General features: G+C 45.4%; 2 protein-coding genes across 3 annotated transcripts; one reads left to right on the top strand and one right to left on the bottom strand.

The window, feature by feature from the left end:
- Window positions 1–8,498: 8,498 nt before the first annotated feature.
- Window positions 8,499–25,724, bottom strand: CLRN2 (clarin 2). Its single transcript, XM_073574762.1, has 3 exons — window positions 25,154–25,724; window positions 18,744–18,923; window positions 8,499–9,374 (listed from the first exon to the last, which is right to left on the bottom strand). Exons 1-3 carry the CDS (start codon window positions 25,404–25,406, stop codon window positions 9,109–9,111), a joined length of 699 nt encoding a protein of 232 aa, XP_073430863.1. The 5' UTR covers window positions 25,407–25,724; the 3' UTR covers window positions 8,499–9,108.
- Window positions 25,725–29,905: 4,181 nt separating this feature from the next.
- Window positions 29,906–63,954, top strand: QDPR (quinoid dihydropteridine reductase). Of its 2 annotated transcripts, XM_073574630.1 has the most exons (7): window positions 29,915–30,122; window positions 30,851–30,943; window positions 32,481–32,577; window positions 37,716–37,856; window positions 41,858–41,966; window positions 57,389–57,472; window positions 63,660–63,954. In XM_073574630.1, the coding sequence occupies exons 1-7, from the start codon at window positions 30,024–30,026 to the stop codon at window positions 63,763–63,765; spliced, it is 729 nt and encodes a 242-aa protein (XP_073430731.1). In that variant the 5' UTR covers window positions 29,915–30,023; the 3' UTR covers window positions 63,766–63,954. The 2 variants fall into 2 exon arrangements, with proteins under 2 accessions (XP_073430732.1, XP_073430731.1); XM_073574631.1 differs by lacking the exon at window positions 57,389–57,472 and having other exon boundaries at window positions 29,906–30,122.
- The last annotated feature ends 64,911 nt before the right edge of the window (window positions 63,955–128,865 follow it).

Genomic DNA, 128,865 nt, shown 5'->3' with positions numbered 1-128,865 from the left:
ATATGGGGTATCAGCGTACTCAGGACAAATTGCACAAAAACTTTTAGGGTCCTGTTACCCTTGGAAAAATAAAAATTGTGGGTGAAAAGATCATTTTTGTGGAAAAAATATGATTTTTTAATTGTACCGCTGTACGTTATAAACTTCTGTGAAGCCCTTGTGGGTTCAAAGTTCTCACCACATATCTAGATAAGTTCCTTGGGGGGTCTAGTTTCCAAAATGGGGTCACTTGGGGGGGTTTCCACTGTTTAGGTACATCAGGGGCTCGCCAAACGTGACATGGCGTCCGATCTGAATTCCAGCCAATTTTGCATTGAAAAAGTCAAACGGCGCTCCTTCCATTCTGAGCTCTGCCATGCGCCGAAACAGTGGTTCCCCCCCACATATCAGGTATCAGCGTAGTCAGGACAAATTGCACAATAACTTTTGCAGTCCAATTTCTCCTGTTACCCTTGGTAAAATAAAGAAAATTGAACCTGAAGTATTTTTTTTGTGAAAAAAAGTTAAATGTTCATTTTTTTTTTAATATTCAAAAAATTCCTGTGACGCACCTAAAGGGTTAATAAACTTCTTGAATGTGGTTTTAAGCACCTTAAGGGGTGCAGTTTTTAGAATGGTGTCACTTTTGGGTATTTTCTATCATATAGACCCCTTAAAGTGGCTTCAAATGCGAAGTGGTCCCTAAAAATAAAATGGTGTTGCAAAAATGAGAAATCGCTGGTCAAATTTTAACCCTTATAACTTCCTAGCAAAAAAAAATTTTGGTTGCAAAATTGTGCTGATGTAAAGTAAACATGTGGGAAATGTTATGTATTAAGTTTTTTGTGTGCCGTATCGCTGTGATTTAAGGGCATAAAAATTCAAAGTTGGAAAATTGCGAAATTTTCAAAATTTTCGCCAAATTTCCGTTTTTTTCACAAATAAACGCAAGTTATTTGAATGCAATTTTACCACGAACATGAAGTACAATATGTCACGAGAAAACAATGTCATAATCACCAGGATCCATGAAAGCGTTCCAGAGTTATGACCTCATAAAGGTACAGTGGTCAGAATTGTAAAAATTGGCCCGGTAGTTAACGTGCAAACCACCCTTGGTAGTGAAGGGGTTAAAAGGCAAACATATTATTGCCATATGAAAACTGTGGCAATGGGCCAAATTGCCCTTTTTGCATAAGAAAACTTTTTTGAAAAGTAACATTTTCAAACAGAACACAAAATAACATTATGCAATAACAACATTGCTACATAAGAAATTTTCAATCCAAAGGAAAAAAGAGGTGGTCTCCAGCACCAAAATTATTGATAAAAGGTAACACTCACATTTCTTCTGAATGTTTTCCAATCATATTAATATTCCACCATGACAGGCAAGGCTACCTTACACCTTTCAGACGGATATTATATGTCTGTACAAAAGAGAATATTTCACCGCGCTATACTGTAAAGTCAAAGGATGAAAATACACTACTCACTTGCTAATGCCTAGAACAGGCGTGCTGGCCTTAGTGAAGTAGTCACCTTTTTAGCCAGCTATCTATAGTCACAAATCAAGGCGACCAGCCTTAAGAACATCACGCGCTCTCTATGTCTTAACAAGTGAGTAGTGTATTTTCATCCTTTCACTTGACCAGTATAGAATGGTGAAATATTCTCTTTTGTACAGACATGTAATATCTGTCTGAAAGGCGTAAGGTAATATCTGTCTGAAAAAATGTGAGTTGTCACTTTTTTCACAAAGTTTGGTGATGGAGACCACCTGTTTTTTCCTTTGGATTGGTATTTGTATCACTGGTGAAACCGCACTGGACATCTCCTGGCATCAGACTGATTGTGGACACAGAATTATAAATTCTTATACGTTGGGGAAGGAGAAGGCGGAAGAGCAGCCTGTGGTTGCTGCTGGCTACTCTGCCCAACATCGCCCTGTGTGGGGCCATACTGTTGCCCATGATGTGGGTAGTGTCCTGCCTCCTGTGATTGTTGGTGGTACTGGCCAGAGTAATAATGAGGAGGGGCGTCTTGTTGGCTGTGTTAGGCACGTGTCTCATACCCACCAAGATAGCCATATCATCCCCAACCAGGTTGGGACCAGCCTCCAACACTGGGTGGGAACAAGTGGCCATATTGGTGTGGTTGGCTAGAGGCAGACATTTGTGGCTGCTGTATTGAAGGTTGGGTAGTGGGAGGAAGGGGGTGAGGTGTAGGCCCACGTATTTGAGGATCCTCAGATCCTGCTTGAGCATGCATTTGTGGGGGGTGCCTAAGGCGCATGAGATTTCTTGGGGAAAGCTACCACCTCTCAATATATTCAAATAATTCGTAGGGGGTATTGGGGTATGTGCACGCATCAAGCAGGATCTGAAAACATCCTCGAATACGGAGCCTGACCTCACGGGAAAGGGCACGGAGATAAAGGGCCAGGCTGCGTGAGTATGCCTCCTCCCCATCATCACTATTTACTCTGGATAAATAATTTAGGACCCCGGTGTCCACATTAGTGTGGGTATCAGTGGCAGGTATTTGCCGCCTTCGGCTTCTTCCTCACCGGGATGTGGCAGCAGGGTGTGGGGAGCCCCGGATGTGGCCAGTTGGGCTGCTGCTGATGTTGCCCTGCTCCTCTGCTCTTACTGATGCTGCAGCAGCACCAGATGGTCCTGGCTGTGGGCTTTGGTTCGCAGGCAATGGCACTTCCAGACTAAAATCTTCAGCCATGCTCCTAGTAGGCGGAGAAGATTGGCCAGCCACCTCTTCCCCTGCAGACACAGGATTGATGATGGGGTCAGTTTCGGAGCCAGTTCCTCTGTCCGTAAGGTTGGACTGAGTTCTGTTATGAAATAGAACAGAGCCAAAAACAACTAAATATTTTTGGCCCTGCAAAGTATCTGTGTAATGTGGTGTGAGGTATCTACTTACGGTCTGAGATCCAGAATTGGGGCGAGGAAGGAGAGGCGGTCATAGTATATGTACTTTCTCTTGACGTAGCCCGCATCCCCACTCCTGGACCGCTGCTGACGTTCCCAGCGTTATTGGTCCCGGATGCTTCGCCAGCATCTCATCACATCTTCCACTGCAATGTGACAGGAAATATTGTCAAATTCACATATTTGATCATCGGTCACATTTGCTACCAGTGGTCTAGGCATGGGGCCTTCTGGGGTGTGCTTTCTACCCATGGTGGCATATCTAATTGGGGCATAAAGGCCAGATACATAGGGTCACATTAGTTGATGTATCAAGTAACTACACTTAATAACTTGTTTGGCTAGGAGGATTAGGAGCTTGTGGCCTGGGCCAAATTATTGCAGTGTCAAACCACGTGTCACATCAATATCTAACGGCCTCATGAGGAAAAAAGTACAAGCACAGGAAGGGGGGTGCCGATTCTATATTCATTTTTTGTTGTCCGGTAATTTTACTAATTTTTTGGCTTGTACTTACTCCTGCTTACTTTCTGCTGCTCCTCACGTGGCCGATCACCAAAGTCATGGAACATCTGCCTACATATGCGCCTCCATGACGCCTCCTTTCTTGCCCGGTTGGCATAATGGGCATCACGTTGGTCCCATACTTCGGGACGCTCCTGCACCAGGACAATTAGCGTTTCCACATTCAGATAAAATGTCGCCATGACGCTGCTGTACTCCGTGGAGGCGTACTTCCTGGATGTCTGGAGCGCTATTTGAGGTGATTTGCATGTATCAGCTTCCTGATGATGGATTGGGCCATTTCCTGTCAGCAGCCAAAAGACCTGCGTATTTCTTGCAGGTCACACGTGTGGTCCGTGTGTAATCCGTATTTTTTGCGCACCCATAGACTTGCATTGGCGTAGTACGCTGAGAATCGCAGCATGCTGAGATTGGCACGGACCGTAGAATACGGATGAGAAATATACGGCTGGTGCGATGTACCCCATAGAGAATCATTTGTCCGTGTGTAATGTGTGCTTTTAACGCCTCTCACTCATCTGTATTTCTCTCTAGTGTGACCCCGGCCCAAGAGAGAAATACGGCTCCTCCTAGTGCAATGACTTCATGATGGGTTTATAGCCCTTGGCTCATACAAGCGTGCGACAGAGAGGCGCATTATAGGGACTGTGCACACATTATGTATCTGCAGCAGACATTTCTGGACCAAAAATGTGTCTGTTAATAGGAAAAACACTGGTAAAACATGCGCATTTTTGCCGTGTTTTTGATGATTTTTTCACCCTATTCATTTAAATGAATGAAAAACGCTGAAAAAACTGACCTGACGGATATGAAACTGCTTCACATCTGCAAGTAAAATATAAGCAGCGTATGCACAAGACCTCAGGAATCTGAATCATTTTGCTGGTACAGTAAAAGTCTGCAGTTTTTCATGGCAAAAACATCCTAGGAAAAACGCTGCATGTGAATAGGAAGTTAGAAGTTTAGGAGGCTGAGCAGCGAGCGGGGTCAGCGTATGATATAGAGCCGAGGGAAGGAGCGGTAGGAGACGCCCCGGAGCTTGTGACGTCTGAGCATCAAACTTAACAAGAAGTGCAGAGCACAATGCTGAACTTTGGCGCTTCTGGTTGGGAAAGACCAGATGAAATACAAAGTGGACCCAGCGCGATGGAATATTTTATGGGTAAAAAAGTACTCAAATTTATAAAAAAACAACAAACCGGCATAATGTGGGAGGTAAAACGTCCATGTCGCGCTCTAATGCCGGACCGGTGTCTTCATCATACAGGATAACGCTTGTCACTGATAACGTACACCGTAAATACATGGCCTGAAAAAGTGCAATTAGTGAAAGCATCATATCCTGCGGCAGAGAGCCGGGGCCTTATCTGCGTCCTGCTCCCCAGAGCCGAATCCTCGAATGAATTAAGTAATCACAGTAACGTGATCCACTCAGCTGAAAGATGACTCTGCGCATGGAGTTCAGCTTTCCGTCCCTACATCCAGCCAGACTTGCATTAGCAGAATGATTAAATACCTGGGTCACATTCTCCTGGTCTTAAATGTTCCTTTAGGTTTTTTTGTAGTGCTCGTCTTGGACAATACATTAGTACTTGTGAGAGTCTTTTAGGGGGAATTCGACCTCCTTTACACCCCGTGGTGTAAGTTGAAGCTCATGGTCCCCAATGCAAAATCTCCAAGAGGACCCCTAAATATTGGTCTTCTCATATTGGCCAAGGAGGACGTTTGGGCCCCTTAGGCTCCAGGGCAGGGTGCATCTGCATTCCCTGCAACTACTGTAGTTACGCTCCTGTTTACACCTTCAAAAAGACTGTTACACCCTATTAAAACCTCATTTGTCACCAAAACCATTAAAATTAGTAATGGACCTTGTTCGACCGGTCCAGCAAAAAGAGCCGACTGCCTGCTGAGAGTGATGGGATCCAGCAACCCAGTGAGAGCCACTTACATCTACTGAATGGCTCTTACCGGGGGGGTAAAGATGCCAGTGTCTGGCTGCCATTACTACAGAAACCCTACCCACCCAGTCTGAAAAACGCTCTGGCATTCACTGGCTTCAGGTAGATCTGGTTTTTAAAGTATCGGACTGCAGTAATTTTCCCTTAAATAAGTGTTCAATTGCAGGTAAACACATATTTAATAAGGATTATTTGGGATAAAAAAGAGATGACTCTTGGTGAGAGGAGTCAAATGATCCAGATCACCCAAAAGACATCTTTGCCCATCACTGATTGAGAACAGAAATTATTAAACAGGAGGAGGGGGATGCAGCTGCAGCTTCTCAGTATTTAATGAAGCTGCATGACGTAGAGATGGCAGGTACAGCGGCCAAAAACACATATCTGGTTGGGTCAGGGTACACAATACAGTATTCATCTCAGGTATGTACAAAAGAAAATGAATCCCCAAACCACTTCTTTGAATTTTACTCAATATTTTGCAATAATAACTTTTGAAAAATTTGTAAAAAATGTTAAAAATTAGATTAGATTGATATTATGAGCCTAATAAATTGTGCCAAAAGTTTGTGAAGAGTTGCACAGACTGCTGCGGAGGAGGATCTGCAGGCAGTGACATAGAATGTAGGGACACAGGGGTAGTTGTCACTCACAGGTTCAAAATTTCACTCCTGTCCGGGCTCCCTGGATCTCTGATGATAGCAATAGGGATGGACCCTGTGATAAAGTAGTGAGCCACCACGCTCTGTCCTCGAGACTATGGCCCATAACACGTCAGTATCCCAGCGCAAGTGGCAAAATGGTGCACTATGTGCAGGGGAGATGGGGAACACAAGGGGCATTATTTGCTTAAATAGGGCATTATTACTTGGTTAGGGGTCACAATACTGGCACTGCCCAGGCGTTGGCAACACGATGCGCCACTGTCTGCATGCGTTGTCTGTATAAGGCTCGATGAGATTAAGTAAACCACATGAAAGCGGTTTTATTACCAATGTTTTATTATTACAGAGAAATCTGAATGTTAAAAACAGATGATTTCTATTCTTATTTGACTCCTTGGATTGTGCAATCTTGCTATCTCCTAATGGATGGCTTCCCTTACCAATGACTAGGCAGTGACCGAGGAATGCTTTGCTTATTTTATACCTTTCAATTAACAGAAAATTACTCTTCTGTCTTTGATCTGGAACAAGGGTTGACTTAAAATGATCATCCCCATCCATAGAATCTAATGGATATAAATAAAAGGGTCTGCGGACCTCACATCACCCCTTCTGCCCTGATCACTATTTGCAGTGCACTGTAAGTCTACGTCCCCCCATTGTGTGAAAACATAGCAGATTTTCCACTGCGTATTCATTTGCAGAATATCTGCTGCGTATTACAGCGCCAGCACAGTGCATGAGAGCTCAAAAAAATCTTTGCACATGCTGCAAAATACAGTATATCCGTAATGTAAATTGTCAGGAACCGCAGGTTTGAGATCGGCCTCATGTTTATTCTGCGAATGGAGGTGCAAGTTGCATTACTTCTTCTAAATGATATCCATAGTGCTAAATGCCGCTGCAGATATCGCTGCATATTCTTCATTGCGGGAGGTCCGCAGTGCGGATGATATCTGGGAGCAGAGCCTTAGGTTAGTTTCACACAAGTGAATTACGGTATGTGCAGCTTAACTATGAATGTAAGCACCAGCCCGAGTCTGACGACCTGAAATGACAGCTTCATACACCCCATGGACCACTGAGAATGATCAGTGGGAAGAATCTGGTACCCAGTGCTGGATCAGCAGAGGTGAAATGGTTGTAGCATTGTACTCTGAATCAGACTCTGGGTGGTTTCAATGGGTTGTCCAATATTCGTAACGGGAATTTGCCATGTCTCCAAATGCTATTTATCTGCAGATAAAACACTTTTACAATGCTCTCCGGCCACAATAATGGGAGAAAACAAACTTATTTTCTCCTGGAAGCCTCTGGCTTTCAGTCGTAGAGGCATGCCCAGAGCGGCTACAGTCATTGGTCAGTACACAGTGAGCGGCGGAGGTAAGCCCACCCATACTTTGACAGCTCCCTTTGCAGCACGTCTGTGTACAGCGAGTCGTCAACCAAACTACAGGAGTAATCTTACGGTATAGTGAGCCGCGCTGTGATCAGTTACTGTAGCTGCCCCATGACTGAAAGCTTCTCCCGGGAGAAATAAAGTTGATTTCATCCCAGTACTGTGAACAGGCTGCGTTGTAACGGTATTTACCTGCAGATTAACCCCAGTTTGGAGCCATGACAGGTTCCCTTTAATCCCTACTCATCTTCGGTCACCGCCATGAATTTATTGCTGGTTTCACCAATGTATTATTTTCACAAGATATCAGAAGGTCATTTTTCTGAGTATTTGGACTGAAATCTGTCAGCCATTAAAAAGAGAAAGGAGAAGGGAGTGCAAGCAGATTTATTTCCCCAGGCCTTGTGTTTTATAATGGTGGCACAACTTATTTTATAATGTAGTAGTGCACTATTATATCCTGCTTAAATTACAAATAGAACGGATATGCCAAAACTCAACTCCTGCTACATGAACATAGTGACAAGTCTTCTTCTGAGGGTGTAAGGTGAAGATGAAAATTGTATTCAATCTTACCAAGCAACATTGCGATTTTCAGCTGCTTTTCGATCATTGCTGGTCATCCCACCGATAACTTCTCTAAGAGAATCAGTTAAAAAAATTTAAAAAAAAAATAATACTAAGTGCTTTATATTCCATAATGGATATTTTTGGGAAACTGGATTGTTTTGAAATATATTCAGAATAAAGGATTGGGCTGGTAAGTGAAACTACTGGGTCTCCACATTCTATTAGATGGATGTCCACTGTCTTAATGCCCCACGATAAGCTTTCTATGAGTGAGCCACTGCCAGACTGCTCTTGCAGCACCTTATCTGTGACCTGAAAAAAGGATCAGCCATTGAAATTACAAATTGCGGATCTTTTTCCTCTCCAGCATCATCTATCAAGCGGAGAGTCAGGAGGTCACCAGATGCTTTAGACTGTCGGTCATTTCTACACATATCCATGAGTTTGGATGAATTTAGTTTAATGTGTATGGGGGGCTTAGGTTAAACAGAGAGGAAAATGATTGGCGGGATCCAGCCCTGGTTTCTGGATAATTTGAAAAATTTTATTTTCCTTATGTATATACAGCAGTTTTGGAGGACGATACTAAGGTTTGAACATATCTATCTCACCTTGAAGGATAAAACAAATGATGAAATTAATCACATGGCTAAATAAGAAAACATATGAGTGTTCTTGTGGGAGACAGTGAACTATCCTCAGGAAAAGTCAAAGCTTTTTATATCAGGGAGAATGGAAATAAGAAGGATCTGAAATCAGATCATGAGAGTTGGAATGTGATGATGGTGATAGAGGCTCCAAATCCAGCTTCTTCTTTCTGAAGTTATGTTAGATACACCTTCTACCATATCATATCGAAGATCCAGTAACTGAAAGTCCAAACCCCATCTGTACATGTCCAAAGCGAGAGGTCCAAAAGATTATCCAGGTCATGGAGAACCAACTGATCCACAAGGGAGATTCACTTGATACAAGCAAGTTTTTATTATACCTTCCATTGAAATGCTGCACCAAAATATGGAATATCTGCTCCTACTTCCTTCTGTAAAAAAAATCCCTTAGGATTAGTACATGATGTCCTCGGCATTTACATTTGCCTCCTCTGTCTTCGTCTTAAATTTAGGAAGACGGATCGTACTTGCTGCCATGAGCAGAATGTTAAAGGCATGAGTTGCTCCACTTGCCACGCACAACCAGAAGGAGTCCTCGTAATGTTCCTCTAGGATGACGATCCTGAAGACATTTTCTCTAAAATTTGCAATCCTCTCTGTTAGTTGATGAAGTTGGACAGCAGCAATAAAGCTGGTAACGGCAAACACGATGAACAGACCTGCGATACACAGTGAAAAATGAGGCATGAGAAATCCACATAACAATATCACAACTAATACAGTAGTGCTACAAAAGGAGAAAATCTTCATTGAGATTTTTTTTGAAGACCAGTTATGAAACCACCATGTCCACCGTTACAGCTTTCAATCTGCGTACTTATACAAAAACATGTAGGAAACCTTGTCACTTAGGAGTCTGTGAAAGCTGGCAGGTTCCTTGATGGTGAACAGTTTGTCACCCAGGTTTTAAAAGGAATACGTCTGCACGATCCAGCCCCAGAAACTGCTTCTATGGTCATGTTGCTCTACAAAACTTAATGGCATCCATACCATTAATTAATTAATTTGGTGCTCCCAGGTAAAAAAAAAATCACTGTTTTATTTCATATGCAAATGAGACTTAAGTGGAGTGTCAAAGAACATCCTTGTCTCTCTGACTCTATTTCTTGCTAAAAGCCTCACCTTCCTCTGCTTATCTGACAGCACACACTGTGTGATCAAGCTCTTGAGTTGTCAGTCAAAAAGAGGAAAGAGAGCCTGGGAGGCAAAGCTTTAGGAAGTGCTTAGACACTGCACTTTCACAGAGCACTTAAAGGGAACCTGTCAGCAGGATTGTGCACAGTAACCTACATACAGTGTCAGGTTGGCGCCGTTATACTGATTACAATGATACCTTGGTTGATGAAATCCGTCTTGTGGTTGTTGTTTAATCTTTATTTTCAGTTTTGAGTTAATGATATGCTCGTGCTCTGGGGGCGGCCTGTGGGGGGTCTTCATGTGGTGCTCTGATTAGGTATGGCTTCTGACAAGTCTCTGATCCCTCAGAGACCTGCCCCCTCGTTTACATAATAAATATTATGTACATACTGTATATCTTGGAAAAAAAACCCTTCTGCAGGCTGGCGCCAGCGGTGGCACCTTCGCTGCAACATAATTGCCGGCGCATGCACAATAGCTGCTATCGGATCACCTCTATGTACACCGATAGCTGCTACTGCGCAGGCTCCATTTTCAAATGGATTTTTTTTTAACATCAGGATAACCTTAACCACATTAATTATAAATACAGTACACATGCGATTATGCTGTAGCACAGGTAACATGGCCGGCACATGCCTGCAGAAGAGGTTTTTTTCAGTATGTATACATAATATTCTTTATGTAAACTAGGCAGCAGGTCAGTGAGGGATCAGTGACCTGTCAGAAGCCATTCTGGTGAATACCTAATCAGAGCACCACATGAAGACCCCCACAGGTCGCCCCGGATCACGAGCATAATATTAACTAAAAACTACAAATAAAGAATAAACAACAACCACAAGATGAATTTCATCAACCAAGATAACTTTAATCAGTATAACGGTGCCGACCTGACACTTTCTGTGGGTTGTGGTGTAGTAACCACTGAGTCCGCTAGGGGGCGCTGTGTGGATGTCCCAGGAGAAAGGATGAATGGCAGAATACGGAATGGCCATTATGTATCCCAAAGTGGGTGGCTTTGGGATGGAGACATATGTGTTGTTCAGCAATGATATTGCTGAGGTGTTGCTTCAATGTATAAGGGAGAAGTCTCCATGTAACTAGAGAGATGGGCAGGCCTGGTTACCTACAAACCCACCCAGGGGTGTGTTTAAGAGTGTCATAATAAAGTATATGTGTGGCTGTGTGTAATAGGACCTTTAGTGAGGTCATAGCCATGTGATCACCTGTGGGTGTGGTTATGGACCATATAAGGTACCTGAGGTCCGGTCACATGAGAGAGAGCGCATGGATCTGATTGGGCCATGTGGAAGGTCCCGGGAGGCCTAAGTGGAGGAAGGTGTGCTACCTTCCGGAAGACCACATGCTGAGGCTGCTGACCCGGTGAGGCCTATGTATATTGGCTGTATGTGAGGAGAGATAAGCCTCCTGTGTTTGCTGAGGCTCCAGGACTAAAGGGCCTGTCACACTAAGAGATATCGCTAGCAATATCGCTATAACTAGTGACGTTATAGCGATATCTCTGTGTCTGATACTTACCAGCGACCCGCTCCACTGCTGATTATCGCTGATCGCGCAAGAACGTCCTGGACCGTTTCTCGTCGTCAGCTTCCTGCGGCGCTTCCTGCTGTGAGGACGAGCGACGCGTGGAGCCGGGCGGGAGGACGCAGGATCGCCTGGTGTGACAGGTAAGTAGCGACCCCCGTCCCCAGTGATGTCGCTAGTGAGATCTGCCTGTGTGGCAGCTCACTAGCGACCACTTAGCGATGTACCAGCGATCCTGACCACGTCATATCGCTGGTCGGGATCGCTGGTACATCGCTAAGTGTGACAGTACCTTTAGTCTGAAACAATGGACACTTATACTTACTTTCGCCTGAGCTAAAGGCTATTCCTTATGTTATGTGCTGGTTTATGGGTTATGGAGCAATAAACCTTATGAACTTTTAAAGGAACGTGCCTCCTGATTGTCTCCCGTTGCTCCTGAGCGAGTTGAATCCCTACAGGGTTACTCAGCACAATCCTGTGGACAGGTTCACTTTAAGCTTTATTTGAATTTGAATTAAAGCTACAACAATTTTTCAGTCAGGGCGTAAAAGATTGCATCAGTAAAAGTGTGGGGTGACAGTTTTCGGGGCTGGATCATTCTGATGTCTCTGCTGTCAGCTGAACTCAGAGATTAAGCTGTGCCTTCCTTAACATAGAGCAAAGCTTCCTGCTCTTAGACCTACAGTATATCCCAAAAGTGAATACACCCCTCACATTTTTGTAAATATTTTATATCTTTTCATAGGAGAACACTGAAGATCAGACACTTTGATACAATGTAAAGTTAGTATACATCTTGTAAAACCACGTAAATTTGGTGCGCCCTCTAAAAAACAGCAGCCATTAAGGTCTAAACCATTGGCAACAAAAGTGAGTACACCCCTGAGTGAAAATGGCCAAATTGTGCCCAAATATTTTGGGTGGCCACCATTATTTTCCAGCACTGCCTTAACTCTTTTGGTCATGGAGTTCACTAGAGCTTCATCGGTGGCCACTGGAATCCTCTTTCACTCCTCCATGATGACATCATGGAGCTGGTGGACATTGGAGACCTGGCACTCATCCACCTTCCATTTGAGGATGCACCACAGATGCTCAATAAGGTTTAAGTCTGGAGTGTCAAGAACACCGCACCGCACTTGCTCACTGAAAAGGGGCGTGTGTCCTGAGTAAGACAACTGCGCCTCAAGATACCTGTGGAGCGGGGCAGCAGTGGTGAAGATGCGTGCTAGACCAATAGGACCTGAAGCACGTGACTGCTGGGGGTGTGGCCTAAGCTCCAGAGAGCTAGGAGCTGAAGGAAAACTCCTAGAAGGATAACTACGGGACAAAGTTACCAAGGGGCAGAGACAGGGACATAAACCAGATCAGGCCGGGGTCAAAGCACGAGATAGTACGACAGTACCAAAGGATTAGACAGAGCGGATAATCAGGACGTAGCAGTAATCAGACACCAGAGAAGCAGATACACAGTACAGAATCAAAAGACAAACTCACAACGGGGGACAGAACTGGGTCAGAACCATAGAAGCAAGCTAGAAGACAGGCACAAGGCACAGACACACAGGGGTCACCACACTCGGCCAAGGGCAAAAGTACAACTGATGGGGATTGGATCTTCCCAGGGCTATAAGAAGCTCTACCCAAGCCAAACAGAGGCCACAATAATAAACCCCAGGTGTGCAGGTCAAAGCCTGCACTGGGCTCAAGACATGGAGTGTGACGGACTCAGCTTCTGCTGAGCCCATTTTCCTTTTTAGAGTGGACCCTCTGGGCCGTGGCACCCACCCACCTAGGGCGAGCTGACCTAGTGAGAACCCACCCCCTGTACAGGGAGTGTCAGGGGCAAGACCAAGGGGGTGAGCCAGCACGACTGCTAGGACCAGACGGCCAGCTCAGGGGGACACTGCGGGAGTGTCTGACGACCAGGGACAGGCAGGAAATAAGACAAGACAAGAGGTAAGTGCAAGGTATCTTCATTAAGATCTTCAGGGTCACATTCAGTGTAAAAACGTGAGAACAAGCAAAACGTGCAAAGTGCGTGCGTGGGCACACCAAGGTCCATAGCATGGTACGTGCCAGGTGGCACGCCTGGGTACAGGTAAAGGCACAATGGCATCGGACTCCGGACCGTTGGCAACGATCGACATGATCAAGGCATCAGGCTGCGGACACCAGCTCCGGACATCAGGCCGCAGTCATCCAGCTTACGATCTCTGGCAGCGATCGGCAGGTTCCGGGCATCCGGCAGGCAAACCAGGTTTCAGGCAAGGAGGCACATCAGATATCCAGGCATGGTGCGTGTTAGGGAACACGCCAAGGTCCAAGGCTAGGTGCAAGGCTAGGTGCGTGTGTAGGGGACTCGCCAGGGTTCAAGGCTAGGTGCAAGGCAAGGTGCGTGTGTAGGGGACACGCCAGGGTTCACAAAACGAGACAGGGTGCGTGTGTAGAGACGAGACACGCCAAGGCACAAGACAGAGTGCGTGTGTAGAGACACGCCAAGGCACAAGGTACAAGACAGAGTGCGTGTGTAGAGACACGCCAAGGCACAAGGTACAAGGCAGAGTGCGTGTGTAGAGACATGCCAAGGCACAAGGTACAAGACAGAGTCCTGCTCGTGCAAAGGGGCATGCCAGGGTCAGGCGAGGCAGAGTCCTGCGCGTGCAGAGAGGTGTTATGAATGAGTCACCGTAGGAGGCAAAAACAGAAATGCTAGCTAAGTCCAGAAAACCAGAGAAGTTGGCAGCTATCGGATTGCAGACCCCTGAACCTATCAACAACAACTAGCAGTAGCCGTGGTGGGTTCCTACGATGCCCTAGACCCCTCGATCACAGCCGGAGAACTGCCTAGCCTAAAGACAGAAAGGGAAATCTAAACTGCCCCAGAGCAGACCCCAAAGCAATAGGCAGCCCCCAACATATAATGACGGTGAAGCAAGAAGAAAAAATACTAACACAGATAGAAAGATAGACTGAGCAAATGATGGGGCCCAAGCTAACTAGATAGGACAGGATAGGAAAGCTGCTGTCTGCAATCCGCGAAAAACCCTATCAAAATAAGAACCAACAGACTGACAGGGAAAAAGGCCCTGAAGACGCTAGGCTTCAAAAAGACTATGTCAGTACTCACGTATTTTCTGAAGACAGAGCAAACAGACAAAAAAGGAATTCAGCTCACCCCAGCAGGGAATGGCAGAATCCAGAAAAGCAAGGCAAACAAAAACCAAAACACAAATGCAAAAAGGCAAAGCAGAAAACTTAGCTTTTGAGGAGCAGGAATCAGACTGGTCTCCTAGAATTCCACAGAGAAATCACCAGCGAGGCAGAAGGGCGTCGGCTGCCTTATATCCAGTCAGAGATCCCCGTCGCCCAGTCATCCTCTCCCAGCTCAGGTGCTTGGTAATCAGCCTCACTACCTTCCTTCACCAGAAGAGGGAGTTCATCAGACCTCAATGGTGAAGGGGAAAATGAACTCATAACAGAGAGGCATGCCAGGGTCAGGGTTCAAGGACCGGGTTAGAACAAGAGGGCACGACAGGGGACATGGCAAATCCTGCGCGTACTTTTACAGAAGCATGGGGAGGTATGCCATGGGCAGGCGAGGGCCTGCGCGTGCTTTAGAGAGCATGCAGAGCACAGTGCAGAAACAGCGTGAAGTGCAAGGGAGCACAGAGGGCACGGCTGGGGCACTGGCTAGCTGATCGGGCTGCGGCACAGACAGACGGGCAAGACTCCAGCGAACCCGACTGAGGCATGGCAGGCGACACAGCTGTCACTGACCGACGAGCATGGCTGAGGCACAAGCAGGCGGGCACGGCTAGGGCAGGCACAGCTGAGGCACAAACAGGAGGCTAGGAAGGCCAGGCGCATGCAAAGAGCATACGAAGAAACAGAGGAAGGGAAGACAAGACGAGAAACAAGGCAGGGCTTCAGAGTACAGAACCAGGAACGGAAGCATAGGCAGAAACACGGAATCAGGTCAGAGCAAGAACAGAGCTAGCAGCGGAGCGTAGGCCGAAGCCCAGAGCCGGGCCAAGGAAGAACCTTGGGACTAGCCTAGAAACGTGCAAGAGAGCATAATAGGAAAGAGTCTAGCAGCGGAGCGTAGGCCGAAGCCCAGAGCCGGGCCAAGGCAGAGCCTTGGGACTAGACATGGAAAAGAGCACAAACTGAAAGAGAGGAAGAATGGTGCGTGTACCAGGGAGCACTACAAAGCACCATAGCAGAGAGAGCGAGGCAGAGCAAGCAAAGACAGAGACCATAGGGAGGAACAAGGCAGAGCTTGGCCAGTCCAGAACTTTGCCCTCAGTTTCCTTAGCAAGGTAGTGGTGATCTTGAAGGTGATTTTGGGGTTGTTATGCTCGAATACTGCCCTGACACCCAGTTTCCAAAAGGAGGAGGTCATGTTATGCTTCTGTATGTCACAATACATGTTGGCATTCGTGGTTCTATCAATGAACTATAGCTTTCCACAGCCGACAGCACTCATGCAGCCCCAAACTATGGCACTCCCAACACCATGCCTGACGGTAGGCATGACACACTTGTCTTTGAACTTCTCACCTGGTTGTGGCCACACACGATTGACACCATCTGAACCAAATAGGTTAGTACACTGACTACTGTACATTTTATCAAAGTCTCATATTTTCAGTGTTGTCCTATGAAAATATATAATAAAATATTTACAAAAATATGAAGGGTGTACTCACTTTTGTGATATACTCCATATCCAAACACCATGGCCACGGTAATTGGTTTGTTGGCACCTTCCCTGAAGCTTAGCCATGTGTGCCCACCACTCAGTATGTACAAGGAAAACAGTAAGAACTATTTTATGTCTACGGTGTTTATGTTTACTCATTGTAAAGGGGTTTTTCCAAGTTTAGATTTTTTAGTGCAAATGCTGCCTCTGTGCGGCTTTACTTACCACATGCCACTGGTCTTTGTTGACATGGCAGCTCATGTCACGAAAACAGCACTTGACATCAAATCAGGTGGCTCATCAGCATATGGCACATGAACACTGAGCAGAATGATTGGCTGCAGTGTTTACATGATGTAGCCATGACATCACTGCTGCTGGCATAGTAAACATTTCTTGTGGGCGCAGCAGCATTAAGGCATCGCTGAGGTAGCAGTGGGTTATGTAAGGCCTGTTTCACATTTCCGTTTGTTGCCATCAGTCAAAATCCACCGTTTTGCAAAAAAACGGATCCACCATTTTTTTGGCGGATCCGTTTTTTTCCCCATTGACTTGCAATAGCGGCGGATTTTGACGGATGGCCATCCGTTGGATCCGTTTTTTGACGGATCCGCCATAATTTTGGCGTCCGCTGACTTGAGTTGACGGACAACGAAACGTTTTTTGGCTGCGTCAAAATAGCGGATAACAACGGATCCGCAGCTATCCACCATTCGTTATAATGGTTGCCTACGGGCGGCAGATCTCTCTCTCTCTCCTTTTCCAGAGTCATTTAACTTTAAATTTCATCACCTTGGCTCCAAAAACGGATCCTGTGACATCCGCTTGTGGCAAAACGGAAACGGATCTGTTTTTTCACACTGACAGATTTTGACTGATGTCAAAAACTGAAGTGTGAAACAGGCCTGACTTGTTTTTTTTTTTTTTTTTTTATCAGAGTTGGCCTGTGCAGTGAAAAAAATATAAACATGGAAAGCCCCTTTAAATTAGCAAAAAAAACCCAGGAAATTCATTTTTTTATTTATCCCAGGGAACGCTAGACACATCCCCAATGAGGAGACCCACACCAATCTAAATAGTATCACCTCTTTTTTGGTAAAATGATTTTTGGCTATTATAAACTTTTCTTAATGGGTCGTGGTCTGTTTCTTCCAAGCAGTAGATCACCTGCAGAGAAGAACAGAAGCGACAGCAAAGTAAGTCCAGAACCGGAGGCCTCTAAAGTTTACCCCAAATGACAGATAGCAATAAAGTTCTTAAAGGAGTGGTCCATGGAGTCTCACTCAGTCTCAATCACAGTTGATCTTCCCTTCTAATCCTAAACAACTCCATTAAAGCAAGCACTTTCCTGGTATTAAGCTTTTACATAATAATTTTAATATAATTTTATTACAATATACCTTGTGCTCTTGTTAAGTACAGAAAAGCAGCCAGTGATTCTGCCATGTGTTGCTGAGATTTTTGGCAACAAGGTTTTTACAGGTGAAACACATTTTTGGATCAGGTTTAACCGGTAAAAATAACACATTGCTACAATAGATTTTTTTGTATGTAATGTCATGAATACTTCTGTACTTCAGTATATGAGACCTGTCAGTATAACAAAAGAACTACTGTAAGATGACAGCCATGGGGGCATTGACACCTCCACATTTACAGGTGGACGGTAACAATGGGCGGAAAGAAGGAGAACCCAACTGTGACCATTTTAATAGCGTAGACAAACTTAAGGGGGTTCGGCTGAGGGGGGTCAGTGTCCTGTATGTGTCAGCAGCGAGCTCATATGGCCCATCCCACTGGTATAGTGGTAGTCATGTAGTGCTAAGGGGGTTAAACCATGGGCAGGATAGCATAGACACTATGAGTTATCTTGGAAAAGGTCCATCTTATGAAATTGTCTGTTTTAGCTGGAATTAGGGTATATAACTCCTGCGTAACGCTTACTACATGGGTTCATAGACTTTCTCTTGTGCCGGTACACCACGCTGACGCTGCGTGCGGGAGCTCAGCTCATCAGCCTTCTGAGTAGTGACAGTCTGAGCTATCTTTTCAGCAATCAGGGGGGTCTCATGACCTGGACCCACACTGATCAGCATCCAATGTAAGGAAGCAATATATAAAAACTAGAGTGGAGTGAATTTTCCAATATTCGGTTTGGATTACGATCGTTAGCGAATATTGTTTTTGCAATATTCGCTGAACATTGCCGAACGCCATTGGAGTCAATGGGAGCAGAAATGAGCAAATATGTTTGCAAACAATCATCAAACATAAATTCTGCACGAATAGGTGCAACGATAAGGCAAATTGGGATTCGGAAATCGTATTCGAACATATTCGCTCATCTGTAATAAAAACCCAAAATGAATGGTATACTTTAAGACCAAAATGGGTTCCCATTATTATGTTGGACTTTAGCAGCCAGGACAAAGGGGTCACCACACTGTGATATATTGTAGCAATTCTCACCCCTTTCTTTGCTAACAATGTGGTTTCTCTGTATGGGGGGAGACCTGCACAGGATCGCACTACTCAATGGCAATGAATATGGGACCAAAGGTCCCGGCCCCATAGCAGCTGCATGACCTCATCTTCCCATCCTTACATCAGAGATATGAAATGCATGTGAATTTACCTGCAATGAAATTCCAGAGACAAATCCCTGCCGGACCCTTAATGGAGCGGTATGGGACTTTCAGTGCGTTGTATATACAGAATCCAGCACTGATCAGAGCAAAAGAAATGGCGGCAAAGAGGAAGAGGATAATGATCACGTGGAGGGTGGTGTTCAGTGTTTTTACCATGTCTGGAAATACTGGAAGCAGAAAACACAATACTGTTACTACATGACTGAATCATAATGAATCCTCCATAAAAACTACATTAAAAAAAACCCCAAAATGACTACATTTTCCAATAATATTTTGACGAGTGAAAACCAAACATGTCCAACCTTCTGTTTCACTTGGGCGACTGTCATACAGTAACTACTAAGGCGATATTCATATGTTCAGAAATGATCCGTTAGAACCAGGGCCAGACAGGTCATCTGGCAATTCTGGCAAATGTCAGAAGGGCTTGTCTGGTCATGGGCTGCCTTGTCTGCTACGTTGTTAACAGAATCGGTGTTCTCAAGACACTCATACTGCTAAGTGTTGTGAGAAAGCAAAAAGTCGCTGACTCCGTCACTTATTCCAGCAGGCCACGGGTATTATTAGAAATATTGGTCTTATAGTAAATCTGTCTTTCCTCCATCCAGGGTAATATTAGTAATATCTCCCATCTGGTGCTTGGGGAAAGGGACAGCATGGGCCGGTGTGATTTCAAATGCCAGGGATGAATTTCAGCCCCAGTCCGTACCTGGTTAGAACAGATCCAGCAGCAAATCATGGCCAAAAAAGTTGTGCAGACAGAACTTTTAGGTCCAGCTGAAAAAAAAACTGATTTCATCCAGATCCAATTTTTAACACTGAAGTCTATGGAAAAAGGATCTGTTAATCAGCTATCTGTTTTTCTTTAATTTGAAAGGATCTATTTTTTGTTGGCTGGATCAGTTTCAAATGGAAGAAAACAGATCGCTAACGGATACATTTTCCATAGACTTCAATGTTAAAAAATTGGATCCAGTAGAAATCAGATTTTTTTTTGTGTGAGCACAACTTTTTTGTCAACAGATCACTGCTGGATCCGTTCTAACGGATGACTAGACATGTGAGCATGGCCTAAGCCTTTCAACACACAAAAGAGACAAAGTGGAGTTTGATTAGGATCGGCAAGTGTGATTGTGGATTTAAAACTAGTGAAAAAAGGCGGGGGACCAAAATAATCCTACACTTTTCACGTTCCGATCTTCCCTCTGACGGTAGCCATTGTGAGTTCATTAGAAGTTTTGCTATAGGGCACCATTGTTACTTGTGTCTATTATCTTGGCCATACACATTTGATGACTTATTGCATGAACTTTGAATTGGCTGATATTTCAGCTGACAGTAATCACAGCAGAGTCTCCCGTACACAGGAGCGGTCGATCAGCCGAGTGTTCCTGTGTTCTCTATGACAAAGTTGCGGACTGACGTCTCTACTGGTGGCTGATCTCTGACAGAACAATATGATCCGCAGTTCGAAATCGGATATGTGCGATAGACATCTTCCCCAATCGACAGTCATCTGGTGCCGCCATAAACATCAGACCATTGTCAGGGTCGGCCGACATTAGCCTAATGTGTATGGGGGCCTGACCCTGGGATGTGCATGGAGATTGCTTTATGTACCGATCGATGGTGTAGATAGTTTTGATGGATGAGTTACATGTCCCCAGATTTATTAAATCTTATGCTATCTCTTTCCTTTAACAGTTCCAAACCATGCAATCAAATTATCAAAAAGTGACAACTTCATAGCACAGGGGACAAAAACTATGCGTTAGGAGCTAAAACTGGACACACTCATGAGATAGTTGTTGGCCAAATGCTCGTTACGACTCCCAACTCCCCTATATACAAGAGCGCAGGAGAGAGAAGAAAGCCGCTACCAGACACCTTCTCTCCCCCAACATCACCTCTAAGAGTCAGGAGCCCCCATAAGAATCAGATCGTCGGCCGGTCCTGTTGAAATCTGTTCAGCCAATTTTCATCTGTGTATTGGAGCCTTTTGCCTGGATGGCATGCCTTCCCCCCAGCTTTCCTAATGTGAAAGCATGGGAAAAACCTTACCACCCAATGACTTCACATTTCACCTTGTCTCCAATGGTTGTTTTATTACACCTTAATTTACAACTCTCTTCCGTGGATGCATTCCATAGATAAGATGATGAGAATGTATCAGTGACCAGACAGAAGAAGACATGAGGACCAGAGCAGGGCTGCGTGGGGGACAGGTGAAGGCAGGACAGGTGAGTATGATTTTTTTTTCATTTTGTTTTCCCTGGTTATTATGTTCTGTGGTCTGGAGAGGGTCTCACACCAGAACGATGCACATTATTGTACAGTCTATTTCCAGTAAATTATTCTTTGGCAGATTTGCTCATCTTCTTGGCATTCACGTGGTATTTGCAGTGTACGTTGAAAATATACACCAGTAAGATTAGCCTACGTATAGCTGTACAGGCAATAACCATAAAGGATCCAATGATCATTCTTTAGCAAAATGCAATAAATGAAATATTTGTTTATTTTCTAATACAGAAATTCAGTAGGATACACTACTCTGGTGACAAAATTACGTGTCATCTCGACCTTCCCGGGTCTTTGTTGAGGAGATTGCTGGGATGGAAAGCACAAAAATGAGATTTTCTGTAGAACTAAGTGACAAACGTACAATAAATATTATTTACGCATTTACGATACAGCCACTTCATGCACATGTCAGTCTTGTCCAGACTGGTGTATGCTTCATAGTGTATGTATTTTTATGTGTCAGCACTGACTCAGAAATTATTATATACATATATATATATACAGTACAATATGTATGGTTTCTTTATGTATTTGCATTCATACCATCGATGCATTTACAAATTAGACCTCATCACATCTGTAATACATGCTTGTTGAAGTATAATTTAGTATACAATTCTGCTCCACTTGCTTTATAATGGCTATTTTGCATAGCTGACAATATTCATTTTATAATCAACTGGTTGTACATATGTAAGTAATATTTATTTTACGTTTGTCACCCAGTGACCTTCTTACAAAGACCCCAGAGAGTCAAAAAGTGAGATTATTTTGGTCGACGGAGAAGACTATCCTCCAGAATTTACATATTTGAAAATAAACTAATATTTCATTGACTGCATTATACCAGAGCGTGAGCATTGAGTCCTTTATGGACATTGACATTAGGGGTTTCCACACTTCCTTCACTTGCACCCACAAGTTTATCAAGTAAGCCCCAACCTATTCCAATATCTGTATAGGCACACAGTGGTATATTTTACCTATTAGCTTTGCCGATATGATAGATGGAAAGATACTTGTCACGGAAACCATCAAGATCCTCTGCTGGCAGCTCCTTTTGGAAGTTCCGAAAAATAACGTCCCAGATGTGATGTGCTTGATGGATGACAAGTCTGGAGACCCTACAGATGCCTGGTAACACATTTAGGCTACTCACAGTAGCATCAGCATCATGTGGAATGGTGTTGTCATGTTGAAAAACAGCACTTGGGATACTTTGGAGAAATAGCCATACCCCTGGGAAAATAATTGATCCATTGTATACTGCAAGTGAACTTAGACATCACATACTAAGTTTAAGACATCAAACGGATTTAAAAAACCATCTGAAGGAGTGTGCCCAACATTGGGCTCCGAGCCAGACGTCCAATTACAGGTGCTCTATTGACATCACAACACCTGTTTTAAAGGCTATCATAGTGCAGAGTAAGATGGCAATGGTGGCTGGAATGTGTCATGATCTGAAGTGATCTGACAGTTTTAAAAGCACAGAGTGAACTTTTTTCCTTTTGGCAAGTTGCCAAGGTGACTTGACTGTCCCCGGTGGTGGTTAGTGGTATCGCACCTTAGGTTTTCAGTTTAAAGTTCTCTGTAATTATGATTCAGGTGTGGGGCTCTATAAATGAGTCTCAGGGTGTGCAATCACGGCTGGTGATATTCATTCATTCTTTCATGGATTCTGAGTTGGTGAGAGCCTGGTGGAAGGATGGAGCTGAGGAGGAGTCCTGCGCAGCTTAGCCAGGGGGGAAGTGTGTCAGCTATGGTGTCTGGACGAAGGGCTGGCATGGCGTGGTGGGGTCGCAGTGATGGTATCAGCGGGAAGTGTCTGCATGGACTGGTGGAGTGGCGACTATGGAGAGTGGCACTCACCATGTGGGACTTGGCTGCTGAGCTGGACTCAAGCATGCTTGACTTCGTGTCAGAAGCTGAACTCATCTTTGGGACTCTGTTACTAAGCAGCAGCAACTGGTGGTGGACTCTGCTCCTAGGCAGCACTATGGTGAAGGATCCTGTTATGGTGATGGATCCGGGTGGAGGAGAAGACGCACGCAGGTGGAGGGCTCTGTTGCAGGAGCATAAGCACAGAGCATAAAGCTAAGTGGTGTCCCCCTGTATTGTCTTCTTTCCTCATGTGTGTTGTTAGTGCAGTGGTGGGATTAGTTTCCGCACCGACCAATTCCCTAGTGAGGGTTTAGGGTCAGGGCGAGCAAGGGCTTTGAGGTACGCGTGCGGTGCCCGGTGCGGAACAGGCATAGGGAACGTTAGGAGTGCAGGGACACTGGCTCAGGGGAGCTCAGGAGGTCTCCACTTCCCTATTCCCTATCGCAGGGCCCACCATTGTTAATGTTTCCCAGGTCCCCCTTATTATTTAAATTCGCCGCACTGGAGGCGGGGTTTCCAGAATTTATATTAACGTGTAATACCTAAATTCGCCAGGTGGAGGCGGTGTATCCATCTGCACGTTTTATTATTTAAATTCGCCCCACTGGAGGCGCTGTATCCAGGGTCACGTGTGTTGTGGGTTCGTCTTGCGGTAACACTTGCGCCCAGACACACAGTGACCGTGACAGAATGGAAGTCTATCCTGTTCAGCAATGAGTCCCACTTTTGTCTTGAATGCAATGACAGCCGGAGATTTGTCTTTAGAGCAATTGGACACCACCATGAAGAAGCCTTCAAGAGGGAACATCACAATTGTTATACTCCTAGGATTATGATGTGGGGCGGCATAATGTATGGTAGCCAGATCACCGTTACATTAATTTGGTCGTAGAACCAATGCTACTGCCATTTCTCCAAAGTGTCCCAGGAGTTATTTTTCAACACAGCAATGCCAGACTGCTTATTGCTTGTGGTACTGTGAGGCCTAAATGTGCTACTATGGCCTGCAATGTCTCCAGAATTGTTTCCCATCAAGCACATCTGGGATGTTATTGGTCGGTAATTACAAAGGAGCTGCCAGGAGCGGATCTTGATGATTTGCTGCCAAAGTGCATTCAGCGTGGCAGAACATTCCTCAGGCAACCATTAATAATGTCATTGACAGCAGCCATTCGGCATGTGGTGGTCATAATACTGAATAGATCGAGATGTTTGGAAAATTTTGCTTCCATTTTTTTCATCATTTCCATATAATTGACATATATCGATTTATTGATTTCCATAATTCCACAACTTTTCCTACTTGGTGTTGCAATTTCAATGTTGAGAATATATATCCATATACAGTGTGGGCCATTTATATGGATGCACCTAAATAAAATGGGAATGGTTGGTGATATCAACTTCCTGCTATTGGCACATTAGTATATGGGAGGGGGGAAACTTTTCAAGATGGGTGGTGACCATGGCGGCCATTTTGAAATCAACCATTTTGGATCCAACTTTATTTTTTCCAATGGGAAGAGGGTCATGTGACACATCAAACTTATTGAGAATTTCACAAGAAAAACAATGGTGTGCTTGGTTTTAACATAACTTTATTTTTTTCATGAGTTATTTGCAAGTTTCTCTTTGTCTACAGCCATTGACATGTCGCAGAGGTTAACACGTGAAGAGCAGATAGAAATTGTGCTGATGTCTGGTGAACGCAGTACCCGGGTCATTGCAGCAGATTTCAATGCAAGACACCCTATGCAAGAAAACTGTCACTGGTCCCATTTTATTTAGGTGTATCCATATAAATGGCCCACCCAAAAAAGTTTGCCTCATCACTGAACATAATGTTCTGTGTAAACTAAGGGTCCTGCTCCAGTTTTTGTTTTGCCCATTCAGCAAATTCATCGCGCCGATCTGGGTCACCAACCATTCCCATTTTATTTAGGTGTATCCATATAAATGGCCCACCCTGTATATGGATGTCCTTTGGACCAATATGGGATGAACAGGGGCCTATGGCTATGTTGGACATATTGTCTATGTTAATAGTTTTACCGTTGCATACGCCAAACATACATTACACAGTGTGAATACACAATTAATCTTTTTTTTTTAAATGTCATCTGTTCCTTAAAAAATTAGATATACCGTATTTTCATGTAACAAGAAATGGGACTTATCCCCATAGTCACAATGATAATGTACTCACTTTTGAACGTGAAACTTCGCTTCCCCAATCCACATTGGCGCACTTTTCCCCCCTGAAAAAGTCCGTAGTAAATATCCCCAATAAACTTGACCAGCTCCGGATCAGAAGCATTGACCAAATCAACTCCTGTCTGACATAGTGTCTTCCCGGTCATCCATTTTTGAGTCGCCATGGCAACAACGATCAGCAAGAACGACACGAAACTTAATGCTGAAGCTAAGGAGAATATAGTTTTCTTGAAGCACCCCGGCATTATAAAATGTTCAAGAAATCATCCCTGGCACTGCCCTGCTGTAAGGACACCGCTTGTCACCGCTGGCACATCTCTGGGGATGCAGATCCTGGGGACATTCCATTGTTAGCTTTGGGTTACTTGCAGTGAAGGCAAAGATGGGGGCCGATATGGAGGAAGCCTTGTGATGCAGGTTGTACGCGGAGGGGCTTCCGGCAATGAAGATCTTCAGCAGAGTGTACCCAGTGCTGGATCCTGGAGGCAGTAACCCTATCTCCAGGGCCCTACTAGTGTTTCATCAGCCCGCTGCATTGTCTCCTCGGCAAATACTCAGATGACATTTGCTGAATAGCAGCACGAGACGGACAGCTCTTACCTTATCTCTCCTAAGGAAATCATTTCTATCACTTTCATGCCTCCTTCTCTCCTAACATGTCTGTTTCACTAAAATGCTTGCATTACTTAAAAAAATGTATTACATGTATTTATTATGCTCACTTATATAGCGCCATCATATTCCACAGAGCATTAAAAGACTTTGCCATCACTGTCCCCATTGGGGCTCACAACCAGAGGGCATGGAGGAAACCCACACAAACACGGGGAGAACATACAAACTCCTTGCGCTGCAAAGAAACAGTGCTAACCACTGAGTGTAAATCATCTTCCTTTATACCTTGACATTGTGCCGTTCCTCTACTGTTCCTCCTAAAAATTGATAAAAAAAATTCACAACTGGGTGTTACTACTGCTCTTGTCCATGAAGTATGTCAATGTACAGGCGGGATCAACAATCTACTTTTAATTTATTTATGTAACAGGGTTAAATGCGGGAAAGATTATTATCACAGATAAATGCACAAGAACAATATTCACAGTATCATTTACAAGCAACAGGCAGTTATATGCATAGAGACATATTGGTTAGTACTAGTGATGAGCGAGCATGCTCGCCACTACTCAGTACTCGCCTGAGCATCTCACTGCTCGAGATGCTCGGAACTCGCTATTTCCAGGGCTGCTCAGCAGGAGCTCCGATCCCCACCCTGCATGTTTGGCGCTCTTGAGAGAGCCAATGAACATGCAGGGATAGTCTGCCACACACTGTAACTCCGCAGCCATGTTGGTTGTGGCATTACAGTGATTGGCTGGCTGCACAGCATCATCAGGTCTATATCAGACCTGGCGCCGCCCTGCTCGTCACAGTCTGCTCTGGAATCAGTCAGTGTAGGTAGAGCTGCTGCTGAGCTAGGGATAGATTTGCTTGTGTCTTAGTTAGTGTAGGTATACCACAAAATATTTGACACATATCCATCTCAACTAACAGTCCTTCTGAGGACTAATCCAGCTGCATAGATATCAGTGCTAGGCAGTGTATGTGGCAGACTGCAGTGCATATAGCAAGAGGGTCCATTCCAGTTCTGTTTGCTGCTGCGGCTTTTACAGATATTACTAGACATAGCCCCAGGAATCAGGGGACAGGAATATTTTTTGGGGCTCTTAATCCTGATTATTTGCTTAAAAAGCAATCCAGAGAACACCGTTTTTCTGCTCCATTTGATTGTTGGCACTGCAGAATACAGCCAGATCCTTTCCATATTACAGCGCTAAAAGTCCATCTATTTAAATCTGTGGTTTGTCCGTCACACGGATCACATATAAAAAGTGCACTCGAAATTCTTCCATTTCTGGCCTCCATTTAAATTTCATTGCAGTGTGTTAGCAAAGTTATTGACACCAGTTTGCTGTTAAAAATAGTTACCTGCAGGCAGGGACAGACTGAGCATCGGGCACTTCTGGCAAATGCCAGAAGGGCTGGTGCCTGTATTGGGCCGCTCGATCTGTTTCTGCTTCCGGGGCAATCCACGCAAACTGCGGGGTCCCCCTCCTGCAATGATGCAACATGGATATTCCCCTGTACTGAGCACGGAGAGCGGCCATCCCCACGCAGACAGGCAGCACCGGCAGCCTCTGCCCGCAGAGCAGGAGCACACCCTCGGGGTCCCCCACACAGACAGCTCAGGTGTCGCAGAGTGATGATGTGTGCGAGTGCTGCGGTCACCCGACCACGAGGGGGCAGGAGCACTCATTAACCCTTGCAGCGCCGAACAAGGGTATGAGGTGCTGCGCTACAATATTGACTACAAGACCCCGACGTGTAATGCGAGGAGCTGTGGGGGACTACAAGTACCAGGGAGCCCTGTGCATGTGTGGGAAGGAGAGAGTAAACTGTACTAAAGATTGAGTGTTAAAATTCAACATGTGAAAGCCATAATGTGTACGGTATGGGGCCTAATGTGTATGGGAGCTCTAATGTGTAAGAGAAAGCATAACTCCCATTGCTCACAAAACACATACAAAACAGTACATATTTAACCCTTTTGTGGTGGTAAAGACACAGGGCGTCACACATTCCTATGGGTGCGGAAACGCTGAGAGTTCCGCAAAAAGAATGACCATGCTGCTGATTTTACCGCGATGAGAGTCCCATAGGACTGTATGGGATGCATTTTCTTAGCATTTTTGCAGAGGAAAATTACAGCAAAAGCGCGAAAAAAACGCAACTTGTGAACGCAGCCTAACATTTGCAGACAAAGCTCTTCTCCACCTGCAGCTGTTAGAGGCAGGTCCACGCACAGGCATTGCCTGCTCGGTATGGGGTGAGCTCATCCCATGAATCCACTCCACGCACTCGCTACCAGCTTGCGCTGTACATGTACGACGGATGATGGAAAGGGGTTAAAAAATTTTTTTGCTCTATTGAGCCACAACTTTTTTATGTTTGTCGATAGGAGTATATGAGGACTTGTTTTTTGCAGGACATAGTTTTTATTGGTGCCATTTTATGACTTTTTTTGTAGAGCTTTTTATTACATTTTTTTGCTGGCAATAACACTAAACATCAATTTTGGCTTTTTTTTTCATTGCGCTTACTGGGTCTGATAAATTGCATCCTTATTTTAGTTCTAGTCATTAGACATGGCAATACCCAATTTGTGTAGTTTCGTAATATCTTATTATATTTTTTACAATAAAATCTTATAAAAATGTAATTTTAAAAAAATATGTCTCGCTATATTTGTAGAGCTATACTCTTTTTATTTTTTTTGTTGAGGAAGCTGAGGGTTTTTTTTTTGCAGTATGAACTGTGGAGTTTATAGGTATAATCCTTATATTCATGTGACGTTTTTATTCAATTTATTTTGAGATGATAAGAGCTCAGCAATCCTGTCTTTGTGTTGTAATAGTTTTTACAGCATTCACTAGTGGGGCTGAATGACATATTAGCTTTAGAGTTTAAGTCTCTACAGTTGCAGTGATTGTCATTTATCCATTTAAAAAGGGGCTAAAAAGCAAAAAATGGCAATTTATTATTTTTCTAAAGCTTTTTTTTTTCTGTGTGTTAGGCCGGGATCACACTATCGTGTGTGATGCGGGAAACTCGCACGAGTCTCTCTCATCAACACCCGGCACTCAGGACCGGAGTGTGCGGCTGTATTTCTATGCAGCCCCAGCTGTGGTCCCGAGTGCCGGCGGCAGCTCCGGGTGTTGATGTGAGAGACTCGTGCGAGTTTCCCGCATCACACACGATAGTGTGATCCCGGCCTTAGTCCCAAATCGGGAATTAAACATTTAACAGTTTGATTGCTGGTATAAAAACACTGGAATGCGTCTGATCCTGGAGACAAAGCTTCTTAAACTGAAAAATTCTTTTAATGTCAGACCTCACACCAGGACCCCAATATTAATCTCCGATTCCACAGCAGACTACCCTATCTTAGGCTACTTTCACATTAGCGTCGTGCGACGCACGTCGCAATGCATCGTTTTGGGGAAAAAACGCATCCTGCAAAGTTGCCCGCAGGATGCATTTTTTTTCCATTGACTTTCATTACCGACGCATTACCACACGTCGCATCTGTCGTGCGACGGATGCGTCGTGTTTTGCCGGCCGTGACTCACACAAAAACGTTACTTTTTTGTGCGTCGTCTCCGCCATTTTCGACCGCGCATGCGCGGCCGAAACTCTGCCCCCTCCTCCCCGGACATGACAATGGGGCAGCGGATGCGTTGAAAAACTGCATCCGCTGCCCCCGTTGTGCACGCCTTTCACAGCGCGCGACGGTACGTCGCCCCGACGCAGGGACGCTAATGTGAAAGTAGCCTTATCAGAGCCTACACCAGACCCTATATGAATATTATACCTCCTACCAAAACCCTATATTTATATTTATCCTCAGACCCCTAAATTAACATCAAGCCCTACAGAAGGGGTGTCTCAAGGTACAGAGGGGGAGAGCGCTCCCCGCTTGTGAGCTGCCCACGCTACAGCCGCGCTCCATAGATGACACCCTGCTCAGAGACTGATACGAGAGCGGCGACGGCCGCAACCTGCGACCACTGTGTGACGGACAGACCATAAACACACACAGACACTAAGGGGCGGATCATGTGACCACTCTGCCAGGCAGAGCAGCTGCCCGCAGCGTCCAATCACAACGCGCTACGTCAGAGCGAGGTCACTTTAGCGTGGGCCCGTGTTTGACGGCAGGGTGACGTCAGAGGGGGCGGGCTCAGCGCCTGCCTCTTGTGTGACAGTGTGTGGCGCGGCGCCGCTTTCCTCTCCCGGCTGTGCAGATGGCGGCTGCTGCTAGTGATGCTCAGCGCGTGCTGGTGTACGGGGGCAGAGGCGCCCTGGGCTCCAGGTGCGTGGACTACTTCAAGTCCAGGAACTGGGTGAGTGGCTTTGTTTTCCTGTGTCCTCTGTGTGATAGGGGCACTGTGGTGCTGGACAGGTACAGTGGTCACCTGTGTCCAGGAGTCGCTGCCCAGATGCATGTGTAGCAGAGCTGATCCATGGATTGCATGTAGATGATGTCAACAGGCAGTCCTGGATAAAAAAGTTTTTTTGGAGCACAAGTTTTGGTGCCCCATGGCGGACCTGCCCTGCTGCCTCCATTCTAGTTGTTTCCATTGCTGGGATACTGGAGACCTGTCCCATAGAGCAGAACAGGAGTCTCAGCTGAGATGCCAGATTTGCCTATATGTAGATGTCGTATTCAGAGGGAATTCGTAGTTATATTCCGTGTGGTATTTCCTGATGAAGGGGGCATGAGACCCCTGAAACGCGTTGAATAAAACCGCTGCAATCCTACAGCATTCTCCTGGAATTTGTCCCAGCCTTAGTGCGGAATATAACTATGAATTCCCTTTGACTATATAATTTCTTCTGGTCATTGAGGACCTGTGGATCTGCAGCAGCCGCTACCTACATGCTCTTATCTCATCCTAACCAGGTGAGCAGATTTCATGTTAGACTCTATCCTGTAACGTGGATGAGACCCTATTGCGCTTTGTCTCTCTCCCCCCCCCCCCTTTTTTTTTTTGCTATATGTAGATGTTGGTATCCCTTTTTATAATGTTGCCTTATTCTTGCTTTTACTGTCTCCCTTTTATTCCCGCAGTGGGTGGCATCCATAGACATAACAGAAAACGCAGCCGCAAATGCCAACGTTGTTGTTAAACCGTCCGATTCTTTCTCCGAGCAAGCAGAAGTGGTGAGTCAGCGGGCGGCCGTCTGTCCACATCGCGTCTGCACAGCCCCAGGTTACTGGATGCCGACTGATGTGTACAGTGACAACCATGATAGAACGGATGCTCTGATTATTTAATTTCCTATCAAAGGTCCGATGTAATTACTGTAAGAGCAAACTATCCAGTGACGATATCTGAGAAGTGCTACCTCGTCCTCGAGTCCCTACATGTGGCTGTGGCCCTACGATGTCTCTTGTGGTTGGATACATCGGGAACGTTCCACTTTTATAGACAGTACATGTATCATGCAGGAGATATTATTGTGATCAGTGCATTAGCTCAGCCGGATGGTGTCTGGGTCCCTAATTAGGTGATGCCAAAAGCCTTCAATAGCTGCCAGTCATCTGATGATTGTCAGGGATTTCTGCAGCTGACCGTAGTGCTGGCATCAATTTGTGAAAAGGGTTGCTAAAACTATCCCCTTTTATTGACACGGTGATAAAATCCATGTGCCGCTCAGCATGGCGGTGTGTACATCTGCTCTATATTTAGGATGAGATTTTCAGGCTATAACGTCCCTCAACTGCTCTCCTACATGTGACGTTCATGTCTATGAAGTGTTAACGTGTTGGGTCAGGCTGTGTTATACAGTTAGCAGTGACCAGAGCTAGCTCCGATCATTTAAATGCCACGGTCATCCTCTGACATGACATTAAAGAAGCCCTCCTCATCCTCCCATGAAAGTTTTCATCCAATATTTATCTTAAAGAAAAAAATATAAATATGGATCTCAGAAAACGGTTATGCAAACATATATATAGTAAATAAAGAAAAAATGCAACACTCACCGGCTGAGCTGAAAAGTTAAATGGCCTTTATTTCACAACCGTGCCACGGACAGATGAAAGGACAAGCAGGACGTGAGAGGAATGTTGGGGGAGGTGAAAGCCGGACAACGGCCGTTTCACGATTACTCGCTTCTTCGGGTCCAGCATAGTATATTATAATTTGTGTAGCGTAGGTTCTGCAGAATGAATACTGCTGAAAATGGAAAAGCTACGGCAAAGCTGCTTTATTTTTTTATATATTTTTTTCACATTTTTTAGTACATCTTATGGTAAAATGAATGTGGATTACAAAACCACTGCATGTCCCAAAAGGAAAAAAAAAGAACCCCCATACCATCGTCCTACTTAAAATATAAAAAAAGTTATAGTTCTTGGAAGAAGGGGAAGATAAAAAACAAATCGCAAACATTACAGTGAAAGGTTTAATTTCCAGTGACAATAAACGGGTCATGGTGTCCGGGTAGGACATGTGTCTTCTAGTTAGATGGTGGAGCTTAATCTTCGGAATCTTTGTTGTTCCGAAGGCAGGAGGATTACGCGAACCCTCGGGGGTCTCGGACTTTGAATATTTGGCTGCTCGTAGTGCAGATAATTATAATTTCTGTATAAATGTTTGACCTGTATTGTGATTTCCCATTAATCAGTGGGAATGTGAATTGTTCTGTTGCGAGTTCGACCCATTGCTTCTTTCTTTCTCCCTTCCTTTCATCAGGTCAGCTCAGCGGTGGATCAGCTCCTCGGGGGACAGAAGGTGGATGCCATCTTGTGTGTAGCCGGAGGCTGGGCAGGAGGGTCTGCAAAGGCCAAATGTAAGGAAATGGGGTTTTGGTACGGAGGGTTTTCATGTTGCACCTGCTACTTTTCACAAACTTATTAGTGATGTTTACAATGGAGGGATCAAAACATGAGGGATTATTCCTTGGCCTAAAATGTAGTGGAAAGTTTTACAGCGCGCTGATTCTTGCTACCTGAATGGTGTCTTGTTCTGCAATCGTAAAGGGGTTATACCCATCTATAGAATGGGGGGCCGATGGCTGTGATCCTGAGAACTCAGGAAATCTTGATGAGTCCGTAGGCCTGTATGGAGCAGGATGCGGGTTGAGGGTGAAGGTAGCGCTGACCTGTAGGGATTTGTGTGAGGACACCGCACCTATTGAAGTCTAGTATGCCATAGCTGCTGGAAGAGGTTTTTTTTTTTTTTTTGCGGCTAAATGTTGCTCTGCTGGTGGAGATTGCATTGATTTATTCTGTTTTATTCACAACATGTTTCTAGTCCATACCAGCCTCTTCTTCAGGAGAACCACTCTTATAGACCTGTGACTCTGCAGAGCCCTGGATTGAATATGGTGGAGATGTCCATGCTCAACCTCTGCTCTCTAGTCATTATCTATTAGACTGCTAGAGAAAGCCAAGTGCAGTTCTCTTATTTCCAGCACTCCCATAGGCACTGAATGGAGGATGAGCATGGGCACCTTCGCTCCACCAAGCCAGGGCTGCAGAGCTTCCCTATTCTGCATTGTTGGTGGTCAGAGCTCCGCATTGAGTCGGTGTTCAGGTTAGCCAGCGGCCAGTCCAGAAATCACGGACTTTGAAACTGACTTTTAGTCGGTGCTTTGTCCTGTTCCAGTACTAGATAACATGTTTTCCTCCAATTTTCGGGAATCTAGCCGTTTCCTTATGTCTTATTCAACGTTAAAGGGACAATACCAGTGTTACCACAGAGAATGTATAAAAAAAAATCCACAATTCAGAGTGAGTCAGCTGTTTTAACCACACGTGCACCTGGTACCAATTTATGCTAATTGTTTTCATAAGAGCCAGATGTGGACTATTTGGGTTATATTTTATGACGTTCTTGAAACCACACAAGGGCTTTGTTTTATTTTTTTTTTTTGTTTTAAATATAATTTTTTTTTATTTCAGTTTTACTGAAAAAAGAAAAAAATGTGATTTCTGATCACTCAATGTAGCCAGTATATAGAATCGTAGAGTTGGAAGGGACCTCCTGGGCCATCTGGTCCAACCCCCTGCTCAAAGCAGGATTCGCTAAATCATCCGAGTCAGATGTCTGTCCAGCCTCTGTTTGAAGACTTCCATTGAAGGAGAACTCGCCACTTCTCGTGGCAGCCTGTTCCACTCATTGATCACTCTGTCAAAAAGTTTTTTTCTAATATCTAATCTGTGTCTCCTCCCATTCAGTTTCATCCCATTGCTTCTAGTCTTTCCTTGTGCAAATGAGAATAAAGTTGATCCTTCTACAATGTAACAGCCCTTTAGATATTTGTAGACAGTTATTAAGTCTCCTCTCAGTCTTCTCTTTTGCAAACTAAACATTCCCAAATCCTGCAACCTTTCCTCATAAGACAGGGTTTGCAGACCGGTCACCATTGTGGTCGCTCTTTTCTGAACTTGCTCCAGTTTGTTGATGTCTTTTTTAAAATGTGGTGGCCAAAACTGGACACAGTATTCCAGATGAGGTCTGACCAAAGAGGAGTAGAAGGAAATTATGACTTCCCGTGATCTAGACTGTATGCTTCTGTTAATACATCCTAGAATTGCATTTGCCTTTTTTGCTGCTGCATTACATTGTTGACTCATATTCAGTCTGTGATCTATTAGTATACCCAAGTCTTTTTCACATGTGCTGTTGCTTAGTCCTATTCCTCCCATTCCGTATATGCTTTTTTCATTTTTATTGCCCAGATGTAGTACTTAGCATTTTTCCCTGTTAAAAACCATTCTGTTAGTTGCTGCCCACTGCTCCAGTTTATTTATATCTTTTTGAATCCTCTCTCTCTCTTCTCTAGTATTAGCTATCCCTCCTAGCTTTGTGTCCTCAGAAAATTTAATCAGTTTACCCTCAATTCCTTTATCTAAATCGTTGATAAAGATGTTGAACAATACAGGGCCCAGGGCAGAGCCCTGTGGTACCCCACTTGAGACATTCTTCCAACTGGATGTGCAGCCATTTACGACCACTCTTTGGGTCCGATCACTAAGCCAGTTATGAATCCACCTAACAGTTGCCTTGTCCATTCCATACTTAGTCATTTTTTCAATAAGGATTGTATGAGATACTTTGTCAATTGCTTTGCTGAAGTCAAGATATACTATATCTACAGCATTTCCTTGATCCACCCAATCAGTGATTCCGTCATAGAAGGAAATTAAGTTAGTCTGACATGACTTATTAGTTACAAACCCATGCTGACTCTGTTTAATCACTTCATTCTTATCCAGGTACTGACATACATGTTGTTTAATAATTTGTTCAAAGATCTTTCCTGGTATAGAAGTCAGACTCACCGGGCTATAGTTGCCTGGGTCCACCTTCTTCCCCTTTTTGAAGATAGGAACAACATTTGCTCTTCTCCAGTCTTCTGGGACTTCTCCTGTTCTCCAAGAATTTTCAAAGAATATGGAGAGGGGTTCAAACATTTCTTCTGCTATCTCCTTCAGTACTCTGGGGTGTAATTCATCTGGACCTGGAGACTTGAATTCATTTAGGTTAGCTAAGTGTTTCCTCACTGTCTTTCTGTTTAGATATCCTGGATTCTTCTATTCCCTTAATAGGACAGTGAAGAACAGTTGATGTTACATTTCCTTTCTAAGAGAAAACAGATGCAAAATAGGAATTTAAAAGTTCGGCCTTCTCAACATCCTGTCTTACCATTTCATCATTTTCATCCTGTAAAAATCCTATAGCATCTATGACTTTTCTTTTACTTTTGACATATCCCCAAAATCCTTTATTATTGCTTTTGACATCTCTTGCAAGCCTCAATTCATTGTCAGCTTTAGTAATCTGATTTGTGCCCTGCAGGTTCTGCAGACAGCATTATATTCTTCTTTAGATATGCCTCCCTCTTTCCATTTTATAAACATTTCTTTCTTCCTTTTTAGCATGTGCTTGAGTTCTGTGTTCATCCATCCTGGTTTCCTTAAATGCTTCCTATTCTTCCCTCTTTTCGGAATTGTTAACAATTGTGCTTTGAGAATTTCATTTTTCAAGATTTCCCATCCTTCCTGGACATTTTTGTCTTTAAGGATATCCAGCCATTGGATCCCTCCAATTCTCTTTCTGAATCCCTTAAAATCTGCCTTTCTGAAATCTAACCTTGACGTCTGAGTCTTCACAGGTCTTCCTCCTCTAGTTATCCCAAATTCTAAAATAGCATGGTCGCTACCTCCTAGGGTCCCAGCCACTTTTACCTCCTCAACCATTTCCTCCCTGTTTATAAGGATTAGATCCAAGGTAGCAGTTCCCCTTGTTTTCTCCCTTACCTTTTGGAAGATAAAGTTGTCAGCAAGAGAGGATAAGAATTTCCTTGACCTGTTAGTTTTGCCTGAGAGAGATTCCCAACAAATGTCTGGATAGTTGAAATCTCCCATGACAACTATGTCATATTTTTTGGAGAACTTGGCCATTTGATGCATAAAGAGTTCATCCATATCTTCAGCTTGCACAGGCGGCCTGTAGTAAATGCCTACAATGGTGTCCTTTCCATTGTTCTGTCCTTGTATTCTTACCCAAACAGAATCTGTTAAGGTTGATATTAGATGTAAATTGGGTCAATTGTGAGTAAATGTGCAATGTATTCTATCATTGAAAGCCTGAATATTGCCTGGACGTTGCTGCACAGATCCCTGTCTTCGGTAGTTAATCATTAGTTGGCAGGAACGATAACCCGTGTGCATTTGCTCTATTGATCTGTAAGAGGCAAAGTATTCTAGCTTTTTTTTTTTCTCTGTGGATTTGGATATGTCATTGATTTTAGAGGGATTTTCCATCTTTCTGAAAAGAATAATGGTGGGGAGCCCTGGTGTCTGCTGGACCACAAATGATGACATCGGGTCCATCAATGATCCGACTGCTGCGGCCACAATGGGTAACTGCTAGAAATAAGTGAGATGATTTGCAGGAGCCCGGTCCAGCGGATTGTGCCCTGCGAGCTGCTTCCTACCTGCCAGAGACCCCAGCGCCTTGTTGGAGTAATAGACCTGATTCAATGTGCCTGCATCACATCACAATGCTGACCGTGCCGGGCTGAAAAATCAAGAGGCGCGTTGGATTCTGGTAGGAGGCTGCTCACAGGGCTCCCTTTCAGCAGCCACGGACCACCGATGTTGCTGCAGAACGAGGGTCCTGCAAATTGACTTGCTTTTTTCTAGCTGCAAGATCATCTGATGGTCCGGACGTCCTTTCTTTCCAGTCCAATGAAGGATTTCTGTGTAACTATATAGCTTCTCCCTTTTTTTTTTTTTTTGTGAGCTTGGTTCCTCACTGTAATTTAAAAAGAATAATAAAAAAAAAATCCGGGAACATATCTAAAATATCATGTTATCCAAGTGTCATATGAGAATGGAATACTTTAATCGCCGGGTTTCTGTCAGATCTCCAGTCATTCAGAAAAAGGGACTGCAGCCTGGTGTTCATGCCTCAATTATGACTATGGGGAAAAAAAAAACTCTTTAGAACATATGTGCATCTCAGCTTAATTCAACTGGCTTGAAAAAAAGAATCTGTCAGCAGGGGTCTGCTATTTAATCTGAGTGCAGTATAATGTAGGGGCAGAGACCCTGATTCCAATGATGTCACTTACTGGGCTATTTTCTGTAATTTCAATACAATCAGTGTTTTATCAGCAGAAGCATGTCACTACAGGACTAGGGGTCACATCACAGCAGTCCAGCTAATCTGTGTAACTCCTCCACTACCACTGATTGTCAGCAAGCTGCCAATGTACACAGCTTGCTGACCATGTACAGAGCTCCGCATTCTTAGCTTTGCTACAGAAGGGAAAACAGGGATTCTATCAAAACTGCTGCATGCAACACAGTAAGTGACAGATCGCTGGAATCAAGGTCTCTACAGTTCGCTTTTCTCAGAGTACATAGCAAAAACCTACTGAATGATTCCCTTCGCTTCTGTTTTCTTGATTTTCAGCTTTTTATAAGAATTGTGATCTCATGTGGAAGCAGAGTGTTTGGACATCGACCATTTCCAGTCACCTAGCTACGAAACACCTGAAAGAAGGCGGCCTGCTCACATTATCCGGGGCGAATGCTGGATTATCCGCTACTCCAGGTAAAGGCCAGGATATTGGCCGCAGGAAAAAATACATAAACGGCATAACGGATGAATAAACATATATTCTAAGGAGAAAAGTATTGGGACACCCATCTTAATCATCGAATCGAACTCTTCATTTCCCCCGTTGTTTATTATCTGGCCTCTTGGTTTACGGTCTGAGTTTACTAATGAGTGAGGTGGGACAGTGGCTCAGTGGTTAGCACTACTGCTTTGCAGCGCTGGGGTCCTGGGAGAACATCTGCAAGAAGTTTGTTCTTCCCGTGTTTGCATGGGTTTGCTCTGGATATTCTGATTTCCCTCGCAGTCCACAGACCAACTGATAGGGGATTTAGATTGTGAACCCCAGTGGGTACAGCAGTAATTTCAGTAAAGTGCTGTGGAATATGATGTGCGACAGGATGATTTATGAGTTCACTGATAACAGCGTGGTCCTGTATTAGGAACCACTGGTGTAACAAGTCCGATCATGACTTTCTTCCCTCCTAAATCTTCCCCATCATCTGTGAGTGATAATATTACGAAGTGGAAGAAACTGCAGTAACTCCGAAGTGGAGACCATTTCCTGTAGAGCGGGGTCACCGAATGAGGAGCAGAGGTCGCCAACACTCCGCTGACTCCATAACTGCAGAGTCCAAAGCTCATCTGGCATTGACATCGGCACAAACACACTGGCTGAGCAGCTGCATCACAATGCTGAACATCAGGAGGAAACATGTCCTGTGTAGTGACTACTCTGTCTGCTGGACAAGTCTTGGCTTGGTGAATGCAAGGAGAATGTTACTTGTCGACTGCATTGTGCCAGCTGTAAAGTTTGGTGGAGGAGGGATAACGTTATGTGGGTGGTTTTTCAGGGATCTGCATATGCCCCTTGCCTCCTGGGAAGGGAAGTCTTAATCCTTTTTGAAAATTGTAGCTTCCAACTTCGTGGAAACTTTTTAGGGAAGGCCCATTTGTGTTCCCCATGACTGTTCCCAGAGCACAAAGCAAGATCCATAAAGTCATGGTTGGGGGAGTTTGATGCGAGAAGAAGAACCTCATCCATCATCTTTGGGATAAACTAGAACAGCGATTGTGAGACTCGCAAATGTTCTGGATGATTGGGCAGAAATCCCTACAGACACCTCCAAAATCTTGTGGGAAAATGTTCCCAGACGAGTAATGGCTGTTTATAGCTGCAAAGGGCAACCAACTCCTAGTAATAAGTATGGATTTACTATGGGATGTCCTCAAAGTTCCTGTAGATGTAATGTGCAGGTATCCCAGTACGTTTGTACATATAGTTTATATTAGATATTTTGAAAAAATTAGGTTTTCTTGGCATGTTATTAGCTTTAATTTGCTCTTTATTTCTGGGCATTGGGGAGTAGTAACACCTATTACCATCTCCAGATTGCTACCCCGTGAGGATCTGGCCTACATGTAGTCTCTGTAGATCTGATTTCAGGATTTCTCCACTTACATGGTGAGTGTGTCCGTGTCCTGAGTAAAGAGACCTTTGCCTCCTGGTAGACTCAGCCATTTGTCCTGAAACAGTCAGTGATTTCCTGCTTCACGAAGTTGAAATGAAGACTGAAATGAAGGCTGGGAGACCTAATAATGTCAGGGCCATGTATGTCTGTTGTGCAACATAAAGAATAATGTCCCATTGTCTCATCCTGGAAACCACATCCAGGGGCCCTCAGGAATGTCTCTGTGTCTATGGGACATGTGCGTCTCATTTTGGAGGAGACGGTATGTGTTACACATGTGTTGGGCAATGTCCTCCACAGGCTTGTTTGGCCTAATTAAAACAAATTGCAGAAGAAAATATATCTAATTACAATATCCATGATTAAAAAGCAAACAAAAATAAAGTTTGATTTGTTATATACTTTCTTACATAATTTGTTACATATTTAGTGAAATAAATTATCATTTGTGCTGCCCTCTTTCGGTGTCCAGTCCAGTCCTACATGACAGCGGTCTTCAAGTCTGCGGTGGCACCCTTGGTCTGGCATCATTGGCATCTCTTCACTTACTGGGTCTTTCAACAACAGTTTCCAGCACAATGCACATCGTGACGTTGGTGGTTTTTACTGTTCTTTGCCAATATGGATGAATTGTTAATATGTATCAATAAAGATTTTTAATTTCCGTGGCACTGGATCTCTTCTCCTTTCTTTAACGTCATGATGCTGCTGGGCCTGTCAAGTTCAAGAGGCATCTAGGATGCCAGGACAAGGATGCCACAGAGGTGGACTACGCTGGCCTGGCTGCCACAGAGGAGGTGGACTACTCTGGCCTGGCTGCCACAGAGGAGGTGGACTACTCTGGCCTGGCTGCCACAGAGGAGGTGGACTACTCTGGCCTGGCTGCCACAGAGGAGGTGGACTACTCTGGCCTGGCTGCCACAGAGGAGGTGGACTACTCTGGCCTGGCTGCCACAGAGGAGGTGGACTACTCTGGCCTGGCTGCCACAGAGGAGGTGGACTACGCTGGCCTGGCTGCCACAGAGGAGGTGGACTACTCTGGCCTGGCTGCCACAGAGGAGGTGGACTACTCTGGCCTGGCTGCCACAGAGGAGGTGGACTACTCTGGCCTGGCTGCCACAGAGGAGGTGGACTACTCTGGCCTGGCTGCCACAGAGGAGGTGGACTACTCTGGCCTGGCTGCCACAGAGGAGGTGGACTACTCTGGCCTGGCTGCCACAGAGGAGGTGGACTACTCTGGCCTGGCTGCCACAGAGGAGGTGGACTACTCTGGCCTGGCTGCCACAGAGGAGGTGGACTACTCTGGCCTGGCTGCCACAGAGGAGGTGGACTACTCTGGCCTGGCTGCCACAGAGGAGGTGGACTACTCTGGCCTGGCTGCCACAGAGGAGGTGGACTACTCTGGCCTGGCTGCCACAGAGGAGGTGGACTACTCTGGCCTGGCTGCCACAGAGGAGGTGGACTACTCTGGCCTGGCTGCCACAGAGGAGGTGGACTACTCTGGCCTGGCTGCCACAGAGGAGGTGGACTACTCTGGCCTGGCTGCCACAGAGGAGGTGGACTACTCTGGCCTGGCTGCCACAGAGGAGGTGGACTACTCTGGCCTGGCTGCCACAGAGGAGGTGGACTACTCTGGCCTGGCTGCCACAGAGGAGGTGGACTACTCTGGCCTGGCTGCCACAGAGGAGGTGGACTACTCTGGCCTGGCTGCCACAGAGGAGGTGGACTACTCTGGCCTGGCTGCCACAGAGGAGGTGGACTACTCTGGCCTGGCTGCCACAGAGGAGGTGGACTACTCTGGCCTGGCTGCCACAGAGGAGGTGGACTACTCTGGCCTGGCTGCCACAGAGGAGGTGGACTACTCTGGCCTGGCTGCCACAGAGGAGGTGGACTACTCTGGCCTGGCTGCCACAGAGGAGGTGGACTACTCTGGCCTGGCTGCCACAGAGGAGGTGGACTACTCTGGCCTGGCTGCCACAGAAAACCAGACTCTACACTGGACCAGAGCAGAAGAAATCTTTTTTTCTTAGGTCTAAGTAGCACCACTGAAGATGTTTTATGTGTACAGCTCCTGTGCCAATCTATGTGCATCACACTGATTCATTTGCTTCACTAAGGTTACATGCTACTAACAAACCTTTTGTGTAATCGTTAATATTAATGATATATTGCTCCACTGCTAACCTACTCATTGGCACTGAGGCAGCTATGGCTAGAGCGGGTTGGTATTAACCTCAGGTATCGTGTTGGTTTCTTTGGAGTAGATTCCCTCGATATATTTTCTCTTTGAAAAACACAATTGTGTGATTTAAGACTCGCAGGCTACAACAAAGGGCAAGGAAGAAGAGACAGAATGTTTCACAGAGAATGTCCACCGAGCTCAAAGCCTGCAGCTTCACAAGCAGACATGGCTGAGAACACTGGTGTTAAACGTAAAGCATTGCAGAAATGGAATAGCATCCGAGCAAAATAACATTGTTTGATGTTTTTAGAGAAAATGGCAACTTTCATGATTGTCTTTTTTAGGAATGATTGCCTATGGAATGGCGAAAGCTGCAGTACATCAACTGTGCCAAAGCCTCGGTGGGGAGAAGAGCGGGTTACCAGTGAATTCTGCCGCTGTAGCCATCTTGCCGTAAGTTGCTTCTTGCTTTGTCTGATATTGATTTTCCGTGAATATGTTCCTGATACTTGAAGCAAATAGTGAGGAGTCTCTCCACATTGTGTGCTAGGCTCGAGTATATTGGTTGTGAGACAGGACAAACACTCGGCGGATCTGAAGATGGCAGACCTGCTTGTACATCTAAACTAACCAATTATGATAGACATGCTTTACAATACAAGTAATAATAACCCTGCATGGCATGAAGTGCATGAATACTGTGCAGAATAAGTCCCCAATAAATACCCAGAAACACACTCCAGTGCAGGTTATGATCATAGCTGTCAGCAGTAAAACGGTCATTGTTGCCAAAAACCACCTATAACTGCAGTTTTCAGATTTCCAATTATTTTTCCCTGTTGCTCCATTCTTGTTTTTTTTTTTTTTTTCAAAAGCCATAACTTTATTTTATCCTTCCGTTCCATAACAATGGGCATAGGGGTATGTGCACGTGTTCATTATTTGTAGAAGAAAAATTTTCTGCAAATCTGCTTCAAATGCAGACACATTGGCAGGAAAAATGGAGCATAAAACGTGTGCATTTTTTTTTACACAATTTTTTACATGTTTTTCTTTACCCATTCATTAAAATGAGTGAAAAACACTGCAAAAACCATACAGCTTCAAATCTTCAAGGAAAAAATAAACATGTGCTCAAGACTTGAGGAACCTCGTTCACTTTATTTTCCTGTGGATGAAGCTGTGGGCTTCTTTTTTGCAAGGCAAACAGTCTGTTTTATTGGTGCAAATTTGGGGGTTCATATGCATTTTTTATGCTTATTGTATTATATAGGGCTGTAAGGTGACTGAAAAACCTTTTTTTTATTCGGACTCCCATGACAGCACCACGAGAGAGGGGATCCGCCCTTAAGGAACAGGAAACCTACAGACAGAAAGGCGGCACGCATCAGTTGGTTTCCTGTTCCTGAGGGGACGGGATCCTACAGATGGAAGTCCAAATGGATCCCAGGCCGACACATGTAGCGGGGGGTCTCCTACCTCGGCCAGGTGCGGAGCTCCTGGAGACGCCATGGTGGTCCTTGCTGGGCTGCACTGCAGTGGTGTTCGCAGCAGAGAGCGGTGTCCGGAGGATATCCGCCTCCGTTAAGGAAAGCCACTGCCGGTGAGTATGGCCCCCGGGGTCTCCATGCTCCAGCGGCGCGCTGGCTGGGGTCGGGGTTGCCAGTGCAACCGAGTGGTGTCCGGGACCCGGAGGCACTGCAGGAGGATGCCTGGGCATCCCGCGTGACTCCCTGCTACACAGCAAGTGTTTGCGGTGATGTCGGAGGCGGAGCCGGGGGTGCTTCTGGGTCAGCGGCATCACTGCGCAGGCTCGAGGGATCCAAGATGGCGGCGCCCATCGGAACAAGCGCCCGGTAAACGCCAACTCACCGGGCGATAGCTGCGCCAGCTGAGGGGAGGGAGACCAATTAGAGGGGGGGGGCGCGGCATGTCTGCTGACCGGAGAAGGGGTATTTAAGCAGGACCCAAGGGGGGTTCCATGCTTGTGGCCACATTATTGCACGCAATGATGGAGAGAGAACAAAAGCAGCAGCAACGGCAGCAGCAGTGACAATCATCGCTGCCTCCCCTAAGAGACCTTCAGCAGGTCAAGCAAAAGAAAAAAGAATCACGGGACAGTAAGGAGTGTGCCAAAGGAAGTGACCAATCCAGTCATAAAAGATCCCCCTCATACTCCGGTACCTAATTGCTGCACTGGTAAGTGATCTACGTGAATGTTCACTCAGTGACAGAGCCTCCCTCTGTTTTTATTCTCTGGGAAAGAAGGCCACGAGTAAGGCAAAACATAGGGAATGCGCTCTCTGTGCATGCCCACTCCCGGGCTCATGCCCAAAAAAGTTGTGTCCCCTCTGTATCCAGCAGATGGTGGCGGAGGAATCGCCTAAAATCGCTGCAAGCCTAAAAGACATAAGGCAGAAATGAGAGAAACCCTAAAATCCCTGTCCCAAGAGGGTAGCTCAAGGGTTATGGACCCTTTGGAGTCAGATTCCTCGGTGGAATGGAGGAGAAATAAGGACCCCTCTGGCTAATCCCCCTCGTCCTCGGAGGAAGAGGATTCCGGTCGGTTCTGTCTGCCGCTAGACCGGGTGGACAAGCTGGTAAAGGTGGTGAGAGGAACAATGGAGGTGGAGGAGCCCAAACCACAGTTATCCATGCAGGACGTCATGTTCGGGGGGCTGGATCAGAGAAAGTGAAGGGTCTTCCCTTTGAACGAGAAAATTCAGTAACTAATTCGTAGAGAATGGAAGAAACCAGATAAGAGGTTCGCTACCACCAGCCCTCAAACGTAGATAACCCTTTGATGATCCGGCGGTTAGCACTTAAGACAAAGCCCCTAAATTGGATGCGGCAATCGCCAAGGCATCAAAAAGAGCCTCACTACCCTCCGAGGACATGAGGACCCTTAAAGACCCCCTACACAGGAAGGCAGATACCTTCCTTAAAGGAACCTGGGAAATGGCAGCCGGTTCCCTAAGACCAGCAGTAGCCTCAACATGTACGGCCAGGTCCATGATGGTCTGGTTAGACCAACTGGAGTCTCAATTAAAACGGGTCGTCTAGACAGACAATTTTGGGTGCCCTACCAGTAATCCAAGGGGCTGCAGCCTTCCTAGCGGATGCCTCAGCTGATGCGGTCAGAATGGCTGCTAGGGCAGCAGGACTTTCCAATGCGGCTCGTAGAGCCCTGTGGCTAAAGTGCTGGCCGGGAGACATCCAATCCAGGTCAAAACTCTGCATTATCCCGTGCGAAGGAGAATATTTGGAACAGTCCTGGATGAGTTGCTTGATAAAGCCGGGGATGACAACAAGAAGTTCCCTAATCTGTGGTCTGCATCCTACCGACGTTCGTTCAATAGAAGGAAATTCGGTCAGGGAAGAAGGCACAACCCATCGACTAATAGAGACCGTCACAGATGGGAGGATAGAAGGAGAGGTACGGGCTTTATGTTCAGGCGTTCTTCAAGAGAGCAAAAGAGTCTGGACAATGACTAGCGATTCCCGTGGGGGGTAGACTGTCGGCCTTCCTTCCAGCATGGCTGCGGATCACCAATAGTGACTGGGTGCGCAAAGTAATATCCACCGAACTCAAGCTGGAGTTTAGTTATGTTCCTCGAGATACCTTTAAACTAACTCCCTTACGTTCGTGACTTGAACAAACTGCTTTTGAATCAGAAGTCTTGAGTCTGTGACTAAAAAAGGTCCTGGTGGAGGTTACGGAATCTGAGAGAGGTAGAGGCTTCTACTCTCCCCTGTTCCTGATCCAAAAGCCGGATAAATCATTCAGGACCATTATTAATTTACGTTCCCTTAATGAATTCTTGGTTAACAGAACCTTTAAGATGGAGTCTATCAGTTTAGCAATAAAGATGTTGTTTAAAGGGTGTTTTATGGCAGTTGTGGATTTGAAAGACGCGTACTATCATGTGCATATCCACGCAGACTTCCAGCAGTTCCTGAGAGTGGCAGTTTCAGTGGACGGGTTAATCCGTCATTTTCAGTTTAGGGCTCTCCCTTTTGGTCTCTCAGCAGCCCCCCGGGTATTTACGAAGATAGTGGCTGAAGTCATGGCTCATCTACGGGAGGCGGATATCCTGATTGTCCCGTACTTAGATGATTTTTTGATTGTGGGGAATTCGGTGGACCATTGTCTCTCAGATAGAAAGGACTAAGTCAAGACTAGAGCATCTCGGGTGGATAATAAATTACGAGAAATCCCGATTTCAGCCCCTAAGAGTTCAAAAATTCCTAGGCTTACTGTTAAATTCAGAAACCCAGCAGTGTCTTCTGCCATCAGATAAGTTAGAACACATACAACAGCAGGTACTTCGGGCGATTGATAAACCCTCCATGACCCTCAGGCAAGCCATGTCACTGTTAGGTTCTCTGACCTCATGTATGCCAGCAGTCAGGTGGGCGCAGTTTCCCCCGGTTTCTTTCAGAAGCATGTCCTAGTTAGCGACAGGGCCTTAGAGGGGTCTCTACAAGGTCAGATATCATTGAGCCCTTTGACTCTTACATTTCTTAGATGGTAGCTTGACAAGAACAACTTATCCTCAGGGGTGCCCTGGGTGACGCAGATTACCCGCATAATAACCACAGATGCTAGCCCCTCGGGTTGGGGGGCACATATGGGGGACATAATGGTCCAGGGACAATGGGACTCCAAAGCTGAGACCTCGTCTAACCAGAGGGAGCTGTTGGCGATTGAGTTGACAGTTAAAAAACTCATTATGTACTTACAGGGTCATCATGTCAGGATCCTCTCGGACAACCAGGTAGCAGTAGCCTATATCAACCACCAGGGTGGAACGCGCTCCCGGGGCCATTTCAAATAGCCGAGATAAATTTTCAATCTTTAACTGAGCTCCATATCAGAGGGAAAGACAACACGAAGGCAGACTTTCTAAGCTGCAGGGGGCTAAGGTAAGGAGAATGGTCTTTAAACACGGATGTTTACAACCAGATTGTCCGCAGATGGGGTCAGCCGGAGGTAGACCTCTTTGCCAGCAAAGAAAACCGGAAAGTAAAAAAGTTTTGCTCTCTGAACCCCAGGGAAAATCCACTGGCAGTGGACGCTTTCCTAATAAAATGGGATTTCTCCCTGGCATATGCCTTTCCACCGTTAACCCTCTTACCTCTGGTGGTGAGAAAGATTAGGGAAGATTGAGCAAGAGTCATATTAATTGCCCCATTCTGGCCCAGGAGGACCTGGTTCGCATGGTTGAGGACCATGTCAGTATGCGATCCCTGGGTACTGCCGAACCTTCCGAATCTTCTCTACCAGGGACCAGTCAACCATCCACAAGTAACAGGACTCCACTTGACGGCGTGGAGTTTGAGAGGGCACTGTTGAGGGATAGAGGTTTCTCCCAAAATTTAATTAATACCCTTCTGAAGAGTAGGAAGCAGATTACTACAAATATCTATGCTAGAACCTGGAGGCAATTCCTGTCCACCTCTGAGTTTAATCTCAGGGAATACCCACGAAACATTCTAGAATTCCTTCAGAGGGGTCTCGAGTTGGGTCTTTCCACGAGTACTCTTAAAGTGCTGGTTTCAGCCTTGGGGGCCCTGTTTACCTGTGATATTGCTAGCAACTACTGGGTGACTAGATTCATCAAAGCTGCTAGTAGATCCAGACCCATATACTGGGATAAATGTATACCATGAGACTTACATTTAGTCCTTACAGCAATGACAGAGAAGCCATTCGAACCTCTGGATTCAACCTCGTTAAAGATTACCGTATATCCCTTAAGACAGCTTTTTTGGTAGCAATAACATCTGCATGTAGAATAAGTGACATACAGGCACTTTCCAGGTTGCCCCCTTATACAGAGTTTTTGCATGATAGAGTAATCCTAAAACCGGACCCAGCATTCTTGCCCAAGGTAGTATCAATTTTTCTCAGGACACAAGAGATAGTTCTCCCTTCCTACCAACCCTAAAGAGCAGACGCTTCATGCGATAGATGTTAAAAGATGCCTACTAGAATATATGTCGGCTACTGATCCTTGGAGGAAAGAGAACACATTATTTTTATCCTTCCAAGGCCCTAAAAGGTTTTAGAGTGTAAAAACGCACGTTAGCAAAGTGGATTAGGGAGGCTCTCTGGCTTATACAACAGGTGGCGGTCCGGCTCCACAGAACCTGAGGGCGCATTCCACTCGTGCCATGGCGTCATCTTGGGCGGAGAGATATGGAGTGTCAATTGACCAGATATGTAAGGCGGCCACCTGGTCATCTCCTTCCACCTTTTTTAACCACTATAGGTTAGATATGGGTGCCTCCTCGGATCTCACTTTTGGACTAAGGGTGCTGCAGGCTGTAGTCTGTCCCTAAGTTAGTTTACATCTCTGTAATTCTCTCGAGGTGCTGTCATGGGAATCCGAATAAAGTATTAAGTTACATACCGGTAACTGTATTTTTCGGAAGCCCATGACAGCACCCTTAGATCCCTCCCTTGTTCGTGTATGGGGGTGCACTCCTTCCTCTTAGAAGTTTATTTCATGGATTTGCCTTAATTTGGAGTAAAGATTATATAGAAATTATAAATAGGATGTATAGATTGTATATATTGTATATATGCTGTGCCACTAACCATGGTAGCCTCTCAAGCTCTGTAATCCAACTGATGCGTGGGAGAGGTGCCGCCCTTTTTGTCTGTAGGTTTCCTGTTCCTGAAGGGCAGATCCCCTCTCTCGTGGTGCTGTCATGGGCTTCAGAAAAATACCGTTACCGGTACGTAACTTAATACTTTTTTAAATTTATTTATTTTTCTCCTTCTGGATTTACCATATAGGTTGGTGAAGCTTTCTTATGCACCAGGCTTTTGTGGATTTGGCATTTCCAAATATTCATTTCTCCTTCGCCTCATTGGGGGATACAGGACCATGGGTGTATGCTGCTGACACTAAGTGAATATATAAAAATGAACTCCTCCTCTGCAGTATACACCTACCACTGGCTCCAGCCCGAACCAGTTCGTGCATCCTAGATGCCTCTTGCGCAAGTGCAAGAGGCATCTAGGATGCCAGGACAAGGATGCCACTGAAGTGGACTGCTCTGGCTGTTAGAGGTACATGGGTCTGGTCTTCAGACCACAATTTTTTATTTTATTTTTTATTCTATTTTTTACCTTTTACTATTTTTTACAAGGATTACAGAGGCGACTGATCCCTTCAGGATTCCTGATCTCCCCAAACCAACAGGCAGGAACGTGGAGTGTCTCCTCCACCTACCCCCTCCTGCACTGTTCAAGCCATGCCTGCGCTGTTTTAGGGGCGCCGTGTCCCTTCAGGGCACCGCTCTCCTCGCACCAGCAACAAACGGGAACATGGAGTGTTGCCTTCATATACCCCCTTCTGAAGCCAGGCTTACAGTGAGACAACAGCCCTGTCCCATCCTAGGGGAGTTAACCCCTAGGACAGTGATGGCGAACCTTTCTGAGACCCAGTGCCCAAACTGCAACCTAAAACCCAATTATTTATGATGAAGTGCCAAATGCCCCATCATGATCCCTTTCATGTAGAAATATGCCCCATCATGATCCCTTTCATGTATAAATATGCCACATCATGATCCATTTCATGCAGAGATATGCCCCATCATGATCCCCCTTCATGTAGAAATTGCCTATTCCACCACCTCCATCATTTCCTCCTCCCCATCGTTAGCCCTCTCCCCATCACTCTCATCGTTGGCCCTCTCCCCATCACTCTCATCGTTAGCCCTCTCCCCATCACTAGCCCTCTCCCCATCACACACACACACCAGCGGCCACACTCACCTCTCCGCTCGCCGGTAGCTTCCTTCCTTTCACACATTGAGCGGCGCGGCTGGATGACATCATCATTCAGCTCCGCGGCCACGCCATCCAATATGTGAGAGGAATTGAGAGAAAAGAAGCTGCACCTCTGGAGCAGTGAGGCGAGGCTGCGTGGCAGCTGAGAGGGCTTTCCTGCACCGTCCATATTGCAACCGCCATGACTAGCAGGCAGAGCGATAGCTCTGTTTCTTCTGTTTCGGACCATAGGCATCCCACGAAGAGGCGAGTGCTTGGGTGAAGTCAGCTGGAGGGCTCCCTCAGCGCGCGTCGCGGCTCCCGGGTGCATGCCATAAATTTAGTCCCCGGCTTCAGCCTGTGCTAGGCCGCAAGCCGGTAGCTCTGCCCACTCACCACGTCACGCCGGCGGCACTGCCCACCCGCTTGGTGCTTCTCGTTCAGAGCAAGAGTACCTTCGCTGATCCCGACGGCCATCTTTACTCGCCAGCTGCCCCTCTGGGAACCCTTCTCTGCACTGGATTCACTGCACAGCCGCAAGTCTGCTGACAACGTTCCCATCAGAATCACTGGCATCGGGAGGACCGCTTTCAGGGCCACAGGACCTGGGTGAGAGCTGCGCTGCTATATACCCACTGGCCCTTTTCTGCAGAGCTGCGCTGTTGTACACACCATCCTTTCTCTGTAGTATATACAGCTCTGGCAAAAATTTAAGAGGCCACCACATCAAAACCCTGTCATGGGCAGCCCATTCTCCAGACCCTGAACCCCATTGAAAACCTCTGGATTGTAATCAAGAGGATGATGGATAGTCACAAGCCATCAAACAAAGAACTACTTAAATTTTTGCTCCAGAAGCAGTGTGAAAGACTGGTGGCAAGTATGCCAAGACGCATGAATGTTATTTTTAAAAATCATGGTTATTCCACAAAATATTGATTTCAGAACTCTTCCTGAGTTAAAACATTAGTATTGTTGTTTCTAAATGATTATGAACTTGTTTTCTTTGCATTATTTGAGGTTTTTTTTAATTTTCACCATTTTTCTATGTCAGACAAAATTTATTGCTTGGAAATTCGGAGACATGATGTCAGAAGTTTATAGACTAAAAGAAAAATTTACATTTTACTCAAATATACCTATACAAAGAAAAATCAGACAAACTGAACATTTGAAAGTGGTCTCTTAATTTTTGCCAGAGCTGTATGTATTTGGCACAGGGGTACATCATGTCTCTCTCTAAAACATCCAGTGTTTTTCACCTCATGTACCACCTGTTAGACTTGGTTAGACTTGGCTGCCACGTGGTCAGAATACCCCACTCTGCGAAGCCTGTGATCCCGAACGTGCTCAGGAACACTCCGCCACAACCTATCCCAGAATACCTAGTCCCCCTGAGTGGGCTTCGTCACTGTCGTAGTCCATGGCTTCTCTAGGTAAAGTGATTGAGTCCCTTCATGGTCCCTCCCTGGGTTAGGGGCATCAGTCTGCCTGTCTTAGAGGGCTCCTCTACCACATGGGAACAGTCAATCTGCAGGGGCCGTTCTCAATCAAAAGATACACAGGCCACAGGCATCTATAAAACGGACCCATAGCACGTCTCTTGGGCCTCCTTGCGCCTCGGCATCCATGAGCTCAGTTTCTTGCTCCCCCTCACCAGAGGTTTGCAGCGAATAGAACGGAGTACGAGTTTGACGGGCCCCTCGACCTGGACTCACCGAGTTATCAGGTGACGGTGGATGTTCTCATAAAGGCCATCAACCAGACCTTGAAGGTTGACGAGGACTCTACCTCCACCCCGGATCACATGGTGTCCTTCAAAAGGACCAAACGACCTCATAGGTGCCAATCACCCTGAGTTTCAGGACATAGTTCGACAGCAAAGAGAGAGGCTGGACAAACGCTTCTTGGGTCAGAAGCCTCTCGAGGCGAAAGACCCTTTCTCTCACCGGATCTGCGTAAACAGTGGGCGGAATCCCCTCCGGTTGACCCACCTGCATACTGTCTGGCCTCCAAAACCCTTCTATCCTTACCAGACGGATCCTCGAATAAAGATCCTACGGACCGTCTGATAGAGAACCTTGCCTGTTCTGTTTTTGAAGCCTCGGGTTCAGCACTCTCTCCCTCTTTCGCCGCGACATGGGTAGCCAAAGCAATGGTCTTCTGGGCAGATACTCTGAGCAGAACTATACAGGGTAGTTATCTTCCCGTGGAGGCAGCGGATCTGGCCAATCGGATCGCTTTGGCCGGATACTCTTTGGTAAACGCTTCTCTGGATGCGGCTAACTGTGCTGCGCTTGCGGCCTCATGCCTTCTCTATTAGGCGGGCACTGTGGCTCAGGGAATGGAGAGTGGACTCTGTGTACAAAAAGTCCCTAAAAACTCGGATTTACCAGACCGGTCGTTTGTTCGGAGAGAAGCTGGTTCAGCTTATCCCTGACACCATAGGTGGGAAGAGTAAATTCCTCACCCAGCAGAATGTTAACCATCCCTTTCGCCACCCGCAACAGTCTCTTCCGGTCCTTTTGCAGCAATCACGGTTGGTCCACTATAAACAACTCTTCTGGAACGGGGCGCTCCCCTCATGGGGACAAAGGTCCCCAGGTTTCGTATAAGACCAACCAGTCATGGAAGAGCAGACCTAAGCAGTCCAGATCTAAGAGATCCGGGTCCCATGGATTCTCGCCCAAATGACTCGTGGCTTTACACGGAATACACCAGCAGAATAGGGGGCCGTCTACTTCGGTTTCATCATACCTGGCTCTCTGTCGTTCATGTCGAATAGATCAGGGACCTTGTTTCCTCCGGATACGAAATATCTTCCCGCAATCCAGCAAGGTTCTTCCCCTCTCGTCCTTTTACTGAGCCATCAATTCGCTTCGTCAAGACGGGGGTCATTATTCTGTTACCAGAAAAGGAGAGTTTCGAGGGGGTTCTACTCAAACCTATATGTGGTCCCGAAGAAAGATGGAACTGTGAGGCCCATACTCGACGTAAAACTCCTAAACAAAATTTGTCACATTCCGGCACTTTAGGGTAGAGTCCCTCCTCTCTGCCATCTCCTCGATGGAGAAAGGGGAGTTCCTAGCATCCATCGACATCCGGGATGCTTACCTCCACATCCCGATGTCCCCTCCAAGTCCAGAAGATCCTGTGCATTGCTGTCCAAGAGGAACATTTCCAGTTCACAGCCTTGCCCTTTGGACTCGCTACCGCCCCCAGAGTGTTCACGGATGTCATTGTGGCCATCATGTCCATTTTGCACTCTCAAGGCATGGTCCTGTTGCCTTACCTAGACGACCTTCTAATCAAGGGACAGTCTTTTCAGGCCTTCGCGGAGTGCGTGCGTATCACTATAGATACTTTCTCACCTGGGCTAGATGATAAACTTAAGCAAGTCTTCCCCCATTCCAGCTCAGACCATCTTTTTTTAGGCATGAACCTGGACGCTTCCTGAGGGTTGGCGATTCTCCCTCGAGACAAAGTCCTAGCCCTTCAACAGGGAGCCAGGGCACTTTGTCATCCTTATCCTCACTCCATGTGCTTCGGGGTCCTGGGCAAGATGGTGTCTTCCATCACCACACTGCCCAGGGGTGTTGATCACCTCGGGAATCGTGCCTTCCGATCAATCTCTTGGAGATTTGGGAGATCTGGTTGTCCCTTCGGCGTTTCCATCATCTTCTGGCGGGTCGCCCCATCCGAGTCTAATCAGACAATGCCACGGCTGTGGCATATATCAACCATCATGGGGCACCCGCAGCAGGGCGGCAATTTGCAAGGTGAAACGCCTCCTCTGAGCAGAGAGAAACCACTCAGTCATCTCGGCAGTTCACATCCCGGGTGTGGAAAACTGGGTGGCAGACTTCCTCAGCCGTCAGAGCCTTGCCTTGGGGAAATGGTCACTTCATCCGGAGATCTTCCAACAAATTTGTCATCGCTGGGGAACTCTGGATGTGGATCTGATTGCATCAAGGCTAAACGCCAAGGTGCCAGAGTTCATGGCTTGGTCCTGGGATCCAAAAGCCCTCGGGGTGGACACACTGGTTCTTCCGTGGCGTCAGTTTCGTCTAACGTATGTGTTTCCCCCAGTTCCGTTACACCCAAAAGACATTAGGAAGATCAAGGCGGAGGGGGTCCCAGTGATCCTGATCGCTCCGGACTGGCCATGCCGGGCGTGGTACACAGTGTTGTTGCAACGTGTCGACGTCCCCTGGCTATTACCGGATCGTCTGGACTTGCTCTTCCAGGGCCTGATTTGCCACCAGAACTCTGGAGCCCTGTGTTTAACGGCCTGGCCATTGAATCCTGGTCCTAACCAAGCTTGGTTTTCCAAGCAGGTAGTGTCCACCATCGTTAGCGCTCAGAAGCCTGTATCGGTGGACATCTATCACCGCACCTGGAAAACTTTTTTCGCATGGTGTAGAGAACGCGGTCGTCCTACTGTTGTCCTCTCCATTCCCTCCATATTGGAGTTACTTTAGTTCGGTCTGGACTCAGGTCTAGCACTTAGTTCCCTCAAAGGTCAGGTTTCCACCTTATCTGTTTTTATTCCAGCACAGGATTGCTTCAAAGCTGCAGGTGAGAGGACGTTCATTCAGGGGGTTTCCCACGTGGTGCCTCCATATAGAATGCCCTTGGATGCCTGGGACCTTAACTTGGTCCTGGGTGTTCTACAGGAGTTTCCTTTCGAACCACTGCAGGACGTTTCACTAACCCACCTTTCATGGAAGGTCGCTTTCCTTGTCGCGGTGACGTCAAGCAGGCGAGTTTCAGAACTGGCCACTCTGTCCTGTCAAGCTCCTTATCTAATTTTGCACCAGGACAAGGTGGTTCTCAGGCTGTCGCCTTCCTTCTTAACCAAGGTTTCTTCTTTTCACCTTAATGAGGACATTGTCCTGCCCTCGTTTTGCCTGGCACCGGTACACCGGGTGGAGATGGCTCTTCACACTCTGGATTTGGTGGGGGCTCTCGGGAGGTACGTCTCACAGACAGCGTCCTTCCATGCTTTATTCATCTTCCTGAGGGTCACAGTAAGGGACTCGCTGCTTCAAAATCCACAAGTCTTACCATCTCAGCGGCAAGCCTATCACAGCGGAGATTAAGGCACACTCCACCTGGTCGGTGGGTGCTTCTTGTGCCATTCGGCACCAGGCGTCGGTGGAACAGGTTTGCAAGGCTGCGACTTGGTCCAGTCTACATACATTCACTAAGCACTACAACGTTCACACTCAGGCTTCTGCAGATGCGGACCTGGGCAGGCCAATCTTGCAGGCGGCGGTAGTGCATCTATAGAAGTTGGTACATGGGGTTTGATCTGTTACGTCGGTTCTACACCCAGGGACTGCTTTAGGACGTCCCATGGTCCTGTGTCCCCTAATGAGGCAAAGGAGAAACATGGATTTTTGTGTACTCATCGTAAAATCCTTTTTCTCCGAGCCACTCATTGGGGGACACAGCACCCACCCTATTGGCCTGACGGCTATGTTTGTTCTTTGGTTTGAAATGTTGTACCAGTGTTTGATGGTTTTGATCACTGAACTGGTTCAGGCTGGAGCCAGTGATATATGTATACTGCAGAGGAGGAGGAGTTAATTTTTATATATTCAGAGTCAGCCTCCTAGTGGCAGCAGCATACACCCATGGTCCCGTGTCCCCCAGTGAGTTGCCCGGAGAAAAGGATTTTACGGTGAGTACACAGAAATCCATATATATATTTTTTTAATATATATAATTTTTAACATGGTAGAAGGGTGATTTATATACTTTTTTTTTTTATTTATTTATTTTTTATCCCCATAAATTGCTTTGTGTTTGAGAGAGAGGGATATGTTATATCCTGTGTAGCTCGGCCTGTGGCAAAGCTTCAGAGGGACCACATTGGCAGCCATGGGGGCCTTCAGCAGGCCCTTTTCTGCGTTGGTAGCCCATTGGCAGGCCATGATCAGGTTCTGGGCGGCTGAAGACAACACTCGCATCCGCGACCATTCCACTTACGGTAGATGCACCTGTCAAACTACAGTGATCACATGCAGACCCCGGTGTGGACATTCTGGTTCGGCTATATGTGCTAATGGGTTAAAATTGAGCTCTTCATTATGTAGCCATGTTGGTTGAAAAAATATTTGGATCTGTCCAATTCAATCGGTAAAAGCTCACTTGGGTGCTTTGGGCAACTAAAACAGTTTTACTGCTAGACTATTTTGATAAGGCCCAATGTATATTTAAATTTTGTCACGACCATTGGTGAGATGAGGTAATAGCTCAACTATTTAAAATTATGTATTTTTGTTTATTATATACAAAGTGGCATGTGAAACTTTGGGCACCCCTGGTCAAAATAACCGTTCACAATAACTGTAAAGTATGTTGAAGATGAAATGATCTCTAAAAGGCCTAAAGTTAAATAAGACACATTTCCTTTGTATTTTAGGCAAAAAAAATAAATGTTTGTATGTGTGGTGCTCAGATTTCTTTGACCAAGGTTTCAGACCTTAGTCACTTGGGGTTTTACGTTGTTCACCATCATCGCTGGGAAAGGCCAGGTGATCAACCTAAATTTCAATGCGCGCAAATGACAACCCCCTGCTTGACTGCAAAAGACCTTCAGGAAGGTTTAGCAGACTCTAGAGTTGTAGTACTTTGTTCTGTTGTTTAGATACAACAGCACAAATAAGGCCTTTTATCGAAGAGTCATCAGAAGAAAACCTCTCCTGCATTCTCACCGTAAAATTCATTATTAGAAGTATGCAAAAGAACATCTAAATGATGCAATTTGGAAACAAGTCCTGTGTAGACAAAAAAGGGCACATAATTTCAGGAAAAGAACATCTTACCAACCATTAAGCATGAGGGTGACTCAAACATGCTTTGGGGTTGTGTTGCAGCCAATGGCAAGGGCAACATTTCACTGCTAGAGGGAAGAATGGATTCAATGAATTTTCAACAATTCTTGATGCAAACATAACTCCATCTGTAAATTGGCTGGTTAAAATGGAAAATGATCCTCCACACAGATCAAAATTCACAGTAGACTTCCTCGAAAGACGCAAGCTGAAGATTTTACAATGACCCTCAATGTCCCCTGATTTGAGCATTATTGAAAATCTGTGACTAGACCTTAAAATAGCAGTACATGCAAGATGACCCGGGAATCACACAGGACTGGAAGAATTTTCCAATGAAGAATAGTTGAAAATCCATCAAACAAAATTCATCTTTAGCCCTTTTACAGATCATTTAATCTTCTACTTGCTTAATGGTTCACAATACCAGTAATTTTGACCAAGAGTGCCCAAAGTTTTACATTCTAATGTGTAATATTTGTATCGGTGTATATTTTTGTATCTATACACGCTCATACATGCATGATATATAAAACTGTATTTATAACATATCCTAGTTCACCCTCCCTGGGTTTTCTTTTTAACTAAGGCTCCTTTCACACTTGCGTTTTTTTGCGCTCCGTGCGCAGTGCAAATGCACATAAATAACGCATCATGCGTTTGTATGCTTTTTTTGTGTTTTGCGCATGGTTTTTAAAAAAAGCATGCGTTTTTTTTGCGCTGACGTGCGCATTACCATGCGCACGTCAGCGCTCCCATAGACTATAATGTGTTTTTGGGTGAATTTTGTGCGCATTGCGTGCGCATGCGTTTTTTGCGCCAGGTTAGATGCACAAAAAAGCAGCAGGATGCATTTTGTGCGCCTGGGCGCACACTACAAAAAAACGAATGCGCATACAAACACGTACAAACGCAGAGCAGGGGCATGAAGGATGGCTATGGGAGGCGGGGCCCAGACGCTGCAGAGACATGATTGACAGCGGGGAGGCGGCTGCTTCAGGGGACACACCATACCTATGGGACTAAATACAAGTATGAGGGCCTACTTATAAAAGTTGATATTTCGGCGTTACTGGGGTTCAGAAACGGAAGAGCCACCTTCACAGAATGCAGCCTTAGTGCTGCTGAAGGTGGCTCTTTTTGTTAAAAACGCCCAGGGTAGGTGACAGGTTCCCTTTAATATTACAAGTCCGCACTTAGATGTATTTTGTGTGTGTTTTTAATAAACCTTATCTCCTCCATGGCAGCGTTACCTTGGATACACCAGCAAATAGGGCCTCCATGCCTGATGCAGACTTCACGTCCTGGACGTCATTAGACTTTATCGCTGAGTGAGTTCAATATCCGATGTGGTTTTGTTATTTTGCTCCTTGGGTTTAACAAAGCATCTGTCTTTTCCTGCAACAATGTGGGGATGGGATTTTCACAAATAAGTTCTGTAGTTTTGTCATGATTATGAAAGTTTTTACAAAATTGGGAATATGCACCTTTATAGACAATGTTTCATGTAATCCTGAAAATATGTGAATAAAAAAAGTTCACTTTTTTTAATTTAATTTTTTTTTTTAATGCCTTATCCCCCTTGAGGTATTTTTGTTTTTTGCTCCACTTCTTACCAGTGCCATATAACTTTTTTTATTTTTCCGTCAATATGGCCATGTGAGGGCTTGTTTTTTGCAGGACGAGTTGTACTTTTGAACACCATTGGTTTTAACTTATCGTGTACTGGAAAACGAAAAAAATTCCAAGTGCGGTGAAATTGCAAAAAAAATGCAATCCCACACTTGTTTTTTTTTTTTTCTTTTTTACCATGTTCACTAAATGCTTAAACTGACCTGCCATTAATGATGCGCCAGGTCATTACACGTTCACAGACACCAAAGATGTCTAGGTAATTTTTTTTTATCTAAGTGGTAAAAAAAAAATCCAAAGTTTTTTTTTCTTTTTTTAAAATAAATTGCGCCATTTTCCAATACCCATAGCATACTACAGGAAGGGGACCAGGACGGGGGTCGCTACTACAGGAAGGGGACCAGGACGGGGGTCGCTACTACAGGAAGGGGACCAGGACGGGGGTCGCTACTACAGGAAGGGGACCAGGACGGGGGTCGCTACTACAGGAAGGGGACCAGGACGGGGGTCGCTACTACAGGAAGGGGACCCATTACAGAAAGATGGGGTGTTCAGATAGGTGGATATTACTGCAAGATGAGGACCAGGATGGGGGGGGACATTACTGCAGGATGGGGACCAGGATGGGGGGGACATTACTGCAAGATGGGGACCAGGATTGAGGACATTACTTCAAGATGGGGGACATTACTGCAAGACGGGGACCAGGATGGGAGACAATACTGCAAGATGGAAATCAGGATGGGGAGACATTACAGCAGAGATAGGCGGATATTACTGCAAGATGGGGACCAGGATAGGGGGGACATTACTGCAGGATGGGGGACCATTACAGCAAGATGTGGACATTACTACAAGATAGGGACTTTACTCCAGGATGGTGACAATACTGCAAAATGGGGGCCAGGATGGTGTACATTACTGCAAAATGGGGGCCAGGATGGTGTACATTATTGCAAGATGGGGATCAGGATTGGGGGACACTACTGCAAGATTGGGGACATTACAAAAAACATTATTACAAGATGAGTGCATTATTACAGTGCGAGAGACATTAATGCAAAATATGGGCATTATTACAGTTTGGGGGCCAGAACTACTATGGGGAATGAATAGTAAAATAATATTACTATATAAGGGCGATTGGGAAACATAAAAAAAATCAAAATAAAGTATGAAAAAATAGCAGAAAAATATTTGGCCACAAAATATGCTGTTCTATGTAAAAAAGAACTTGTCCAATATCTCATATGATAAGCACCATTAAGAAGAATAAACTTGTCTATAGTCTATTTCAGCCACAAGTCAAATGGAGCTTCTTTCTTTCCGAGCCATGCCATGTGGCCAAACTGTAATTTCTGACTATTAATGGGGATATCTGGATTATAGAATTTTTGCGTATATTTGTTTTTGCTACCTGTGTGAAAAGGAAAGATTGGGGATTAAAACAACTTTTCATGGGAAAAACTGTTTTTATTTTTATTTTGTGCTCCACCACCTGATTGTCCAAAGGTCCCTGCACTCTAAATTTTATGATAGTTGAATTTTACTTAATTGTAACTTGCAGGGGTTCTGCTGTTTCAGAACATGGGGACTGTGTCATGGCATCCACAATTTATGTGTTGAAATAAAGTGAATAGATCCAGCTAAAGAAGTAGACGGGTCAGGAAAGTTTGAACTTTGCCGTGTGTGTGTTTTTTTTTTTTTTTGTTTTTTTTTTTTGTCTTTTCACCTGAAGTGTTTTGTTTTATTGTATTGTCACTTCCTACATTGTTTTTCTTGACTGTTTTGGCAACCAGCTGTTTTTTTTTTGTAGGGTTTTTCCATGTCTTTTGTGATTTCTTTATTATTGTCATTTTCCTGTAGTGTTTTTTTTCCAGGGCGTCCCTCATGACGGCATGACAGGAGGTTGTCCTTCTCATCCTCTAGAGGCAGGAAACACAAGATGTTAAAAGCCCACCTCACCCTGTGTTTTTCTGTCCCTAGCAGGACAGACACAGGAGATGATTCTGCATCAGCATGAAGATATTCTTTGGGAGCTCAGGGGAATCTGAGGGGATCCATCTCTTCCCTTCCCTCTGTGAAGAGGCTCCAGGCTGATGCCTCACTTGGTAGGGGTCCCTCAGCCAGTTTAGTAGAGCGAGAAGTGGCTCCTGGCTTTGCCGCATCCCTCTGTGGATGGTTCTCGGCTTCACACTGCATCCCCTGGGCGCACATCCAGTGACACGTGTGTTCCAAGGTGGAACGCATCTCTGGTTTCCAGAGTACTCGGCAGCATGTGTGTGTGTGTTCCAGAGTGGAATGCACTTCCTGTTTCAAAGGGAACACAGCAAATGAATTTCCAGTGTTAAACGCAAGGAATAATAATCTTTATTTTTATATAGCGCTAACAAATTCCGCAGCGCTTTACAGTTTGCACACATTATCACCACTGTCCCCGAAGGGCTCACAATCTAAATTCCCTATCAGTATGTCTTTGGAATGTGGGAGGAAACCCACGCAAACATGGGAAGAACATACAAACTCCTTGCAGATGTTGTCCTTGGTGAGATTTGAACCCAGGACCCCAGCGCTGCAAGGTGGCTAATCACTGAGCCACCGTGCCGCCCATTGTGACGAATGACAGCACAGCACCCTGTGCCACCAATACGTCACGATCCCACCGCTGCCACCAATATGTGACGAAAGCACACCGCTGCCACCAAATTGTGACGAACGACCGCACCCTGTGCCACCAATATGTCACGATCCCACCACTGACACCGGTATGTCAGCAGACGGAGGGATGCGACGCACTGCTGGCACACGGCTATCACAGGCACAGTGGGGACTTATCTTAGTTATCCCGCCACTGGTACCATGTGACAAAAATACACAGCAAGCTAATCTCGCTCTAACAATTTACCGCATGGGGGTTATTTTGGATGCCCCACCACTGCTAACAACCTTCCCAGAACTGTGGGGATTTATGTATATCCCACTTTCTCAGATCCACTTTGGAAATCGCAGCTCTCCGGCGCCACCCTTACCCTCAGGTCAGTCAGGGAACTGCACCTAGGATAATTAGTCGCCGGATGGGATGCTTGTTGTGTCCGGGCTCTCCGTGGTCCATGGCACAGTGGTTCCACAAACCACATCCATGGCAGTCTTGGGGGTCAGCATGTGAAGATCCTATCAGACAACATCACAGCAGTCTTTGTCCGGTATCCGGGAGGCTAGAAAGGTTGGCTTCTGGGTGCCCTAGCCTGACAGATATTTCAGGGGGCGGAGAAGACCATCCATTCTATTTCAGCGGTCTACCTGAATGAAGCAAGATCGTATGGTCCTCCGAATTTGAGTTCAACACAAACGTATTTTATCAGCTGAGATGGGGTGTTCCCTGTTCGCAACTTGAAAAATATGAAAGTGACAGATTTGAAGACATCCCGGAGGTTGTGGATGCCCTGTCTCAAAAGCTGGGATGGAGATCTATTATATGCTTTTCCTCCTTTTCCACTAATTTTTTTTTCAGCAATTGAAAAAATGTAAAGAATTAATGTTTACATTTTCTTAAAAAATATTATTTGTTTATAATTTAGTAAAATATGAAAAATGTTAAAAGGCTTGGTATTGCCACTCTTAAACATTAGGGGAGCAGCTACTGAAATTTGACAAAAACCTAGTGTACAACTCGCTCACATTACTGCACTGCTTGGTCACATCTCTGCAGACTCCGATCTAGGCGGTTCAATGTTGAGGTGACTACATCGGAGCTGATTTTTTGAGGTCCTTGCTCCAGAATTTGATGTAGACAGCTCAGCACTGAATCGTCTAGATTGGAGTTGATTTCTTGAGCTCCTCATACAGACTATTCTAGTCCACTCTTCTGGCTTTTTATTGCTTTTTTTAATGGAATTTCTCAAGATTTTAATGGCGCAGACATCACAGGTCAGACAGGAATGTTCTTTACACTGTTCTATATTTTATGTATTTGGGCTCAACGCTGATTGTTCAGTGTCACCAGAATGTGACTTTTCTCGTCAGTCACCGGTCCTGTCTGCAGCCGCGACATTGTGAGAAGTGGGCGGAGCTTCACGGGGAGAGGCGTAAAAGAGCACAACCAAAAGTCTCCATAAGAGAGCGCAACCGACTATCATAAGAGAGCACAACCGACAGTCCACATAATAAGAGTGCAACACAGTCCTCCTAAAAGAGCGCAACAGTCATCATCCCCCTCATCACCCCCCAATTCTCCACACAGCACCTCATCACCCCCATCTCCATAGAGCCCCTCATCATCATCTTCCCTATGCAGCCCCATTCAAGTAACATCATCCCTTTCCAAAATACATGCAAAAACCTCTCATGCTGAGTCCTGTGTCCACATTCCCATTTGTACAAAGGTCCATGGTGCAGCCCCTCAGTCCTCTCACATGGCTCCATGGTGCAGCCCCTCAGTGCTCTCCTCACATGGCTCCATGGTGCAGCGCCTCTGTCCTCTCCTCACATGGTTTCATGGTGTGTAGCCTTCGGACTTCTCCACACACCCTCCATGATGCAGCACCTCATTTCCCGCTGGTCTTCTCCAGCAGCCTCAGCACAATGCAGCTTCCTGCTATCGGGTCTTCACTGGACTGAAGGAGGCCCTGCCTCTTCCAGTGACATCATTACCTCAAAATATCAACTCTGTTCTAGTTGCTATTTCCATAATTGCACAGCTCACATTGAAAGTGGAGCTCACAATACACCGTGGGTTCCAGAAAAATGGCGCCGATCTCCTTTTGCTGTGATTTGGACAGCCCAATGGACGTGCCCAGATCACAGTAGGGAGCATCTCAATGCTAGGTACAGGTTCGGCAGGTGACTTCCAGAGGACGTTGAGGCAAATTCCACTAGGGTAGTTTCCATTTCTTGGGCCGAGAAGGCAGGAGCCTCTGTAGGGCAGCAATCTGTTCTAGTTTAAGAGCCTTCTGTAAATACTACAAACTGGACATATCATGTCAACAGATAACCTATGGAAGGAAAGTCCTTCAGGCAGTGGTCCCACCCTAGAATCCATTTGGCATTTCTCCTGTCGTGATGTTATGTAGGATGTCCTGGTAAAGTGGGAATTAGTACTACCGATAATTATATTTACCGGAGTCCATCATGACAGCAATCTTACATTCCCTCCCCTGAATTCCTTGTACGTTATGTGAAGTTAACATTTGTGTGATAGAATTGAATAAAATTTAAGTTTCGTCCATCCTGGTGTGGCAATTGGTAAAACGCTGAGAGTTGGTAGGAGTCTTTTAACCTCTCGTGTGTCTCCTAGAGAGTAAGAAGGATTACCTCCTATCATTCTGTCATGATGGACTCCTGGAAATATAATTACCGGTAGGACTAACTCCTACTTTTTTTTTTTCTCACTCCATTGAATAATGAATAAAATACTACTTTTTAAACAAAAATGATAGCGAAATGCTCCAAACATTGTCTGGGCATGTTTTGGAGCTTTCCTGTTGAATTGTTTTATAAAGTACAGAGCGGCTTCCAAGCAGAAAATGCCAGAAGACTTGTAAGTCCCTTCTTTTTAACCGGTTGGCCTTTTTAGAACCCTGAAGCGGTTAATAGACATTCAAAAGACGGAAAATGTGAAGTTGTTATTACATGGAAGTGAATTTGTTCATTCTTGAGTGTTTTCTGGTTTTTCAGGCGCTTTCTTGTAGTAAAATTAATCTAAAAGACTTTGTGTGCACGTACCCTAATATTTCACTACTTTCCTTAAAATCCATGATATTGCAGTATCCTTGAAGCATAAGACCTAAAGTCTATAACTCACTTTCTGGCTACACATATGATGTACTTTGAATAAATGCTATTGATTTTTTATAGTACCTGCTAATTTATTTTTTTTTCCTCTTCTAGGACGTTTTTTAAATGGACCGCTGGGACTAACCGGCCCAAATCTGGCAGTCTTATACAAGTGATCACCGAAAAGGGGAAAACTGAGCTTGTTCCAACCCAGCTGTAGTGGCGGCCTGCTGAATCTTTGTGACTTGTAAACTGATCGTTTCTTTAGGGTTCCATACTATTTTCTCCACTATTCCCTTAAGTGCAGTTACAATTTTTTTTTAACCTGTCTGCAGATTATATATTTCTGATAACGTTATAGTCCTCATGTGATAGTGAATTAAAAACCAAAATGATACCATTTACAATACATTATGGTTTTATGAATTGTGTGTTTTCTATGAGTTTTTCTGGATTTTTTAAATTAAGTTGAACCCAGAGGCAAATATGGTACATACTTTCTTAATTACTGCTTTGCTTAATGTGGTTCTCTTATCATAGACTACCACGATCACTGTGGTCTGTCTTGTCACCAACACCTTTTCAAAAAAGAGTGGAAAGAAACTGAGTAAACCCTTGCAAACTTGGAAGAACTGCTTTCCATGGTTGGATTCATATCAACGATGCCAGTGCTGTAAGTGCATTGTTAACCATGGACCCGCTAGACATAGTAACATAGTTAGCGAGGACAAAAAAAATACATTTGTCCATCCAGTTCAGCCTATATTCCGCCAGAATAAATCCCCAGATCTACGTCCTTCTAAAGAACCTAATAACTGTAAGATACAATGTTGGAACGCTCCAGGAAGACATCCAGGCCTCTCTTGAACCCCTCAACTGAGTTTGCCATCACCACCTCCTCAGGCAAGGAATTCCAGATTCTCATTGCCCTAACAGTAAAGAATCCTCTTCTATGTTGGTGGAAAAACCTTCCCTCCTCCAAATGCAGAGACTGCCCCCTTGTGACCATCACATTCCTTGGCATAAACAGATCCTCAGAGAGATATTTGTATTGTCCCCTTATATAGTTATACATAGTTATTAGATCGCCCCTCAGTTGTCTTTATTCTAGACTAAATCCTAATTTTTCTAATCTCTCTGGGTATTGTAGTTCCCCCATCCCTTTTATTAATTTTGTTGCCCTCCTTTGTACTCGCTCTAGTTCCATTATATCCTTCCTGAGCACCGGTGCCCAAAACTGTACACAGTACTCCATGTGCGGTCTAACCAGGGATTTGTACAGAGGCAGTATAATGCTCTCATCATGTGTATCCAGACCTCTTTAATGCACCCCATGATCCTGTTTGCCTTGGCAACAGCTGCCTGGCCTTGGCTGTTCCAGGTAAGTTTATCATTAACTAGGATCCCGAAGTCCTTCTCCATGTCAGATTTACCCAGTGGTTTCCTGTTCAGTGTGTAATGGTGATATTGATTCCTTCTTCCCATGTGTATAATCTTACATTTATCAATGTTAAACCGCATCTGTCACCTTTCGGCCCAAGTTCCCAACTTATCCAGATCCATCTGTAGCAGAATACCATCTTCTCTTGTATTGACTGCTTTACATAGTTTTGTATCATCTGCAAATATCAACATTTTACTGTGTAAACCTTGTACCAGATCGTTAATAAATATGTTGAAGAGACTAGGTCCCAACACTGACCCCTGCGGTACCCCACTTGGTCACTGCAACCCAGTTAGAGAATATACCAATTATAACCACCCTCTGCTTTGTATCACTAAGTCAGTTATTTACCAATTTACACACTTTTTTTCCCTTCCCCATGACAGCACCGTACATGAGAGATGGCATCCGGCCCCAGGAACAGGAAACCTGTAGCAGAGATAAAAGGGGGCGGCACCTCTCTGTTTGGTTTCCTGTTCCTGCAGGTGGATGCCTGTGGCGGGTCTCAGTACCTTCAGGGGGATCCCCCTATGATGAGTCTGGTCTGGAGGCTGAGGTCTGGGTATGGGGGGCGGGGGGGGGGGGGGGGGGGGGTATTGGCAGCTGGGTGCAGTCGCGTGCACCTGTAATCCCAGCCAGAGGGGGGGGCTGTCATTTACTGCGCTGATCCCCCCCGCCTGATTCCCCGGCGGATGCTCCTGTCGGGAGGCTGGGCTTGGAGGGGGCGTGCCCATCACGACGCTGGCGCCGACTGGTGGACGGCTTCTGGTCGCACCGGAAGTGACGTCACACGCTGGACGTAGACGGTGTGCTGGACACTTCCGGGAGGGAGTTGCTCCAGGAGTTCGCACACCGCTCCTCCATATAAAGAAGCGGTGCGCAGACAGACGGGGGCAGCAGCTTCTCAAGCATGGTGGACCCCGCAACCGAAGTGTGCACACCTGATGAAGACCCCGATTCTACCGTGGTACCTGGGTTTTTTTGGGGTGAGTGCCTTTGTAAGGCAAAGATGGGGGTAATGATTACCTCTATGTCAGGTCTTTCTTAGGCAAAAAAGGCCACATCAAAACAAAAGAATAGAGCATGTACATTATGCAGAAAAACCCACCATAAAACATACGACAAGCGACTCTGTCGCTCATGTATTAGGAAACCAGTGGCCGAAGAATCACCGTCCCTACTCCAGAATATTAAAACTATTATCCGGGACGAAGTAAAGACAACAGTGAAGGAGCAGTTAAAGCAGCATACTGCGCTCAGCTCCGCAAAACTCAACCCCTACAGAGATTCAAACAGATGCGGACTCAGGCGACGAGCCTGCAGACTCTTTGGAGTAACTTTTCCGAAGATATCGGAAAGTTACTCAAACTTGTCAGGTCTACCATGGGGGTTGAAACGCCTAGGGAAGAAACGCAGAGTTTTTCCCTTTCATAATAATCTAAATTTAATCAAAAGGGAGTGGGAAAAAGCCCAACAAAAAGATGTCCATACCACAAACACTTAAACTTAAGTACCCGTTTGATGAGGAGGTATGTAAAAAATGGGAAAAAGCTCCCAGACTGGATGCTACTATTGCCAGTACCTCCAGAGGGATAGCCCTGCCATTTGAGGACATGGGTGCCTTAAAAGATCCCCTTGACAAAAAAGCTGATGATTTTCTAAAATCTGCTTGGGAGGTGTCAGCATGGTCATTTAAACCTGGTGTAGCCGCCACTTGCAAAGCAAGTGCTATGGTCAAGTGGTTAGAGGAATTGAGTGAGCAGATAAAAAATGAATGCTCATGCATGTGCCCTTTCAAATTCAGGCCACAGAGCACTATGGTTAAAAAACTGGGCCGCAGATTTCCAATCGAAGGTCAAGCTCTGTGCCGTTCCTTTGTGAGGGACAGTACCTCTTCGGGAAGGCGTTAGATGAAATTTTGGAGAAAGCGTCAAATAAGAAAAAACGGTTCCCACCACCACCTTCTCTAGGCGCCGTTGGGGTGACGCTCACTCGTCCTTTCGTGGATCAGGGAATAGAGTGAGCCGAGGCCGCTCGGATGGCAGGTCTATGCAGAGCAGACCCTGGAGAGACAGGAAGGAAAAGGGATTCCTCTTCAATAATTTAGTGTTAAATGCCCTAACTTCTCCTTTCGAGCCTCTTACTTCTATTTTGGTAAAGGCCTTAACGTTGAAAACAGTGCTCCTGGTTGCCCTGACGTCAGCTCGACATGTCTTCGAGCTGTTAGCTATCTCTGTAAATCCCCCATGTACTACCTTTCTGGATTACAGAGAAATTATAAAGACTGACCCGGCCTTCCTCCCGAAGGTCAAATCCAAATTTCACAGGGACCAGGAAATAATTTTGCCCTCATTTTGTGCCAACCCAGAATCCCAGGGAGAGCAAACCTTTCATTGCTTGGATGGCAGACGTTGCCTACTGAAATATATAGAAGTCTCAAAATCATGGCGATAGTCGTCAGCCGTTTTTGTCTCCTTCCAGGGGACAAACGGGAAAAAAGGCTTCAAAATCAACTATCGCACGATGGCTTCGTATGGCTATTTGACTGTCTTCCTTTTCCTCAGGTCAGACTCGCGCACTGCGTGTAACGGCTCACTCTACAAGGGCCATAGCCACATCCTGGGCTGAAAGGGCGAATGCATCTGTGAAACAGATTTGCAGAGCAGTAGTATGGTCTTCACCCTCCACTTTCTTCCGTCACTATAGGCTAGATCTAGGGCTCTCGAATCTTGCCTTTGGAAGAAAGGTGTTAGGCCTCTTTCACACATCAGGTTTTCGCCGTCAGGCGCGATCCGGCGCTTTTGACAGAAACCGGATCCGGCGAAATGCAATGCCGGATCCGGTTTCCCCCCCATTGACTTGCATTTGCGCCGGATCGCGCCGGATGGCCATGCGTTTCATCCGGTTTTCGCCGGATCCGGCAATGTGTCGCAATGTGTCGCGATCCGGCGTCTGGAAAAAACGTCTACTGTAACGTTTTTTGTCTCCGGCGAAAAAGCCGTACTCGCCGGATTCGGCGCGTCCGGCTTTTTCACACAATGAAAGCCTATGAGCGCCGCAATGCGCCGGATCCGGTTTTTTGGTCCGAGCATGCTCAGTAGCTCTGCCCACAGGAGATATATAAAAGCAAGACAATGGGACCCTCAGCTACACCCAACATGCCACCCAAGCCAAGAACCAGGAGCAGGAGAAGGCAGCAGACATCTGCAGCAGCAGCACCATCAGCACCACCCCAAATGGAGCAGCATGCTGAACAACGGGAGGGGAGTCCAGAAGCAGATGAGAGACGGTAATTATCAAATCCCCCATTCCTCCAAACTAGGGCCATGGAATATCAAGATATTCATTGGCCCTTTGTTTCTCTTTATTCAACAGCCGCCAAAGAGATGCAGCAGCAGCAGCAGAAATGGCATCACTGGCAGCAGCAATACCCACAGCCATGGAGTCTGGCCATCAACAGGACAGCACATCTTCTTCTGGGAGCCCTCCCTCGCATCGTCAGCGTTTGACGGTAAGTTTTTATTTCCAAAATCCATCATCTCTGTAATATATGTCTATTCATTGCCTTTTATTTCAAAACAGGAATCACAAGATGAAGAGGAGCTCCCAGAAGAAGAAGGAAGGGGTGGACAGACACCTGGAGTGGGCTCACAATTGGTAAGTTTTTTGCATCAAACGCAGAAACACAACATCACACTACACACAACACATAGAAAACAATGTTCTGCAGACCACACACAGCAAACAAATGCCTACATCCAAAGACATAACATTTTTTGTTTTCTTCTCTAGTCTTCCCAATCTGGTGCTCGGCCAAGAGGTCCTCGCAGTGCCTCCCAGGGTCGTCGGCGACAGCAACGCGGCGGTCACCAGCGTGTAAGTATAAATATTTTTGCTTTGTTTTTTTGCACTTTTTATTTCATTTCTTTTGTGGAGGCTAATTATGTTATTTTTGTCTTTTTCTTTAACAGCCTTCACAGCGTGCTCCCGACTCTGACGGTGAGGATGGAGGGATTGATGTGGACCGCCTCATCGATCTCGTCAGAGAAAGGGAGCCGCTCTGGAATATGGCTGACCGCCGCCACGCTGACCTGATCGTTACCCGACGACTCTGGGAGGAAATCTGTTCTCTCCTTGTGGGCCGCTGGGAGGACCTCGAAGCTCGGGCCCAGATTAAAGAGCGTAAGTATATACAGTACCGGTTGCTTGATGTAAACCAGTGTTTCCCGAACTCCAGTCCTCGTGGTCCCCACGGATCATGTGTTCAGGATTTCTATTTACTATGGAAATCCTGAAAACATGACCCCTGGGGACCATGAGGACTGGAGTTTGTGAAACACTGATGTTGTATACTAACCACTCCTTTCTCGTTTCAGGGAACAGAATTGTGAATCGGTGGCGGTCTGTGAGGGATCGTTTCAAGAAGGAGTTCAATAAAGAGATGCGGGCCCCGAGTGGATCTGGAGGACGCAGGAGCAAGTACAAGTACGCACAAGCCCTGTCGTTCCTCCGGGAAACAATGCTCACCAGAAGGTAAATATTACACACCACATGTGAAAAAAATGTTAGATGTAACTTTTTTTTTTCAGCCAGGGCCATACCATGTCAGTATTTTAATTGTTTTTTTTTCTCTTTATTCCACAGCACGGTGAGCAGCACTCGGGAGCCTGCACGATTGGACCCTTCTGAGGCGATCCCTGAGGAGACCGGCACCGAGGGACACTTCGACCGCCCCGGTACATCTGCACCTTCCCAGCCTTCCCACACATTCGACCCATCTGTCCCATCCACCAGCACAGGAGCATCGTGGCCGCCTACATTACATGAAGCTGCTGGTGAGGAGATCGCTTTCCCTTTACCCCACCCTTCTGCCCCTGCCACCTCTAGTACACCTGCGGGTACTGGGCGGCAGCGGCAGAGGGGTCAGGAAAAGAGTTATGCGCAAGAGTTCTTGCATCTGAATGCATCTTTCCAGAACTGTCTCAAAGTCTTGTCAGAGCAAATCTCCGCAGGCTTTCAGCAGATCAACTCCAGCATTCTGGAGGTGAAGACACTTCTGCAAACCATGCATTCAGAAGCAAGATCTTCGCCAAACCACACCTTTTTCAGGTCTGTTGTGGAGCGCATGGCAACACTATCTCCTACCCAGCAGATGCATGTAATGCATTCGTGCCACGGTGCTCTACAGCAGGTTACCTCCCAACCTCCACCTCCCACCACTGTAGTTCCTCCACCTGCACCCCCTCCAGCCACTTTCCATCCTCCCCCTCCTATTACATCTGCACCCCCTCCAGCCACTTTCCATCCTCCCCCTCCTATTACATACCAGCAACCTCACCAGTACCAGACATCTCCCCACTTCCAGCAACCTGCCCCGTACCAAACTCCTTCCCCGTACCAAACTCCTTCCCCATACAACTTTCCATCAACATCATCTGCTCCTACAGTCCCTGCCCAACCCTCCACTCCACCGCCCACCACCTCTTCTGCCTCCCACATGTCCACCCATTCTGTAGCTTTTTCCACACCTTCACCTCTAACTGTTCCTTCCCCACCACGATCCCAGTCATCTCTCCACACACCCAGTGTCGAAGTGTCCCGCAGCCCCTCCAGCAGTATTTCCACCCCACAGTACACAGATTTGTAATGTTTTTTTTTTGTAATAAAAATGCCCATTGGGTTTAAAACCTTTATTAAAAAAGTTTTTTGCACTTTAAAAACAAAAAAAAAAAAAAAAAATTTAAATAAAAGTTAAATTATCGTTTCACAATGGTTGTCTGTCATTTCTTTCTGCGGCGAACTATGTTTTAAAAAAAGGTTAAATACAGGGTATTTCAAAGGTAAAATGGTATTCAAAACCAGGTATATAACTGTGGGTAAATTTTAGCTTTTTGCCACAGTTGTGTTCCTGGTTGTGTTTGAAGCAAAGTATTTCACCTAAAAAGTTGTGTTTATTGTTGGTGATTTCCTACCAATGTACACAACTTTTGTTAAAAGGTGAAATACTTTGCATAAAACACAACCAGGTACACACCTGTGGCCTAAAGGTAAAAATAGTAAGACCATGACAAGATAGCCAACTTTGGTTGGCAAAGGTATATACTGTTGGTCCAGAAGGTACACAAGTTTAGGGCACAAATCTTTCACACTCTGTCATCCCAGTGTACTCTGCCTTGAGGTGACATAAAGTATAGTGGAAAATTGTCCCTGAAACCGTCACAGAACTTCTAGTGGTAATATTTCCAATGACAACATCCATCTTCGCCAGTAACTTGCTCTTCTCTCCAACCTGCACTTTCTCCTCTACAACCTGTCAAAGAAGGGCTGTAGGAACATGCTATATCTAGTTTTCCAGTAGCCAATCCCGTTCGGAAGGCCACAAGGGTCAATTTTAAAAACCGGATCCGGCGTAATCCGTCGAAAAACGGATAGAAAAACGGATAGAAAAACGGATGAACCGGATGAGACGGATCCGGTTTTGTCTGTCAAGAACAAGATGGATCCGGCGGAAAACCGGATCCGGCACTTCAGGTTTTACAAAACATTTGCCGGATCCGGCATTCCGGCACGACGCCGGATTGCGCCTGACGCCGAAAACCTGATGTGTGAAAGTAGCCTTATCTGCTGTTGTCCCACCCCAGGAGTCTTCTATTTCTTCCTCTCATGTGCGGTGCTGTCATGGAGAAGGGAAAAAATGATAATTACCGGTAATTTGATTTTCCAGAGCCATGACAGCACCGCATTGATTCCTGCCCTATCTTAGTGATGGTTGTGTGATTCACAAAATATATGTATATATGAAAAAATAAATAAATCTAATATATAAAGCTCAAAGTGTGTATGTATGTATGTGTGTATGTCCGTGATAGGCATCCGCACCGTCGCAGCTACAGCCACAAAATTTGGCACAGTCACACGTCTGGACCCCGAGAGCGTCCTAAGCTATGTTGTGAGGCGAAATTTTAACCCTGCGCGTTCCAATTCACCAAACAATTTTGCCCCTGTCTACATACTGCTGCATGTGTACCAACTCAAACCAAGCTCTATTTTTGTGTTTTTTCTTTGTATTTATGCATTCTGTGCAAGCTGGGGTGTGGCCTCCCTCTCCTGAGCTGGAAATTGTATTTAAAGGCTTCCCCTGACTGGTGTCCGGTGGTTGGGACCCAGTCCTTGTCTGCCCTTATTCACACAGATGTCAACTTTGACACATGATAAGGTTTTTAATATTAGACAGTGTAGGACCGCCCCGACCACAGAGTCACCTTGTCGATGGTGGGATGGCTTTTATGCTATGTTTGATCAAATACAGTATTACTAAGAACTCTGTATGATTTAAATGCACTTTTGCTTTTTACTTAATTATCGCAGGGTTTTTTTTCATTTTGCCTTTTGTAGGTTTTGTAGGGGTAAAACACATGCATTTTTCCTGCAGATTCCTAGCATGTGTACAGTGGATTGATGCAGGTTCTAGTGCGGTTTGGCAGTGCGGATGAGAGAGAGAGATTGATTGATTTGTATGTCCCGGAACATACACTGCAGCTGCGGTTCTGCAAAAAAGTAACATGCTGCGGAAAATAAACCGCAGCAAATCTGCGCAAAATTTTCTGCATCATGTGCACGGCAGATTTGGTTTTCCATAGGTTTACATGGTACTGTAAACCGCATGGAAACTGCTGCGGATCCGCAGGACCAAATCCGCTGTGGATCTGCAGCAAAAACCGCAACGTGTGCACACACCCTTAGTGATCCATTAGTGATCGTTGTGTTCCCATCATTCTTTCTCAGGCTATGTGCACACGTAGTTTTTAGTCTCTGCGGATTTTGTAGAGAAAACCGCAGGAAATCCGCAGGACAAAGTGCTGCGGTTTTTCTGCGGTTTATCTGCGGATTATCTGCGTTTTTTCCGTGGTTTTGCCCTGCGGTTTTACACCTCATAATGGATGAGGTGTAAAACCGCAGCGTTTCTGCACCAAACAATTGACATGCTGCGGATTGTAAACCGCAGCAAAACCGCGCGGAAAAATCCGCAGCATGTGCACAGCTTTTTTTTATTTCCATAGGAAATAAAGGTACTGTACAACGCAGCAGAATCTGCAGCGTTTCTGCAGAGCCAAAAACGCTGCGGAAACGCAACAGAATCCGCAGCGTGTGCACATACCCTCAGACGGTGGAAAGAGGCCGGGAAACAAGTGTTGAATAACTTCTTCAATTTTGTCGATCACACTCATTTAGCGGCCTGAACTCAGCGCATGTAAATACAATCCAAATGCTTCAGTGATGTGCAATATGTTAGCATTTGGGGCCCCATTTTAAACTTTGCCTAGGGCCCCACTTTGCCTAAAACCGGCCCTGAATTTCCAGGTTCACTTTTAGAGCCCATTTTGAATATTGGTACCTTATTTGCTATGCTCCAGTCCTGTGGAACAGACCCTACCGCTATAGAGTCCCAAAATATAAGAAATAATAGCTTGTCTATTACATTTGTTAGTTCTCTTAGGACTCGTGGGTGTATACCATCCGGACCCAGAGATTTATCTATTTTAATCTTATTTAGCCGGTTTCGCATCTCTTCTTGTGTTAGATTAGTGACCCTTAATACAGGGCTTTCTTAATCTCTGAGCATTTCACCTAGCATTTCATTTCCACCGTGAATACTGTGGAGAAAAAGGTGTTTAACCCCTCTCTGCAATCAGACGTACTATTCTGTCCATATGCCCTGGGCCCGTATGACCATGGACGGAATAGTACGTCTCAGTGATCGGGTGGTATGCGGCCGGGTGTCAGCTGATTCTTACAGCTGACACCCGGCACTAAGTGTCAGGAGCGGTCACAGACTGATCCCGGCACTTTAACCCCGGAATACTGCAATCGAACACGATTGCAGCGTTCCGGGAGCAGGCAGAGGGCTGACATCCTCTCCGCCTTTTGGATCGGACACCCCGCGGCGTGACACGGGGTCCCGATCGCTGCTGTGGAACCCGATGTCATGACGATATCCGAGTTACCAGAGCTGAGAAACTTCCTGTCAAGCGCAGTGCCTGTCAGGAAGTCTCTCAGGTCAGAGTGCAGCACTGACAGTTTCTACAGCAGGGGTCCCCAACCTGTAGCTCGGGAGCCACATTTGGCTCATGTCTGCCAGCTTGTTGCATTAGGTCCAGGTCTAGCAAACAGGTATGAAGAGTACATATCAAAATGGTGAATTTTGTGTGTAGCCCTGCACAGAAGAGCAGATCTGGATGCACATTTACTGGTCTTAGGGGTTTAGAGATGTTTTACGTATGGTACGCTGGAGGATGGTGCTACCTGTTAAAGGAGGTGTTCAAAGCTGAAGGTGACAGTGTGTTGGGAGTCCTTGATGGGAGAATACTGAATGGGGTATTGTGGGAACCCCTGGATCTCAGGGTACTGCTTTGGAGTGATTTCTATGGAAAAGCTTTGGTTATCATTATACCTGTAATGGGGGTTTTGGTTGACACTACTTTGAAGGAGATGGGAGCTGGATGTGGCTTGCGACTCCCTCTCAGTGCTGAATGTGGCTCGCCACCCCCTCTCTTAGTTGAATGTTGCTCTCAAGGTCAGAAAGGTTGGAGACCACTGTTCTATAGCATGCAGATGCCGCTTCATCTGCATGCTATAGAAGTGATCCCATAGTGGAACAAAGTGTAAAAGATAGAATGAAGTAAAAAAAAAAAATTTTTAAATGTAAAAAATAAATTTTTTAAAAAAATCAATATTCTATCACTAAATAAATATTTGAATTAAAAAAAAATCTAAACAATGAAAGTACACATATTTGGTATGGCCGCGTCCATAATGACCCGACATAAAACTATCCCACTAGATAACCCCTTTAGTGAACACCAAAAAAAAAACAAGGCAAAAAAAACAATACTTTATCATACCGCCGAACAAAAAGTGGAATAACACGTGATCAAAAAAAAATATGAATAAAAATGGTACCGCTGAAACCTTCATCTTGCCACGCAAAAAAACAAGTTCCCATATAGCTCCATCACTGGAAAAATAAAAAAGTTATAGCTCTCAGAGCAATGCAAAAATAATTATTTTTTTATATAAAATAATTTTTATTGTATAAAAGCACCAAAACATAAAAAATTATATAAATGATGTATCGCTGTTATCGCACTGACCCGAAGAATAAAACTGCTTTATCAATTTTACCACACGGGGAACGGTATAAACACCAACCCAAAGAAATTAATGAATTGCTGTTTTTTGTTCATTCTGCCTCCCAAAAAGCGGAATAAAAAGTGATCAAAAAATGTCATGTGCCCGAAAATAATACCACTAAAAACGTCAACTCGTCCCACGAAAACAAGACCTATTATTGCAATAAAAAGCGTCTTTTAGTGTGTGACAGCAGCCAAACATAAAAACCCGCTATAACTAGTGTTGAGCATTCCGATACCGCAAATATCGGGTATCGGCCGATATTCGCGGTATCGGAATTCCGATACTGAGTTCCGATACTTTTTGCATATCGAATACCGGAATCGGAAGTTCCCATAATGCTATGAGCCAGTTTGATTTGATTCAGCCAATGAGGAATCCTAAGAAGTGTGGGCACATCCTGTTAGGCATGTTAACTAATGGCATGGCTGTGATTGGCTGAAATGATGTCATGATGCACTATAAAAGCCGCTGCCGCCATTTTGCGTTCGCTCTGCTGTGAATTCAGTTAGGGACAGGACGCTGCTCTTGTGACTCTGAGGGACAGTTAGAAATATCGATTTGCTAGATTGTGCTTTACCCAGGCTAGTTTAGCAACCCCTGTGAGAAGCTTTCTTTTGCCTTGCAGCACTGTTCACAGCTGTCTGCAAGGTCTGTGTGAGTGCAGCTCACGCTCTAGTGTGTCCTGCACCACCTCTGGTTGTAGGCCACTCAGCGTGCGTCACTGCCTCATAGATATTTATTTTTGTTTTTTTGCTGCTCATTTTTCATTAATTCTCCTATTAGTGTGCATCCGTCCGTATCCATCTACATTGGTTGCAAACACTATATAGGAGTAGACAGCGTAGCCTTTCTGCAGCCTTTCAGTGCTAGTGAACAGTTCTCTGCACTGTTCACGGCTGTCTGTGAGGTCTCTGTGTGTGAGTGCAGCTCACGCTGTAGTGTGTTCTGCAGCCACCTCTGGTTGTAGTCCGCTCAGCATGCGTCACTGCCTCATACATTGTTCTTTTTTGCTGTAGTGCTGCTTATTTTTCCTGAATTTCTCCTATTAGTGTGCTTCCATATGTATCCAGCTAGACTGGTTGCAAACACTATATAGGAGTAGATAGAGGAGCCTTTTTTCTGGCTTGTGCCTTGCAGCCCCAGCCAGATTAGTATTAGCCTATTTTTTGGAGCCTGATCTATTGCATTGTAGGTTACCTTCCTGCATTGTAATAGCTCCAAAAAGTTTGTGATACTATTGCTTTCACATGTGTGGTCACATCCTTTTTGTTTTTTTGAAAAAAAAACCAAGTAAATAAAGTTCACCAAACACTCCACTTGACAGTTGTGTAGGCCACATTAGCTCATATTAAAGTGTAGTCCACACACTTTATAAAATTAGTGTTTTTTATACCTGTTAGTAGCTGTTCAGGAATAAGCACACTAAGCCCCCTTTGTACTTTTCTGACTATCTTTATCAGTCTACCAAGATGAAGAAGGCAGGGAGTAAGGCACTTGGTCGTGGGTGTGGCGTTTCAGCAGGGAGAGGAGGTGGGGATTCTGTGCCTGCTGCGGGCACCAGTGACTCATCATCCCACAGTTTTACCAGGCAACAGTCCTTTATGCGCAGCTTTGTAGGACCTCGTCGTACCCCACTGCTGCGGGACGAACAAATTGAAGCCGTTGTCTGATGGATGTCAGCTAACGCATCGACTTCAATTACTTCCACATCCTCTCAGGGCCAGAGCACTGAAGAGCAACTATCTGTCTCTTCACCACCTGCCAAATTGCCCAGGCAGTCAGAGAGCCCTGGACAGGAGCCATCTCTACTTCTGTTCTCTGAATCTCTTGGCTTGGAAACAGGGGGCCAGTCAAGCAGCATTCTAGAATGTGAAGAAGAGGGAGTATGCAGTGATGCGCAACTGCTTTGTCTCTCTGAATCTGAAGAGGCGGGTGGGCCAGTGCCTATGGTCAGCACACCTCAGTACGCATCAGATGATGAGACTCAGGTGCCACTTTCTGGTGCGTACTGTGCTGGCGAGACTACCCATGAGAAGCAGGTGTTTGAAGAGGGAAGTGTAGATGATGAGGTCCTTGACCCATCATGGTGTGAGGAACAGGAAGGTGGTGGGAGCAGCTCTGAGGAAGAGATTCCCCGAACGGCCAAAACAGGAGGGAGAGGGAGGGGGCAGACTTGGTTGCCTGTAGCCTCCACTTCGGCACCCATTAGGAGCATTCCTCTACCAAAACCCAAAACGGGCGTTCCCAGGACTTGTAGTGCGTGGTCCTTTTTTGACACAGTTGCAGATGACATTTGCTTTGTCATATGCAAGTTGTGTAATCATAAAGTCAAAAGAGGGAAAAGTGTCAGCAACCTCAATACCACAAATATGTGGAAACATGTGCGGACCAAGCACGTAGTGGAGTTACAAAGACACACTGAAGACATAGGCCAACCTACAGCACCACCTACCACCTCTTCAGCTTGTGTTGTAGCCTCTTCCTCCAGCTCACACACAGCTGGTTCGACTTCCTCACAGGATTGCCATGGAAGAACTTCTAGCACTGTTGTCCAGAGACCCAGTGACATTCCACCCACAGCACCACGTTCCCTGTCATCCTCACACTCCCAGGCCACTCTACAGGCAGCGGTAGCACAGGCATGGGAGAAAAGGCAGCCATACTTGGCAAACCATCCCCGAGCACAGGCTCTGAATGCTGGCATTGCAAAACTACTGGCCTTTGAAATGCTCTCATTCAGGTTGGTGGAGACTGACACCTTCCGTAACTTCATGGCATTGACAGTCCCACAATACACCGTACCCAGCCGCTTTTATTTCAGCAGTCAAGCCGTCCCTGCCCTGCAAAAGCATGTGGAGGGAAAAATTAAAAATGTGCTACTAAACGCCGTCAGTAGCAAGGTCCACCTGACCACCGATGCGTGGACCAGTAACCATGGACAGGGACGATGTTGTGGAGCCGGGTACAGATCTTGAGAGTGGCGCTGTACGTGTTCTGCCAACTCCAAGGATTGCAGGAATCCAGTCTGTACACATTGACTCCTCCTCATACTCCAGTTCCTCAGAATCAGCGCTGCAGGAGCCGTCACGGTCTACCTCCACATGGACCCGTGAACGCTTACCTGTTACAACCGATATGAGCACAGCCATGGCCAAACGTCAACAGGCCATACTGAAATTAATTTCTTTGGGGAATCGAAGCCACACAGCACAGGAGCTCTGGAATGGCATCAAGCAGGAGAGCGACGTGTGGTTGGTGCCAGCGAATCTCCAGCCAGGCTTGGTAGTGTGTGACAATGGCCAAAATCTGGTGGCAGCTCTGGGCCTAGGCAACCTCACTCACCTCCCATGTCTGGCACATGTGCTCAACTTGTTCGTGCAGAGCTTTCTGAGGGACTATCCGGATCTTGATGCACTGCTGCACAAGGTCCGCATAGAGCGCGCTCACTTGCGCCGTTCCAGCATGGCAAGATCGCGCATTGAAGCTCTGCAGCGCCGATTCCGCCTTCCGGAACATCGCATCATATGTGACCAACCCACCAGGTGGAATTCAATGTTACATATGTTGGAGCGGATGTGTGAGCAGCAGGCAGCAGTAATGGAGTACCAGCTGCATCAGGCGCAAACAAGTCTCACCGCGCGCCGGTCACACTTCAGCACCACTGAGTGGGCCTCTATGAAGGACATCTGCCACGTTTTGCGTGCCTTCGATGATTCCACGTGGATGGCGAGTGCAGATGATGCACTAGTCAGCATGACTGTCCCCCTTATCTGCCTGCTTCAAAAAACACTGCAAGCACTAAGGAAGGAGGTTTTGGAAGAGGTGGAGGATGAGAAGTCACAAATGCCATCTGCTTCTGGACAATCTGCGCAACGTGGTTCCTCACAAAGGCCTAGGCAGGGGACACTTTGTGAGGAGGATAAGGAGGAGTCAATGGAGGAGGGAGACATCTCTCCAGAGGAGGGAGGTACACACTGCTCTAGTAGTCAGTATGTAGAGCGAGGGTGGGGTGATGCAGAGCAGGCAGAGATGACGCCTCAAGCAGGGGACAGCGTTTTTTGGCCCATTAGGAGCCTGCAGCACATGGTTGATTTCATGCTGCAGTGCCTGAGAAACGACCGCCGCATCGCCCACATTCTCAACACGGCTGATTATTGGGTGTACACCCTCCTAGATCCTCGCTACCGGGACAACTTACAAAGCCTCATAACACCGTTGAACCGGGAGCGTAAAATGCGGGAGTACCAAGAAACACTTGTGCAGGCCATCATGTTCTTCATTCCCCCCGCGAGTGTTGCTGGTAGTGCTTTTCAAAGCAGCCATGTGGGTAGAGGCAGTGGAGGAAGCTCTGCACACAGAGGTAGCAGAGGCAGTGCCGCAGGATAAGGCAAGACTAGTATGGCCAAATGTGGCAAAGTTTTGTGTGCCTGCCACAAATGTCTACACCATCACAGACGGCTCCAGTCAGCAGGAGGCAACGTTTCCTTCAGATGGTGACAGACTACATGTCTTGCCCTCTCAATGTACTCCCAGACGGCTCTTCCCCATTCAAGTTTTGGGTCTCTAAGCTGGATACCTGGCCAGAGCTTAGCCAGTATGCATTGGAGGTGCTGGCTTGCCCTGCTACTAGTGTATTATCGGAACGCATCTTTAGTGCCGCAGGTGGTGTACTAACAGACCGTCGCATGCAACTATACTCAGATAACGTTGACCGGCTTACTTTTCTGAAAATGAACAAGGCCTGGATCTCGCCTGAATTTGCCAGTCCTCTTCCAGATTAAATAATTGTTTGGCAACAGTATCCAGGTCTCCTGTTGTGTTCATGTTTCTACCACCTGAACTGTAATCCCTGGGCTCCAACACGACCAGTTGCTGCTCAGAAGTGCCGTCTGCACAGAAAAAAACACTAGCTCCTGTGTTAGTGGGGTTCAATAACTCCAGCTGCTCCCCTGCTGTGTGTACGGCAAAGTCTCCTGCTCCCTCCACATTCAAACTGCATCAGATATTAAACTTGCTCCAATTAGGCCTCAGCATACTCCTTGATTGACCCTGGGCTCCAACACCGCCAGTTGTTGCTCAGAAGTGCCGTCTGCACAGAGAAAAACACTAGCTCCTGTGTTAGTGGGGTTCAGTAACGCCAGCTGCTCCCCTGCTGTGTGTCCGGCAATATCTCCTGCTCCCTCCACATTCAAACTACATCAGATATTAAACTTGCTCCAAGTAGGCCTCAGCCTACACCATGATTGATCCTGGGCTCCAACACCGCCAGTTGTTGCACAGAAGTGCCGTCTGCACAGAAAAAAACACTAGCTCCTGTGTTAGTGGGGTTCAGTAAGCCAGCTGCTCCCCTGCTGTGTGTCTGGCAATATCTCCTGCTCCCTCCACATTCGAACTACATCAGATTTTAAACTTGCTCCAAGTAGGCCTCAGCCTACTCCATGATCAACCCTGGGCTCCAACACCGTCAGTTGCTGCTCGGAAGTGCCGTCTGCACAGAGAAAAACACTAGCTCCTGTGTAAATGGGTTTCAGTAACGCCAGCTGCTTCCCTGCTGTGTGTACGGAAATATCTCCTGCTCCCCCCACATTCACCCCGCATCAGATATTAAACTTGCTCCAATTAGGCCTCAGCCTACTCCTTGATTGACCCTGGGCTCCAACACCGCCAGTTGTTGCTCAGAAGTGCCGTCTGCACAGACAAAAACGCTAGCTCCTGTGTAAGTGGGGTTCAGTAACGCCAGCTGCTCCCCTGCTGTGTGTCCGGCAATGTCTCCTGCTCCCTCCACATTCAAACTACATCAGATATTAAACTTGCTCCAAGTAGGCCTCAGCCTACACTATGATTGATCCTTGGCTCCAACACCACCAGTTGTTGCTCAGAAGTGCCGTCTGCACAGAAAAAAACAATAGCTCCTGTGTTAGTGGGGTTCAGTAACGCCAGCTGCTCCCCTGCTGTGTGTCCGGCAATATCTCCTGAATCAAATCAAACTGGCTCATAGCATTATGGGAACTTCCGATTCCGGTATTCGATATGCAAAAAGTATCGGAACTCAGTATCGGATTTCCGATACCACGAATATTGGCCGATACCCGATATTTGCGGTATCGGAATGCTCAACACTAGTGTTGGATTGTCAATGCAACCCTCTTCTCCCATTCTTGACACACTGATAGCAACACCGCAGAAGAAATGCTAGCTCAGGCTTCCAGTATCCGTTGTTTCAGATGCTGCACATCTCGTATCTTCACAGCATAGACAATTGCCTTCAGATGACCCCAAAGATAGAAGTCTAAAATGGTCAGATCGGGAGACCTTGGTGGCCATTCAACTGGCCCATGACAACCATTCCACTTTCCAGGAAACTGTACATGTAGGAATGCTCGGACCTGACACCCATAATTGATGGTATGGTGTGGTATATTGGGTACAAAGATAGTGTGGCCATTCTTCATCAATGGAAACCTCAATGCCACTGGATATTTGAAATTGCTACATGATGATGTGTTGCCCTCTTTATGCACTGAAGATGGCATGTTCCCTGAGTTTTTCTAGCAAGATGGTGCACCACCACATTATGGGTGTCAGGTCCAAGCATTCCTACAAGGAATCTGACCCCTTAGACTAGCATTTCTGTACTTTACTACATGATGGGGAAATTACTGCAACATGGGGACCAGGATGGGGACATTACTACAGGATGGGAGACAAAGATATTCTGCTGGGCTGCTGTAATGAAAAATTCTTGGGTACGAGATTCATTGAACAGTTTTTATTTCCACAACGCATCTGCGTACGTAATTAAATAGACCTTATGTTGCTGGTTTACTTACTTTGAAAATCCAGATCAGAATGGTTGTAAAATCCTTTATGAATGTTTTCTTGCCTGATATTAAAATTAGCACTCTAGAATCAAGATCTAGCTCATTTCAACATACAGTTGTCTTTACTTAAACTGCCTTATCAAGTTCATCCGAAGGATAGGAAAATGCAAAGGGAAGGGGCACAGACACAACCACAATGCATGATCCTGTCTGCCCCTAAAGGCTCGCCTGATCCCAATTGTCAACCCGCTAGACCAAATATTCAGAAAGAATTTTACATAAGTATTTTATGGTATTTTCTTCTAAAAATAATAATAATAAAAAAATGAAAGCCCTTTTTGAAATCATCAACTGTCCCTGCTGTGATCAGCTCTTGAGGTAGACAATTCCACAGATGAATAGCTTGTCTATTTAGGAAATTTAAATCATTCTTGCTCCAGATGTGGCAAGCGTCCTCTTGTCTTTTGATATGGGTTTTACATGAAACAACCTTTTATCAAACATTTTTTTTCTTTTTATGGACCATTTGTGTCCATGTAGAAATTAATCATCTCTCCCCTCATCCACTTAGTCAGCTCTTTTCAAGACTAAATTGAATTATTTTAATCTCTCCTCATAACCAATATCCTCCATGCCTCTTATCAGTTTTGTTGATCTTTGTACCTTTCAATCTCCAGGACATATTTTCTATAAACTGGTGCCCAGAACTGAACTGCATATTCCAGATGGATTCACACTAACACTTTGTACTTTGGTAGTATTACATCCCCGTCCCGTGAGTCCATGCCTCTTTTAATACACGACAATATACAAGTACTGCTTGCCATAGAAGCCGCTGATTGACATTGCATGCCGTTATTTAGTATGTGATTTATGGTGGCATGTAAAACTTTGGACCCCCCTGGTCAAAATTACTATTAGTTATTGTGAACAGCTAAGCAAGTTGAAGATGAAATGATCTCTAAAAGGCCTAAAATTAAAGATGACATATTTCCTTTGTGTTTTTGGCAAAAAAAAACTTTTTTTAGCTTTTACACTTTAAAAATTACAAAAAGGAAAAATGGCTCAGGCAAATGTTTGGGCACCCTGTATGGTTAGAACCTAGTAGCGCCCCCTTTTGCAAGTATCACAGCTTGTAACTGCTTTTTGTAACTTTTTGTAACTGCTTTCAATTCTTATAAAGAAATAAGTGAAAAAAGGTTAGCTCACCCCTTAGTTGTCCAGGAGCCAGGACACAGAGTCTGTAGTGCAGTAGGATTAGTAATCGAAAAAGGAGCTAAACCAGCTCTTTGTTCCTTTAAAATCCATCATTTATTGAAGTTATACTTTAAAATCCAGCATTATATCATACAGCATAAGTGTCACCAGCTTCCCCAGGGATCCATAAGCAGACAAGTTTTGAGCTTAGTGGCTCTTATTCATTGCCATTTTTCAATTTTTGTTTGAGGAATTTTCATCCATTATTCCTTGAAAATTCTTCCAGTTCTATGAGATTTTTGGATAATCTTGCATGCACTGCTATTTTGAGGTCTAGCTACAGAATTTCAATGATGTTCAGATCCGGGGACTGTGAGGGACATTGTTAAACCTTCAGCTTGCGTCTTTTGAGGTAGTCTATATTGGATTTTGACGTGTGTTTAGGATCATCATACACTCCCTGACAGAAGTTATGTCGCTTATCCATGTTATGTAAATAAAAGATTATAACCTTACGTTAAATTCATCCATTGGTTGTATAAATTATTCTTTTGAAAGCTGAAACCCTCCGAAATGTGGTTTAGGTTAAGAAAATAAATTGGCATCAATGCAGAAATATTGGTCATTTAATGGACACAGAATGGTCAGATTTTGGCAAGACAAAAGTTTTGTTGCCTGGTCATATAATGCACCCAATCCTAGCTTACATCCTCACCTGTGCTCAGGAAATGATCGGTAAGGCTAGTTTCACACTAGCGTTTATGAGCCAAGCCCCGCCCCCTGCCGCGCCCCCGCCGGTAGCTCCGCCCACCGGCGCATGACGCTGCATGCGCCCTGCGTCCTCTATCTTTATCACAGGGGGCGCAGGCCGTGCGCAGTATGCGTTTGGCAGCGCATGCGCCTTTTTGACGGTGCGCCGACGCAACCAAACTGCAGCAGGTTGCATTTGGCGCAGGTCGGCGCACTGTCAAAAGGACGCATGCGCCGCCAAACGCATACTGTGCACGGCCTGCGCCCCCTGTGATAAAGATAGGGGACGCAGGGCGCATGCAGCGTCATGCGCCGGTGGGCGGAGCTACCGGCGGGGGCGCGACAGGGGGCGGGGCTTGGCCGTGCGCAGGCCGTCGCTGCGCTCATAAACGCTAGTGTGAAACTAGCCTTAATTGGTGGGTGTGTATAAAAAGAAACCGAGCACCCCAGACCTTCACTTGAGCTGCAACTTGAGCTCTGACAATATGCCAAAAATCCACCCTGCGACCAAAGCCTGGATTATCAAGAGGCTGAAGACCAGATCCACTGCAGAGGTGGATGGAACCTTTAATGTGTCTCAGCATCATGTACAAAGAATTAAAAAAGATTCAAGGAGACTGAAGATGTGTTTGACAAGCCCAGGTCCAGCAGACCCCGCAAACAACTGCTCAGGAGGAAAGTTTGTTGGTTAGAAAATCCAAAGCAAGCCCCTCCTCCACTGCAGCAGAGCTCCAACAGGTCTGGTCACCTCAAGTCCCTGTGTCAACTAGAACAGTTTGTAGGATTCTGTCTTGAAATGGCCTCCATGGTCGAATCAGTACCCAAAAGCCAGCACTAAACAAAAGGCAAAAAAAAGCCGTGTGGCATTTGCAAAGTCCCACAGCCTGCTAAACAGATGGACGCTGGAAAAGTGGCAGAAGGTGGATTTCTCTGATGAATCTTCAGTAGAATTACACCACAGCAGCTGCAAATACTGTAGGAGACCTACTGGAGCCCGTATGGATCCAAAATACACCCAGAAAACAGTTAAATTTGGTGGTGGAAAGATCATGGTCTGGGGTTACATTCAGTATGGGGGTGTGCGAAACCTTTGCAAGGTGGAAGGCAATATCAATAGCCTAAAATATCAAGAAGTATTAGCTACCTCTTGTATTCCAAATCATAAAAGGGGTCAAATTCTGTGCAAGATGGTGCTAAATCGCATACATCCATCTCTACAACAAAGTTCCTCCAGGCAAAAAAGATCAAGGTGCTCAAGGACTGGCCAGCCCAGTCACCAGACATGAACATCATTGAGCATGTTTGGGGTAGGATGAAAGAGGAAGCTTGGAAGACAAAACCAAAGAATCTAGATGAACTCTGGGAGGCATGCAAGACTGCATTCTTTGCTATCCCTGATGACTTCATTAATAAATTGTATGAATCATTGTTGAACCGCATGGATGCAGTCCTCCAAGCTCATGGAAGTCACACAAAATATTAAATATGACTCTAATAGCACCACAAATTTATTCACCAATGTTATACAACATATATTTGTATTTTAAGTTAATTATTTATTTGAATATCACATTACTTTCTGTGGGCGACAAAACTTTTGTCTTGCCAAAATCTGACTATTCTGTGTCCATAAAATGATCAATATTTCTGCATTGATGCCAATTTATTTTCTTAACCTAAACCACATTTCGGAGGGTTTCAGCTTTCAAAAGAATAATTTATACAACCAATGGATGAATTTAACGTCAGGTTATAAGCTTTTATTTACATAACATGGATAAGCGACATAACTTCTGTCAGGGAGTGTACATTTGTAGAAGCCATCTTCTTTTCTACTTGAGCTTTTTTTTTTACAGATGGTGTTATGTTTGCTTCAAGAATTTGTTGAAAATAGGGATGAGTGAACGTGCTCGGTGATACTCTAATATCACTCGAGTATCTTGTTGCTCGGATGTGTTCGTTACTCTGCAATCATTGGACGGTGCTCTATTTAAAACTTGAATTCCCGCCCCGCATGTTTGGCACCTGTTACACAGCCAATAAGCATGCAGAGATTGCCTGTGCATCATTGTAATGCCATAGCCATCTTTGTAGTGGCATTACTGTGATTGGCTGGCCGTGTGACATCATCAGGGGTTATAAAAGAGCAAGGACCGCCCAGCTCGGCACGCTGACGCCATTGCACAGCTCTGTGACACTTCGTATTGGAGGGAGAGTGTACTTGTCAAGGCCTGTGTGTACACAGTATAACAAGTGTTGAAGCTGAACCATTATACTAAGAGACTAAGGGCCAATTGTTTGCATCCCTGTTTGTATTACATACATTCTGCATTTAGTCTAAGGAGAGAGTTGCAGGGAGAGTGGCAGAACAGTCTGTAGATGGGGAATAGGGCTATGCAGTCCCCTGCAAAATATATAGCTGCAGCATTTTTTTTGTGAAAAATGTAATATATTGTGTTATCCATCGAGCATTGTGTGCTTTCTGGTACATTTTAGTGTTGTATAACTCAAAAATTGTGTTTGAATTTTTTTTCTGTAACAAGTTACTCACATAGAGTATTCTATGCTTTGGGGTTCATTTTTGGGATATTTAACACTTCCAAAAAAGTGTAAACATTTTTTGCTGTATTAAATTATTCATCCATAAAGTGTAACGTGCTTAGTGGGCGACAAAGATGGTAGAACCACAAGAGACTCCTGAGTGACTGGAGGAATACTGGAGCCAGAGAAAGCTGGCGCAACAGTTGAGGTGGCAGGAGCCTGTGGCCCGGATCCAGACAATTTCCCGGAACCATCAAGGCCTGAACCCAGGCTGCATCCTTTACCGCTGTGGTTTTTGCAGACTGCGGACGGGAGAGCCAAGAATTGGTCATTGGACTGCAGGGCCTAACCTGGTGGTAGAGACAAGGAGACGAACCAGGACCAGGTCTGGAGAAATGTTATTGGGCACGCTAGCCAGAAGGTACCGAGAGGTGCCATCACGGGGGCTGGTCGTTACTTATGATAGTCAGCAGAGAAGGGCTCCATTGAAGAGTTTGGGACCTGTCATCACATCTTGCTCAAGCATCGGGCAGTAGAGAAGGACAATTGCTTCGAAGGCTGCAAGAGTTGATGGCTGGGTCCCGGGCCACATTCCTCAAATGGAGGGGCAACATCGCTGCTATGCAGTGGGTATGATCCCAGAAGGAACGGAGCAGGATGAACCCTTCTTGAGAAGTGAACAGGCCTAGGTGAGGATCCTTGAGGTGGCTCGAGACAGGGCTATTACCACCCCTGAGAGGATGTTCTGTGCTTTTGTTTTTTTTTTTTTCAATGCGGGAGCAGCTGATGATGCAGGTGACACAGGGGGCTGTTGCCTACTTCTATATGTTGGTGGCTCTGGCACTACCTGTTTGACATTCTGTCCATGTCTGGAGGTAAACATTTTCAACATGGATGGTGCCAAGATGCGACTGTCCAGGGAGTCAGAGATGCTTCCAGGGGTCTTCTCCATGGCCAAAGAGTTCTGTTTTAACCTCATCAGTACACAAGACTTGTTTCCAAAATGCATCAGGCTTGTTTAGATGTTCTTTTGCATACTTCTGACACTGATTTTTATGGTGAGGACGCAGGAGAGGTTTGCTTCTGATGAAGAAAGGCCATATTTCTGCAGGGGTCTCTGAACAGTAGAACAATGTACCACAACTCCAGAGACTGCTACTTTCTGAAGGTCTTTTGCAGTCTATATGGGGTCCTGATTTGCTTATCTAGTAATAGTACTAGAAATTTAGCTTGGTCTTCCAGACCTTATCTTGACCTCCACTGTTTATTTTAACTGCCATTTCTTAATTACATTTCTAACTGAGGAAAGGGCAACTTGAAAACTTTGTCATCTTCTTATAACCTCCTTCTGCTTTGTGGGCCTCCATCATTTTCAAAGTGCTAGGTAGCTGCTTAGAAGAACCCATGGCTCCTTACTTATGGCACAAAGTTAGAGGAGGCTGGGTTTTTATAAAGCTTGGAAATTTGCATTGCATGGCTTTTCCTAACGATAGCGTTATGGCTTGCTCATCATCAACAGGTTAATTAAGGTCTGAAATCTTGGTCAAAGTTATCTGAGCACACAAATCTCCAAGAGTGCCCAAACTTTTGTATCGTGCCTTTTTTTTTTTGTAATTTTTAAAATGTAAACAACTTCTACTGTAGCCAATGACAGGTCGACTTGGCCTTGTGTTTTGGATAGTGACCAGAAAAATGCCCACAGGAAAAATGCCCACAGGAAAATTGCCCACAGGAAAAATGCCCACAAGAAAATTGCCCACACGGAAAATTACCCACATGGAAAAATGCCCACAAGAAAATTGCCCACATGGAAAATGCCAACACGGAAAATTGCCCACATGGAAAATTGCCCACATGGAAAATTGCCCACACGGAAAATTGCCCACATGGAAAATTGCCAATTGCAGCATCACAAAGTTTCAGATCTATGATATTTGAGGTGCAAGGTGAGGATGTTCACATGATATGTGAAAATTGCCCACAGACATGAATACCCACAGGAAAACAGTAGAGAGTTATAGGTGAGATGCTCTGCAGGACAGACAATAGCATAGATCTATAGGTTAAATGCTCTGCAGGACAGGCAGGGGGATAGTATGCAGGTATAGGTGAGATGCTCTCCAGGGCAGAACAATAATATAGAGTTATAGGTGAGATGCTCTGCAGGACAAGAGAATAGTATAGAGTTATAGGTGAGATGCTCTGCAGCACAGAATCACATTTGCTTCTGCTTTTTGAGGGCAGGAGTCATGATAATGTTCTGTTGTTTCTTGAACTACGTTGTCATTAGAGTTGAGCAACTTTTGTTTTTTTAGGGTCGAGTTTCGTTTCATGAAACCCGACTTTTCCAAAAGTCGGGTCAAGCAAAATCGGCCGACTATAGGGAAAAGTCGGGGGTCCGACCGAAACACGAAACCCAATGTAAGTCAATGGGGAATTAAAGTCGGCAGTGAGAGGAGGACAGGAAACACACCTACAGTGCCCATTGGAATGCCAAAAGCATCAATTCTTATTACTTAAGCTTGTCAACCTTAATTTACTTCATAATACTAGTTACGCACAGAAAAAGGGGGGTTATTTGGCTACAGTTGTTCGGGGGTAGGGCTGGCTCCAGGTTTTCGTGGGCCCAGGGCCAAAGAGCGCCCCTTTAACACATACCACAACTCATGATGCTCCGATACGGCAGAGAAATAGCAGTATAGTACAATGAAAAATACTTCACTTCTTACATCTCATGACTGATATCCATTTTAAATTCTCCAATACCTCCAAAAACAGACAGTATATAACTCCTTACAGTATTATGGCCAGCGCTTAGTGAGCTATACAGAGTAATGAGGCCCATATATTTCTCCATATGGAATCATTGATCCCATATAACGTTTCAAACCGTATATGATGAGCTTCACATAATGCTATAGTATATGTTGGTCCCAATGGATGAAGCTCCACTGTCTTATGGGCCCAAATAATGCTCCATATATAATGGGCCCCATTTCTACTGCTCTAGTGTATAATGGGCCCTGTAAATGCTGCTCCAGTGTCTGATGTCCACCTTTGGAATGCTCCAGTGTATGGTGGGCCCCATATATCATTCACCAGAGTATAGTGCTCCCCAAAAATTGCTGTTCCAACATTGAAAACAATTACATAAGTCTCCTTGCTAGGGAATCCCTGCACTACCTGAACTCCTTGTCGTCCCCATCTTCCATCTCACTGCACTTGGCTGTTTAGGCGCTCCCACCGGCAGAGACACTTTTGCGTACTATACAGTGCCCTGTGCCAGTGCCATCGCCATGAGTATGCCCCCCACCTGCTCAAGGAACCTGCACTTTCATCTGCACCTTCCACTTTGTAACCGTGTAAGGTGGTATAGTATGTGGGAAGGGGAACCTGGGTCAGATTCTGGCAGTGTAGAGTGCGAGGGGAATGTAGTGGTCTGGGTCAATGTACCAGCAGCATCATCCAGCAGTGGCTGGGCCTCAGTGCACTTGTGGCGTCCCCAAGAGTACGGTCGCCACTGTGGCATTACTTTCCTCCTAGGGAGTGTGTTGTCAAGCTTGGGAGCAACGAAGGATCTCTCTAGCAGTGAAACCAACACACAACACATTTCCCACTCCAGGCTAGCAGGGAGACCTCTGAACCTGACTGCTGAGGAGCTGCTCTCTGTGGTCGGGAGGAGGTATGTTAGGGCACTCTGTGCAGGGAAGGGGAAGTGTGTGGACGTGAGAAGGGGAGCTGGAGGATGAGCAGAGTTAAGGCTCACTCCTAGCTGGAGCGCATGGTCCCGATTCCGGTCTCCGAGTTTGAAGGGACACTGACGTTCCTTCAGCAGAAACCGGGGGAAGTAGCAGCTATAAATGCTCTGTACCCAACTAAGGCTCAGAGGCCCCAGCATCGACGTGTGGGAGCCAGAAGGAAAAGGCTACAGCTGTCTACCATACAAGTAAAGTCTGAGGAACATCTGTTAGACAGGAGGCGCTTCAGTGAACCACGGTCCTGTGAGTGCTTCCCCCACAAGCGCTAGAAAGGAGACGTTCAGGAAGGTACATGTTGGCGGAGTGTTGGAAGGGAGCTTTCCATTTTGGTCCCGGAGGTTGGCTGAGATCCTGACCTGGAGGACACAGCACGGAGGCAGGCATCTGTGTAACCTGCAGACTGTGAGTAAAGCTTTGGAACTGCACGCTCTGGTGACCTACAGTTATTCCAGCACCGCTACATCTGGGTACCAGCACCTACACCGCCTGTGCCTTTCCCCCATCACTACATCTACACTTCCCTGGGACTCCAGCTCCACCTGTGGGGAGCTTCACCATCTTTGCTGCACAACACCATCAGTCCCAGAGGATCTGCATGCAGCGTCGGCCTAACATCTATGTTGCTGAACACCACAGGTGGCGTCAAACTATCTATATAAACTCTTTACCATTATACCACGCCATTTACATGGGTGCCCAGGGCCACCGTCCGGGTCACCGCTGCTGTGACACATCCCACTGACACCGGCCCGGTACCGAGTACCCCACAGCCCTGGGAGGGCGACCCATATGCCGACTGCTGATCGGGCGGCGTTATTCCCACGAACCTCCAAACAGCGTCCATGAAGGCAAAGTTTTTGGTTTCCGGGGGCAGTATGATTGCAAAGCTGAACCTTAAAGGAATGTCCAAAAGGGCACCACCAGGAGTGGAGCCTGTGGCTTAATTACACTCCACCCGGGAAACCACAACCATGCCACCTAAAGAAAAGATGCACACGTCGAAAGCTTTGTCGATTCTGTGTGTGGTGTGGTATGTGTGTTTGTAGTTTTGCTAGCGATTTCTCAGCTTTATTCCGTTAACAACCGAGACTCCGGCATGCCCCCGCAGTACGCGTCAAGCTTACTAGAGGAATAAGCGAGGCTCTGGCACGTGAGATCGAGCAATAACAGGTCTAGCATTCCCGTACATGTCCAGGGCTGCATGCACGCTACACTGAAAGGACCAGCTTTTGTCGCTTACAGGTGCAGATAACCTGCTGAACTCCGTTAGTGATGGGGATCTGGGATTCAGATTATTCCCCGCGAACGATGATTTCCCAGTAAGTTCAGGTCAACCGCAATTCCGGAGTTAGGCCTAACCGTCATTCCTGAAAAAATTACGTGTCCAAACCACAGGTGCTGTAGCTTGCTTAACAGCTCGGCAGCCGTTCTCAGGCCCAGTATGGATTCAACAACATTGTAGAAAGTTGATAAAGGGTACAGTTTCACCGGATAACACGTATCTATGTAGCCTAGTTTACACATTAAAAATATATGTCTATAGATCAGGAGGCAGACTCAGATGTTCTCAGGCCCAGTATGGATTTGACCAGATTGTACAAAGTTGAGAAAGGGTACTTTATCACTGGATAGCAGGTATATATAGCATAGTTTAAACATGTAAAATCTCCGTGTTCTCAGTATGGATTACACAGCAATCTAAAAAGTGGAAAAAAGAAAATACATTTGAGGCGTACACAACTATATACTTTTGGTGTTATTTTTAAATCTTCATATATATTTCTGTCTCAGTAATGCAGTCCAGCCTCTCCGCAATAGGAAATGAGATGCATACAATTACTGACATAAAGGCTAGTGATTGCAGAAATCTAGGAATTACTATTCACGGGAAAAACTTCCGTCACAATTCTCATAGGCGATGCTGACCCTCAATTAATTTGTGTGTTGAGAGAGTGAAAACAATTTTTTGTGAATAAAGTCTTGCTGTATCGCACTTCCGTTGATTCCATCACTGTTACTCATCTCAATCAAATTTTTATCACAGGGAGCGATGTAAACATGGTGCTCACTGGCTATCATGATCTGTCACGTAACTTTGGAGTGCAAAAGACAGAAGCCACAGGCTGTAGGCGATTCTATTTGATTGGCATGAGAGGGCACATTTTAAAATGTGCGCCAGAATGTCACACGTTTGTGAGTAGGAAAACTGTGAAAGCTGATGATAAACCACCACTGCATGTCATTGTGAGTCGACGCCCATAAGAAATGGAAGCCATTGATCATCTGGAGCTAGAGCCCCGCCAGCAGGACAGGGCATAGCTACATCTTAACCATCATCTTTCAGTTCAATCAATTTGTAGTGGCACTCCCAGTGAAGGATTTGACAGCCCAGACTACACAGCGGAGGAGCAGGGAGAGGTAAAGATTGCAAATGCTGGGGCCCTGCCCAAGCAAGGGGGGCACACTCGTGGGCGTCGGTACTGGCACTGGGCCCCTCATAGTACGGCGGTGTGTCTGACGGCGGGTGTGCACCACCACCGTCAGAGACACTTGATTGCACTATGAGGGACCCTGTGCCAGTGCCCGCGCCCAAGAGTTGGCCTACCTACCGGTCCAGGGTAACGGCACTCGCACGGTTTCATGCGCTAGGTGGTGACCCCGGCCATGGGGGGGGGCAGCCCAGTTAGGGCGGTTTACAAAGTGGCATATATTGATGTGGGACATTCAGCTGCTGCAAAAGGCGAAATAGGTCAAGTTTGCGGAATAGGAGGAGGACCAAAGCAAGCCATTTTTCTGGCAACCTATGTGTCATCAAGGGAAGGTGGGACAAATTCCTTGGGAACCCATGCATGGTTCATTTAAATGAAGGTTAGATCATCCACATTTTGGGTTGACAGACGGGTCCTTTTTTCTGTCAGGATTGATCCAGCTGCACTGAAGACTCTTTCCGATAGCACACTTGCAGCTGGGCAAGCGAGCTCCTGTAAGGCATATTGTGCTAATTCAGGCCAGGTGTCCAGTTTAGCGGCCCAATAGTCAAAGGGGAATGACCTGTGCGGGAGAACATCGATATGGGAGGAAAAGTAGTTTGTAACCATAGTTGACAACTGCTGTCTCCAGTCACTTTCCATCGATGCAGTATTACCAGTTGTGTGAGCGGTACTTGAAAAATCAGTCCACAACGTTGTCATGAAACCCCTGTCTCCAACGCCACTTCTGCTGTGTGCACCACGAACACCTCTGCCAAGTTGCCCCCGGCCGGTACGGCTCGTGTGAGAACCATCACCGCTGCTGTGTGCTGGGAATGCCTCAACCAACTGGTTTACCAGAGTTGCTTGTTTATTAGCCAATATTAGGTCAAGGTTCTCCTGTGGCATGATGTTTTGTAATTTGCTTTTATAGCGTAGATCCAGGATGCTGGCCAACCAGTAGTCGTCATCGTTCATCATTTTGGCAATCTGGGGGTCCCTTTTTAGGATCTGCAAGGCATAATCTGACAAGTGGGCCAATGTTCCCGGTGTCAATGATGCACTGCGAGTGCTGGTTGGAGGAGCACTTTCTGGCAAATTCACATCCCTCCAGTCACGCACAAACCCTGTACCAGACCTTGCCACGCCAACATTTTCACTTGCCCCACGAGATGCATCCTCCTCCCCTAAGTAATCATCCCCATCATCATCCTCCTCCTCCTCTTCTTCCTCCACCTCATCCAGGAGAGGTCCCTGAGCAGACAATGGCTGAATGTCATCAAGGATTCCCTCCTCCTCGTCAACATTGGCTGCAGACGCCTGCTCCATAAGGTGCGTCAGAGTTTGCATGAGCAGACGCATAAGTGGGATGCTCATGCTTAGGATGGCGTTGTCTGCGGTTACCAGCCATGTGCATTCCTCAAAACACTGAAGGACTTTACAGAGGTCTTTCAGCTTCGACCACTGCACACCTGTCAACTCCATGTCTGCTCTCAAAGTGCCTGGCCGTGTATCCTCCCACAAATGCATTATGGCCTGCCTCTGTTCGCACAGCCACTCAACCGTGTGCAGGGTGGAGTTCCACCTTGTTGCAATGTCGATAATGAGGCGGTGGTTGGGAAGGTGGAGCAATCGCTGCAGCTTCTGCATACGAATGGGGTGTACAGGCGACTGGCGGATGTGCGCGCACAGTCTTCGCACCTTCTGGAGCAGGGCTGTTAACTCCGGATAATTGTTGAGGAAGCACTGCACCACCAGGTTCAAGGTGTGAGCCAAGCAAGGAATGTGGCTGAGTTTTGAAAGGGCTATGGCTGCCACAAAATTACGGCCGTTATCACTAACTACCTTGCCTGCCTCAAGATGTATACTGCCCAGCCATGACTCAGTTTGTCGCTTCAAGTACTCGGCCAGCACCTCCGCGGTGTGTCTGTCGCCCAAACACATCATCTGCAACACAGCCTGCTGACGCTTTCCACTAGCTGCTCGATAGGGGGACACCTCGTGTGCAACAGTGGCAGCTGCAGATGGAGTGCTCGTACGACTGCGCTCTGTGGACGAGCTTTCGCTTCTGGAGGAGGAGGAGGAGGGTCGAACGCCTACAGCCAACTGTTTCCTATACCATGGGCTAGGCAGCACTGTCCCACCACCGCTGTCCCCTGTGGACCCTGCATCCACCACATTAACCCAGTGCGCAGTGATGGACACGTAACGGCCCTGGCCATGCCGACTGGACCATGCATCTGTTGTGAGGTGCACCTTTCCACTCACTGACTGCTTGAGTGCATGGACAATACGGTCTTTCACATGATGGTGGAGGGCTGGGATGGCTTTGCGAGAGAAGAAGTGGCGACTGGGTAGGTCATAGCGTGGTACTGCATAGGCCATGAGTTCGCGGAAAGCTGCGCTTTCCACCAACCGATAGGGCATCATCTCTAACGAGATTAGTTTGGCAATGTGGGCGTTCAAACCCAGTGTACGCGGATGAGAGACTGAGTACTTTCTTGACCTACTCATAGTCTCTGGGAGGGTGAGCTGGACTTGAGAGCTGCATATGGTGGAACTAGCGGTGGACAGGGCGGACTGAGAGAGGGTTGATGATGGTGATGGAGTTGGTGTTCTTTCTGATGGCCTATATTCAGTCTTTCGTTGCTATAACAGTGGGATTCCCTGACTGCTTTGGCCTTGCAACGACACCTCAACATTTGCTGCTGTGCTATCCGGTGGGCTTACAGTGGGGGAAATAATGTAGCGTTGCTGACTACCTTCTTTGTGATCAGTTGCACATGTGGTACTTGAGGTTTGGTGTTGTGTCCACGCTTGCAAGTGCATGCTGGTTAAATGTCTAAGCATGCAACTGGTATTCAAATTTTTCCGATTTTTCCCTCGGCTAAAGGTCTTTGCGCACAGATAACCTTGGCCTGATCATGAGGATTTTGTTCAAAAAAGTGCCACGCTGCACTCTTCCTACTTTGGAAGACATTTTGCGGCCTAGCACGCTGTGCTATTTTGACCGTCTGGACAAGCTGTCCAGCAACTCTTTTGATTTTTGGAACCTGTCTTTGGAGTGCTCCGGGCCTGCCAGATAACAGCTGTTGCTATGTCGATGTCTGCTGTGGATGCTCCTCCTCCTCATCTGAGCTATTGGAAGCAGCACCCTCTTCCCCCAAAGGATGCCAATCTGGGTCAACAACTGGGTTATCCATCACCTCCTCTTCAATGTCATGTGCACCTTCCTCTGTGTCACCGTGTATGGTGGTATAGTATGCGGGAAGGGGCACCTGAGTCTCATCAGGGTCAGAATCTGGCTCATTACACTGCGAGGACAATGTAGTGCTCTGAGTGAATGTACCAGCAGAATCATCTATCAGTGGCTGTGCATCAGTGCACTCCATGTCAGATTCATCTTGGCCTGGGTAATTCACCATTTCACTTGATAACCCAGGCATGGTATGTGAAAACAGCTCCATGGAGTAATCAGTTGTATGGCCTGCGTCATCCTTCAATCTTGGTTGGGGTGAAGGACACAAGGAAAGGTGTGGTTCATGAACATGAGCCTCCAATGACGACTCAGTGCTTTTATTTTTTACAACTTCAGAAGAGGAGGCGATAGAGATGGAGGCTGAGTCAGCAATGTAAGCCAAAACTTTTTCCTGAAGCTCTTGTTTTAAAAACGGTTTGCCAACTCCTAGAAAACTAAGCCATCGAGGCCTTGTGGAGCCAGACGATGATGCAGGCTCAACACCTCCTGCATTGGGTCCTATTTTGCTTTTGCCACTACCATCAGATCCACCACCAACACCATCATTACCAGCTGGCAACTCCTGCCCAATTCCACGGCCTCTTCCACCAGCCTTCCTCATTTTTGGTAAAAATGTACACAAAATCCCACAAACTATATAGTAATGTAAAACAAGGTACAAGATGTATATAGGACAGGGGAGATGTAGAATTTCTGAACACACTTGTGGACACTGTTGGATTGTGTGAGGCCCAGTGAATATCACACCGCTATTTCACAGTCTCAATGTCGCAGGTGTGAAAAATGTCACTATAGGACAGGGGAGATGTAGAATTTCTGAACACACTTGTGGACACTGTTGGATTGTGTGAGGCCCAGTGAATATCACACCGCTATGTCACAGGCTCAATGTCGTAGGTATGAAAAATGTCACTATAGGACAGGGGAAATGTAGAATTTCTGAACACACTTGTGGACACTGTTGGATTGTGTGAGGCCCAGTGAATATCACACCGCTATGTCACAGTCTCAATGTTGCAGGTGTGAAAAATGTCACTATAGGACAGGGGAGATGTAGAATTTCTGAACACACTTGTGGACACTGTTGGATTGTGTGAGGCCCAGTGAATATCACACCGCTATGCCAAAGGCTCAATGTCGTAAGTGTGAAAAATGTCACTATAGGACAGGGGAGATGTAGAATTTCTGAACACACTTGTGAAATTATATTCACTAAAGGGTTGAAACAAAAGCGCAATAGGGTCTTATCCGGGTAAAATGTACAAATACTGAAAGTATTATACTCACCTTCTCAAAGAGAAAGTAAAGCCTGCATAGTAAGTCAGCCTGCTGCACGTCCAACGGTCCACAGCGGAACCGCACCACAGTTCAATAAGGAATAAATTCTTGGACTTTAAGTGCGCTGCCAGACAGATTCAATAACCACACAAGGTTAAAAAAGTTAACCCTTTAATCCCTACGCGTTTCGAAGCATAACGCTTCTTCTTCATCAACCCCTGAAGAAGAAGCGTTATGCTTCGAAACGCGTAGGGATTAAAGGGTTAACTTTTTTAACCTTGTGTGGTTATTGAATCTGTCTGGCAGCGCACTTAAAGTCCAAGAATTTATTCCTTATTGAACTGAACACACTTGTGGACACTGTTGGATTGTGTGAGGCCCAGTGAATATCACACCGCTATGTCACAGGCAGAAATTGGCTAGTGTATGACAAACTACAAGGTGTATATAGAATTGGGCAGAATAGGATTCTTCCTAGAGTGTAGGTCTGTAAGAATGGAACAAGTCCTCGACTTATCCTTACAGAGTCACACACAGATAGCTTCACTGTGGCCGTGATAACAGCGGTTACACGGTACTGAGAGAGGAGCGTGCACATACACCGCTGTCCGGTGTCCGTAAAATTGTCAAGCTCCGTGTTTTTTAAGTATACAGACAGACACACGCTGTCTCTCTTTAGTTTTGAATGTGATCAAACAGTAAATATACTTAACTGTTTGAAAACCAGACAAAACTAGAAGGTGGAGGTCTGTAAGAACGGAACATGTCCTCGACTTATCCTTACAGAGTCACACACAGATAGATTCACTGTGGCCGTGATAACAGCCGTTACACGGTACTGTGTGAGGAGCGTACACCGCTGTATGGTGTGAAAAAATGCACGCTCAGTACCTCACCAGGACAAAAATAAAATTTGGATTGCTTTTAAAAAAGCAGTTTGCAGAGCAGTGGGAAAACAGCAATGCAGCTATCAGGAAGCCTTATAAGGCAGCCTAACAACCAACACAGCTGATCCAGCAAAATATAGCCTCCACTTGCACTGCACACACAGTGACTGGTGTGTTGTACAGGCAAAATCGCTAGCAGCAGAAGCAGTTTTTGGTGTCTTCTTGCCTGCCTAACGCTCTCCCTACAGAAACAGCAGCAGCAGCAGCTCTCCCTATTCTGAGATCAGCATGAGTAACATGGCGGTTGGCGTGCACACCCTTTTATACCCCTGTGACGACCCCCAAAGCAAGCCAATCACTTGAATGCCCTTCTCAAAGATGGTGGTGACCCCTGCCTATGTCATCACGTTGCCCACAATGTCTGTGGATCCTGATTGGCTGAAAAAGGGCAGAAAACAAACTTTTGAAACGCGACTTTGGCGCTAAAGTCGCCGAGCTCGTGGCCGACCTCACCCTAGGGTCGGGTTTCATTTCATGAAACCCGACTTTACCAAAAGTCGGCGACTTTTGAAATTTTTCGACCCATTTCGCTCAACTCTAGTTGTCATCTTTTGTTTTGAGAATTGAATGGCACTTTGAAGAGCGATGCAGTCGACATCTCCAATTCACCACTGATGATAGTATGAAATGCAAGATATTCAAACCCCAAGTAAATCAGAACTTTGTTTTTCCTCTTGCTAGAATACTGTAGATGAACTCAAAATACACTTTTATTGAAAAGAAATTAAACAATGTGGGGATCGATCTATTAAAGTACTGTACATGTTTTAACTAACCAAAACACAATTGGCTGACACAGCAGGAAAGCCATTGTTCACTGGGGTTGTACCAAAAGGAATGACACGATTGCCAATTGGAAACAATGGGGGTGGGGAAGCGCTGGAAGGAACATGTTAAATAATGTCAACAAGGAAACCCAGTTGACTTCCATGGGCTCCATTGAAATACAATACAGCACAACACAGGCAGCAAAGAAAATGCAGAATGGATTTCAACAAAGGTGTCTGGGCCCAGCTTACTTTTCCAGGTTCTACAGGTTTGGTTCACTCATACCTAGTCCCAGAGTACAGATTCTATTCTTACGAGTTGTCATTCCACTCTCAGTGTGGTGTGTATGGGCCTAGAGACCCTTATTCAAATCCATTCTGCATTTTCTTTCATCCTATGCCTGCCTACACCTGCAGTATATGTGTATGATACATAACTATGTAGGATCTGTTCACTCTTACTCTTGGTAGTCATAAGTGGACAGGGAAGGAAGTGGAGGCGCCATATTCACTGCCACTGAATCAATAGGAGAGAGGCTCTGCTATGGCACTTCCGGTGTAACAGGCCAGATTAACCCACCGCCCAGAATATACCTGGGGTTAAAGTGGCCTAGGCCAGATTATACCCCTCTGGGCCAGAATATACCCCGGGGTATAGTTTGGCCTAAGCCAGATTATACCCCTCCGGTTCAGAATATACCCCAGATGTTGTAGATCAGGCAACACACAGGGGCCCCAGGCAGCACACAGGAGCAGAGACAGCGAAGGGGTTCCCAGGCAGCACACGGGGCCCCAAGCAGAGCACATGGGGCCACAGGCAGCACATGGGGCCCCAGGCAGCACACAGGGGCCCCAGGCAGCGCACAGGGATCCCGGCAGCACAAGGGCCCCCGGCAGCACAAGGGCCCCAGGCAGCACACAGGAGCCTTAGGCAGCGCACAGTGGCCCCAGGCAGAACACGGGGACCCAGGCAGAACACGGGGCCCCAGGCAGAGCACAGGGGCCACAGGCAGCTCATGGGGCCCCAGGCAGCACGCGGGGGTCCCAGGTAGCACACAGCAGCCCCAGACAGTGCACAGGGGGTCCCAAACAGTGCACAGGGGGTCCCAGACAGCACATAGGGGGCAGAGAAAACATACAGGAGCCCTGTGGGCTGTCTCTTTCCCCACTTGCGTGCTGTCTCTCCCCCCCTTGCTTGCTACCTCTGCCCCCTTGTGTGCTGTCTAGGGCCCCGTGCACTGCCTGGGACCCTGTGTGCTAACGGGGGCCCCTATGTGCTGCCTGGGGCCTCCATGTGCTGCCTGGAGCCCCCGTGTGCTGCCTGGGGCCCCGTGTGCTGCCTGGGGCCCCTGTGTGCTGCCAGGGGCCCTGTTCTCTGCCTGGGGCCCTGTTCTCTGCCTGGGGCCCTGAGTGCTGCCTGAGGCCCCTGTGCTGTGCCTGCCCCCTGTGTGCTGCCTGGGTCCCTGTGTACTGCCTGATCTACAGCAGCTGGGGTATGTTCTGACCCGGAGGGGTATAATCTGGCCTAGGCCACTTTAACCACGGGTATATTCTGGGCGGGGGGAGTTAATCTGGCCTGTTACACCGGCTCCTCTGTTGGTCAGTGACATCACTATTGGCTCTTGTGTGCTGACCTGCCTGGCTTTCGAGAGCCCGCAAGAACCAGGGCTCATGACAATGGCGCACACTCCGATGTCAGCTGCCGGGCTGTGCGGTGGCTACAAAAGACACTGGGTGACGTGGGAGCAGAGGAAAGGTGAGTAGAATGTTTTGTTTTTAATTATACATTAGGGGCAGAACAGGGACATATACCAAAGCTCCCAACCATCCCGGATTTGGCAGGACTGTCCCGTTTTTGATTGCATGTCCCGCTGTCCCGGGCGGTAAATTATTTTTCCCGCATTTCACTGAGCTGCACGCAATGACATCGCCGATCATCATCGCCGGGCTGTTCAGTGTGCACAGGACCTGTGATGAGGTCACAGGCAGGGAGGAGTCAGGAGGTCACATGATCAGGGGACTCCGTCCGAGGCCAATGAAACGTGACTCCTGACTCCTCCCCTCCTGTGACCTCATCACTGGTCCTGTGCGCACAGCCCTCGTGTTTGCAGGACTCTGCTGTGCTGGTTGCCATGGTGCTGCATGAGGGGAAGTTTATGTGTGGGGTCAGGAGGGGTTTTCAGTGTGGATGTAGCAGAGCCAAGCGTGTACGAGGTGTACGGAGCAGAGGCGAGCGTGTACGAGGTGTACGGAGCAGAGGCGAGCGTGTATGAGATGTACGGAGCAGAGCCACGTGTGTACGAGGTGTACGGCGTGGAGCCGCACGTGTACGAGGTGTACCGAGCAGAGCCTCATGTGTACGAGGTATACGGAACAGAGCCGTGTTTGTACGAGGTGTACGGAGCGGAGCCAAGTGTGTACGAGGTGTATGGAGCGGAGACGCGCGTGTACGAGGTGTACGGAGTGGAGCCATGTGTGTACGAGGTGTACGGAGTGGAGCCATGTGTGTACGAGGTGTACGGAGCGGAGCCGCAGGTGTACAGAGCAGAGCCGCGTGTTTTCGAGGTGTACGGAGCGGAGCCGTGTTTGCACGAGGTGTACGGAACGGAGCCCTGTGTGTACAAATTGTACGGAGCGGAGCCGTGTGTGTACGAGGTGTATAGATCAGAACCGCGTGTGTACGAAGTGTATGGAGCAAAGCCACATGTGTACAAGGTTTACGGAGTGAAGCTATGTGTGTGCAAGGTGTACAGAGCGTGGCTGGATGTGTACAAGGTATATGGAGCAGAGCTGCATGTGTACAAGGTTTACGGAGTGGAGCCATGTGTGTGCAGCAGAACCATGTGTGTACGAGGCCTACAAAGGGTAACCTTGTGTGTATGAGGTGTCCCGGATCCAGCGGGACAGTCCTGATTTTGAGAGTCTGCCCCAGCCGGGAGCTTACTTTTCCCGCGGACACAGGAGTACATGGCAGAACCCCGAGGAGCACTTTAAAATTCACGCATGACGTTACATCGGAAGCGACGTGCTAGAAGCTGACCGGAAATTAGGTAATTTTGGGAAGAGGTTGTGACGGAACCATGGATGCACTTCAGGGAATGCTTCAGATCCATCACCGTGTCCTCCTCCGATAGCGCAGACAACGGGATCGCCTTGGACTCGGGGATGCCGGCCATGTGAGTGGATCATGATATGTCCTGCACTGGGAGGCTCAGGTGGGCATTGCAATGGGAGCCGGGCTGCTATAGTATCTTTATAGAATCTTTCTTTCTCTCTCTGTCTTTATTTCTCTCTCTAATCTTTCTTTCCTCTCTTTCTTTCTCTCTGTTCTTTCTTTCCCCTCTTCCTTTCTCTCTCTCTCTCTGTTCTTTCTTTCTTTCCCCTCTCTAATCTTTCTTTCTCTCTGTTCTTTCTTTTCTCTCTTTCTCTTTTCTTTCTTTCTTTCTCTCTTTCTTTCTTTCTCTGTTCTTTCCCCTCTTCCTTTCTCTCTCTCTCTCTGTTCTTTCTTTTGCTCTTTTCTTTCTTTCCCCTCTTCCTTTCTCTGTTCTTTCTTTTGCTCTTTTCTTTCTTTCCCCTCTTCCTTTCTCTGTTCTTTCTTTCCCCTCTTTCTTTTTTCTATCTCTCTCTCTGTTCTTTTTTTCTGTCCCCTTTTTCTTGCCCTCTGTTCTTCCTTTCATTCTGTTTCTTTCTTTCTCTGTTTTTTCTTTCTCCTGTTTCTTTCTTTCTCTCTCTCTCTTTTTCTCTCTCTCTGTTTTCTTTTTTTCTCTCTCTGTTCTTTCTTTTCCTTAGTACCAGTCAGTGTGCCCACAGTACCAGCCACTGTGCCCTCAGTACCAGTCAGTGCGATCAGCAGTGCTAAATGGGTGTGTTTGGGGCATGGACATGGGTGTGACTTGTGTGAAATGGGTGTGGTTGGGGTTGTGGCCTAAAATTTGCACACGCCGCAGCATTTGTCCCTCTTTACCTTCTTCAAAAGTTGGGAGGTATGCATATACACTAGGATTGGGGACCATGTAAACCAGGATGGGGATATATATACCAGGATGGAGACCATGTGGACCATACATACCAGGGTGGGGACCATATATCCAGCATTAGGACATATACTGTTTACCAGGATACAGACATATTCACCAGGATTATGGGCATATATACCAGGATGGGGGACATTTTACTACATAATGAAGGGGGCAATTCATGTCTTTATAGAATTTAGAACAATACAGGGGCCCATACATCTGACCAACGTGTGTGTGTGTGGGGGGAGGGCAGGTCCAAATTTCGCACTGGGGCCCATCGGACTCCAGTTACACCACTGCAAAAACAAAACATACATTTACAGCAAGAACAGAAGGTGGTACAAGTGACAGAATCTAACCTTTCTGCTGTGCCTTCTGGGCTTCCAGGAACAACTATCTCTGCCGGGAACACCCTGCTTTTGGTGGGCTCCCACCGAATTAAATGTGACCTGCAGTCCCATGTAACTCATAGTAACATAGTAACATAGTTATTAAGGTTGAAGGAAAACTTTAAGTCCATCTAGTTCAACCCATATCCTATCCTAACTTGCCCTAACATGTTGATCCAGAGGAAGGCAAAAATCCACATGTGGCAAACAATAAGCTTCACATTGGGGAAAAAAATTCCTTCCTGACTCCACATACGGCAATCAGACTAGCTCCCTGGATCAACGCAATATTAAGGAAACTAGTGTATATACCCTGTAATATTATACTTTTCAAGAAAGGCATCCAGTCCCTTCTTAAATTTTAGTAGGGAATCACTCATTACAACATCATATAGCAGAGAGTTCCATAGTCTCACTGCTCTTACAGTAAAGAATCCGCGTCTGTGAGTATGCTTAAACCTTCTTTCCTCCAGACGTAGAGGATGCCACCTTGTCCCCATCACAGGTCTAAGCGTAAAAAGATCATTAGAAAGGTCTTGGTATTGTCCCCACACATATTTATACATTGTAATAAGATCACCCCTCAGCCATCGATTCTCCAAACTAAATAACCCCAAGTGTAATAACCTGTCTTGGTATTGCAGACCCCCCAGTTCCCTAATAACCTTGGTGCTCTTCTCTGCACTGGCTCCAGTTCAGCTATGTCTTTCTTATACACCGGAGACCAGAACTCTACACAGTATTCTAAGTGTGGTCACAGTAATGACTTATATAGAGGTAAAATTATGTTCTCCTCATGAGCATCTATGCCTCTTTTAATGCATCCCATTATTTTATTTGCCTTTGCAGCAGCTGCCTGACACTGGCCACTAAATGTGAGTTTGTCGTCCACCCATACACCCAGGTCTTTTTCAGTGACAGTTTTGCCCAGTGTTTTTTCTACTCTCTATGCCCCCTACAAGGTCATTAATAAATATGTTAAAAAGAAGCGGGCCCAAAACTGACCCCTGTGGTACCCCACAGATAACACAGTGATACTTTTGTGAGTACTGATAGCAGTGATCGCTCCTATGGATCACACTGCTGCTGGTTCTGCATGTGCTGCTGTTTTGGGCAGGTGGGAGGAGTAAGGCAGAATCAGTGAGAGATGAGAGCAGACGATATCTATCTATTGCTGATAATGACAGACTGCTACAAACACAGATCTTCATTTTTGCAGTTTTGCACTAGATCAACTGTAAATCACAAGTTAATCACATATCATGTGAACATCCTCACCTTGCACCTCAAAAATCATAGATCTTAAACTTTGTGATGCTGCATTTGGCAATTTTCTATGTGGGCAGTTTTCTGTGTGGGCAATTTTCCGTGTGGGCAATTTTCAAAATTGCCCACAAAGAAAATTGCCCACGAGGAAAATTGGCCACACGGAAAATTGCCCACATGGAAAATTGCCCACATAGAAAATTGCCAACACGGAAAAGACAGGTTATTACACTTGGGGTTATTTAGTTTGGAAAATCGAACGGGATTGCCTTGGACTCGGGGATGCCGGCCATGTGAAGCATGTGTGCTGCCTGGGGCCCCATGTGCTGCCTGTGGCCCCTGTGCTCTGCCTGGGGCCCCGTGTGCTGCTTGGGGCCCCATGTTCTGCCTGGCGCCCCTGTGCGCTGCCTAAGGCTCCTGTGTGCTGCCTGGGGCCCTTGTGCTGCCGGGGGCCTGTGCGCTGCCTGGGGCCCCTGTGTGTTGCCTGGGGCCCCATGTGCTGCCTGTGGCCCCTGTGCTCTGCCTGTGGCCCCGTGTTCTGCCTGGGGCCCCTGTGCACTGCCTAAGGCTCCTGTGTGCTGCCTGGGGCCCTTGTGCTGCCGGGGGCCCTGTGCGCTGCCCGGGGCCCCCGTGTGTTGCCTGGGGCCCCATGTGCTGCCTGTGGCCCCTGTGCTCTGCTTGAGGCCCCGTGTGCTGCCTGGGAACCCCTTCGCTGTCTCTGCTCCTGTGTGCTGCCTGGGGCCCCTGTGTGCTAACTGATCTACAACATCTGGGGTATATTCTGAACCGGAGGGGTATAATTTGGCCTAGGCCAAACTATACCCCGGGGTATATTCTGGCCCAGAGGGGTATAATCTGTCCTAGGCCACGTTAACCCCAGGTATATTCTGGGCGGTGGGTTAATCTGGCCTGTTACACCGGAAGTGCCATAGCAGAGCCGCTCTCCTATTGATTCAGTGGCAGTGAATCTGGCGCCTGCACTTCCTTCCCTGTCCACTTATGGCTACCAAGAGTAAGAGTGAACAGATGCTACATAGTTATGTATCATACACATATACTGCAGGTGTAGGCAGGCATAGGATGAAAGAAAATGCAGAATGGATTTGAATAAGGGTCTCTAGGCCCATACACACCACACTGAGAGTGGAATGACAAGTCGTAAGAACAGAATCTGTACTCTGGGACTAGGTATGACTGAACCAAACCTGTAGAACCTGGAAAAGTAAACTTTGCCCAGAGACCTTTGTTGAAATCCATTCTGCATTTTCTTTGCTGCCTGTGTTGTGCTGTATTGTATTTCCATGGAGCCCATGGAAGTCAACTGGGTTTCCTTGTTGACATTATTTCACATGTTCCTTCCAGCGCTTCCCCACCCCCATTGTTTCCAATTGGCAATCCTGTCATTCCTTTGGGTACAACCCCAGTGAACAATGGCTTTCCTGCTGTGTCAGCCAATTGTGTTTTGGTTAGTTAAAACATGTACAGTACTTTAATAGATCGATCCCCACATTGTTTAATTTCTTTTCAATAAAAGTGTATTTTGAGTTCATCTAAAGTATTCTTGCCAGAGGAACAACAAAGTTCTGATTTACTTGGGGTTTGAATATCTTGCATTTCATACTATCATCAGTGGTGAATTGGAGATGTCGACTGCATCGCTCTTCAGAGTGCCATTCAATTCTCAAAACAAAAGATGACAACGTAGTTCAAGAACCAACAGAACATTATCATGACTCCTGCCCTCAAAAAGCAGAAGCAAATGTGCTTCTGTGCTGCAGAGCATCTCACCTATAACTCTATACTATTCTCCTGCCCTGCAGAACATCTCACCTATAACTCTACTATTCTCCTCCGTGTGGGCAATTTTCTATGTGGGCAATTTTCTATGTGGGCAATTTTCTGTGTATGCAATTTTCCTGTGGGCATTTTTCCTGTGGGCATTTTTCTGGCCACCATTCAAGACATATGATGGTTACACTAAATAGTGGCTTGATTTAGATTTCCCTTATGTTCATTTGCCTTACATTTTGTTAGTTGTTAAAAAATAATCTGTTAAAGGGGTTATCTAGGACTTACAGGCAGGGAGTTGCTAACTCTCTACCTGCCCTGCCCAGCGACTATCTCTGCTGGCTGAGAGCTGTCATGGATTGCTCCTGTGGGTGATTCTCCCGCTTTTGGAGATGTCCTGTTGACAGAGTTGCTTCTCTTCCTCTCTGCTGTTAACAGGACGTCACTGTCCTTGTCATGATGATAGACAGCCAACTCCTACTGCCCTCCTGCGGACAGTCGGCTGTCAGTCAGTATGATGGTGGCCATGACGTCACTTTGACAAAACAGACAGGAAGAGAAAGGGCATCTCTGTTGACATGAGATCAAAGGAAGCGGGAGAGTCGCCGCGTGAGCCGACAGAGATGGTCACAAAGGCAGGTAGTTAGCAACTGGTTGCTAATAAGTTCTTAGCCCCATAGGAAAAAAATAACTAAAGTTCCAGATAACCCCTTTAAGGCTTTCTTAGTTTGCAGCCTTTATTCCACACATGCTTAAAATGTTTTCATACTTTGTTTTGCTCATCGGCTTCTGGGATCTGCAGCGGTGGCAGCTTCTGTTTCAGATTGGGAATATGTACTTGCTGTATAATATGAAAAGAGGAAAGTCCAAGAAATCTTCATCTCAACATAATGCATGAGCTAAAGGTAGATCCCAGAGACTGTGCATCTGTTGTGTGACTGCCACTAGGTGGCACTGGGGATCCATAAAATCCCCCGTTTTTACGGGATTCCTTTGTCTTGAGGTTCTGCTTTGTGTTCTCTTTAAGAATCCATTTCTAACTTTCATTTTAATGCTCACAATATAAAGGGCAAGTTCTGCCATTTGTAAAATCAATATCAGCGAAATATATTAAAGAAGACTTTCCGCTTCATTTCTAATGTAACTTTACCATTTAAAATGACTGTGAAGGAGTAGAAATGATCATAAATATTAGTTTTTATATCCAAACACATTCCTGTCGTTCATATGATTTCTCGTAGTCGCAGCTCATGTAAGTAATGAGGGAAAGAGAGAAAAAGAAATTGGGGAAGAAGGCATTGTCGGAAGCGTAGAAAGTTTTACAGTAATGGCTCCTGCTACAATGGGCAGATGTAATAAGTGTCCAAAAGGAGACAAACTTTGATGCCTACAGCAACCAATCACAGCGCAGCTTTCATTTTTGCCAGATCACTTTAGAAAATGAAAGCTGGAAAGTGATTGGTTATGGGCAACGCAGCCAGTTTTTCTTTTTTACCCCTTTATAAATGGGCTATTTTCTGTGGGAGGTTTTTCCCATTTTTTTTCCTCCCATTTTTCCAAGAACAATAACTTTTTTAAATTTTCCGTTCACCTAGCTGTATGAGTTCTTGACTAGTATTTTTTTTTTTAATGACACCATTCAATTTATCATGTTATGCACTGGAATGCGGGGGGAAAAAAGTGTTGAAATTCCCCAAAACAGTGCAATTCTTCAATTTTTTAAAATATTCTGTTCAATATACAGTAAACTTGACCTGGTAATATGATTCTGCAGGTCAGTACGATTACACAGATATCAACCGTGTAGTGTTTGTTTGTTTTTAAGCTGTGAAATTTTTTTTAGCAAATTTATACAAAAAAAAGAACTTTTTTTTTTGTACAAATTTCCTAATTTGTTTTTCACAACTTAGGCTAAGTGTCCACGTTGCAGAAATGCTGCGGAAATGTCCGCAGCATTTCCGCAACTCCCAGCCCTGGGTAAAACGCATCCGGAATTCGCATGTGTTTTCCTGCAAAACACAAGCATTTTGCAAGCATTTTTAGCTTGCAGAATGCTTGCGCTTTCCAAGCGATTTGAAGCATCCCTTGGAAAAGTTATTTGACAGGCTGTCCACACATGTCAAGCATAGTACTTGACAAGTGAGACCAATTTTTTACTATTGATCCTGCCTTTGCAGCATCAATAGTAAAAGATAGAATGTTAAAAAAATAAAAAATATGGTTATTCCCGCCTGCAGCGTGGCTGAGAGGCGGGAAGGACTTCGGGGCCATCAGAAGGTGAGTATATCACTATTTTTTATTTTTATTCTATTTTTTACAGGATTATGGTACCCAGGGCATGGATACCCAGGGTACCATCCGCACATGAAGCAGTCACTGTACGCATGGTGGGCATAGCCACATGCGTAAAGTGTGCGTTTCAATGCAATCCTATGGCGGCGGAATCGCCGCGATTCCGCAGAAAGAATGGACATGCAGCGGATTTTACCGCTGTGCGATTCTGCAGCTGTACAATCCGCAGCATGGGCACAGCAACTGCGGAATCCCATAGGATTCCATGGGGATGCGTTTTATTAGCGTTTTTTAAGCATTTCCGCGGCGGAAACGCATAGAATCATAGAATCATAGAATCGTAGAGTTGGAAGGGACCTCCTGGGCCATCTGGTCCAACCCCCTGCTCAAAGCAGGATTCGCTAAATCATCCCAGTCAGATGTCTGTCCAGAAAATGCAACGTGGGCACACAGCCTAAAACGTGTAATTGTTTTTTTATATATTACCATATAGTGAACAGAATAAATAAACAAAAAACAAAAAAAAAATGTTGCTTGTGTCGCCATTTTCCTTGTCCTCTAATGTTTGAGGACTTGTTTTTTGCTCCCTGAACTGACGTATTTACTCTTACCATTTTGTGATACAATGTAGATAATATAATTCTGGCGTTTCGAACTCTTCTCTCATTGCACAATTTAGCAATCAGATTAATTTGTTTTAGATTTTGATAGATCTGACTTTTGCAAATGCAGTGATACCAAATGTGTATTTAATTTTTTAATTGCTTTATTTTTTAACTAGCTGAAGAGCCCGGCGCTACCCGGGCATAGTAACTAACTGTGGTTATAGAAAATTATAATTATCCTCCATCCCATAGTCCCGTGCCCATATACCCATCACACATCCTCCATCCCATAGTCCCGTGCCCATATACCCATCATACATATTCGCCATCCCATAGTCCCGTGCCCATATACCCACCACACATCCTCCATCCCATAGTCCCATGCCCATATACCCATCACAAATCCTCCATTCCATAGTCCCATGCCCATATACCCATCACACATCCTCCATCCCATAGTCCCGTGCCCATATACCCATCATACATATTCGCCATCCCATAGTCCCATGCCCATATACCCATCACACATCCTCCATCCCATAGTCCCGTGCCCATATACCCATCATACATATTCGCCATCCCATAGTCCCGTGCCCATATACCCACCACACATCCTCCATCCCATAGTCCCATGCCCATATACCCATCACAAATCCTCCATTCCATAGTCCCATGCCCATATACCCATCACACATCCTCCATCCCATAGTCCCATGCCCTTATACCCATCACAAATCCTCCATCCCATAGTCCCGTGCCCATATACCCATCACACATATTCGCCATCCCATAGTCGAGTGCCCATATACACATTACATATCCTCCATCCCATAGTCCCATGCCCATACACCCATCACACATATCCTCCATCCCATAGTCCAGTGCCCATATACACATTACATATCCTCCATCACATAGTCCCATGCCCATATACCCATCACACACATCCTCCATCCCATAGTCCCATGCCCATATACCCGTCATGCATATCCTCCATCCCATAGTCCCATGCCCATATACCCGTCATGCATATCCTCCATCCCATAGTCCAGTGCCCATATACCCATCACACATCCTCATCCCATAGTCAACCATTATGACATCATAATGAGCGGCGGGGCTTGCAACCTATGATGACATCAGCGTCTCCATGGCAACCATTGTGACATAATGAGGGGCGGGACTTGATACGCACACACTTTTTCCCCAGTATGTAGATAGGGGCAAAATTGTTTGGTGAATTGGAACGCGCGGGGTTAAAATTTCGCCTCACAACATAGCTTAGGACGCTCTCGGGGGTCCAGACGTGTGACTGTGCCAAATTTTGTGGCTGTAGCTGCGACGGTCCCGGACATGCACACATACACACATACACACACTTGAGCTTTATATATTAGATGGGGCAAAAAGGAGGTGATTTGAATTTATTTTTAATATTTTTAAAACCTTTTTTTATCACTTTTCAGTGTATTTGTTAGTCCCTTTTGGGGGACTTGAAGCTGGGATCATCCAATCGCTTTTACTATACATAGCAACGCTGAAGCCATGCTATGTATAGTGAAAATCACGGTCTCCTATGAACACCAGTTAAATGCTTGCATTCAGAGGAGAGTCATCATGACAAGCATGGAGGTCTTCAGCAGACCCGACTGTTATGGCAATGCATCGGTGCCCCACAATTACTTCACGGGCTCGCCGTTGTGTAGTGGAGTGATGCGCTCCCCTGTCGACGTGTATTGACAGCAGGATTTAACGTGTTAACAGCCGCAGGTGGAGCTGTTAGAGACAGATGATGATAATAATAATAATAATAATAATCTTTATTTATATAGCGCCAACATATTCCGCAGCGCTTTACAGTTTAACAGTTTCAAAACACAAGTCATAAGTAACAACGTTAACAATACAACAATTAAAGCAAAATAAGCCGCCCCTGCTCGTGAGAGCTTACAATCTACAATGAGGTGGGGGAGATACAAAGTACAGGTGTGTATTTACAATGGTGTATAAACAATGATGGTCCAGCCATCTTGAGGGAGTGAGGGATGGATGGAGATAGTGAATGGGCTACACACGCACACTTACACATAAGATGACTTTGATTAGTGAACGTGATAGGCCGCTCTGAACAAATGTGTTTTGAGAGAGCGCCAGAAACTATGTAATTTCTTGGGGAAGAGCATTCCAGAGGGTTGGTGAAGCGTGGGAGAAGTCTTGGAGTCGGGAGTGGGAGGTACGGATTAGTGCAGAGGTTAGTCGAAAGTCGTTTGCAGAGCGCAGCGGTCGGTTAGACCGATAGACAGAAATGAGGGAGGAGATGTAGGGGGGTGCTGCACTGTGGAGAGCTTTGTAGGTGAGAACAAGTACTTTGAATTGGATCCTATAATGAATGGGCAGACAATGTAAGGACTGGCGAAGAGCAGACATGTCCGAGTACCGATTAGCCAGATAGATGACCCTGGCTGCTGCATTAAGTATGGACTGGAGAGGGGATAGTCGAGTGACGGGGAGGCCAATTAATAGAGCATTGCAGTAATCCAGGCGGGAGTGGATCAATGCTACAGTGAGGGTTTTTGTTGTTTCCATGGTGAGAAAAGGGCGGATTTTAGAGATGTTCTTTAGGTGTAAGCGGCAAGAGAGGCAAGAGATTGTATATGAGATGTGAAGGAGAAATTGGTGTCAAACATAACACCCAGACAAGCGCGCCTGCGGCCAGGGTGTTATTATAGTGCCACCCACGGAGAGGGAAATGTCAGATTTAGGGAGGTTAGTAGACGGCGGGACAGAAGAAGTTCAGTTTTGGAGAGGTTGAGTTTCAGATAGAGAGCGGACATGATGTTGGAGACTGTGGACAGAGAGTCACTGCTGTTCTGTAGTACAGCGGGGGTAAGGTCAGGGGAATGATGTATATAGTTGTGTGTCATCAGCATAAAGATGATACTGAAAGCCAAATCTGCTGATGGTCTGTCCAATTGGGGCCGTGTAGAGAGAGTAGAGAAGGGGACCAAGGACTGAGCCCTGAGGTACCCCGACAGCGAGAGGAAGAGGGGATGACGTGAAGCCAGAGAACAAAACACTGAAGGAGCGGTCAGAGAGATAGGAAGAGAACCAGGAGAGAGCAGTGTCCTTAATGCTAGTGACTGGAGCCTAGAGAGTAGGAGATGGTGGTCAACAGTGTCGAAAGCTGCAGATAGGTCGAAAAGAATGAGCAGAGAGTGGTCACCGTTACGTTTTGCTGTCAGAAGGTCATTGGTCACTTTGATGAGTGCAGTTTTCAGTCGAATGTAGGGGGCGGAAGCAGGACTGTGAAGGGTCTAGAAGGGAGTGAGTGGAGAGGTAACGGGTAAGGCGGGAGTAAACTAGGCGCTGGATAACTCAGTCATCATCAGTCAGGAAAGATGCAAGCTCGGCTTTCAAGCCCGCTTCGAAGTCAGGGACTGTATGTCATATGTCGAGAATGAGTTAAACCCTTGATAAATGAGGCCCAGTGATAGCAGCCAGTACCAGGAGTTCTGGACTTTTTTTCCAGTATGAAAAGATAGAAAAGGCCTTGCATTATTTAAACTGCTTTCCAGCTGTTCACTGACCCTCACTGCTTAATAATAAATGAACGTTCAAATTTGCTGAGGAAAATAAGAATTTTATAACAATAATATGCTATGGTTGCTAGGCTCTACTCACATTTGTCACTGGCAAAAGCCTTGTGTCACAGATTCCGAAATATTTGACAGAAAAAAAGAGCGCTGCATGCGGACACCTTGGCGAAACAAGACAATCTGTATAATAAATTGTTGGGGTTTGTTGGGTGCGGCTGATAAACGTTGTGTGAGGAATCGAGCAGAATATTCAGTAGATGTGAAGGAAGGCGCAATAGTCTATGTATATTCACTAAGCAAGGGCGGACACGGAGGACAACTGAGGGCCCCCATCCCAAGGGTACTTGTTAATATCAGACTACAGTGTAATCCATAAGGAATTGATAGAGACCGTGAGGGGGAGCAACATATCTATTAGGCCTCGTGCACACGTTGAATATTTTGTGAGTTTTTTTACCTCAGGAGTGGGTGATAAATACAGAAGTGGTGACGTGTCTCTATTATACTTTTCCTCTCTTGGTTTTGGCTTACAAATACTGAGGTAAAATACTGACCAAATACTGAACGTGTGACCGGGGCCTTAATCGTTATGGTTAAAGTGGGCCCTCTAAGACCCTTGTGCAGTTGAACAGACTGTACAGGCTATATGTCTGCTCCTGCCCCTAAGTGAAAAATTTACCCCCCTTAGGCAATTCAACAATTATATTAGGGAATTAGATTCCTCAGCTAGGACACAGTTTTTATTGCTATTGTCCACGTTGAATCACCTTATTTGGGTCCCGAACCCAGAAAGATTCAAAAACAACATTATGTTGTGGTTAAAGGAAGAGGAAAAGGACATTGATGATAACAGCCGAGAGACATGCTTGACTTACTAAAGCAAAGAAAAATCTTGGCACTCAGTATGAGGAAAAAATTGATTCCTTTTTATTATGCATCCAGACAAAATGAAATTAAACGTTTTCGGTCCGTCATAGGCCCTTCATCAGAATATCCTTATTAGTGGAAACTAGAAGAGAAATCCTTAGTTGTTATATCCCAATAGAGATAAGTGCATCCACAGTTAACATGATTTTGTGCTGGATATCGTGTGAGCTAATTATAATGAAGGCGACAGTATATATCCCGGTATCGTTGGTAATGGTTGAACCCTGTGGGGCTATATAGGCAATGAGAGGTAATCAGCGCTTCAGTGTTGTGCAAAGGACTTATGATAGGAATAGCGCTTGGTGCCCCGGTCCGTCATGTAGCGATACCGCCGTTCAGGGAGGACGCCGTTAAGGGAAGACGATACCGGGATATATACTGTCGCCTTCATTACAATTAGCTCACATGACATCCAGCACAAAATTATGTTAACTGTGGATGCACTTATCTCTATTGGATATAAACAACTAAGGATTTCTCTTCTAGTTTCCACTAATAAGGATATTCTGATGAAGTTCCTATTTTGTCTGGATGCATAATAAAAAGGAATCATTTTTTTTCGCATAGTGTGTGTGTTAGCAGTGGATTAATCAGCGTAACATCCAGAGTCAGCAACACAGAATGTAGATTTATTCATATCCAGGTTGAACAGCTTACAGCATGAAATGTGATCAGTCTGGTATCTGCTGTGGCTTGCAGCATGGGAGCATTGCCACAACAAGAAGGGAAGAGAAGGAGGGGGCATCCTGTCTGTTCCTTTTTTTTTTTTGTCGTCACTGAACTTTGTTAACAATCTCACAATATGCACAATATATCAAACAGTACAGTAGTAGTTGTTGCAATACATACAGATCAATATGCATAATTACAACACCCCCACTCAGCAACTACTTATCCTCTTAGTCCCAGTGTGGTTCTCAATTCTTGGAACCTGGCTCGTGGCAATGGCTTTGTCATAATGTCAGCTGCCATCTTATCAGTTTCACAATAGACAAACTGAATTATGCCATGATCTATCAAATCACGTAAATGATGATGTCTGACGTCAATGTGCTTGGTTCTAGCACTGATCTTTTCACTGCATGCAAGTTTAATGCATCCTTGGTTGTCCTCATAAATCACCGTCGGCTGAGTTGACGGTGTGCCAAGATCATACATCAATTGTCTTAGCCAAATGACCTCCTGGCTTGCATAGGCTGCGGACACATACTCCACTTCTGTAGATGACAAGGCAACAGACACTTGTTTCCTACTAGACCAGGAGATTAAACTTTCTCCAACTTTAGACAAGTATCCGCTTGTGGATTTATGATCATGCGAATCACCAGCCCAATCTGCATCTACATAGCTGGTGAGTTCTAGATCTCCCATTGAAGACAGCTTTAAATTTACATCTTGCGTTTCTTTTAAATATCAGAGAAGTCTCTTAACAGCATTCCAGTCTCTTTGGCATGGTTTTTCCACATATCTGCAAAGGATTCCAACTGTTGTTGTGATATCCGGTCGAGTCATAGTTGATATGTATAGAAGTGCCCCCACTGCCTGACGATATTTCTCATTGTTTGGCAACAGGTCATCTTCTCCTTCCAGCTTCAGGTAGGATGGTTCCATTGGGGTTGATATACCTTTGGCTTCTGACATTCCAAACTGATTCAGAATCGAATTAATTTTTGCACTTTGGTTTAGAAGAAAACTTCCATCTTCCTCTCTCTGGATTTGGATTCCTAGATAATATGTCACATTTCCAAGGTCTTTCGTTTCAAAATGCTGGTTCAGAATTTCAGCCATTTTTCAAATTTCTGCATCTTCCTGATGAACTACAATCACATCGTCCACATATAAGAGAATATACATTAGGGTGACCGGATCTCATATGGGGGGGGGAAATGTCAGAATCTGGTTCGTCTGGACCCCACAAAACGATTCCCCTTTCCAGATATTGAGAGAGCCAAAATTTGAGCTCGATCAAACAACGTTAACCCGTGCCGCTCGTCGCTCAAAGTTTGAAAAAATCCAAATTGAGGTATTTTAAGATTTAGGTATTTTGCATAGTCTGTTAGACTATAAAGAATGTGACAACAACATTGCAGAAATAGCTCTGACCAAATTTTCGAACCATTTGTGGTATTTGAATGCAGAGTTGGTGGGATTATCGTTTTTTGATCCCACCATTACAGACAATGAAAAGTTGTTAATGGCTAATAAATTGCTCAGTAGCACAGATGAACCATCAGAGCACGCTAACCTACATGAGTTGATAATTTTACATAGTTATCTAATCTATTCTAGACCTTTTGTTAAAGTAATTTTTGAAACGTCAGAATATAATGCTCGGCATTTGCTTACAACTTGCAGGACATATTGCTTTTGTTCTTCATCTTTTGTCAGAAGGTCGTTAAAGTCGGTTACTTCCTACCTCTTTTAATTTTTCTTTCCTAACTTTTGGATTTACAACCCTAGCGTGCTCTGATGGTTCATCTGTGCTACTGAGCAATTTATTAGCCATTAACAACTTTTCATTGTCTGTAATGGTGGGATCAAAAAACAATAATCCCACCAACTCTGCATTCAAATACCACAAATGGTTCGAAAATTTGGTCAGGGCTATTTCTGCAATGTTGTTGTCACATTCTTTATAGTCTAACAGACTATGCAAAATACCTAAATCTTAAAATACCTCAATTTGGATTTTTTCAAACTTTGAGCGACAAGCGGCACTGGTTAACGTCGTTTGATCGAGCTCAAATTTTGGCTATCTCAATATCTGGAAAGGGGAATCATTTTGTGGGGTCCAGATGGACAAAATTCCGACATCGATTTTTTGCGGTCACCCTAATATACATCCACTTTCCATCTGTATATTTTGTGTATAAGCATGGATCCGCTTGACCGCTTTTAAAACCTTCTTCCAACAAGACCTTATTCATCTTGGTATTCCATGCTCTTGCTGATTGCTTAAGACCATAAAGGGATTTTTGTTGTTTGCAAAAAAGATTCTCTTCACCCCCTTTTACCTAACCTTCAGGTTGAGTCATGTATAAGTCCTCCTCAATGTCACCATTTAAAAAGGCAGTTTTTATATCCAAATGTCTGACATTCATCTTTTGTACAGCAGCTACAGCTAACAAAGCTCTGAACGTGGTCTGTTTAGCGACTGGAGCAAACGTAGCATCGTAATCTTCACCATACTTTTGAGAATATCCTTTTGCCACCAACCTTGCTTTAAATCTGTGGACTTTACCTTCAGAGTCATATTTGGTTTTGAAGACTCACTTGCACTTGATTGCCTTTTTGCCCTGTGGCAGCTTGGTGAGTTTCCAAGTTTGAAGTTGATGAAGCGATTTGATTTCCTCATTAGCAGCATTGACCCACTTTGTTCTTTCATGGACAGGTAGTTCTTGCATTTCATCCCATGACAGCGGCTCTGATTCAGGTAGTGTCTTGACTATGTAGGATAGACGTTTAGCTGGTACGCCTCTGTTTGATCTTGACGATCTCCTGGTTTCAGATTCACCTGATTTTTCTGTTGTTCCTTCAGTGGTTGAAGAATCCAGCCAGACCTCTACATCCTCCTTGTTATTGTTTTGTAATTGTGACTTCAGCTGGACTACTGGTGTGATGTCACAAAACTTGGGGGACACAAAGTTCTCATCAATCACTACATCTCTACTTATTGTGACCTTGTTTGTTTCTGGGTGTAGAATCCTATAACCTTTCTGGGTTTCACTGTAGCCTACCAGGATCCCTTCCTTAGCGTGAGATTCCCATTTAGTTCGCCTTTCTGTGGGAACATGTACAAGTGCTTAACTTCCGAATATTCTTATATGATGTAGTTTTGGCTTTCTGCTGTTCCATTGCTCAAACGGAGTTTTCTCTGTAGCTTTACCTGGTAGTCTGCTCTGAAGATAGCAAGCTGTCATGATTGCTTCGCCCCAATATGCTGTGGGCAGATTTGCATCAAACAACATACTTCTTCCACTTTCACAGAGTGTTCGGTTCCTTCTTTCCGCGACACCATTTTGCTCAGGATTGTACGGTACAGTGGTCTGAAATAGGATTCCATTTTTCTTTAAAATGCTCTGTGTCTCATTACTTGTGTATTCAGTCCCATTATCTGCACGTAGAATCTTTGGCATTCTCCCAAATTTATTATATACCTCAGCTAGATATACTTCAAGTTTCTCTGGAACTTCTTTCTTGCTGTGAAGCAGATGGACAACTGTATATCTTGAATGATCATCAATAAATGTGAGAAAATATCTCTTCTTCCCAGGAGTCTGAGTGCTCATTGGACCACAGACATCTGTATGTATTAAATCTAGTGTCTGTTCTGTTCTTGTAGTACTTCTCTTAGGAAAAGCTTTTCTAGACATTTTCCCTTTGATGCAGCTAGTACATTTCATTATCTGGTTACATAGATCAATTGTAATTTCCTCAGCTAGTTGCTTTTGAACTAACTTCCTTATTGCTTCTGGGTCTCTGTGTGCTAGGCGCCTATGCCATACATGAATGCAGTTATTGTGCCTTTCTTCATGAGCAGTGTACACACACTCTTTGCATTTAAGCTGGTAAAGTTCATTTGTGATTTTTCCTTCTGCTAGTGTGTGGCTCTCTTTTGAGATGATGCAGCTATCATGCTTAAATGTAACTTCATTTCCTTGTTTTGTGAGTTTCTTCACAGATAGTAAATTACTCTCAAGACTAGGCACATAGTGCACATCTTTTACTGGGATCTTCTTGCTTTGTGTTGGTGAGATTTGACAATCAATATAACCATCTCCTATACCTTGTGAAGTCATGTACTGACCATTAGCCATAATCACTTTCTCTGACTTACTTTGGTTAAGCTTAGAAAAGAAGTCCCTGTTATTAGTCATGTGACTAGTTGCTCCAGAGTCTATACACAATGCATGCTTTGATGTATTTACACTGACAGTAAATGCAGTTTCAGTATTCACAGAATCATTTTCTGCAGACACAGCACTTTTAACCCATTGAAGACTGCTTTGCTTTTTCAGCTGATTCATTCTAGCTTTCCAGACTCTGCAGTCGGCTTTCAAATGTCCTGATTTCTTGCAAACAAAACATTCACGTTTTTCTTTTAGGTGCTTTCTGTTATCATTTAGATTTTGTGTCTGTAAAGCAGATTCTGCATCGCATGTCCTGCTGTTTACACCTTCCGCTTTCTGCTTATATTCATCTATGAGCTTCCCTCTGACATACTCCAATGTAAGCTCATCATCTGGGCACGCATCTAGTGCGGTTACAAGCGTGTCATAGTTTTCTGGAAAACCACTAAGCAGTAATGAGGCTACATGAAAGTCCTTCAAATCTTCCCCAATGCCTCTCAGGCGTTCTACAATCTCTAGAATGCTTGTTATGTAGTCCTGCATATCCTGGCCATTCTGTAGTTTAGACTGGTACAATTTTCTCATGAGATAAAGTTTATTGCTTAAATTTATCCTCTCATGCACCTTTTGCAGCTGCTCCCACAGTTCTCTTGCAGTTTCACTTTTACACACATGCACAATCTGAACATCATCTATACTGAGTGATATGGTACTTTGTGCTTTCTGATCCATCTCTATCCACTCCTGTGATACTGGGTCAGGTTTAGGCTCCTGTGTGTATCTCCACGTACCTTCTCTTATCAGCAGCAATTCACTTTGAATTTCCAGGATTGATAATTCTGGTTAGTGAGACTTGCTTGGTACTGTAAACTTCATGGAGTTGCTGCTGCTGGTGGCCATCTTTGCTGTCTTCCTTTCTTTTCTTTTCTCTGTGCTCTGGGGATCTGGGACTCTAGGACTCTGGGCCCATAACCTGTTAGTCCGTCATGTAGCGATACCGCCGTTCAGGGAGGACGCCGTTAAGGGAAGACGATACCGGGATATATACTGTCGCCTTCATTACAATTAGCTCACATGACATCCAGCACAAAATTATGTTAACTGTGGATACACTCATCTCTATTGAGATATAAACAACTAAGGATTTCTCTTCTAGTTTCCACTAATAAGGATATTCTGATGAAGTTCCTATTTTGTCTGGATGCATAATAAAAAGGAATCATTTTTTTTCGCATAGTGAGTGTGTTAGCAGCGGTGTAATCAGCATAACATCCAGAGTCAGCAACACAGAATGTAGATTTATTCGTATCCAGGTTGAACAGCTTACAGCATGAAATGTGATCAGTCTGGTATCTGCTGTGGCTTGCAGCATGGGAGCATTACAACAACAAGAAGGGAAGAGAAGGAGGGGGCATCCTGTCTGTTCCTTTTTTTTTTTGTCACTGAACTTTTTTAACAATCTCACAATATGCACAATATATCAAACAGTACAGTAGTAGTTGTTGCAATACATACAGATCAATATGCATTATTCCAACAGAGTGCCAAGATTTTTCTTTGCTTTATTGGATGGGTTGGATACCCGACTTGAGCACCACCAGCACCATAAATCTAGAGTGCCGTGTTATTCATATGCTTGACTTACTAATCATATTAGTAGTTTTGTGACGGGGGGGGGGGATAAAAAGAGCCGAGCAGTGCTCTGGCCCGACAACCATGGACTACCTCCAGGGCAACTGGACCAGGGTCCTGCAAATCATTTTTTTTCATCTTTAGCGGGCAATCTGTTAAAATAATTTATTAAGGAAGTACGCTAACTATCCAAATTGTTTCTTCAGAGAGGAAGAGGACTAGAACTCTAGTGCCACCTATTGGAAGTAGCAATCCTAAAAGTCAATGTCAACCCTATAACGAGCCTGGTTACATGACTTAGGATAAAAGCCAAACCAGATTCTCAATTTGCAGACACTGTGTTTCGGGGTACTGACCCTCGTCAGTGCAAAGTGTGAGATCTGGCTTGGCTGTGAGAGAGGCCAAACCAGATCTCACACTTTGCACTGATGAGAGGCAGTACCCTGAAACACAGTGTCTGCAAATTGAGATTCTGGCTTGGCTTCTATCCTAAGTCATGTAACAAGGCTCGTTAAAGGGTCGACATTGACTTTTAGGATTGCTACTTCCAATAGGTGGCACTAGAGTTCTAGTCCTCTTCCTCTCTGAAGAGACAATTTGCATAATTAGCATATTTCCCAGAGGAGCATTGCGGCTTTAAGTCTCCTCATCTCGACATGCTTAGCATGTCATTCTCCACAAGGAGAAACGATACTTCTTGGATTCAAAAAGTACAATACATTCATGAAGATTACTGGAGGCCTACATGTGTGATCCCGGCCTTACAATGTGTAATTCCAAGCATTTATTCATGACTCTTACCACGATCACACATTCAGTATTTGGTCAGTAATTTACCTCAGTATTGTAAGCCAAAACCAGGAGTGGAACAATCAGAGGAAAAGTATAATAGAAACACGTCACCACTTCTGTATTTATCACCCACTCCTGGTTTTGGCTTACAAATACGGAGGTAAAGTACTGATGTAAGGATAAAGAGATAATATAAGTAGTATATAGGATGTGCTTAGAACAATTTGTAAAGCAGACAATATTTATATTAGATGGATTTAATGAAAAATTAAATTGCCCCATGTACAGTACACTGGGCTTGGGGGCCCATTACTACTTTCTGTGTGTCTCTACTTCACCCTTTTGATAACTTTGCTGCATCCTTTCCCCCTTTTTCATATTTCTGAATAAGGGTTGTAAAAATCACACACGTACTGTAGAAACGTCATTCAGATGTGTGGATGAAATTTTCTGCAGTACATGTGGCAAGTATTAAATTAGTTTGGACCTCATACATACAACTGTATTGTGGCTCAGTTTTGTTTGGAGCCATATTAGATCTGCCTGTACATGATCTAGACTTCATGTAAATCTGGACTTCAAGGTGAGAATGTATCATAACTAACATTTCATACGATTTGAAAAATTCCTAAAAAAAATTGGCACTCTGTTTCTTTGGGGTTGTCCAAGTGTAACATGACACAACTCCAACAATTTATGAGCTTGCGTAGATTTCTGATAGAATTTCAGCCCTGTTCTGGAAATTGTAATCAATTTGTTACTCAGTGGTGGGCTACCTACCCACCCACCCCCAACAGGTAGGGAAGTATTCTCCTCTAGAGCTGTGCCCAATCTGCAAAATCATTTTCAATGCTGATGTTAAGTTCTCATTCAAGGCTACGTGCACACGGTGCGGATTCTGCTGCGGGTCTGCAGCAGTTTCTGCTGCGTTGTACAGTGCCATTGTTTCCAATGGTAAAACCAAAAACGCTGTGCACATGCAACGGATTTTTCAGCGCGGATTTGCTGTGGGTTACAATCCGCAGCATGTCAATTGTTTGTGCGGAATCCGCTGCGGTTTCACATCTCCTCCATTGTGGAGGTGTGAAACCTTGTTCCAAAATCCACGCGGAAAAATCCGCACCACCGAAAACTACGTGTGCACATAGCCTAAATGTCAGCTTTTTTTTTTTTTTTAACTATCTTGAAAAAACTGACCTATTTCCATTGGATGATTTTCATCTGGTTTTCTTTGGTCCGTGAGTCCTACTAGCACAAGAAGAAACACTGATTGAGGCTGCCCAAGTTTCTAGCAACCAGTCAGTAAAAATGGAAGTAACACAGATAGCACCTCTCTATGTGGGGTTTGATTTTTTTTTTTTTTGCAAACCCATGAACTTGAGTGGGCAATTATGATGTACAAATCGGATTAAAATCGGACCAAAACTGGACATATCTCCATTTTTGATTGCAGTGTTATGGTTTGCAAAATATGATGGGCATGTAGAAAGGCCCATAGATGTTAATGGGTGCACATTATACATGTTTTCTATGAAAATATTGTACGTGCAAATCTAAAATCTCATTCTACGGAATCTTCAGTGGCCACATTGGTATTTTAAAGGGGTTGTTCAGGTTTGGCATGAAAGTCTGCATTCACTCTATATGACAGCAGACTTGTGAATTCTCTTAACGAGCGCAGCCCACAATGTTACGATTTTCTAGTGCCGGCAGCAAGACCAGGCTGCAATTATTCACTATGCATAATTTCGGCCACCTATTGAGCAGTCTCGCTGAATTCACTTTGAGCAAGGCTGCACATGTCTAGTTGGAATATAACTGGGAGTATGCATATCGCATGCTTGCAGGCACTGCCCATTCCTGGTGCCGGAATCAGAGAATCCTGACATTGCGCACCGATGTGCTGTGAGAACTCGGAAGTCTGCAACCACTTTGGCTATAGATACATCTATCCATCTATCTATAGATACATCTATCTATAGATAGATAATACCAAGCCCGATGTTTAGTAATAAACATAATAAAATGGTACATAAGAGTTAAATCTAGACACACACACACACACACACACATAAAATCTGCGTTAGGCCGGGGTCACACTTGCGAGAAACTCGCACGAGTCTCGCACCTCAGTACCCGGCACTGCCACCAACACTCGGACCGGAGCGTTGGCTGCATAGATGCATACATGCAGCCGCACACTCCGGTCCCGAGTGCCTGGTAATGAGGTTTGAGACTCGTGCGAGTTTCTCGCAATTGTGTCCCCGGCCTTACGCAATATTTAATTTAAAAAAAAAAAAGAAAAAAATGGCGTTGGCTCCCGTGCAATTTTCTGCCCCAGACAGGGAAGGCCAGCGACTGGAGGCCGATGTTTATAGCCTAGGAAGGGGTTAATACCCATGGATCTTCCCAGGCTATGAATATCAGCCCGCAGCTGTATTTTTAGCCTTTACTGGCTATTAAATTAGGGGGCCCCCCCAAAAAAAATGTGGGTCTCCCTATAATTAATAGCCAGAAAAGGCTATGCAGATAGCTGCGGGCTGATATTAACAGCCTAGCAAGGGCCATGGATATTGCCCCCCCCCGGCTACAAACACCAGCTCACAGCCACCCCAGAAATGGCACGATATCTAAGATGCACCAATTCCGGCACTTAGCCACTCTCTTCCCACGGCCCTGTAGCGGTGGCATATGGGGTAATATTTGTGGGGTTGGTGTCGCCTTTATATTGTAAGGTGATATCAAGCCCGGCTTAGTAATGGAGAGGTGTCAATAAGATACCTATCCATTACTAATCCTATAGTTGGTAAAGGGTTAAATAAACACACAGCCAGAATAAAGTATTTCAATGAAATAAAACACTACACAGCTTCCCATCACCTGTAAAAAAAAATAAAATAATAAACCTACAGTATACTCCCTGTTCCGATGTAATCCATTTAATAACGAGTGTCCCAAGATGATCTCTCCTATAGAGCAGTCACATCAGGAGATGTGACCTCTCTACAGGTCCTCCAGCGACATACTGACAGGAGATAATGGCTCCTGCAGTGTTATCACTGAGGATTCACTGGAGTTCATGCTCTCACTTTACGGCACTGCTGCGTGACAATTTTCCCACACAGAGGTGCCGCAAGTGACAGCATGAACTCCATTGACCTTTGACGGTGGTGTGATCCACTGCGGGAGAATACCTGCCGTCATTGTATCACCGTAGCCCCTGGAGAGCAGTCACAACTTCCGATGTGACAGCTCTCCACAGAAGATCATTGTGGGACACTCGTTATTAAATGGATTATGTAGGAACAGGGAGTATACTATTGGTTTATTATTATTTTTTTATACAGGTGATCGAGGGCTTCAGGGATTAGCAGTATGGTGAGTATGTACTGTATATGTGTGTATGTGGGTTTTTTTGCACTTGAACACACTAGCTGAATGATGGGACTACTACTGTCCCATCATCGGCTATCTGTCACTGTAGCAGGCGTTGCCGGATGGAACTAGTAGTCCCATCGGACAATGCCTGCTTACATACAGACCCACACAGACATACACACAGCTCCGCAGACCCCACACACACACCAACATACATACACACAGACACCCGCACACACATGCACATATTCACCACACACAGTCTATGCCCACTAGAGTGACCGCAAAAAATCGATGTCGGAATTTTGTCCGTCTGGACCCCACAAAACGATTCCCTTTTCCAGATATTGAAATAGCCAAAATTTGAGCTCGATCAAATGACGTTAACCCGTGCCGCTCATCGCTCAAAGTTTGAAAAAATCCAAATTGAGGTATTTTAAGATTTAGGTATTTTGCATAGTCTGTTAGACTATAAAGAATGTGACAACAACATTGCAGAAATAGCCCTGAGCTGACCAAATTTTCGAACCATTTGTGGTATTTGAATGCAGAGTTGGTGGGATTATCGTTTTTTGATCCCACCATTACAGACAATGAAAAGTTGTTAATGGCTAATAAATTGCTCAGTAGCACAGATGAACCATCAGAGCACGCTAGGGTTGTAAATCCAAAAGTTAGGAAAGAAAAATTAAAAGAGGTAGGAAGTAACCGACTTTAACGACCTTCTGACAAAAGATGAAGAACAAAAGCAATATGTCCTGCAAGTTGTAAGCAAATGCGGAGCATTATATTCTGACGTTTCAAAAACTACTTTAACAAAAGCTCTAGAATAGATTAGATAACTATGTAAAATTATCAACTCATGTAGGTTAGCGTGCTCTGATGGTTCATCTGTGCTACTGAGCAATTTACATTGGAAGTTGTGACTGCTCTCCAGGGGCTACGGTGATACAATGACGGCAGGTATCCTCCCACAGTGGATCACACCACCGTCAAAGGTCAATGGAGTTCATGCTGTCACTTGCGGCACCTCTGTGTGGGAAAATTGTCACGCAGCAGTGCCGTAAAGTGAGAGCATGAACTCCAGTGAATCCTCAGTGATAACACTGCAGGAGCCATTATCTCCTGTCAGTATGTCGCTGGAGGACCTGTAGAGAGGTCACATCTCCTGATGTGACTGCTCTATAGGAGAGATCATCTTGGGACACTCGTTATTAAATGGATTACATCGGAACAGGGAGTATACTGTAGGTTTATTATTTTATTTTTTTTTACAGGTGATGGGAAGCTGTGTAGTGTTTTATTTCATTGAAATACTTTATTCTGGCTGTGTGTTTTTTTAACCCTTTACCAACTATAGGATTAGTAATGGATAGGTAGCTTATTGACGCCTCTCCATTACGAAGCTCAAATTTTGGCTCTCTCAATATCTGGAAAGGGGAATCGTTTTGTGGGGTCCAGACGAACAAGATTCTGACATTTTTTCCCCCCCATATGAGGTCCGGTCACCCTAATGCCCACACACAGTCTCAGCCCACACACTCTTCCTCCTGCCGATCTGCAGCGTTTCTCGCATGCAACTCCGCAGCAAAACTGCAGATCTTTTTAAACCTGCAGTTTCACTGCGGATTTGCCTGACTTAATGGTAGTCAATGGGTGCAGAAATGCTGCAGATCTGCAAATAGAATTGATATGCTGTGGAAAATAAAACGGTGCAAATCTGCGCGTATTTTTCCGCAGCATGTGCACAACAATTCTCAATTTCACATTGACTTACATTGGTGGTGCACTACACTGCGGATTTGATGCAATTCCGCGCGTTCAAAAAACACTGCGGAAACGCATCAAAATCCGCATCGTGTGCACACAGTCTTAGCATGCAAAACTTGGACAAACCCTAAGATATGATGGTTATATCTATGCAGTTAATAATATTGTACAGATGCTGAACTGTGAAATAATTGGTTTCGTAATGGAAGAAATTCAACTTCGTTTCATCTCTGAAAAGAAAGTTTATCTGCAAAATCTCTATATTGATCGTAACGTAGATCAAATACTTTACCTCAAAGACTACCTAAGATGAAATTGTTATGAACAGGTCTTAAAAAAAATAAAAATCAAGCTACGGTGAGGGATCAGAGCAGATAGCATCTAGCCAGGGGATGTTCCAGCATCAAATAGCAGGTATGTCACTAACAATTTGCAAATCATCTTTAATAAAATTGGTGAAAAATAAGTTGCAGCAATGACATGTAACTACAGGTAAATTGGTCCTTATAGTTAAACTCACTCCAAGTGTTGAGTGTGACAGACACTGAAATGCCTGCTCTTCATTTCTCATTATCCACCCAGCAGACAGAAATAAAAATTCTCATTACTGGTGTCAGCCGAATGCCGCTGCCATCAAGGACAATAGCTGTGGACCAGCTCTGACTTATTTTGCTTGGAAATTTCCTCACATTTTGACATCCTTGTTAGCGGCTTAAAAATGTCAAATTCATTGCTGTCCCCAGATGGATAACTGCATGTAAATGTCCACTCTTACTTAGTGCCCCGCACAGCAAATAATTTGTTTCTGATGCAGAGATTAAGTTGAACAGCAAAGAATAAGTACCCTCATTTGCAAAGCTCTAACTGGCAATCATGGCAAGTCAACCCATCGAGAAGACAATTTGGAAACAACGGGTTTGGAATAACAGGAATCCAAATAATGACGGAAAAACTGTGCTAAAGAGGAGAGAAATCAGCAGATGATGAAGAGTAGACTTGACTTGATTCAGGAAGGGCTGTGCATTATTGCCGGTAAATCTCTGTTAGTTGAGAAGTCCCATTAATTCAACTCGCAGGCAAATAATCACATAGTTTTTGGTTAATTTGACATCATGATAGTAAGGAATTGATCAACTTTGTGGAGTTTTAGGGCAAGATTAGTTCTTCTTAAAGGGTTTATTGACAACTTAGTTTTTAAGCTCATAGTAAAAAAAACATGGCAGGTAGTTGCTAACTACCTGCCTGTTCTACCCGGTGTGGGCACAGGGCCGTCATTGATTCAGCTGCTCAATGTCAACATAGCAGCTCTAACTCTTCCGCCTCCTTTGTCAGCGGGACATGACTACCGATGTCATGATGATTGACAGTTGGTTTCCTGCAGTTAGTCACCGGGGAGCTGAGCAGAGCAGGAAAGAAGCCACTGTTCTGTCGATGTGACATTAGGGCAAGCCACTAAATCACAGGCAGAAGTGGTCTGTAACCTCTCAGTGGCGACAGAAATCGAGGTACAACAGGCAGGTAAGTAGCCAGTTAGTTCTTAAGCCTATAGAAAAAATATAGTTTTTTGTAATAACCCTTTAAAGAGACTAGCTATCTGTAGATTTATTGGCAGTGCCCTTTTTGAAATAGAAATATACAAATTGCCTCTCTAGTGGAAATAAAAGATTATGAAAACTTGATGAAAAATGCAAATAAAATTGAAAACAATGCTGATTGATGTTTAGCTTGAAACAAAGGACAAACTCAGACTGTGAATAACAGAAATTAGACTTACTTGTTAAACCTTGTAGTGCACATCTAACTTTTATTAGCCTATGTATGGTGGCTTTGATGTTTGAAAGGTCCGTTTTATTTCCTATTCCTTGTTCACAACAGCAAAGATAAAAGAACGGTCTAAGCGGATGAGAGATCACCAAGCACAAGCAGTCTAAAGGGTGCAAGACTATCTCCAAAGTTCTTAGTATCTCGGCTTAAACAGTTCAAAATGTTATGAAGAAGTTTGCTAATCATTCAACAGTCAAAAACCTTTTAGTACATTGTGGAAAGGGGACAATTGATGAGTAATTCCTGGTTTACTGTTATGTTATATGAATCTGCAAAACATTTTGAAAGTATGACACTGAAAGTAGATGCTGTAACTATATATAGCATATTCACTTGGCTGAGAACATTGTGAAGTAAAAATGTATGTCTCAATTGTATGGTAAATCTTTGGTGTGAACATATCCAGAAATGAACCAGTTCAAAAACTTGTCATACGTAAGGCAGGTCAAGGTGTTCAAATTGAGAAAGATTTCACTGGCGATAAAGACACGGCTCATGTATAGTTTGGTCTTTTCTGTGGTAATATACAGATGCAAGAGCTGGACGATAAAGAATGAAGACATAAGAAAAAAAAATCGACCTTCAAAATGTGGTGATGGAGAAAACTTTTATCAGTACCATGGATAGGAAGAAGAACAAACAAATCAATTTTGCAGCAAATTAAGCCAGATATGTCATTAGAAGCAAGGATCAAACTACGACGCCTACTTTTTGCATATCACACTCAGAAAGCAATCACTTAAGAAGGACATCATGGTTGGAAGATAA

This window comes from Dendrobates tinctorius, unplaced genomic scaffold (genome assembly GCF_039654945.1).
Source record: "Dendrobates tinctorius isolate UK_male_01 unplaced genomic scaffold, ASM3965494v1 ptg000039l, whole genome shotgun sequence".
Lineage (NCBI taxonomy): Eukaryota > Metazoa > Chordata > Amphibia > Anura > Dendrobatidae > Dendrobates > Dendrobates tinctorius.
This window is presented reverse-complemented; position numbering and strand designations above follow the sequence as displayed.

Bases quoted from the DNA above. Each gene is read 5' to 3' on its own strand.
- CLRN2 (XM_073574762.1), bottom strand. From the start codon at position 25,406: ATGCCGGGGTGCTTCAAGAAAACTATATTCTCCTTAGCTTCAGCATTA. The intron at 18,924-25,153 runs GTGAGTACATTA...TTCTGCTTCCAG, and splicing joins GCGAAGTTTCACGTTCAAAA to TATTTCCAGACATGGTAAAA. The intron at 9,375-18,743 runs GTAAATTCACAT...TGTGTATCGCAG, and splicing joins TCTCTGGAATTTCATTGCAG to GTCTGTTCATCGTGTTTGCC.
- QDPR (XM_073574630.1), top strand. From the start codon at position 30,024: ATGGCGGCTGCTGCTAGTGATGCTCAGCGCGTGCTGGTGTACGGGGGC. The intron at 30,123-30,850 runs GTGAGTGGCTTT...TTATTCCCGCAG, and splicing joins ACTTCAAGTCCAGGAACTGG to TGGGTGGCATCCATAGACAT. The intron at 57,473-63,659 runs GTGAGTTCAATA...TTCCTCTTCTAG, and splicing joins TCATTAGACTTTATCGCTGA to GACGTTTTTTAAATGGACCG.